Source organism: Oncorhynchus masou, chromosome 14 (genome assembly GCF_036934945.1).
Source record: "Oncorhynchus masou masou isolate Uvic2021 chromosome 14, UVic_Omas_1.1, whole genome shotgun sequence".
Lineage (NCBI taxonomy): Eukaryota > Metazoa > Chordata > Actinopteri > Salmoniformes > Salmonidae > Oncorhynchus > Oncorhynchus masou.
In genome coordinates this window covers 5,018,748-5,162,442 of record NC_088225.1, presented here as the reverse complement: position 1 = coordinate 5,162,442, position 143,695 = coordinate 5,018,748, and the positions used below count along the sequence as shown (strand labels likewise).

Below are 143,695 nucleotides of genomic sequence, written 5' to 3'. Positions count from 1 at the left end.
TCCGGGTGGTGGTGATGTTGGGTCCGGGGTCCACCACCGATGGAACTGGGGGTACCTAAGCCAGCTTGTCGGGCTGTCACGCCCTAGCTGGCTCGAGAGGTTGGTGCCCCGGTTGGCTCTGAAGGTGCCCATCCCACATCTGGCCTCAGCCAGATTGTCAGGTTTTTATGCCCAGCCAGCTCGTCGGGCTTCCACGCCTCAGCGGGATCGTCAGGCTTTCACGCCTCAGCCGGCTTGCCAGGCCCCCCATGCCTCAGCCGGTTTGTCTGGAGTTTACGCCCAGCCGGCTTGTCCAGTGCCTGTGACCCGGCCGGCCCGTCAGGCTCGCCCAGGTGGGACACCGGGTGGTGCCCCTAGAGGGGGGGTACTGTCATGCTTGCGCCCACTCCCCCTCCCTGGCGCCAGACTCCCTAGCATTTCGCACTCCTGCCACCATCATACCGGTCTGTTCCTGATTAAATGTTGACTCCCTATACCTGCTTCTTATCTCCAGGGTCGGTCATAGGGAGTTCTTCTATCCCATAAATGATAATAGTCCAAATGTGGATGTGGTAAGTATGGATGAGACAAGTGTTCAGGCTATGGATGACGCAATAGAAAATGACGTGTCCCACAGAACGAATACCCCTTTTCGAGACAAATCCACTTGTCCGCCAAGATACAGAAATCCCTCACAAGAAACATACTACAGATTGGTGGAAAAAGATGTGTCTCAGATTCTGAATAAGAAACGAGAATACAGAGTCTACAACAACCTCCCTAAATAATGATCTTTTGAAATTATTCCACTTTGATAGGGCGTAATGCTGATGAGAGGAGCTGTGGTGTTGTTAAACAGTAATAACTATGTGAATGAGATCCGGGGACAATTGAACACCACCACTTTTTATCAGAAATTGTCACGTGACCCCACACCACTGTTCAAAGATGAGATTCACTGCAAGCTGAAGTCTCTTGAGGAAAGTGGAGACATTATGCAAAAAGAATATGAGTTCATGAAAGTAGACAATCCAATCAAGAGCGTTATTCATGCCTTACCAAAAATCCACAAACGTTTGGATAAGCCACCAGGGGAGACCCATTGTGGCCTCCATTGGCTCATTGACTGAAAATATTGCTATATTTGTAGATTTCTTTCTAAAACCCAGTGTGGTGTCACTCCCTGCATATGTACGCGATTCTAAAGACATGATTAACATCATGATTAACACTCAAAAAATGCACAATATGAATGGGGAGATGCTTATGGCTTGCTCTGATGTTTAATCCCTGCATACTCCATCGGGGAGGCCTAGAAGCCATGGCACACTGTCTTAGTCAACGACCCACTGGCACACTGTCTTAGTCAACGACCCACTGGCACACTGTCTTAGTCAACGACCCACTGGCACACTGTCTTAGTCAACGACCCACTGGCACACTGTCTTAGTCAACAACCCACTGGCACACTCCCTTGCACTAACTATATTGTTGAACTGGCTGAGATTGTTCTGACTAAGAACGTTTTCATGTTTGAAAATGACATGTTCATTCAACAGAAGGGAAGAGCTATGGGTAGTAAAAATGGCACCAAATTATGCCAATCTGTATCTGGGGCTGTATGACGAATGTTATTTTTTCAGCCCTAACAATTCAATCTTGCACCACATCAGGCTCTGGAAATGCTTCATTGATGACGTATTCCTTATATTCCTGGTTCGATTACGCTCTTTCATCAATACAAGCAGTGAACATTTGAAATTCGCCCTCACCTTTGATGCACATGAAACAAGTTTTCTTAACATTCTGATTAACCTCTACAGGATGGTTGAGCTAACATAGGCTAATGCGATTAGCATTAGGTTGTAAGTAACAAGAACATTTCCCAGGACATAGACATATCTGATATTGTCAAAAAGCTTAAATTCTTATAAATATAACTGCACTGTCAAATTTACAGTAGCTATTACAGTGAAATAATACCATGTTATTGTTTGAGGAGAGTACACAGTTATGAACTTGAAAAGTTATTAATGAACAAATTAGGCACATTTGGGCAGTATTGATACAACATTTTGAACAGTATTACAATGGTTCATTGGATCAGTCTAAAACTTTGCACATACACTACTGTCATCTAGAGCCCAAAATCTAAATTGTGCCTGGGCTGGAATAATACATGATGGCCTTTCTCTTGCATTTCAAAGACGATGGTAAAAAGAAAAATGCATGTTTTTTTCTTTGTGTTATCTTTTAACAGATCTAATGTATTATATTCTCCTACATTAATTTCACATTTCCAAAAACTTCAACGTGTTTCCTTTCAAATGGTATCATGAATATGCATATCCTAGCTTCAGGTCCTGAGATACAGGCAGTTCGATTTGGGTATGTCATTTTAGGCGAAAATTGGGAAAAAAAGGGTGGATCCTTTTAGTTAAGAGGGGGGTGGCTTTAGCACGGACCTATACAGGAAGATGACGGAGAGGAATTCCCTGTTAAGCGGAGACAGCTTTCACCCGACATGCCTAAAAAAAGAGTCCCCATACCCCTTCAGCCAATACAGTTGCATACGCATGATTTCAAGTACACAGGGTGACTATGACAAACAAGCCGACTGTCTGGATGAGCATATCAGACAACGGGGTTACCCAGAGGAATGGCTGCATGACGCAAGGGATCGTTATAAAAAATATGACCCAAGATGACAGCCTCATGCCCAAACCACCCCGTTCAATGCCTCCTTCAGTGCTCCTCACTTGGTAAACAGTTCGACCACATGATTAAAAAACACTGGGACATCTTGAGCACTGATCCACAACGGGAAAAGATGTTTAAAGAACCCCCACGGGCAGTCTTCAGACGCGCCCCCGACATCAGTCAAATGGTGGTGAGGTCGGATCTTCCACCAGTGCCACGTAGTACATTCTTAGACAACATGCCGGACGGTAATTATAGATGTGGCCGATGTACCCAGTGTAACTTTACGAACAACTGCACAATGTTCAATCACCATATAACGGGCAACGCCATTAAGAATAAGGGCGTCATTAGGGTACTAGACCCCCTAAGAACAATGTCTAATTGCTGACACAAGAAAGCAACGTTTGGGAGAAAAAAAAATTGACCTACACACAGTACCCCATAATGTCTAATTTCTAAGTTTATTACAAATAAAAAAACTAAATACCTTAACATAAATATTCAGACCCTTTGCTATGAGACACAAAATTAAGCTCAGTTGCATCCTGTTTGTCATGCCCAGACCTTAGAGAGTCTTTTAATGTCACTATTTGGTTTGGTCAGGGTGTGATTTGGGGTGGGCATTCTATGTTTTGTTTTCTATGATTTTGTGTTTCTATGTTTTGGCTGGGTCTGGTTCTCAATCAGGGACAGCTGTCTATCATTGTCTCTGATTGGGAACCATACTTTGGTAGCCCTTTTTTCCTCCTTTCGTTGTGGGTATTTATCTTTGTTAGGGGCACTATAGCCCTCTTAAGCTTCACGGTCGTTTTGTATTGTTTATTGTTTTTGTTGGCGACATCCAAATAAAATAATGTAATGTACACTCACCACGCTCACCACACTGCGCTTTGGTCATCCTTCAACGACGTCCGTGACACTGTTTTCATTGACATCCTTGAGATGTTTCTAACACTTGATTGGAGTTCATCTGTGGTAAATTTGATTGATTGGTCATGATTTGGAAAGGCACACACTGGTCTACATAACATTCCACAGTGTATGTCAAAGCAAAAAACAAGCCATGAGGTTGAATGAATTGTATGTAGAGCTCCGAGACAGGATTGTGTCGAGGCACAGATCTGGGGAAGGGAACCAAAACATTTCTGTAGCATTGAAGGTCCCCAAGAACACAATGGCCTCCATCATTCTTAAATGGAACAAGTTTGGAACCACCAAGACTCTTCCTAGAGCTGGCCACCTGGCCAAACTGAGCAATCCGGGGAGAAGGAAGTTGAACAAGGGAGGTGGTAAGGGAGGCTACCAAGAACCCATTGGTCACTCTAACAGAGCTCCAGAGTTCCTCTGTGGAGATGGGAAAACCTTCCAGAAGGACAATCATCTCTGCAGCAATCCACCAATCAGGCCTTTATCGTAGAGTGGCCAGACCGAAGCCATTCCTCGGTAATAAGGCACATGACAGCCCCCTTTGCCAAAATGACCTAAAGTACTCTCAGACCATGAGAAACAAGATTCTCTGGTCTGATGAAACGAAGACTGAGCTCTTTGGCTTGAATGCCAAGTGTCACGTCTAGAAGAAACCTGGCACCATCCCTACGGTGATGCATGGTGGTGGCAGCATCATGTTGTGGGGATGTCTCTCAGCGGCAGGGAGACAAGTCAGGATCGAGGGAAAGATGAACGGATCAAAGTACAGAGAGATCCTTGATGAAAACCTAATCCAAAGTGCTCAGGCCCTCATACTAGGGTGAAGAATCACCTTCCAACAGGACAACGACCCTAAGCACACAGCCAAGACAAAGCAGGAGTGGCTTCGGGACAAGTCTCTGAATGTCTTTGAGTGGCCCAGTCAGAGCCCGGACTTGAACCCAAATAAACATCTCTGTTGATACCTGACAATAGATGTGAAGCAACACTCCCAATCCAACCTGACAGAGCTTGAAAGGATCTGCAGAGAAGAATGGGAGAAACTAGGTGCGCCAAGCATGTAGTGTCATATCCAAGAAGACTCGAGGCTGTAATCCCTGCCAAAGGTGCTTCAACAAAGTACAATGTGTAAATGTGATAAACATTTGCTCAAATATCTAAAAACCTGTTTTTCCTTGTGCATTATGGAGTATTTAAGTATTTAAGCATCAGCTGTCAGAGCAGCTTACCAATCACTGTACCTGTACACAGCCCATCTGTAAATAGCATTTGCACACACTGTACATATACTTTTTTTCCTATTGTGTTAAGTGACTGTACGTTTGTTTATCCCATGTGTAACTCTGTGTTGTTGTTTTTGTCACACTGCTTTGCTTTATCTTGGCCAAGTTGCAGTTGTAAATGAGAACTTGTTCTCAACTGGCCTACCTGGTTAAATAAAGGTGAAATAAATAAATAAAAGTATTGTGTGTAGATTGTTGAGGGGGAAAAGCAGTTAGTCAATTTTAGAATAAGCCTGTAACATAACAAAATGTGGAAAAAGTCAAGGGGTCTGAATACTTTCCGAATGCAATGTAGGTCACAAAAAAAAACAATCTCAATTAAAATTGGAGCACAACTCATGATCCGCATCCTGCATTGCTCACACCTAATCTAGTCCCCACATGTGACTGAAAACAGGGAGAGAGATGCCCATTGGAAAACTCTCTCTTAAAAACATAAGTAGCTATCTAGCTATATGACATAAAATGCAGTGTAAAATAGCTAAAAGGCTATATTGTAACATTAACTGTAAAGCTATCCATCACTAGTGGAAACATTTACAACTGCAATTAAGTTACTTAATCTATTTAATGTATTTTACCTCAGACCATCTGGTAATAAGGTTGCAAGCTAGCACTCCAAGCAGCTTATGCTACTAGCTAGCTGACTAGCATATACTGCTAGTGAAGTTGCTAGCTAGCAAATTAGCATAAACTAGTGCTAACTGTGCCAGTCATTGTCTAAATGACAGGTAGAAACACATTCATAACCATAAAGGGGTAACTAGCCCCCAGGAGCCAGTTACCCCCTAGTAGGGGTGGCGAGTTGCCCCCAACACACTCATCCAACATATTACTAATTATTTATCTTAAGGCTTTCCAAAGTTTATATTTAAAAATCAATTATTGATCTAACTTCATCTACAACTTTTTCAAAATTTCAACTTTAATAAAAATCAACTTACCACAGTAAATGTTAGCGTAAGCTGCTAGGAGTGCTATTTAGCAACCTTATTACCAGATCGTCTGAGGTAAAATACATTGAAAAGCTAATGTAAAAATGAAACAAGCTCTGAAAACAAGAATAGCATAACACTCGAGTATTATCAGAACCCTTGACCAGAGAAACCCTGTGGCCATGTGAGGTGAAATTTGTATATTTTGGGATGTGAGCGTTCGTTTTGTTTGTTTGTCCTCGCAAAGATCCATTTCGGATCGAAACGTTGTCAGTAAAAGCCGTGAATTGGGAGCTTTAACAGTGTTCGGGCCTTCTTGTTCTTTACTTGCATTACAAATGTTACCAGTTTGGTGTTTTCTAATAACAGTTTTTCAAATTCCCCATATATTAGTGATTATAGCACCATGGCGATAAAAAAAAGCTGTAACACTGACTCATATGACAGTCACTAATGTACTGTATGTGCTAGGTGAATGAGTGTAAAAAAATTATGATTATCTTATCAAATGTCTAAACAGATACTGAGTGATTATCTTATTAAATGTCAAAATGTGTTTAGTTCTGTTTTTTGAAAAGGAGAATGATCTCATTGCATAAGTATGCCTCGAGACGTACTAGGTTTCTGCAATTGGAATCCTGAACTGAAGTGACATTATATGGTTGTCATGGCTGCATAACACATAGTGTGTGAGTGCGTGTGTGCGTCTGCAATGTGATATCTTACATACATTGTGTCATTACGGTACATGTCTTAGTGATAGAGGAATTTAGAATTCCTGTATGTTTTATTGCCAAAACCAATTCGCACTCATTTCTAATTCATTAATGAGTTGTAAATTCATTAATTATGCATGAAGTAGATCGAGACCAGTCTTAAAAGCCAAAGGTAACAGCGTTTATTACAAGAGAGTACTGACCCAAAATACAAAGAACATTACATTTTAAAGAAAGAAGACATAAAATGACATCATCAGTTTCACACCCTCTCCCAGCCTTACAATGGCGTAGTATTCGGTCCTGGAGATAGTTTCACTCCCCTCATAAACTACATTCCAACCTGTCTAAAGGATATACTTCTCTCCACTAATGGAATCCAACCAAAACATTCTTATCTGTTTGAAAAACTATCTTATCCCGCCTTCTTAAAATTTCCCAGGAGACACAGACACAATTCATTTCTGCTTACATTTTCAGTAACAGTTTTACTAAAAACCCATACTTTTCAAATCATAACAGAATAGTATTAGCATAAATGGTTCTAATCATTAATGTATACATAATTGATCATCTAAACTATAATTTCCTCTAACACTTAGACATGAGAATAGGAATATATTGCTGTACTTAGGGGACATTTTTACAAGGTTTTATTTGAGGACATTTAAACTAAATGATGTACATGAATATATTCATTGAAACAAATAACTCATAACTAATGTATTAGATCAAGTTGAGGGAGAGGAACAAATCCAATACTTAATAATTGTTTGTATTATCCGATAACTGTGCAGCTGTGTAAAATATTGTACATTGAAGAATAGATTAATATCTAGTTTCAATATTAATTTGAAAGCAAAAGATACATGTATTCTTGCTATGCAGGTGTTATATATTGGATGACATCAGTGCCTGATGCGGAAGAGTTAGTCATTGAAAGAGTGGCTGGTAGTGACACCGAGGCAACATTTCATGTGTGCGTGTGTGTGTATGCGTGTACGTGTTTTGTTTGTGTGCGTGAGAGAGAAATCTTTAAGGCTGTAACCTGAGAGACTCTTGGCTGGAGTGGGTCTCTGTCATCAGACTAATAAATCAGAGATAGAAGTCACAGTCCATGACTGAAGAAACACTGTTACAACACAGCTAATAAGGTAGATAACAGATTCACAAGGTACTGTACTCCAGTCAAATAAAAATGACTTGTGTTCTACTTACCGTAGTTTATACAAAACAAGAGTGGTCAATGCCTTAGCCTGGTATCTGTTCTGTAGCATGTATAGCCTTGCTTTATCCAAAACAGACTGACCACCTGCCTACAGAACATCACCTTTGATCTTGAGTCTCTAAAAGGAACTTTTACCCCAAATATAGCCAGGCCGTGCATGCCAGGGCTCTCCAGGGTTACAGGAAGAGACAACCCTAAGCCCTGCAGTTTCACACTGCTAGCTACCAAGGTAACTGTTAGTTTCACACTGCTAGCTACCAAGATTACTGTTAGTTTCACACTGCTAGCTATCAAGACAACTGTTAGTTTCACACTGCTAGCTGCCAAGATAACTGTCAGTTTCACACTGCTAGCTACCAAGGTAACTGTTAGTTTCACACTGCTAGCTACCAAGATAACTGTTAGTTTCACACTGCTAGCTATCAAGACAACTGTCAGTTTCACACTGCTAGCTACCAAGGTAACTGTTAGTTTCACACTGCTAGCTATCAAGACAACTGTCAGTTTCACACTGCTAGCTACCAAGGTCACTGTTAGTTTCACACTGCTAGCTACCAAGGTAACTGTTAGTTTCACACTGCTAGCTATCAAGATAACTGTCCGTTTCAAAATCTGTTTGTATGTTTATGTACAGTATATGTACATGTACACTGAGTATACCAAACATGCCTTATGCCTTCAGAACGGCCTCAATTCATCCGGGCATGACTCTACAAGGTGTCGAAAGCATTCCACAGGGATGCTGGTCCATGTTGACTCCAATGCTTCCCACAGTTGTGTCAAGTTGGCTGGATGTCCTTTGGGTGGTGGACCATTCTTGATACACACGTTAAACTGTTGAGTTTGAAAAACTAAGCAGTGTTGCAGTTCTTGACACAAACTAGTGCGCCTGGCACCTGCCACCATACCCTGTTCAAAGGTACTTACATTTTTTGTCTTGCCCATTCACCTTTCGAATGGCACATACACAATCCATGTCTCAATTGTATCAAGGTTTAAACATCCTTCTTTAACCTGCCTCCTCCCCTTCATCTTCACTGATCGAAGTGATTTAACAGGTGACATCAATAAGGGATCATAGCTTTCATCTGGATTCACCTATGTCATGGAAAGAGTTCTTAATGTTTTCTATGCTCAATCTATATATTCTCTTTTGAGGCAATAGAGTTTCCCCTCAGCACCCAGCATTATTAGCATGGGCTGATCCCTTTCCACATTAGTGTTCTGCCACCGGTTGCTATATGTAAATCAAGACCTAAGCTCTATTCAGATGCCAGCTCTCAGAAGCCTCCCCCTGTGTGCTCGTGTGTGTTTACATGTCTCTGAACACCGGGTCTGATAGTGCTCTTAAGAGGGAAACATTCCACTTCATTTGATAACCGGATGTCCCTCAATTTAGCATGTTAGGTCAGGGTGATTATAGAGGGGATTGGGGTTATAACTTGGGTATCAGGGGATTCTGAGTACAATTACCAGTAACACACCCACTCCCATTTCTTTACCGCACTCTCTTTCTCTCTCCCCCAGCCACCTCCCTCTCTCTCTCTCTCTTCCTCTCTCCCCCAGCCACCTCCCTCTCTCTCTTCCTCTCTCCCCAAGCCACCCCCTCTCTCTTCTTCTCTCCCCCAGCCACCTCCCTCGCTTCCTCTCTCCCCCAGCCACCTCCCTCTCTCCCCCAGCCACCTCCCTCTCTCTTCCTCTCTCCCCCAGCCACCTCCCTCTCTCTTCCTCTCTCCCCCAGCCACCTCCCTCTCTCCCCCAGCCACCTCCCTCTCTCTTCCTCTTTCCCCCAGCCACCTCCCTCTCTCCCCCAGCTACCTCCCTCTCTCCCCCAGCCACCTCCCTCGCTCTTCCTCTCTCCCCCAGCCACCTCCCTCTCTCCCCCAGCCACCTCCCTCTCTCCCCCAGCCACCTCCCTCGCTCTTCCTCTTTCCCCCAGCCACCTCCCTCTCTCTTCCTCTCTCCCCCAGCCACCTCCCTCTCTCCCCCAGCCACCTCCCTCTCTCTTCCTCTTTCCCCCAGCCACCTCCCTCTCTCTTCCTCTCTCCCCCAGCTACCTCCCTCTCTCTTCCTCTCCCCCCCAGCCACCTCCCTCGCTCTTCATCTTTCCCCCAGCCACCTCCCTCTCTCTTCCTCTCTCCCCCAGCCACCTCCCTCTCCCCCAGCCACCTTCCTCGCTCTTCCTCTTTCCCCCAGCCACCTCCCTCTCTCTTCCTCTCTCCCCCAGCTACCTCCCTCTCTCTTCCTCTCTCCCCCAGCTACCTCCCTCTCTCTTCCTCTCTCCCCCAGCCACCTCCCTCTCTCTTTCTCAACAGCTGCCCTGAGTCAGTCAGTTCTAACTCCCGGGACAAAGTCAGGGACGGGCTGCTCTTGGTGTCAGGTGTCAGCACACACTAGCTGTGGAGTGACAACATGGCTTAGAAATAGTAGTAGGGCTTCTATAAAGGAGATAGACGGGCATGTTCCCAGACACAGACAGCAGAGACCACCAGACCATCACCATCACCACAGAGGCAAGAGAGAGGAGAGAGCTGCCTGAACCATCACAGATTACCTTGGCTAGCAACTACAGACAGACAGATAATCCAGAGAGAAGAACACCGAACACAGAGACACCAAGACAGACAGATAGAGGAGTCCTAGAAGCTAACAGAGGTGATAAAAACCGATATAAGGACAGAACTTCACCCACACAGAACCGTGATAATGCAGGTGTGTACCGTTGTTGAGAAGCGTGCTGGGGCCGTGGTGGGGGCTGAGCTGGCCTGCAGCGTACATGAGGAGAACCAGGCTCAGAGGGAGAGCTACAAAGCTGACTGGAACAGTGTTAACATGAAGACCCGGGCCATGGACAGGTGAGACACAGCCTTTTGACAAACTGTATTAATTACTTCTGGTAGATAGAACATATGAACAACATTAAGTAATTTCTTCTTATATAAAATATCCAATAACAATAAAGCAAGACGTTCTCCTATATTACCCTGTGAGTCATCATACTCAAGACTAGCCTACTGTATAATGTATCTTAGTTATAATAACTGTCAGGCTAATCTATCAGCTGACTGTAAAATGTAATGATTTTCATTTCGCTGGTAGGACTCTCTGCTTGATACAGTAAGAGATTAGAGTTTGAAAATCACTGAGCAATGTCCAACAGTTCATTCCTAACTGTGAGGGTATCTCTCCACAGGCAGACAATGAACATGAACGATGACTCTCGTAGGGAGACCTACACTCGTCAGTGGGAGGCTCGCTCTCTGGCCCAGGCCTGTCCCTCTGGGGTGTACAGAGTGGGCACCGTGGAGAGGGGTGTGAGAGAGCACCAGCTTCTGCCCAAGAGGAACACCCTGCCGCTGCCCATCTTCACCCCTGCACAGCTGGGCATCCGGCTGGGTCGCGGAGCACCACACACCCAGGAGGACCTCCGTCCCTTCCCCATCTCCGACGGTGTCTGCCCTGGTAAGAGGGCCGTGGTTGAGATCACACAGGACCTGCCTCCCGCCAAGCCACTCAGGATGGAGTTCGCCAAGGCGCCCAAAGCACTGGGCCGCTCCATGTCACAGGAGGCCCAGAGAGGGTGAAGGAAGAGGAGAGGAACAATGGACGTTAGAGTGAAAGGTTAACTTTGGGGCTCAGCCCATCAGATAACAGCATGGAGGGATGTATATAGATTTATTCCTAGTGACATTTATTCCATCCCTATTCCCTAGTAGTGCCGTCACGCAGTGTATACCTTTCCTGTTTCATTAAGTATTACATGTATACTAGGGACATGTCCAATGTCATACTGTTTGTTATACAAAGTATTATTTGCTTAGAGATCTGATGGCATCTTTTGATTGACAGAAAGGTGTTTCAGCTGTGCCATCAACTAATCTCCCTGTTGACTGGAAAAGACCAGACTGTCCTTGTCACGTCTACACACTGAATGACCTGCCCCTGCCCTCCTGCCTGTGGATAAGCCACACAGCATAGTATGGCATTCTGACCGCATTGTCATATTATGGCAATGACACCTCACAGTATTGAGACAGCAGGACATTTAATATGCTCAACCAATGTGCTTATGTAGGATGTATTTTTTGGATATATTCATGTGGAATGATGCACAGATGAGGGAGGTGAGGGAAGGGAAATATGAAGATATCAAAGACGCTTCAAAAGGGACAGAGTGGGAGAGAGCAGAAGAGAATTGGAACTGTAGAGAGGAACAAGAAAGTGGGCACGGAGGGAGGGGTGGGCTCAACATACCTTGGCATCCATCCCTCTTCTTTTGTAAGAATGGAGAGCTGGTGAGCCTCCAGACCTTCAGAAGTCCTTGACACATTCTAATCCTGGGTGAGAGGACAGAACGGTACAACATGATCCCACACTGGGAACCCAGACAAAGGAGCCACCTAGGCACAGACGTCAATTCAACATCTTTTCCACGTTGGTTCAATGTCATTTCATTGAAATGATGTGGAAACAACGTTGATTCAACCAGTGTGTCCCCAGTGGGAGGTTTATGTGTGCTGACATGTCTGGATGGTCCCGGGTCAGGACTCAAGTCATTGATATAGACTGACTACTTGTATGATCAAGACTTATCGTATATATTTAAAACAACATGTCATTTGACAGTGTTTGAGCTGATCTGCCCACTTAGCTGTGTGTTAATGTTGACATCTGAAGTACAGCATCTGATGTATCTGGTAGAGTTAGTGAACAGATCATACAGAATGATGTGAGTCTCTACTGTTGTAGAGGAAAGTGGGGTAAGTTGAGCCATTTCTTACATTCAGCATCACTCTGTCAAGGGAAATATAGTATTCTTTCTAACAAAGATGTCTACATGTATTTCAGGATGTTGTGTATCCCTGGAAATAAACCGAATTCATGTAAACATTGTAATTTTGAAAGCAGTTTGTCCAAAAAAAGGGGTCTCTTGGCACAACTTATTTGAGCCGGGGGCCGGAAAAGTTAAGCCGTCTACACATTTCTGTACTGAATCAAATATTACCACTACCTGTTTCCCAAACACAATTCAACACCACCAATATCACTTTTTTTTGTCTTGTAATAATTTGAAGCATCTTTTAACACTTGTCATTGGCTCAACCATTTACCCCACTGCCATTGGCTCAACTTACACCAAGGCAAACATTTTGACTAAATCAGCCCACACAGCTACAAGGATGCATTTTCATCCTAGGTTTAGGAGCTCATATTGAAGCTTATAGAGACCCAAAATAATGTATAGAACAATTTTTCACAGACTCCATGAAATTATGACCTCTTCCTAAATATTTTGTCAAATGATTAATTTTGTGTATGGCTTCCTAGATACAACTAACCCGTTTGGCTCAACTTATCCCACTCTCCACTATCTGTTTTCATGTGTTGGGTTTATATTTTTGTATAATAAAATGTGAAGTGCTTTTCACTTTTTTTCTGTGTTAACCTGTTTAATACAACCATCACAAAGACCACACACACACACACACACACAGTAAATGGGGAGTGGTGATGATAGATTAATCAACGCCTGACTGACTATCAGCTGTAAACAACATGGCTAACTCATGACCTTACACCTACAGGCTTCTGTTCAGGCAGCAATAGCGCTGAACTGGGGGCTTAAATGTCTTTTTTGTATTGAAAATCAAGTCTGAAATTTCAAAGTGGAAATTACAAACTTCAGAAGATTTGTCAAACTTCAAATGCACTACAAGTTTTACATTTCCTGAAAGTTCACCTGCAACAGGGTGATACAATTAGTGCCTAACATCTTACCATAATGATAGAAACGTAAACTTGTAAACTGACTGAGCTGGACATCTCTACAGAAGTCTTGTTTATACAGTGCATTTGGAATGTATTCAGACCTCTTGATTTGTTACGTTACAGCCTTAAAATGATATGTATTAAATTGTTTCCCACCACCTTATCAATCTACACACAATACCCCATAATGAAAAAGCAAAAACAGGTTTTTAGATTTTTTTGCAAATTCATAAAAAAATAAATGAAAACAGAAATATCACATTTACATAAGTATTAAGACATTTTACTCAGTACTCAGTTGACACACCTTTGGCAGCGATTACATCCTTCAAGTCTTCTTGGGTATGATGTTACAAGCTTAGCACACATGCATTCAGAAACTTGTCCCGAAGTCATTCCTGCATTGTCTTGGCTGTGTGCTTAGAGTCATTCTAATGTTGGAAGGTGAACCTTCGCCGCAGACTGAGGTCCTGAGAGCTCTGGAGTAGGTTTTCATCAAGAATCTCTCTGTACTTTGCTCCGTTCATCTTTCCCTCGATTCTGACTAGTCTCCCAGTCCCTGCCTCTAAAAAACATCCCCACAGCATGATGCTGTCTCCACCATGCTTCACCATGGGGATGGTGCTGGGTTTCCTCCAGACGTGACGCTTGGCATTCAGGCCAAAGAGTTCAATCTTGGCTTCATCAGACTGAGAAATCTTGTTTCTCATGGTCTGAGAGTCCTTTAGATACCTTTTGGCAAACTCCAAGCAGGATGTCATGTGCCTTTTACTGAGCAGTGGCTTCCGTCTGGCCACTCTACCGTAAAGGCCTGATTGGTGGAGTGCTGCAGAGATGGGAGAACCTTCCAGAAGGACAACCATCTCCACAAAGGAACTCTGAAGCTCTGTCAGAGTGACCATTGGGTTCTTGGTCACCCCACCTGCCCAAGGCCCTTCTCCCCTGATTGCTGAGTTTGGCCAGGTGGCCAGCTCTAGGTAGCTCTAAACTTCTTCCATTAAAGAATGATGCAGGCCACTGATGGAGGCCACTGGGACCTTTAATGCTGCAGAAACTTATTGGTACCATTCCACAGATCTATTCCTCGACATAATCCTGTCTGAACTTTACGGACAAGTCTTTCAACCTCACGGCTTGGTTTTTCTGACATGCACTGGCAACTGTGGGACCTTATATGGACAGCTGTATGCCTTTCCAAATAATGTCCAATCAATGAAATTTACTACAGATGGACTCCAATCAAGTTGTAGAAACATCTCAAGGATGATCAATGGAAACAGGATGCACCTGAGCTCAATTTCGAGTCTCATAGAAAAGGGTTTGAATACTTATCTATATAAGGTATTTCTGTATTTCTCTGTTTATTGCTTTTTCCCCAGCAGGCTAATATCTCCATCGACTCTCTGCCCAGGACACACTGCTCCAGTCTCGACCCACATACTGTAACCTCTACTACTTTCTCTCCCCTGTCCCTTCATGTTTACTTTTTCCTTCCAACTCACAGTTTCTCCAACTGGGATTGTTCATTTTCCCCCACTTCCCTTTCTTTCGGTCTTTCTCTCCATTTCTCCCTCTCTCTATCATTTTCCTCTGCCCACCCCTTGCCTCTCTGTTATGGTGTCGAGTATGGCTCTGTGTAGGGGTCTAGGTATTATTAGCAGGGTAAACATTGCTATCACTAAAGAGACAGAGCCAGAGAGACAGCCGTATCTGCCTGTTCTCCTCTGAGCTCTTAAACCCTCACTGTTTGATCAGATCTTTGGGTTCCTTTCCCCCCTTATCTAGAATATTATCCCCTTCTACCACCCCTCCTAAAAACCTATCTGCCACAGCCACACCCCAAACAGGCCGAGACATAATCCACCATAGACGCTGCCAAGTCATGAAACCCCCCTCCAGTAGCCAAGGAATGTCAGTTGACACGGAGAGTGAAGTTCATGTGGAAAATCTCAACACAACACGGACTTGCCCCAAGTCTCAGTCCATCAGATAGCCCTCATCCCATATCTCCTACTCCATCCACTAACTGTACATGCATTCTAGCACAGATATCAATATACTTGATTGAATTGATCCATCCATCCATTTTGTGAATTACCAGTATGTGCTGTATCGTCTGCCATTTCATGTCTGACCCCAGATTTGGTTGTATTCTTCATGAACCTTCAGGGTTCATGGAGTCAATTTGTTTTTGATCTCCTGCCTTCTAACCCCCGTGTGTACTCATCACAGTACATTTAAACCCTCAGGGGGTCATGGGAGGTCATACTGTGGTGAAGTACGGTAGAATGCAGAGTCACTGTGAACACCTGTCAAAACATAAAAGTGTTAAATTCTCTTGTAATCTATTTCACCTGTCTCCACCCCTCTCACCAGCTGTATCCCATTTGTCCCTTATCTCTTGTGTATTTACTGTAGACCTGCATTTTCTGTTTGTCTGTTGCCAGTTCGTCTTGTCCTGTCAAGTTCTACCAATGTTTTTTTTCCCCAATTTTTGAGTTTCCATAGTTGCTGTTTTCTAGTCCTCACGGTTTCCCCAACATTTTCAGAGTACTAAACAGCTATTGACTTAGAACAACAGAGATAAAAACAGGGTGGCAGGTAGCCTAGTTCTTATTGGACTAGACTGCAAGATCGAATCCACAAGCTGACAAGGTAAAAATCTGTCGTTCTGCACCTGAACAAGGCAGTGTGTACTGTCATACAGTACACACTTTTAGTTTTTATTGTCCTAGACTACCTGTCTAAAATGTTTGCTTGCTAGCCTAACTTACTTTCATAGACAACGATGCGCCAGCCATCTAGTTAACATTAGCACACTAAACTCGGCAAACAAAGATACGTCCTCTCACGGTCAACTGCGTTTTGTTTTCAGAAAACTTAATGTGTAAATATTTGTAGGAACATAAGATTCATCAACTGAGACAAACTGAACAGGTTCCACAGACATGTGACGAACATAAATGGAATAATGGGTCCCTGAACAAAGGCAAGTTCATAATCAAAATTAACAGTCAGTATCTGGTGTGGCTACCAGCTGCATTAAGTACTGCAGTGCATCTCCTCCTCATGGACTGCACCGGATTTGCCAGTTCTTGTTGTGACATGTTACCCCACTCTTCCACCAAGGCACCTGCAAGTTCCCGGACATTTCTGGTGGGGAATGGCCCTAGCCCTCACCCTCCAATCCAACAGGTCCCAGACGTGCTCAATGGGATTGAGATCAGGGCTCTTCGCTGGCCATGGCAGAACACATACATTCCTGTCTTGCAGGAAATCACACACAGAACGAGCAGTATGTATGGTGGCATTGTCATGCTGGAGGGTCATGTCAGGATGAGCCTGCAGGAAGGCTACCACATGAGGGAGGAGGATGTCTTCCCTATAACACACAGCTTTGAGATTGCCTGCAATGACAACAAGCTCAGTCCGATAATGCTGTGACACACCGCCCCAGACCATGACGGACCCTCCACCTTCAAATCGTTCCCGCTCCAGAGTACAGGCCTCGGTGTAACGCTCATTCCTTTGACGATAAACGCAAATCTGACCATCACCCCTGGTGAGACAAAACCGCGACTCGTCAGTGAAGAGCACTTTTTTGCCAATCCTGTCTGGTCCAGCGATGGTGGGTTTGTGCCCATAGGTGACGTTGTTGCTGGTGATGTCTGGTGAGGACCTGCCTTACAACAGGCCTACAAGCACTCAGTCCAGCCTCTCTCAGCCTATTGCGGACAGTCTGAGCACTGATGGCAGGATTGTGCGTTCCTGTTGTGATTCGGGCAGTTGTTGTTGCCATCCTGTACCTGTCCTACAGGTGTGGTGTTCAGATGTACCAATTCTGTTGTTACACATGGTCTGCCACTGCGAGGACGATCAGCTGTCCATCCTGTCTCCCTGTAGCGCTGTCTTAGGCGTCTCACAGTATGGACATTGCAATTTATTGCTCTGGCAACATCTGCAGTCCTCATGCCTCCTTGCAGCATGCCCAAGGCACATCCACACTGGTGAGCAGGGACCCTGGGCATCTTTCTTTTGGCATTTGTCAGAGTCAGTAGAAAGGCCTCTTTAGTGTCCTAAGTTTTCATAACTGTGACCTTAATTGCCTGTCTTAAGGACCGTTCCACAGGTACATGTTCATTAATTGTTTATGGTTCATTGAACAAGCATGGGAAACAGTATTAAATCCTTTATAATGAAGAAGATCTGTGAAGTTATTTGGATGTTTACGAATTATCTTTGAAAGACAGGGTACTGAAAAAGGGACATTTCTTTGTTTTGCTGAGTTTACATCTGGCTACATGTTGAACTTCCATTCTCGCAGGCCATGGGAACAATGTATGAATCTATGGTTGGATCAGAATCAACCTTATAATCATTGGCCAGTACAGAGAATTAAGTAAAACTACAGTCCATAATCCCTGTCTTCATCCATGGCTAATTTAGAAAAGGACAATTTTAGCTAGCTAGCTAGGACAACGACAAAGCGAGATGCAACAATTATTGTTTTTTTTCTGTCAATGACGTTTGGTTTCTGATGTGATGTGACTGATGTGAAGCCAAATCCAAACTGGCTTCCATTGACACTTTTTTTTTGGGGGGGGGGGGGGGGGGGGTGAGCCAGGACCATCTTCTTCTTTGGTATCATGGCATTTGCACATTTTGTTTGTGCATGCTGCCACCTTCTGTGCGGTAGTGTCAATGACGTTCTATTTGTGATAGTAAAATAAAAACGAATTGCAACACCAACCAACATTACACCTATAGTTGAAGTCGGACGTTTACATACAATTAGGTTGGAGTCATTAAAACTGTTTTTTCAACCAATGCACACATTTCTTGTTAACAAACTATAGTTTTAGCAAGTCAGTTAGGACATCTACCTTGTGCATGACACAAGTTATTTTTCCAACAATTGTTTACAGACAGATTATTTCACTTATAACTCACTGTATATCACAATTCCAGTGGTACCATGTTCATCTGTACAAACAATAGTACGCAAATATAAACACCATGGGACCACACAGCCGTCATAACGCTCAGGAAGGAGACCCATTCTGGCTCCTAGAGATGAACGTACTTTGGTGCGAAAAGTGCAAATCAATCCCAGAACAACAGCAAAGGACCTTGTGAAGATGCTGCAGGAAACGGGTACAAAAGTATCTATATCGACATAACTTGAAAGGCTGCTAAGCAAGGAAGAAGCCACTGTTCCAAATCAGCCATAAAAAAAAGCCACACTAAGGTTTTTAACTGCACATGGGGACAAAGATCGTACTTTTTGGAGAAATGTCCTCTGGTCTGATGAAACAAAAATAAAATCGTTTGGCCATAATTATGTTAAGTTTGGAGGAAAAGGGGGAGGCTTGCAAGCCGAAGAACAGCATCATGTTGTGGGGTGCTTTGCTGCAGGAGGGTGGAAAATTATGTGGATATATTGACATCAGTCAGGAAGTTAAAGCTTGGTCGCAAATTGGTCTTCCAAATGGACAATGACCCCAAACAAACTTCCAAAATTGTGGAAAAATGGCTTAAGGACAACAAAGACAAGGCATTGGAGTGGCCATCACAAAGCCCTGACCTCAATCCTATAGAACATTTGTGGGCAGAACTGACAAAGCATGTGCGAGCAAGGAGGCCTAAAAATCTGACTCAGTTACACCAGCTCTGTCAGGAGGAATTGGCCAAAATTCACCCAAATTATTGTGGGAAGCTTGTGGAAGGCTACCTGAAACATTTGACCCAAATTAAACTATTTAAAGGCAACACTACCAAATACTAATTGAGTGTATTTAAACTTCTGACCCACTGGGAATGTGATGAAAGAAATAAAATCTGAAATAAATCATTATCTCTATTATTGACATTTCACTTTCTTAAAATAAAGTGGTGATCCTAACTGACCTAAGACAGGGAATTGTTACTAGGATTAAATGTCAGGAATTGTGAAAAACTGAGTTTAAATATATTTGGCTAAGGTGTATGTAAACTTCCAACTTCAACTGTATACCCCACTATTTCATACACATTAAATACCTCAGAACATCTTATATCTGCAGTAAAATCTCATACACCCAGGTACTTATCTGCAGCTGCCACCTACACCCATTAAAAACCCACTGCCCCATTCCACTACTTTGACCCCGTCTGCTCCTGCACCATGCCAATAGCCTGAGAGGATGGGACACCCCCACTCAACACACCCTGTAACTCTTCTGATGACAGAACGCTAAGAAGCCAGCCTTACTGAAGCATATATCACTCGTTGGTCTATCCCTCTATGCTGGCACTAATCTACTCACTGGGATCTCAGGATCCCTGACCCATTCTCCTCTACTTTCTTCACTGCCACAGCATACTACACCTCCACTGCTCTGACTATTTCAACCTGCCTCTCTCACACCAGACATTTTCGATCCCCAGCACTGATCTTTACCCAAGTTGCATGACTCAGAGCGCCTGCTCTCTCTGGTCAGCAGAAACACAAACAAATAACACAAGTCCACTACAGGTTACCTTCACTGATTCAATTGCACCCAACTCCTTTCTCACCCACCCTGTAACCACAAATGGATCCGCCAAAAGGCAAGGATCCACTTTCTCCAAAAATGTCACTCCTACTGGACCAGATTCTTCTTTATTCATTGATGCCAGGCTCAGGTTCTGAGTTCTTCACCACACCTTCCACCTCACTTAACTTGCCCTCGTTCACTTCCATTTTTATCTCCAGAACTCAGTCTGGCGCACGGGTCACTCTGTTTGAAACCAATCTTCTTCGACACCCCATCTCCATGTTTATCGCCATCTTCCTCAGATTCAAATCCAACCTCTGCTTTCCTCATACTCTTCAACGTCTTCGTCCTCTTACTCCACCTCCATTCCTCCTCAGAAACTCACCTTTCTGTCTCCCTGTTCCAAAATTCCTGTTCTTGGTCCATGATTCCTCCTACAACGGTTTACAAATGTTTGCTAGTGCTGTCAACGTTGTCTCTGTTGCTCTACGCTGATTGGCTATTATTATTATTATTAGTTTTCAATTTCAAGGGAGGCCGAATGCTCGCTAGCTTCCCTTGCATTCAATGCTACGAGCGACAACCATGTCCTACTTTTTTTGACCAGACAGCATCAGATAGATCAGATAGACAGAGGGGCACTGTTTCTTTCACTCGGATGCTTTCTCCAGTGAGATACATTCAGCCTTTTGCGAATTGAAGGACATTTATGAAACACAGAGATATGAAAGATACAAAATAATTTGTTATTTTCTTTTATCTTGTTTTGGGAAGCCTGGCTTCCCTTGGTATCCAAGAATACACGCCACTGCTACTCACTAATACATGCCTGTACGCACCCACTGCACACACACACACACGCATACACGCTCAAAGGCGTCATGCTCATAGGGGGCACAGTGGCCCCCTCAGATTTGTCCTGTTTGAAAAATATATAATTGTTGTTCATTTTGTTGTTGTCTCTCTGTAATACCACCTAGCAACTTTATGAAGTTTGCTTTAGCCCAGATAGGTTCCTCATCTCCCATCCTCTTAACTAGCTACCAAGAAGTCAATTCAGGCTATGAATCCTAGCTGGCATGCCTGCTGGTAAGATTGCTTGCTTTTCTAAAGTTGACCAATAACAAAATGTACTGAATAATTCACATTCCTTTCCATATTTTACCCAGATTTTAGCAGAGATGCAGAGAACCATATTTAGTTTCTTTAAAAAAATAACAACTCGTCTGGAGGATACAGACAGCTCAAGGAATATGCTTAGATATGCAATAAAATATGCATATTTTTGACATACACTAAATATACAGAAGTATGTGGACACCCCTTCAAATTAGTGAATTCTTCTATTTCAGCCACATCTGTTGCTGATAGGTGTAAAAAATCAAGTACACAGCCATGCAAGCTCCATAGACAAACATTGGCAGTAGAATGCCACCTTTCCAACAAGTCAATACGCAAATGTCAGGCCTGCTGGAGCTGCCCTGGTCAATCGTAAGTGCTGTTATTGTGAAGTGGAAATATCTAGGAGCAACCACAGCTCAGCTGCAAAGTGGTAGGCTACACAAGCTCACAGAAAGGGACCATTGAGTGCTGAAGCGTGTAGCGCGTAGAAATCGTCTGTCCTCAGTTGCACCACTCACTGCTGAGATCCAAACTGCCTCTGGAAGCAACGTCAGTACAAGAACTGTTCATTGAGAGCTTCATGAAATCGGTTTCCATGGCCAAGCAGCTGCAGACAAGCCTAAGATCACTATACGCAATGCCAGGCGTCCGCTGGAGTGGTGGAAAGCTCGCCGCCATTCCTGTTTCAGCATGACAATGCCCCCCGTGCACAAAGCGAGGTCCATACAGAAATGGTTTGTCGAGATCGGTGTGGAAGAAGTTGACTGGCCTGCACAGAGTCCTGACCTCAACCCAATTGAACACCTTTGGGATGAATTGGAACGCTGACTGTGAGCCAGGCCTAATCGCCCAACATCAGTGCCCGACCTCACTAATGCTCTTGTGGCTGAATGGAAGCAAGTTCCTGCAGCAATGTTCCAACATCTAGTGGAAAGCCTTCCCAGAGGAGTGGAGGCTGTTATATTAATGCCCATGATTTTGGGATGAGCTGTTCAAAGTCAAAATTGTCTAAATCGCAAACATGTATGAATACAAAAATGTGCTTTCTGGTCTTAATTTAAGGTTAGGCATGAGGGTTAGCAGTGTGGTTAATGTTAGGTTTAAAAACTGATTTTATGACTTTCTGTCTGTGTTAGCTTGTGACTTCTCTGAAGAGCTGCCTCCAGATCAAGATTCATGACAATAAATGTCAACCTGCTAAAAACTAACAGTCATAGAAAAGCGCCCTCTGACTTTGTCATTACAAAGATGATGCTGCACCCTGCTGGGTATTTTGTGTAATGCATGCAAAAATAAGGCCAAAACGACTATAATATATGTCATTTAGCAGGCATATATCCAAAGCGACTTATGGTCATACATTTTATGTATGGTTGGTGTCGGGATTCAAACCCACAACCCTAGTGTTAGATGTGCCATGCTCTACCAACTGAGCTACAGTACAAGTCTGGAAGTGAGCTTAAAAACATTGAACAACGCTGAACAATGATGATCTTGGCCTTTTCTTTACTTGAAATAACAAATCTAAAAAAAGACACACATTAAAACATGGAGAAAAAAAACAGAACTATGGTGAGCTATATAAGATTTCTGCAAGATACAGAAACATGATATTATGAAGAACTATTATGAAGAACAAAACTGCATTGCCTCTGAAATGTAGTTCTGTTTACTGTGACACGTTTAGAACGATTCCATCTTGTACAAACAAGGCTAACGATGAATGGATGCTGTAGATTTCTGCTCTTCTTGTCACTGTCTTCTCTACGCAGCATCATAGTCATCTACACATTCGCGAGACAAAGAGAGACATGGAATGCATCTGATGAACACATTCCTCACAAGTGTTTAGTATAATCAGCCTCGTTATAACCCACAGTATCGCAATCAGCAGCACTGGCAGCACTCTCATCAGCATCATTATGATCCTCCAACAACCAGCATCACCTAACAGAGGGTGCTAATTGGGATGTTAGATCCATAGAATTAGGAATTAGTAGTAGTAGTAATTTAATAAGATATATATGGTTAGATCCTACATGTTAGAAGAACGTTACACAGCCCCTTACGTGCCCAATAAGGCCTTTGAGACTTCCCATCCCCCAGCTCAATGTTCTGTATGTACAGTACCACGGATTATTGAGTCATTCTATTTCTATGGTAACTCCCTCCCAATGTTTTATCTGCTGTTCTGCTATGGACACCCATGTGTTCATGCTAGTGCCGCGATATGTGTTATACAGATATATAGCAGAGATGTACAGAGTGTTCCAGTTGTGTACCTGTTGCTGGAGGGAGGTCAGCCCCCACGAACCTGGTAGCGCTGGGTGGGGGAGGAGGTGGGACCGCCCTCCTGGATGACATCACACATGCGTATCATTGTTATCGCCGGCCCACATTGTGTCACAACATCAGTCTATGTAAGTGTGGGTACGGTAGGTGTTATGAATGGGGTTGTGTTATGAATCACCTGGTGGTGTCTCTGTGTGGTGAGGGTGCTAGCTCTAGGGGTTCATGGGTGTTGCGGTAGACCAGGCTAGGGTGAGGCAGGGGTGGAGGCAACCAGGTTGGGTAGGGCAGGTAGGCCGGGGTAGGCTGGTAATGGTAGTGGTACACCTCTGGATCCTCCTCCTGCAGTATTTAACCTTTATTTAACTAGGCAAGTCAGTCAAGAACAAATTATTATTTACAATGACGTCCTAGTGCTGGCAAACCCTCCCCTAACCCCAGACGATACTGAGCCAATTGTGTGCTGCCCTATGGGACTCCCGATCACGGTCGGTTGTGATACAACCCGGGATCAAACCAGGGTCTGTAGTGACGCCGCTAGCACTGAGATGCGCCACTCAGGAGCTGTAAAAAAAAAATCACTGGGGGCCAGCTGGCCTGGAAGGAAGGATAAAAACAGCCTATTCAGACACAACAAGTGTCAAATGGCACCCTATTCTCTATTAATATATTTTTTTAATAGTGCACTATATAGGGAATAGGGTGACATTTGGGGCACATCCTCACTCTCCACTTCAATGGGTTGGATGACCAACTGCTTATGGAGCCTCAACACAACCACTAAACTGACAAGGAACAGTGTGACCCAAAACAGACTCCAAAAATAACTTTTAGGTGCATTAGCTAATGTGAGGAGCCAATCTGACCTCGGTCTGTTTTCTTTTCTAGATTGTCATATCAGGTTAGGTATGTCTCTACCTACTGAAACACATGTTTTCAGATGAATAATGTAAGATGAGTGTGCTGCACACGGACAGGCTGGATGATAAGTTGGCACATGTGACGAACAGTAAATGTACCTCAGTGGTGGAGAGTGGGGCTAGGAATAGCCAAATACCTACCTCTACCTCAGAGGTAGACAGAGGGTGGAACTGGGAATAGCCAAATGACTGTACCTCAGAGGTAGACGGAGGGTGGAACTGGGAATGGCCAAATGACTGTACCTCAGAGGTAGACGGAGGGTGGAACTGGGAATGGCCAAATGAGCTGAGGGCTGACATGCTCATGTTGTTCATGATGACCTGGTGCATCTGAGCATTTTGGATCATCATCAGCTCCACCAGGTCTGGAGAATAGCAGAGAGCAACATTACACACACACACCACACACACACACACACACACGGGCGGAAGCTAACTTCTTCTATATGCCTGTTGTGCTGTCCTTTAAGTGACAATCAACCCGTTTCAACCCGCATGGTGTCCAATCACGAGTTCTAAATCAAATCTGACATCCTGAATGTTCTATCCTCTCCCTTCCTCAATTTCTGTCTGATATCCTTCCAGCAATATGAAAATACATATTTTTCCCCCTGGCTGCTTGTCAGGGTACTCTGGCGACAGCCTGATGCAACATTTAGCAAAATGACACTATATTATACAACTCTGTCAAAATGAGAGGAATCCAAACTACTCATTGAATAATATCAGAAAGAATGTCACTACTGAAATGAACCTCAATATAAGTGAGTTGAAAGTAAAAAGAGCAGAAAGGTCAGCCAGAAGGATGTCAGGCAGAGCAAACAATCACTGCCCTGGCCTGAGCGACCAACAGACAGACAATCACTGCCCTGGCCTGAGCGACCAACAGACAGACAATCACTGCCCTGGCCTGAGCGACCAACAGACAGACAATCACTGCCCTGGCCTGAGCGACCAACAGACAGACAATCACTGCCCTGGCCTGAGCGACCAACAGACAGACAATGAGGCTAGAGGGGGAGAAGGAGTGCCATAAAGAGCCTTGACCGCCATTATAGATGGTTGAGCTCTGGCCCTTAGGTCCAGCTGGCACCTGAAGTGACATTCACAGTTTCACAGACACACACACACACACACAGAGAGAACGAGTGAGGTGAGAAAATACACTGTATAATATTGCAGGCATGTGGCAGAAACCCATGTCAGGCAAGCTGAGAGACGTGGGCTCTGTCTGAAAAGTTATCTTGACAGCCTGCCATACGCACCCTGCTTAACGTGTCCTGGCCGGATGGAGGGAGTGGGAGATGACACAGCAGCAGGGAGCTGCTGGAGGATGGTTGTGGGCTGCTGGGAAGCCTGGGACGGAGACATGAGACTTTAATGAGGCTCGCTGACTGGAGGCATATAGCCAGGGAGAATATCTATCTCCCATATCTAATACTGCCATGGATGAACTACTTTTAAGAGGCAGGCAATATCAGCCCACTCTCTCAACATAGTTAACAGTAGCAATGCGTGATAAAACATCCAATTAAAACTACAAGGTAGTGAGCCGGAGATATGCATCAAGAAGATATGACTCATCAAGCTATTACAACAAAACTCAAATCACAGCTGTTGGAAGCTAAAGATGCCTCCCTTAATGATGCTGCAAATGAAGTCAATGGCATATAGAGAGCCAACTTTCTCTGTAAATGAGCGTGGGTGTTAAATATCACATAGAATTACAGTCTCTATGATATGCCAAGTAAACAGGTCAACTGTGTTTTTTTGCTATTGAAAAAAATCCCTGTTGGCCACACTTACAGGCTGTTGAATTATCTGCACATTCTGTGCGTCCAGGTTCCACTGCTGAAACTGTGGGTCAGTATCATCTGTCCTTGCCATTGAGTTTCATATGTCGGTAAAAGAAAATTGAGCTGTAAACAGTGACTGAAGATAAACCTTGTTTTGATCCAACCCAGGCTTGGAGTATACACTAACCAGTTGGGTTGCCAAGGTTTCAAAGCGCAAACAACAAGTGCGAGAAATATGCGCAGGTTGTTGCGCACACATAGGCTGGTGCGTCACTTACTGTAATGATTATGCTGCTATGGGATATTTAAACTAGGACTAATTAGTCACTCTCTCTATCACATCTATTTTCTTAGCATTTAGGCCTGTATGATATAATCGAGTTCTAAACGTTTCTAAAAGAGCAAATGAGGTGGTCACACTTGAATTGATTTTGACAGCTGTGGCACAAAGGTAGCCTTCTTCCATGTAGCGAAGTGAGTGAATTCACAAAAGTAGCCTATAATTGGGATTTCCCGTCCCTAGACAATACGCTTGGCATATGCATATGGTCGCATGCATCAATGTTGACGGGAGGGGCAGGGAACAGGTGGGCCGTCGCTACGTAGGTCTCTCACTCTAAATTGAGTGGGCTAAGTTGCGGGCACCTGGGATAAGCCTGGGCCAGCTCTCTTTCACTTCATAGACCACTAATTACAGCTTTCATTTGACGAGTTTTTCGCTCTGACTCTCGCTATCTCCGTTCTCCTCCTCAGTGTTTCTCTCTTCTTTCCTTCTCCTACATGCTGTCACTGTCTCCCACGCGGATCCCATCCGCCCCCACCGCAGCATTTCAAACGGTGTAATTAATCAATGTGTGCTCCATCTCGGAATGATCGCCTCTATTTTTAAAAAGCCCTTTCACCAGGGCCATTTCTAGCATTTTCGGGGCCCTAAGTGAGATTTATTTGTCCCCACCACGTCGGGGACAAAACATTTGAGTGCCCCCCTCTTGGAAGAGGAGTGTAAAACATCGCAGCTTTAAAGTGAATGTTCTGCAATTCCAAAATAATGTGCCATGGGGCATAGAGACATTTCATGCAGTTCTACATATTTTGTCATGGGATGGAGATAAAATGTTTCCGTTTTAAAGCTAATTCCTATGTGACTAATATAATCAACGGGGCCCCCTGGAGGTCAGGGCCCCTGGACACCAGGATTGGGCTCAATTCGAATTGAAGGCAGTCAATTCAGGAAGTGATTTGAATATATAAAAATCAAAAACAATTTTGAAATAAATAGCTTCTACTTTTCAGTTTATTGAGAAGTTGTTGAAACATTTAAAAATGGTATATTATTGAATTGCAATTTTAGTTTACTTCCTAAATTGACTGCTGGGCATTTACCTTGAGATTTCGCCATGATTACTACAAGGTTTACATGACTAGAAACGTACCTAGCAATCTATAAAATGTTAGCTGACATGGGCTAATTGAGTGACTGTCAACGACTGACAGAGGAAACTGCTGATGGGTCTTTCTATTAACTGGGGAACCAGTTTGCATTTCTCTCTCTGTTTGGAGCTGTTACAAAGTCATTAAGATAGTGACCACATTAAGATATAAAGGGGGAACATAGATACATTCAATATAATGAATGAGTTGAACCAAAACCTATGTTTAAAACCCTTTCTCATGCTTAGAGTCTTTACAGATTTGGCAAAAATCGTATTGATATTGCTGTCGGACTCTTCTTTTTAAAAGGAGGTCTCAGAAGTGCACTGTAACCGCGTAACATTTCGTATCTCCCTATCTCATGGTGTGAAAACAGTTTTTATGGGCACACATATTCAAAATAATGCATGTGATTGCAAAATCTAATGCTTCAAACATAAATAGTAGCTTTAATATGATTAATAAAACCTAAAATAGATACTGTCATTTAGTGAGGTTCTTTAATAATTATGCATAATAGTTTTTTGATGTGCTTTTACAGCCTGGTCTCATAGACTAGACAAAACATAGTGAATGTATATCCGGGACACTCAAATTAGTATGATACACTACATGGCCAAAAGTATGTGGACATCCCTTCAAATTAGTGGATTCTGCTATTTCAGTCAAACCCGTTGCTGACTAGTGTATACAATCGATGCAATTGTAACTGCAAGTGCTGTAAGTGCTGTTAACGATAAGTCCTGTTATTTGAAGTGGAAACGTAAAGGCGTAACAACGGCTCAGCCGCTAAGTGTTAGGCCACACAAGCTCACAGAACGGGACCGGCAGGTGCTGAAGCAGGTAGTGCGTAAAAATCATCTGTCCTTGTTTGCAACACTCACTACCAAGTTCCAAACTTCCTCTGGAGCAACGTCAGCACAAGAACTGTTCATCGGGAGCTTCATGAAATGGGTTTCCGTAGCCGAGCAGCCGCAACACAAGCCTAAGATCAATTTGGCGCAATAACAAATGTTGGCTGAAGCAGTGTAAAGCTCACCGCCATTGGGCTCTGGAGCAGTGGAAACACATTCTCTGGAGTGATGAATCACGCTCCACCATCTGTCAGCACAACAGACAAATCGGGGTTTGGCGGATGCCAGGTGAACTCTACCTTCCCCAATGCATAGTGCCAACTTTAAAGTTTGGTTGAGGAGGAATGATGGTCTGGGGCTTTTTGTCATGGTTTGGGCTAGGCCCCTTAGTTATAGTGAAGTGAAATCTTAACGCTACAGCATACAATGACATTCTAGACGATTCTGTGCTTCTGAATTTTTGGCAACAGTTTGAGGAAGGCCCTTACTTGTTTCAGCATGACAATGCCCCCATGCACAAAGCAAGGTCCATTCAGAAATGGTTTGTTGAGATCGGTTTGAAAGAACTTGACAGGGCTGCACAGAGCCCTGACCTCAACCTCATCAAACACCTTTAGGATGAATTAGAACTCAGACTGCAGGCCAGGCCTAATCGCCCAACATCAGTGCTCGACCTCACTTATGCTCTTGTGGCTGGATGGAAGCAAGTCCCCACAGCAATGTTCCTAGATCTAGTGGAAAGCCTTCCCAGAAGAGCGGAGGCTGTTAAAGCAGGAAAAGGGTGGACCAACTCCATATTAATGCCTATTATTTTGGAATGAGATGTTTCAACGATTAGTTCATGTAGTGTATGTTACGTTTTGTATGGTTACGTTGGGGTTGATGGGTGTGCGTATAACGCAAACGTCTAGCAACCCAAAGGTTGCAAGTTCAAAGCTCATCATTGACAATTTCATAACATATTGTACGAATTGTAATTCGTAACACATACTAAATGGAGTGTCCTCAGATTAACATACAGAATATTACAAAATGCTCTGAGACCAGGTTAACGTTTTAGTCTGAATGACATCAGGTGATAAAGAGATTGTGTGATACTGCACTCAATTTAAAAACAGCCAAAGTGCAGGAATTAATGTTGATCTTGAGGATTGACAGAACATTTGTGTCTATGTTGTGAAATGGTCAAGGTAATTTGCCTACACCATAGATCAAATCAAAATCAAATCTTTGATTTGATTTGATTTACACCATAGATGACATTAAATCAAGATTCCTGAGGTAAGATTAAGGTCTGTGTACATTTTGATCCTTTGTTTTCCAAGCAAAGGAATAGTGGAGGAGCATAAACATATTGCTTGTTCGTGTTTTTGTTTTTATAAAATATAAAACCAAAAAAATTACTTGGTATTTCAATGTTAAAATGTGGGTGGGGTTAAATGTGGAATACCTGGTCAAGTGCACAGCCAACACTTTCTGTGCTTTCAAAGTAGGAAGTCATCATTCTAACGCCATTCATTAATCTATTAGTCTATTCATTAATTGATTCATAGTTGCTCATAACATGCCACAGTGCCAAGATAGGGTAAGATCACTTTCTGCGTAAGATTTAGTGTGTATTAACTTATTAATGTCTTCTGTTACTGTAAATGGTAAGCTGACTGATATATCCTAGTTACTTGACGAACCATTGGTAATCTTATTAAATGATGGGATATAGCCATTACAACAGTATCTATTTCTAGACTCGACATATGCCCCTAGTTTGTTGACAGGAATGACTGCTGCGCCACCTTGTTCAAGTGAGCACAGCACAACAAGGGGAGTCCAAAAATGTGTGGTATGCTGCTGCATAAATGATGTAATATGCCAGGGAGATATGTATACTGTAGCTAATAAAGTAATACTAAGTGTATGTTGTGTAGTAAGCTGTTAGTAGCCCATGTGCCTCACCCTAATATTTTGGTCCCTTTCCCCCTCATAACTTAGCCTACTGTTTTGACTTGGTGGTGCACATGTAGCCTATAGCCTGTTTTAGAGAAATGTCATCATCAAATATTGTAAGAGCTTTCATTGTCTGTTTATATGCCCCCTTTATTTATCATACAATTCTGACTCGGTGTACAGGGAGAATACTGTAAGAACGGCCCATATTCTGAATTCTGTCACTGTACATTTCAAAAGTGCTGAACAAATAGTTATATTGACTACGTCCATCTTAGCTTGCTCATTAATGTCTTAATCGAAAATACGGATTGCGCTCATGGTTCCTTGCTTCCCCCGTGCCAAAGTTTGTACATCTCAATTGTCAGTAGAAACCACATATGTTTAAGGAAGTTAAAAAAAAACAGAGCTGATATGGTTAAGGGCAGTAAATGAAGCTGAATTAACTGTTTCGCTGCCAGACAAGGTTCTGCTGACAACCTGGTGTATCGGTGGTAAAGATTCACGTCATGGTGCTGAAAAGAAAGCTCTGCTGTTAGGACAGCTTTGTGTAGGCCCTAACAATGTATGGGTACCATTTGTCACCGTTATAGTGCAATTAATGTATTGTTTAGTGTTGTGTAGTGGCTTAGCTGGCATGCATCGAAAAAACATTTTGGGAGTTTGCCCCACCAAGATTTACATGCTGAAATTGTCACTGGTCAATGGTTGCACATCTAACTAGCTGGAATGAAGCGAGGGTGTGAATAGTAGACATGTAAATATATCCTTTCACTGTTTGCAGCAGGTCTTCAGTTCACTGTTTACAGCAAGTCTCTGGCTACCCAGACCTGCCTGATCAGCCTGATAGTGTGCCGTGGGTGTGTCCAATTTACACCTGTGCAAATCTGTGTGTATAGCCATGGAATTAAACATCCAACCATTGCCTCAAGTGTGGTGCTGTAGGTCCACCGCACACCCAAATTTGTGTGGGGTCGTGTCCAGAAACAACCCCTAGACACTGTGGAGATCTGAGAGAATTGGACAGATTTAAGCAATACCGCCAAAATTCCACCAAGCCTATCAGATCTCCACAAGTGTCTAGACTCTTGGCTCTAGGGGCTCGGGGTTGTTTCTGGACAGGCCATTGGTATTAGAGTAGCTCAGTCAGTCTGGCACTGTAAAGAAAAGGCATAACTGTCAAATACTTGCTTCATGTGTCCTCAATTGCATTTCCTTGATTTGTTGCGTCCTCTCTCCTCGTCTCATTCTCAAAAAGTATTGGATGAAAAGGTCAGAGGTCTCTCCCCTCTCACCTTCTTATCTAATGGGTTTTGAGAAGGAGGCGAGGATGTGAGGAATGAAGGAAATGCAATTGAGATTCTCCCCTTGTTTCCTCCATTCCCCACCTCCCTCTCAAAGCACATTGGGGGAGTGGAGGGAAGAGGAAGCAAGAACATGTCTCGTCTTCACACACACACACACACACACACACACACACACACACACACACACACACACACACACACACAGCTTGTAGTGTTTATTGATTATAATTAATTATTGGTTATTATTATTTTATTGATAGAACCCATTGTGTTATATTATTGTATTGAATTATTACAATTCATTCTTCTGGAAGGTTCAGCATTGCTATAAATGATAGAGAATTTGATTAATAAAGCAAGTGACATTTTAAATGACTTAGATGTAAATGACTTAGATGTAGATGTTTGTTGTTGCTAGGAGTTACAGACTCATTGTGCCCATCTCAACTCTTATTCCTGTAACTACACATGTGAAGCTACAAGACAATCATATTTAAATGTATATCAAACCATTTAGAAATGTTGACCCTTATGTCACACATTGGCCCCTTTTTTATACACTGAACAAAAATATAAAGATTACATGTAAAGTGTTGGTTCCATGTTTCATGAGCCAAAATAAAAGATCCCAGACATTTTCCACAAGCAAAAAAACCTATTTCTCTCAAATGTGCACACATTTGTTTACATCCCTGTTAGTGAACATTCCTTCTTTGCCAAGATAATCCATCCACCTGAGTTCCCCTCGCCATTTTAGCAGCCAGACATTTTGCATTTCCCAACATCTTTGCAGGAAGTAGTCGTTTCTAAGCGACGTGGAGGCAACCACGTCACACTGTGCAACCGAAACAAAGATCTACACACATGCAAGAGGCTTTTCCCACTCTATACAAAAAATTGTTTTAATAATTTTCTGAATATTCTCTGTTTTTTGGAGTTCCACCTGCAACTGGACACAGAAGTTAATAATAGGCTTTGTTTCTTCCGAGTCGAGAGTTGAAAAACTGCTGCCGTGGCCTTCCACAAGCTAAGGTGTAACGGCTGTATGGAAGCGTTTACGTATCCTAGTGTCACGAATCCCGCCGAAGATGGTGTCTCTTCCTGTTCGGACGGCGCTCAGCGGTCGTCGTCCCCGGCTTACGAGCTGCCACCGATCCCCTTTTCTGATTAATTTAGTGTTGTCTGATTAGTTGCACATGTTTCGGTTTCGGGCTATTTAAACCCGGTGGGCCCGCCGGCTTTTGTGCGGGCTTGTTTTCTGTTTTAATGTGTGTGATTTCTGTGGAAGTATTTTGCTCTCGAACCGTTTCGTCCTGTTGTTTTGGACTGGGTCTTATTACGCCCGTGTGTGTGGCGTTGACCGACACTGTTGTTTTGGGAATAAACATTCCACATATCAACTACCCTCCCTGCACCTGACTCCTCCACCCACTACTTCTACATGACACCTCGTTACAATGTGCAGCGAGTAAGCATTTGTAGTCATGTGTGAATGTTGCGGTCTTATCCGACGAAGATCCTTCTGGAACAATTAAGTATTTATTTTTTTGTTTACCTTTTTAACTAGGCAAGTCAGTTAAGAACAAATTCTCGTTTTCAATGACGGCCTAGCAACAGTGGGTTAACTGCCTGTTTAACCTTTCGGTTACTAGTCCAACACTCTAACCACTAGGCTACCCTCTATTCTATACAGTTCAACCTTAGTGCTCAATTAAGTAAATATACACTTGGCCCGTTGCGTTAACAGGTAGGCTATCCTAAATAAATCTCCAATGCCTGTTGTGTGCTGCCTGCATCTGAATCACACTTAAATTATCTTCAGTAATATTTAATGAAAACACAAATACACTGGACAGGGTGGGTTAAGGGTTAGCTCCATCCCATTAAGGATAATTTATTAATGCTTTAAGCTCCTGATGAAACCTCATGCCTGAGATGAGTTCAGCTCCCCTTCTCATCACAGATAACATCATTAACATTAACTCAGCATTAACTCAGACCTCCACTGAATACATTATAGAAAATAGAGTGACAACGCTGCAAATGTTATCACGTTACTGTAAATGTTATCCTATTAGTGAGTTCATTTTGTGTGCTGGTGTTGTCACTACGAACAAGTAGGTAGTAATGCTGAGGTAATGCTGCGGGTGCCGTTATGAATGGGTAGACTAGAGAAGGTTCTGCTTTTTAAACTTCAACCCCTCATCGGTCCTTATTCTGACTCACTTGCACCCCTCACGTCCCCTCCCCTCCATTGCCCCCCCTCACCCCCTGCGGCATGTGCTCAAGAACATGGCCATTACCTTTATTGGTTCCTATGGCAACCCTACCCTGCTCTTGCAACCCATAGGTAATGGTGATAGCAATGACAGTATGTGTGCTCAGTGGGGATTGTTGGTGTAACAAAAATGAACATGTTTACATTTAGGATAGATAGTGCTATTTTGGAACGTACACTCAATCTCTCCTCAGTCTTCGTATATCTCACTTGCTTGGTTTCACACACACACACACACACACACACACACACACACAAATCTATTCATAATTCTTTAAAACACTAATGCACCCAACTAGGGATGAAGAGAGAAAGAGAGGTGGGGGAGGGGTACAAAGAGAGAGGGGGAGGGAGAGAGAGAGAGAGTAAGTAAATGTTATTCTTTCTTTGACATATACCTTTTGAAAGAGAGAGAGAGGGAAGGACGGAGGGAGGGAGATAAGGCCATGAATACATGTCTGTCCTCCCTTTTTCTTGTCAGTACCCCAAGGAGAGTCGTTGAATGACAGACACACGCACATGCACATTCACACACACTCTGCGTGGTAGCATGTGTGTGGTGCTCCCCACCACCGACTGCTTCTAATTACCACGTCTCTGCACACACACTCAGCTCTTGAATACTGCATTACCCAGTTAGCAACAGACTCCAATTTCATTTGGTCTTTGAGGGAGCTGGGGAACGCTGGGGAGTTGGGGAACGCAAGCTCATTACAGGTGATTTTCAGTGGAAATCAATGGTATAATACCCTGAGTCCTCCTGGGATAGAGGGGTCAGAGAGAGACACTTTCATGTCAATTGTCTCAGACATCATCCTGGCAATTCTAAGCTCTCCAGAACCCATTGTTGATTGTTTCATGTTTTTTTACAGGCAGGCACAGAAATTGAGTCCCATTATTAATACTGAAAAATACCTGCCTCTGTCTGCAGTGAATGTGGCAGAGCTGTCATGCCCGTACTTATGCTACTCCTATCCTGAAGGGATTCTTAAAGAGATGTTGTCTAGTAATTCTTTTTGTCATTACTGATCTCAGAACTGCTCATTAGTTACTTTAGGTGCTAATGGCTGTGGGGGATACCTTATGGAAAGTACCCCCCCCCCCAAGACCATTGTGATTCACTTTACTGAAAGAAAGATACCAGTCCGTGTGTAAACACACAAATTCTCCCTATAACCCAGGGGTGTCAAACTCATTTTGCCCCAGGGGCCGCATTCAGTTTTCAATGAGGTCTGGGGACCGCACAAAACAATGTGTTATTTCCTCGTCGTCAAAATGTGCAAAAAATCTTCCTCTACCCATATTCCCTTACTGTCTGGCTTTAATTCCGGTGGAAATTAGCATTTTAGACACAAGCAAGAAACTGTACATGTAGGTCCGTTATATGTTTCACACAGTTTTAGTCATTTTAAGTAACTAACCACCCGCGGGCCAGATTGGACCCCCTCCGGCCCACGCACCGTATGTTTGACACCTGCGCTATAACCCTTTTAGCTTGTTAGTGTGATTGTGCATCTGTTTATTTCTATCCTGCAGCATAGGGCTGACCTGGACATGCTCCTCAACTAAATACAGAAACAGAGATAAAAGATGGGTCAATACAGTCTCTGATGGCCCATTCCTCTTCATGGGAATTTGATTTGGCCACAGTGCCAAGGGGCTGCCTCTGCAGACAACGAGCGACACAGTAATATAATGCTCAGTCCCAAACGTTCATATGGTTAGAGTGTCATTAGTCTATTCAATTCAGAATCCTATAGGTTTGGTAAATGAAGTCAAGAGGTCTGAATGTCAATATACGAGAGGGAGTCATAGACATAGTCAGCCTATTATTCCGTTTCTTATAATGATGTTGAGCTTCACTGCAAGCGTCAGTATTGTCAATTACTTCATAAGAATCTGTATTTTAGAGGACCTGCATTCCATATTGGTTCAGGTGTAACAGTGGAGACGAATGGCAAACTAAAGGTTGAGTTAGCTGGCTGAATTTCCATAATAATTCCTTTCACATCCTGCAGTTTGAAGTCTTTTCAAATCCACCAAAAGCGTCTGTCTCAACAGTTGTTACCTGGTACACCTGGTGCATGCTGCTAAAAGATATGTCTTCCACATTTGTGTGAAGTGAATTCAGGGCCGGGGCTGGCTGATGGAGAGAAGAACAGCAGATGGAAAGCTGAAGAAGAAAGAAGCAGGAAGGAGGATGGTGAGGAGGAGAACATCAGGACATGCTGACAGCTTAGGAGCTTCAGGACTGTGCAGGTAAATAACATTTCACCCTGGAGCTGAAGGTTCATATTTGACAGCATGCCATTATAATGCACATACAATTAACTACCATCACCATTGACTTGCATTTCTCAGGCCAAACCTTCCCCTCTTACTGTACTATAGTAAGAATATTTATGTTTGTGAAAATGTGACACAGTGGAAGAGTACCTGTGTTAGTTTATTGACTGTTTTATTGGCTGAATATGCATTATACTTGTGGGTGTTTCTCGAGAAGAAGACCGGCATCAAAATGGCTACCAGCCTTACAATATGGCTAACACTAGGGTTGCAAAGGGTCAGAAACTTTCCGGGAAATTTTCCTTGGGAAGTTAATCCCTGGAATTTGGAGACATTTTCTTAAATAAAATTTTTCAAATGTAGCTAATAACAGTAAACTTTTTTTTAATGGGATACACATAAGGCAGTTATAGGTCCTGTGGCATATTTTGGTTAGACTATCCCCAATTCAATGCAATTGCTCTGCATGCACAGTGCATTCTTCCATCACATGTGCAGCTGATTCTCAAGATCTTGCACACTAATGAGATGCTATTGAGCCCACACTACTACACTGTCTGAGCCAAGGACTACATGCTGTCTGGTAAGTTTTGATTAAAATTCTGGGTGGGGTGAATATATTGTATACGACAAACATTATTTTTTGTTAACTAGTAAATAGTAGCCTACAACAAAGTGTTTTCAAATCATTCCTAACTTGTTTACCATTTCTGATAGTTAGTTTTTCCTACCATGTGGGTTTTAGCTTGCTTGAGCCTGCTAACTGAGCAGTGTTAATTCACCTGTTTCCATACATGTTTCATTTTAAAACATTTATCTTACAAAGGAGTTTTTAATCTAATTGCTGAACTATCTGTACATGGAATTGTATTAAAAAAAATCTAAATCTTTACAGGATACTGTCACGGGTGTGTGGAGACATTTCACTGCAGCTAATGGAGAAGGAAAGCTGTACATTTGCCAGTACTGTGCCAAATCATATGTGAAGAATGCAACAAAGATGCAGAATCATCTGGCCAAGTGCATAAAGTTCCCACAGCGCTCACAACGAGCAACCTCTGACAAAAGTCCCTCTACTTCTATTCAAGGTGAAAATGATGTTTGAGACACATTATCGATAGTAACAGCTCATGGTCCTCCTGGAATCAGACGTTTCTTTGACTCAATGGAGGAACGTAGTCAGAGAAATGCTGATGAATGTCTTGCTCGAAGTGGTTCACATCTGATACTCACAGGCAATGTGTATTAGAAAAGATTTCTGAATGTTCTTCACCCAGCATACACCCCTCCAACCAGACATGCTTAATCTACTCATTTTCTGGATGCAGAGTTCAGCAGAGAAATCATAGAGAAAGTAGACTGCATTGCAATCATCTCTGATGGGTGGTCGAATGTTCATGGGCAAGGAATAATTAACTTCTTCATCTCCACCCCTTAACCAGTATTCTACAAGAGCACAGACACAAGGTTCAACAGATTGTCACGCCCTGGCATTCTGTTTTTTCTTTATTATGTTGGTTAGGCCAGGGTGTGACATGGGTGATTTATGTGTCTTGTTTTGTCTAGTGGTTTTGTAGTCTATGGGGTTGTGTTCAGTTGAGTGTTCTAGGTAAGTCTATGGTTGCCTGGAGTGGTTCTCAATCAGAGGCAGGTGTTTATCATTGTCTCTGATTGGGAACCATATTTAGGCAGCCATATTATTTAGGTATCTTGTGGGTAATTGTTCCTGTCTCTGTGTTTTGTACCAGTTAGGACTGTTTCGGTTTTTCCACGTTTTCTTATTTTGTATAGTGTTCACGTTTTCATCTTTCATTAAAGATGTTTATAAATAAACACGCTGCCATTTGGTCCTCCTCTCCTTCCCAGGAAGAAAACCGTTACACCAGTCTCTACATTGCAGATGAGCTGAAGGCAGTCATCAATGACCTTGGACCACAGCAGGTATTTGCACTGGTGGCAGACAATGCTGCGAACATGAAGGCTACTTGGTCTAAAGCGGAGGAGTCCTACCCTCACGTCACACCCACTGGCTGTGCTGCTCATGCATTGAATCTGCTCCTCAAAGACATCATGGCACTGAAAACAATGGATACACTGACTGCCAAGGAAATGGTTAGGTATGTGAAGGGTCATCAAGTTATAGCAGCAATCTACCTCACCAAGCAAAGTGAGAAGAATAAGATCACCACATTGAAGCTGCCCAGCAACACCTGTTTGGGTGATGTTGTCATCATGTTTGACAGTCTCCTGGAGTCTCTCCAAGAAATGGCCATATCACAGTCTGCCGATATGGACAGCCCCATCAAGAGGATCCTCCTGGATGATGTACACTACCATTCAAAAGTTTTGGGTCACTTAGAAAAGTCCTTGTTTTTTAAAGAAAAGCAAAAAAAAATTGTCCATTAAAATAACATAAAATTGATCCGAAGTACAGTGTAGACATTGTTAATGTTGGAAATGTCACACCCTGATCTGTTTCACCTGTGCTTGTGCCTAGAAGGCCAGCATCCCGGAGTAGTCTCTTCACTGTTGATGTTGAGACTGGTGTGTTGCGGGTATTATTTAATGAAGCTGCCAGTTGAGGACTTGTGAGGCGTTTGTGTCATGTCTTATTATGTCTGTTCCTGTCCTTTCTCTTCACTCTGTCTCTCTCTGCTGGTCTTATTAGGTTACCTTCTCTGTCTCTCCTTCTTCAGCTGTTCTACATCTCTCCTAACTAGCTCATTCATCCTTTCCCACCTGTTCTCTCTTTCTCCTCTGATTAGGTCTCTATTTCTCTCTCTGTTCCTGCTACTTTCAGTGTCAGATTCTTGTTTGTGTTTTTCATGCCAGAAGCAAGCTATCGTCTCGTTTGCTTCCACCTTGTCCTATCCTGTCGGAGTCGGCCTGGCAGGTGCATCCTGCACTATACAACGTCGGAAGAGGATTTATGCCATTCCTGTTTTTTCATTAAAGAACTCTGTTTTCTGTTAAAACCGCTTTTGGGTCTTCACTCAAGTACATAACAGTTTGTTTCTGAAACTAGACACTGTAATGTACTTGTCCTCTGGCTCAGTTGAGCACCGGGGCCTCCCACTCCTCTTACTATTCTGGTTAGAGCCAGTTTGTGCTGTTCTGTGAACTAGTAGTAGTACACAGCATTGTATGAGATCTTCAGTTTCTTGGCAATTTCTCGCATGGAATAGCCTTCATTTCTCAGAACAAGAATAGACTGACGAGTTTCAGAAGAAAGTTCTTTGTTTCTGGACATTTTGAGCCTGTAATCGAACCCACAAATGCTGATGCCCCAGATACTGTGCTAACATAATTACAAAAGGGTTTTCTAATGATCAACTAGCCTTTTAAAATGATAAACTTGGATTAGCTAACACAACGTATCATTGAAACACATATCTATGTAGATATTCCATTTGAAAAAATCTGCCGTTTCCAGCTACAATAGTCATTTACAACATTAACAATGTCTTCATTGTATTTCTGATCATTTTGATGTTATTTTAATGGACACATTTTTTTTTGCTTTTCTTTCAAAAACAAGGACATTTCTAAGTGACCCCAAACATTTGAACTGTAGTGCATTTTGGGAGAGAGTGATAAGCAGCCTGAAACTTCTGAAACCTATAGCAGTAGCCATTGCACGGATTAAGGGAAACAATGCCATCCTGTCTGATGTTTAGACTATGCTTGCAGATGTAAGAGAAGAAATCCATACTGCCCTGCCCACTTGCTCCAACCAGAGGAAACTGCAGTTCTGAAATACAGTTGAAGTCAGAAGTTTACATACACTTAGATTGGTGTCATTAAAACTAGTTTTTCAACCACTCCACAAATTCCTTGTTAACAAACTATAGTTTTGGCAAGTCGGTTAGGGCATCTACTTTGTGCTTGACACAAGTAATTTTTCCAACAATTGTTTGCAGACAGATTATTTCACTTATAGTTCACTGTATCACAATTCCAGTGGGTCAGAAGTTTACATAAAATAAGTTGACTGTGCCTTTAAACAGCTTGGAAAATTCCAGAAAGTGATGTTATGGCTTTAGAGGCTGCTAATAGGCTAATTGACATAATTTGCGTCAATTGGAGGTGTACCTGTGGATGTATTTCAAGGCCTACCTTCAAACTTGGTGCCTCTTTGCTTGACATCATGGGAAAATCAAAAGAAATCAGCGAAGACCTCAGAAAAACAATTGTAGACCTCCACAAGTCTGGTTCTGTCACGTCTTATCAAGATGGGTGGAATCAGGCACAGAGAGCAGATAGTTTATTCTCCGGTGAACAAAAAACACGGTCAACCCAACACATACAGGGTGAACAATCCAACACAGGAACAAGACAGACCGGAGTATAAAAACACAGGTACTACACCAACTGACATGAAATACAAATAACAATCCCGCACAAAACAAGGGCGGGACAACCTACTACATATACATACACTAATTAACTAAACTACACACAGGTGAAACCAATCAGACAAAACCAACAGACACACGAAAAGGGATCGGTAGTGGCTAGTAGGATGGTGACGACGACCGCCAAGCACCGCCCGAACAGGCAGGAGAGCCAACCTCGGCGGAAGTCGTGACAGGTTCATCCTTGGGAGCAATTTCCAAACGCCTGAAGGTACCATGTTCATCTGTACAAACAATAGTACCAAAGTATAAACACCATGGGACCATGCAGGGGACGTCATACCGCTCAGGAAGGAGACGCCTTCTGTCTCTTAGAGATGAACATACTTTGGTGTGAAAAGTGCAAATCAATCCCAGAACAACCACACGGGACCCTGGAAGATGCTGGAGGAAACGGGTACAAAATGTATCTATATCCACAGTAAAACGAGTCCTATATCGACATAACCTGAAAGGTCGCTCAGCAAGGAAGAAGCTTCTGCTCTAAAACCGCCATAAAAAAGCCAGACTACGGTTTGCAACTGCACATGGAGACAAAGATCGTACTTTTTGGAGAAATGTCCTCCGGTCTGATGAAACAAAAATATAACTGTTTGGCCATAATGACCATCGTTATGTTTGGAGGAAAAGGGGGAGGCTTGCAAGCCGAAGAACACCATGAAGCACGGGAGTGGCAGCATCATGTTGTGGGGGTGCTTTGCTGCAGGAGGGACTAGTGCACCTCACAAAATAGATGGCATTATGAGGAAGGGAAAATTATGTGGATATATTGAAGCAACATCTCAAGACATCCGTCAGGAAGTTAAAGCTTGGTTGCAATGGGTCTTCCAAATGGATAATGACCCCAAGCATACTTCCAAAGTTGTGGAAAAATGTCTTAAGGACAACAAAGTCAAGGTATTGGTGTGGCCATCACAAAGCCCTGACCTCAATCCTATGGAAGATTTGTGGGCAGAACTGACAAAGCGTGTGCAAGCAAAGAGGCCTACAAACCTGACTCAGTTACACCAGCTGTCAGGAGGAATGGGCCAAGATTCACCTAAAGTGTTATGGGAAGCTTATGGAAGGCTACTCGAAACGTTTGACCCAAGTTAAACAATTTAAAGGCAATGCTACCCAATACTAATTGAGTGTATGTAAACTTCTGACCCACTGGGAATGTGATGACAGGAATAAAAGCTGAAATAAATCATTCTTTCTACTATTATTCTGACATTTTACATTCTTAAAATAAAGTGGTGATCCTAACTGACCTAGGACAGGGAATTTTTACTAGGATTAAATGTCAAGAATTGTGAAAATGTATTTGGCTAAGGTGTATGTAAACTTCCGACTTCAACTGTACATCAAAAAGCGTGAAGACTTCTGCCTGAAGCCCATTCACTCCGCAGCGTACGTTGGACTCCAAGTATGCTGGCAAGAGCATCCTGTCTGGTGCAGAGATCAACAAAGTCTATGGTGTCATCATTACCATGTCTCGCCACCTTGGCCTGGATGAGGGCAAGGTTCTTGGCAGTCTGGTGAAGTACACTTCCAAGCAAGGGCTTTGGGATGGAGATGCAATATGGCAAATGTGCCAACATATCTCATCAGCCACCTGGTGGAAGGGACTTTGTGGATCTGAGGCTCTTTCCCCTGTTGTCCCCATCATCCTCCAAAACCCACCAACATCAGCCGCCTCAGAGGGCAACTGGTCCTTGTTTGGGAACACACACACCAAAGCACGCAACAGGCTGACCAATACAAGGGTTGAAGAATTGGTGGCCATCCTGGCAAATTTTAGGCTTTTTGAGCCTGACAACGAGCCATCCTCAACAAGGTTGGAAAGTGACAGTGAAGATGAGGCCTCAGAGTCTGATGTTCAAGAGGTGGACATTGAGGAGGTCCAGGGAGAAGACATGGAAGTCTGATAGGAAGACAACCAAAGCTTTAGTTTCTAGACTATCATTTTACAGATGTATATTGAAAAAGTTTTTGGGAGATGTGATGGATCATTGTGGATCATTCAATATTCCCTTTCTTTTGTTGTTCAGTGAAATCATTCCATGTGAAGAGTCAACTCATTTAATAAATTCTTTCTATTGGAAGGATTTAATAATTTGCAATTATGTCTACCTATGTTAAAAAGTTTATGTTTCTGTCTCCACGTGATATGGTAAATATCTACATTTAAATGGTATTAATATTAAATCGGCATATATTTCCTTTAAATTCCCATATATTCCCGTTAATTCCCACAGAAAGTTTCCACCCCTGAATATTCCCCAAAATGTGCAATCCTAGCTACCAGCCTCAGAAAATGGCTGAATAGGAATGCATCTCTGTCTATCTGAGAAGTATCAGAAAGGGGGATGCAGGGGGGAGAGATGGAATAGTAAAACCCCTTTTCTGTGTCGCTATTGTCTAGTGTCACTGCTATGCCTCCATTCTCTCTGTCTCCATTCTCTACAGCACGTCCCATTAGAAATTACTTGAATTGGGTTGAGAAAGGCCACTTAAATTCTAGTAAGCCTGGTGCCGGCACAGACATTGTGTCTATTGTGGATTGCTCTCCCCCAAGATACAAGGAGAATAGCTACTTGTTTTTTGTAAAAGGTTGGACTCATCTCTCCCTGACAAATTTGTATTTTGTATATTTCTCAAATGCTCAATCATTCCCAGACAGAACATATTCGGCAGCACTAGAAACCAATGTAATATGTGAAAGTTTCATTCCAGACAAAGTTTCTATGCCGGTGAATAATTTAATGCATTATTCCACTAAGTGTTAAATACCAACCGTGACTTAATCACCATTATTTCTGTCATGTTTCCAGTCCTGGTGTAGCGTTCATTATATCCACTGATGGTTTCTGTTGTTAAAGGTCACCCCTGACGTTGCCTGACAAGCTAATATAGCTATATGGAGCGCTCAGAGCAGTGTACCAGAGTAATAAAGGTCCACATTCTCCACAAAGGGGAAGGTTTAACGTCCGTCAGTCTAGCACTGAATGACTGCATGAGAAACAGCCCCTGCAACAATACAGTGTACTTACTGTGTGTTCACACAGCATAACGATCCAATGATCTGGATGCCTCTCAATCTTCCCCATCCACGGTTTTGAAACAATCAGCCCCAACTCTCCCACACCAGTCCTCGCCATATCATTTGCATTTTTTATTTATCCTTGTCACACAATCAATCAATCCTTCAAAGTGGAATTAGCATAATTAGGCATGTCATTCCGTTTAATCTTCAGTCTTCATTAAGGGACTTCAGATATGACAGTTCCAATTAGGTCCCATTGTTTCCATGATCCATCAGTGAGTGTTGTAGCTAAGCATTTTCCTTTTTTCACATCTAAGAGTGTTTTCCTGTTATTGTCATCTTCCCTGCTATGACTAGTGGTTCATGATAGATGTTGTTTTTCCTCCAGCACAACAGTGTGCTGGACTCTCACCCTCCCTCACCCTCCCTCACCCCCTCATCTCTCCCTCCCTCACCCCCTCCTCTCTCCCTCCTGCCCTCCCTCCCTCAGGCAGTCTGGGGTCTCGTGTAATTTAGTTAAGAAGTGAACTGCCTTTTCTTCTAAATATAGAGCAGCAGGTTTTTCTCTCTCAATCAGCATTCACCTACAGATCATGACTGCATCTCAGAACAATACAGTGTGTTTGTTCTCCAGAATGGCCATGCAGAAATATCTAGATTCATAATCGTTAATGTGCCTTATAACCAGAGATTAGCCAGTGATCAAAGAATGGTCATATCTACAGCAAAGGGCTTCAAGTTTCATGGGCTTCAAATCTAAATCTAAGGGTTTTGTGGTCTCCATGTCAACGGGTCCACATTCTCAGTGCGTTGTGGTGTGTTGTTTTCTTTCACTTCTTTTGATTAAATGGACTTCAGCCTGAGGGTATGCGGATGCCTCAGTGGACAAGGAGCTAGTGTGTGTGTGTGTGTGTGTGTGTGCTCATCCACCTCTTAGAGACTCAGCTCCCCTGACAAGTGATAAAATAATAATGAGAACATTTGTTGCTTCTGAGTAGGGAGTCAGAGAGGGAGAGGGAGTGAGAAAAGTAGAGGGGGTAGGGGAAAGCAGAGAGGAGAGCAGAGATAGGGATATGGGTGAGAGAGGGAGGGAGAGGGAGAGAGAGAGAGGAAGATGGGGGATAGATTTTGACGTAGACTCTACTTGGTATGATTTCCTTGAAATGCAAAGAAACTTCAAGGAAGACGGGGGAAATGGTGAAAAGTATGATGGAGCAAAAATAAGGAAGGGTTTTGGTGATGGGGGTGAACAGAGTGAGGTCTGCTTTAAGAGACGTGACAGCAGGTCGAGATAGAGAGAGGAAGGGAGAGAAAGAGAATGTGAAGGATAGCTGTCTGAAGGTGCTTTGACAAACTGTTTCTCTCTCTCTCTCTCTCTATCTCAGAGCATTGTTTAGATCCTGAGGGAAATAGATTAATGTGGATGTCTTGAGGACAGACGGTGTGCCTGGACCAAAGCCCTTAGGGTCTAGTAGATAGATGCCCCAGGGGTGTGAGGAGGGGTGAAAGGGTTCCTAATTGCGGTCAACTGGTGCGGTCAGTCAATTGCAGGGTTTGACTAGAGAGAACTGGTCAGATCCTGTGAACCCAATACGGTGTCAGTCCAGTCCTATGGGTTTTAGCTGAGGCTGTGCTCACATCTCAAGGTAGACAGTGTGAAGTGTTTTATTATTAGGTTTACAAGCGCTTATTCAGTTTAGAGTTTAGATTGTAGGCCTTGGACTGGGAGTACATGGTTAGCTGTTCACAATGTTAGTTGTTCACTACCCAGTATTCCTCATAACTTTGGAGGTACATGAGCCACCCATACCGTGTGTGTGTGTGTGTGTGTGTGTGTGTGTGTGTGTGTGTGTGTGTGTGTGTGTGTGGCAACCAAAGAGTCTCATGGACTGGAGCCTGCATTGAGAGAAGATGTAGCACCTTGCTGAGTGCTAAGAGTATTTGACCAGACTTGCAGGCATACCTCAGTCTGACTTTGAAGTCTGAACCATATAGGTTACTGTCCCACTGGGCACACCACATCATTTCAATGTAAAATTTGGGTAACATTTGGTGGAAATGTGGGTAATATTTTGTCTAGACATTAATCAATGGGATGTCAACCTTTATTCACCCACTCAAAAAGACAGCCGGCGATTTGTTGAATTTCGGATGTGTTAGCACTATGCTTTGAACCATCTAAAAGCACAACCAAATTACAATGGAAAAATAATATCAGATTTTTGGTTTCGTTGTCATCTAAATGTGTTATCATTTCACTTTCAATCATTTTTTATATTTGATTTCACCTTTATTTAACCAGGTACGCTAGTTGAGAACAAGTTCTCATTTGCAACTGGGACCTGGTCAAGATAAAGTGTGACACAGACAACAACACAGAGTTACACATGGAGTAAACAATAAACAAGCCAATAACACAAACAAGTCAATGACACAGTAGAGAAAAGAAAGTCTATATACAGTGTGTGCAAAAGGCATGAGGAGGTAGGCAATAAATAGGCCATAGGAGTGAATAATTACAATTTAGCAGATTAACACTGGAGTGATAAATGAGCAGATGATGATGTGCAAGTAGAGTTACTGGTGTGCAAAAGAGCAGAAAAGTAAATAAAATAAAAACTGTATGGGGATGAGGTAGGTAGATTGGATGGGCTATTTACAGATGGACTATGTACAGCTGCAGTGATCGGTTAGCTGCTCAAATAGTTAATGTTTAAAGTATCCAACTTCAGCGATATTTGCAATTTTTTCCAGTCACTGGCAGCAGAGAACTGGAAGGAAAGGTGGTCAAATGGGGTGTTGGCTTTGGGGATGATCAATGAGATATACCTGCTGGAACATGTGCTACGGGTGGGTGTTGTTATCATGACCAGTGAACTGAGATAAGGAGGAGCTTTACCTAGCATAGACTTATAGATGACCTGAAGCCAGTGGGTCTGGCGATGAATATGTAGCGAGGGCCAGCAGACTAGAGCATACAGGTCACAGTGGGGGTGGTATAAGGTGATTTGGTAACCAAACGGATGACACTGTGATAGACTGCATCCCGTTTGCTGAGTAGAGTGTTGGAAGCTATTTTGTAGATGACATCGCCGAAGTCGAGGATCGGTAGGATAGTCAGTTTTACTAGGGTAAGTTTGGCGGTGTGAGTGAAGGAGGCTTTGTTTGCGAAATAGAAAGCCAATTCTAGATTTGATTTTAGATTGGAGATGTTTAATATGAGTCTGGAAGGAGAGTTTACAGTCTAGCCAGACACCTAAGTATAAAAGCAGGAGATGTATATTTTGTGCCACAGACTTAGTCTGGCTTTAATTCCAGTTTGTCTAAAAATATATAATTGATATGTTGGATTCATGTCTCCATTTCAACCAAACATATGTTAAAGAATAGGACTAAATCAAATCAAACCGTTATATAAGGTCAATTCATTATCCAACATATCAATTATTAATTTGTAGACAAAGTGGAATTAAAGCCAGACTTAGACCTAGTTCATACAACCACTCTAAAACGTCCCTTTCTCACTGGAAGAGCAGGGATCGAGTGCCGCCTTAAACGATTATAAGTGCGCCTCGTTGGACTTCTGATAATAGTTCAGCAGCTTCTGCCACTCTTTCGGCGCAGTGCGGGTGAAGCACGCCTCTGTTTCATGTGGCGCACCAGAGCAGTTCTTCCACTGTTGGAAGACATGGCAATGCATATTAACATATGTTAATTGCATGCAAATAAAGGTTGCTTCGCTACCACCACGGAAGCACAATCAGGGTCTCGGATTCGCAGGTGGAGGACTTCTGTGAGAGGTCGCTGTTATGCCTGAATTCGACCCAAAACCGACAAAAGATGTCGCTGCAGTGTTGAGCTGAGAAACCAATCCGTACGTCAAGCGAAGTTTATAACCGTGCCAGCCCGCTCTTAATTTCTACTCACTTCAACTCGTCATAAATTCGGCTCCTCGACGGTGCGTAAATCAGTGGCACAGATGGAACTATCCAAGCTGAAGATACCTATCCTTCAAACGTTGATATCTGGTTGCAATGACAACCAAACACAATTCAATATCCAGTTTGTCTACACATGAATAATGTATATGTTGGATTTACATCTCCGTCTCAACCAAAAATCACATTTAAAGCATGGCACTAAATAAAAGTTAATGCATAAGACTACATTTAATCTGGTCAAACTTTGAATGCACTTTAAATAAAGTTTGATTTGATTTAGTGCTATGCTTTAACTTTGATTTTTGGTTGAGTTGGAGATGTGAATCCAACATATTAATGATTAACTTGAAGATTACATTTGAAACCAACCAAAGCTTGAAACCATAAGTCTATACTGTATGAATGGTCTATTTGTAGTTGAACAGCTGGTTGAATAGAAACAACAGCTGTTGATGACTTGCAAATGCTATCTAGGAATAAATAGTATAATATTGATGATATATGACTTATAAAGTATGGTTACATTGTATTTGTTCTGTTTAAACCTACTCTCTGGACTGACTTTGATAACAACAGTGAATATATTTAGTTATTTAGATATCAATAATCCTTCTCGTGATAGCACATTGGTAGTAGTCAGTGACATATCAAAACTAGCAGAGCTTGGGTAAAACTCTGGATGGGAGACCAGTAGGAGCTTATTGGATGGGCGACCAGTAGGAGCCCAGACTATTGTTTAGTTTTTTTTGATAGTGGATATAACATTGAAGATCTGACATTGTTTTAAAGGTACAAATTCAACATATTTTATACAAGGTTTGTCTATGTTGAAAATGGTTTACAATTATGACATAATCCTTCGGTTGAAATTCCATCCTCAAAACATGTTTACGTTGGTTACTTTTTTCAAATCCACTGTATTTTGCAGGTAGATCCACGTCACAATACATTTACAAATGACATTGAAACAACGTCGATGAAACCAGTTTCTGCCCAGTGGGATATGTCTCTACTCAACCTTGACTTTATTTGACTGCATGGATTTTGTAGCGAGATGGCCTCTATGGATCATACCCTCCGTGGATTATCTCCACTTTATCATCAGATAAGAAATTCACGAATTCATTTTGATAAAAGTCAAGGCATGAGTGCACAACATTTAATAGTCTTGAGTACTTATTCACCTGTGCATTAAAACAGACTAGTCTTACAGCCAACAATATTCGATTTTACACAGTTATTTACGTGCGTAACTGTGCAAATGGTGAATAGTTTAGACTTGTCTATAAACCATTAATATGTATCTTTGTAAAATATTATTATACTTATAATAGACTAATAACATTATCGTTATTATTATAATCGCTGTTATTACTATCTTATATTATTATTGTTGTTGTTGTTACTGTTATTGGTATTACAGTACAGTATAACATGCACAAGATCCTCGATCACATTTAAATGTAATTCATTTGTTTAATTTATACTGCATATTTATGCTGCTTTGTGCGATAGGCCTATGCCATACATGAATAAATCGAATCTACTGCAACAGGTAGCCTAGGTCCATTATGTGCAATGGATATCAATGAAGAGATACGACAACGTCACGTTTATTCGTAGCATGCTGCACTTTTCATTCAAGTTTCATCGTGGAACAAAAATCATGCAGCATCGGGTGCTTTCAAAAAGTGCAAAAGCAGCAGGTCCAAATATCACCTTGTACGGTAGGCTACAGACCAAGCCGCTTACATGCTGGAACTGAACAAGAAAACAAGAAAACACTATTTGAGGCAGTGAAGGGGTTTGTTAAACATGCAAGATCCCAGCACCTTGAGTGTTTGCCCGACATGCTACTAAGAAACCGGACCAAGAAAAATATATTTTCAGAGAATTCCCACATCCAAAACATTCACAGCCTACTGTCAGAACTGGAAAGGGAAAAAAACATAACATCTGCATGCGTAAAGTTGCTGACGAGTTAGTTTTGTTACTTGAACAATTATGAAATATCGACTTTTGCAAATAGAATTTGAGGTAACAACGTGTAAACACTTATATCACAAGAGTCCATTACTTTGTTCAAGTTGACAGTCAAAAACAAAACCATATCCAACAGCCTATGCGTAAACAACGATGCATTCCTTGTACTCCTTGAACTTTTGATGTGAGGAATTGTCCGCGCTTGACTGCAATTGCAGTCTTTATTGGCAAACATGTTTCGTAAGGAAATCAAACGCATTGCATATCAGCGTGCCGCCCAAAAGACAGCTTGGTGATGCTATGGGTCCGTGGCGCGCTGCTACACACCATTCTCCATCCCGGCGCCAGAGACTAGCTGAGTCCTATCATCCCCGGCGCCTCTACGTCTTTGGAAGGTCTCCGGTCCTTCACCATAAAGTTAATCATACTCTCTGATTTGATCATGAGGTTGCAGCCGAGGAAAAAGATACCAAACATGACGGTGAGCGACAGTACGCACAGGACGGCGATCTGTACGACGCGACTGATGAAGAGTTTCCGCTCGTCCGGAGGTAGCGCCAGCGAGCCGCCGTCACTGGTTGCCACGTCGGTCGCGTTGCAGCAGTTCGCCAGAGTACCAGCGAGGACTTGGCTCCTGTTGAATAGTACGCCCTGGGCTTGGTCGAAGAAGGAGCCGTTCATGTCTCCGTGGATGTCAATCTGACAGCGCTTGGCAGATATGGGCGCACGCAGTTCCACAGACACACACTCACGGCTAAAACCTGGCTCGCAGTTTCAATTTGCGTCATGTGACTGGGAAAACAAACCAAAGTAAAAACCAAATGAGAAATGTATAACCTTCTTTTAAATTCGATAATAGCAGCACGGCCAAAAGCTGATATGTCGGTGCGTGTCAGCGGAGAGAAACTATCCCAACCCTAACCAGATGCCCTATTCAGCATCATACTTGCGAGTCAAAGTAATAAACTGAACACAACTTCTACGTAGCTCGAACCTCGCAAGCGGGTCCCCTTGGACTTCTCGAAGGAAGTGTAAATCTGTACGTAAGACTGCCCTGCATGCGCACATGTGCCCGCTTGAGTGCGCTTTCGTGCCAAGTCTCTCGTGCATTTGAAAGAGATGATGAGTTCCGCTCTCCATGAGGGGAGGTGGGCGGGCGGGAGAGTAGACAATTGAACGATTTATGCAACCCTCATCGACTGTCAGTGACAGGCAGTTATATGGAGTGTTATTATTACAATATGTAATCAAAGGCATAAGGAATGGTTATGGTCTGTCACCGCCACTTAAGAACTCCCATTAGATGATTTCTGATGGATGTAGAACGTGGCAATGCTTTGTAACCTTAATTACGGTAGATGAATGTATCAATCTCTACAACACTTTGCTCACGCTGCATTTCTCCCCGAAGTGCCAACATTCTCATATCCACTGCATAATAAAACGGGAGGCATAACAACAAAGGAGGGTTCTGAAAAGAACCCGAGGTACTGTACAGTTCAGTTCTGCACTCATCCTCCAAATGCCACCGCGACAGTACAACCTTGAGCACAGTCATAAAGAGACACATTTCTCCATCTCTCAACTTGAATTGAGAGATGGAGAAATGTAATCAAGTTGATCAATCTGGGCAAACTTTTCAGCAGAGAAGTCTATTTCCACTCCTCCTCTCTCTCCATACTTTCCCCGTGTGTGTAGACGCCAGTGCTATTTTCGCTGAGATTAACTTGCTGGGTAGCAGCCTCTCTCGGTTTTATTAACATGCCTTATTCAAATATCAGTTTCTCTCTCAAGTCAACAGTCAAGCTATTTCAGCCAACCCCCTGACGAAAAGTAATATCTCTGTAGCACTATACGGCACTGTACTATTCGTACTGTAGCCTATACCTGTCAACCTATACCTGTCAACGAGATGCGCAGGTTTAGATGCTCTGACAAATTGAAAGCAACCATAATCACCATCATCTACATGCAGATTGAAGATTGGGTATGAGAGCTTATTGCCTTTGCCTCCTATGGACTCAACCTTATCAACCATGCCTTTTGTATTGAACACCGTATATGTGCCCTAGTGATAGGCTATATGATTGGCTATACATATTCTAGTTACTGAAAGAGTATTCAAGGCTCACATTATGCATATCTTCAGTGGTTTGTAAGGACTTTTTCCCTTCTCAATTTGGCTTTCGGTGTTGACCTCGTGTCAAGATAGAGGACCTCACAAGGAGCCTTAATGTTATGGCTGCAATCCCGTTAACGACTGCTGAATTGCATAGTGCCACATTCAATGAATATTACAAAAAACATTTATATTCATGAAATCACAAGTGCAATATAGGAAAACACAGTTTAGCCTATTGTTAATCCACCTGTAGTGTCAGATTTTGAAAATATGCTTTACAGCGAAAGCAATCCAAGCGTTTGTCTAAGTTTATCGATCGCTCGACAAAACATTATGTACACTTAGCAAGTTGCTTGGTCACGAAAATCAGATAAGCAATCAAATTAATTGTTTACCTTTGATGATCTTCGGATGTTTTCACTCACAAGAATCCCAGTTACACAATAAATGTTCCTTTTGTTCCATAAAGATTCTTTTTATATCCAAAATACCTCTGTTTGTTTGGCGCGTTATGTTCAGAAATCCACAGGAATGAACGGTCACGACAACGCAGACAAATTCCAAATACTTTCCGTAATGTCCACAGAAACATGTCAAACGTTTTTTATAATCAATCCTCAGGTTGTTTTTAAAATATATAATCGATAATATATCAACCGCAAATGTCTTTATCAGTAGGAGAGGGAAAGCAATGGCTGTCCAAACTCTGTTGCTCGAGCAAAACTCATGCGACCTTTTGAGGCGATGTTATCTTTCTGGCTAATTTTTCAAAATAAAAGCCTGAAACTATGTCTGAAGACTGTTGACACCTTGAGGAAGAGATAGGAAAAGGAATCTGGTTGATATCCCTTTAAATGGAGCAAAGGGAGGCTATGGAACATGGAGTTTTCAAAATAGAAGCCACTTCCTGGTTTGGTTTTCCTCAGGGTTTCGCCTGATATATCAGTTCTGTTATACTCACAGACAATATTTGGACAGTTTTGGAAACTTCAGAGTGTTTTCTATCCAATACTAATAATAATATGTATACAGTGCCTTGCGAAAGTATTCGGCCCCCTTGAACTTTGCGACCTTTTGCCACATTTCAGGCTTCAAACATAAAGATATAAAACTGTATTTTTTTGTGAAGAATCAACAACAAGTGGGACACAATCATGAAGTGGAACGACATTAATTGGATATTTCAAACTTTTTTAACAAATCAAAAACGGAAAAATTGGGCGTGCAAAATTATTCAGCCCCCTTAAGTTAATACTTTGTAGCGCCACCTTTTGCTGCGATTACAGCTGTAAGTCGCTTGGGGTATGTCTCTATCAGTTTTGCACATCGAGAGACTGACATTTTTCCCATTCCTCCTTGCAAAACAGCTCAAGCTCAGTGAGGTTGGATGGAGAGCATTTGTGAACAGCAGTTTTCAGTTCTTTCCACAGATTCTCGATTGGATTCAGGTCTGGACTTTGACTTGGCCATTCTAACACCTGGATATGTTTATTTTTGAACCATTCCATTGTAGATTTTGCTTTATGTTTTGGGTCATTGTCTTGTTGGAAGACAAATCTCCGTCCCAGTCTCAGGTCTTTTGCAGACTCCACCAGGTTTTCTTCCAGAATGGTCCTGCATTTGGCTCCATCCATCTTCCCATCAATTTTAACCATCTTCCCTGTCCCTGCTGAAGAAAAGCAGACCCAAACCATGATGCTGCCACCACCATGTTTGACAGTGGGTATGGTGTGTTCAGGGTGATGAGCTGTTTTGCTTTTATGCCAAACATAACGTTTTGCATTGTTGCCAAAAAGTTCAATTTTGGTTTCATCTGACCAGAGCACCTTCTTCCACATGTTTGGTGTGTCTCCCAGGTGGCTTGTGGCAAACTTTAAACAACACTTTTTATGGATATCTTTAAGAAATGGCTTTCTTCTTGCCACTTCCATAAAGGCCAGATTTGTGCAATATACGACTGATTGTTGTCCTATGGACAGAGTCTCCCACCTCAGCTGTAGATCTCTGCAGTTCATCCAGAGTGATCATGGGCCTCTTGGCTGCATCTCTGATCAGTCTTCTCCTTGTATGAGCTGAAAGTTTAGAGGGACGGCCAGGTCTTGGTAGATTTGCAGTGGTCTGATACTCCTTCCATTTCAATATTATCGCTTGCACAGTGCTCCTTGGGATGTTTAAAGCTTGGGAAATCTTTTTGTATCCAAATCCGGCTTTAAACTTCTTCACACCAGTATCTCGGATCTGCCTGGTGTGTTCCTTGTTCTTCATGATGCTCTCTGCGCTTTTAACGGACCTCTGAGACTATCACAGTGCAGGTGTATTTATACGGAGACTTGATTACACACAGGTGGATTGTATTTATCATCATTAGTCATTTAGGTCAACATTGGATCATTCAGAGATCCTCACTGAACTTCTGGAGAGAGTTTGCTGCACTGAAAGTGAAGGGGCTGAATAATTTTGCACGCCCAATTTTTCAGTTTTTGATTTGTTAAAAAAGTTTGAAATATCCAACAAATGTTGTTCCACTTCATAATTGTGTCCCACTTGTTGTTGATTCTTCACAAAAAATACAGTTTTATATCTTTATGTTTGAAGCATGAAATGTGGCAAAAGGTCGCAAAGTTCAAGGGGGCCGAATACTTTCGCAAGGCACTGTATATTAGCAACTGAGACTGAGGAGCTGGCCGTTTACAATGGGCATCTTTTCATCCAAGCTACTCAATACTGCCCCTGCAGCCATAAGAAGGCAAATTGCAACTGCTCATATTCTTCCTCTCATGATGATCACCTGCTACAGTAATATTATTCTCCTGCTTCCATTACCATCTGTTATCTTTAGTACCATCAAGCCCTCTTTAATGGCCAAACGGGGAACTGTATTCTCATAGGTCCTTATCTCTGGCCTCCACAATGACTTTGAGTGTAGAGAACATTGACTTGGAACAGAAGTGATATCATTCTGAGTAGTAAACAGTATTTCTCATCATAGACCAGACCACGACTATTATTCACATGGAACCTCCACGGTTCAGTATTTATTGTATTTGAACAGGAGTATTATAATAACCTTACTGTCATTTATGCTTGTCCTGTCCCTGGGCATTGTAGAGTAGGCTATTATATGAAGAAGCAATGGCACCGACGTTATGGGTGAGCAGGTGTAGGCTATGATGATGCTTTCAAAAAAATACTCCCTCAGATAATGTGAGAGAATATTAAAGCCCCCAGACCTAATATTCTGTTTATCTGCTCAACAAAGCCTTTGAAAGCCAATTGAGGATGCTCACGATATGTCTGGTTATAAGCGGCTTTAGGCTGCGAACTGACAAGCGTGTGTACAAACAACGATTAGCTCTTTACACAAATATTTAATTACACTTCTAGGGGGTCAATTACAGTTGATTTATCACTGTATAATAACTGGAGATCAAATTAAGTGTTTGTGTCCACCAAGCTGGAATAATCCTATTAGCTTTTCTCATTTCGATCAGGGACTTGTAAATGACAACAGTTGGCGCTATCAACTAATGCTGTGTAGATGTCATTCTGTTCATTCATTTAATAGTGTATTGCAATTATAGAAGCAGACAAGGATTTAAATGTTGATTCCTTTGTAAACATTGCCTGCCTCCCGGTTAACAATAAAGCACACAGTCGTCTATTTATGAAACATTAAACTGCAGCCCACACAAAGTTAAATACGGTAACAGTACAAAGTACAGCCAGGGACTTTCATTCCTGAATCAAAGTGAAGAAAAAGTTCTTGAATGAAAGGTCTGTCACTTTGGAACATTTTGATGTGAAGCTGCTTTACAAAAGACTCGTTCACAACGTTTCAGCGGATGAAATGAATTACATTTTTTCTTTCATTTTTGCTGCATACAACCTGTTGGTAAAACCGAGGCTTATATTGTGGAATACAGACGTTATATTTTCCGAGAAGCAGCACGTTCTTTTTGGTCAATTATCGACATCATTAGTGACACTAGAGGCAATACAGAACTCAACACAGGTCACAGGTGGCATGAGCTCATTATTATTTCATATCAGGACACACAGCATGTAGGCCTGTGTATAAAGATATAAATAGATATGGAAAGTACATATAGACATGTATGTGTGTCCAAAGACTTGTTCCTTAGCAACAGTAGACCTGTGAGCATAGTGATAGATGGCTGGTAAAGTTATTTTGGTTGAGAAAAGGAGGGAGGGACGAAGAGAGGGAGATGGGGTGCCTGGACTAAGGAGAAGGCAAAACGCTTCCACTTAGCACAGGGGAATTGGCAGCCTAGCAACACAAACTAAGTAAAGACATCCCCTAGCAACACGCAGGGGTTTAGCCCTTACCTCCCTCCTCCCCCTTCCACCTCCACCCATGTCTTTAGAGGCCTTCACACACGGCATGGCAGCATCTGAACACAGCAGAGTAGAAGCCCACACCCTCCACCCCCCACCCCAACCCCTTCATCTCCACATCCCTTCTCCAGAGGTGCAGCTGGGGGCATACTTCTTAGGATGTTGATCAAGTTAAATTAGTCTAATAGATTACCTACAGCCAGGGCTTCATTAGATGAACAAAGTGTGTGTGTGCGACGGGCATGTTAGTGAGTGGAGGTCAAGATTCAATGAGAGAGTGAGGGGATTAACCAGCAGGAAACACACACAAACAGAGAGAAGGTTAGGGAGTATAGAAGAGAGAATCCGAAAGAGAGAGAGAGAGAGAGCGAGACCGAGAGAGAAACAGAGAGAGCAAGGCCATGTCTGGGGTTGTGGGCACTGTCACCTGTGGGACAGTTAATCACATAGAGCTAAATGTAGTCATTAGTTCCCCCCTGACAGAGACTCCAGGTACACAGCAGCAGAGTATTTCTGACCGCTCCACTCAACAACCCCTTAACAGGCTGCATCCATTAGTCATTCAAGTTGTTTCAGGGAGATAATGGCTTCATTGCCTTAATTTGTTGTAACGTTGTCCTGTGTGTGTGTGTGTGTGTGTGTGTGTGTGTGTGTGTGTGTGTGTGTGTGTGTGTGTGTGTGTGTGTGTGTGTGTGTGTGTGTGTGTATATGTTTGTGTGTGTATATGTGTGTGTGTGCGCGCACCCATTTGTTTGAGTGAGCGTATCTGTTTGTGTGTTTGAGGGCAGTGAATTTGAATTGCATTGCCTTAATTTAATTAACTTGCTTTTTCTGCCTCCTATCTCCAGGGAAAACGTCTCCCACACTTCCCTCATTGAAGGATCTCCTGGCCTAAACATGTTGGCAGATCTACACATCACTCATTAAACTTCCTAGCTGGATTCCTCTCCTTCTTTCGCCCCCTCTTTCTCTCGCCCCCTCTTTCTTTCGCCCCCTCTTTCTCTCGCCACCTCTCTCCCTTCCACCATATCTTATTCTCCGCTCTCCCTCCCCTCTCTCTTTGTCTCCGGCTTTCTGTGTTACACAGCAGGCTATGAAACAACCCCATTGTGCCAAAGAGTGGATGTGCTTTTAAAAAGAGCCCGTGGAAGAAAAATGCTCACCCTCTCTTTATCCCTCTATCCCTTTCTCCCCTCCGTTAAATGCCAGTTAAGGGTCTTTCTTTCCCTATACGTTCTCGTTTGAGTTGCTCTTTACCGAGGGACACCTGTTGAGGAGAGGAGCAGTGCTCTCCGAGCCAGAGAGGCAGGGGGCCAGCGGGTCAGGAGGCACAGCGTCACAACACAAACAACATGTCCGCCATGAGAAGAGCTAGGCCACATCTCGTAAGGTAAACCCCAATAAGATATAGACTACCTGAGTTGCAACAAATCCCAGGTGCACCCCCTCTTACATAATGAGGTGGTCTTCATTATATCAGACCCAGTGAAAAGGAAAGGGGTGACGTGGTGATGGTTGGTTATCCAAACACTGACATTGGCAGTGATTGCATTCTCAGACTCAGTGAAAAGCTTGACAATGTGCTCTATGGAGCAGAGGCAGAGGTCAAGACCAATCTTCTGCCACCCCCCCCCCCCCAATGGTCCAGCTCACTGTCTTAATTGGGTGCCATCTGACCCCCTCTTTAGCTCTTTACCAGTACAATGTGAGCCATGGAGCATTATCCCCCACCCACAGCCAGGAGCAATCAAAGCCTAATGCAAGCACACCGCCTGCCTTCCTGGGTATTACAGCTTATCTATTTCTCTTTTTCTATCCCCCCACCTCGCCGCAATTCCAGAACACTGGCTGGTGGCAGTAGCTTAGCAACCAGAGAGACAGAGAGAATAACGGTATAGAGGGAGAGGGACAGTGATACAATAAATGGACAAGCTTAGAGGCAGAGAGAGAGAGAGAGAGAGAGAGAGAGAGAGAGAGAGAGAGAGAGAGAGACAGAGACATTGTCCCCCCCCCCCTCGTTGTTATCCACCTCCTGCACTTTTAGAGGTACACCATTTCTCTCCTGCTCCATCACTCCACAATGGACAAGCCTGGGAGGGCCACTAGACAGGTCAGGTTCAGATAAAGGAAGAATGGATCAAACAAGACTACTGAATCCTTCTCTAAAGAAGAGATGGCAGAGAATGGATGTAAATAGTCCAGCCTACATGCCCACATACACAACACGCAAAATATGCTCAAAGCTCTGTAAAGCGTTATCTGAAAATTAAACAAAGATGCAAACGACAACATTTACAAACACCTTTCTCTGCATTGTTATAACAGTGTATTGTTTTTGACAATATGTTTTGTATTTCTATACAATTTTTATTTCATGAGTCTTATTTTCATTTCATACATTTGTTTAGTTTATATATAAATGTATTCATTCATTTATTTCAGTTTTTTTTTTTTTGGGGGGGGGGGTATTGTCGAATAGACTTCAAAAGATTAGCAGGCAATTTGAATGTCTTGAATCACACAGATGCTTGCTACCATTATAGTGCCAGACATATCTATGCCACTGACACGTGGAGAATATTATTTAATATAATGCACATCCATACTCTCCTCTATATATTATGTCGTACAGTTACGTTTCTATACAGTAGCCTAAACGTGTCAGAGCCTCTCTGAATCACAATCAGCATTGCATTTTGCAAGTATGAGGAAAAGCATTCTAATTGGTGATCCACTGGTTTGAGATCAGGCTACTAATACAGGAGGTGGAGCAGGCAGAGAAAGTCAAGCAGTCAGTCCTAACAGGTCTCTCCAACATGGGAACTTTTTTAGACCGTCTATGGATATTTTCTGGTTTATTATTAGCTTCTTCTGAAGTTCTTGGTAAGTATTTTCTTTTTAATTTAATAATTTGTATGTAATAAGTTTTCCTCTACATTTTCTATTTTAGAACGCCGACTAGAATTTTAATCATACTTTTGTTTTATCCTATGTTTTTAATGAGTAATACGTCTTAAGTTCCAGGAAAACTCACCAAACGATAGTTTTTTACGATTTTATTTGCTAAAACAATAAACTGTATGGCACTGTTTTGAGCTACCGGAATGAAACATTGGGCATGTTGATTCCTCAGAAGGGATCGCTAATTCTCGAGACGTTGTGCCAGAGTGCGCTCATATTTGTACAGGCCACACCTTTGCATCATAAGATAACACTTTCACATAGTATTTGTTTTGGCCTCCTGTTCTTATAGAAACAGTGCTATATAGACAAGCGATCACTTCAACATGCACAATAGCGAATAGCCTAAGAATAATAATAATAGAAAATGATATCTAACACATAATTAAACCTCAACACATCGAACAGACAACGCGTATACATCTCATTGAACAAAAAAAATATGATATGACTGCAATCAGGTTTAAATAACCAACTGTTGCAAGACGTAATGTTTAACATCAGAGACTTATTGAGCAGCGTCAACATGACACATTGTAGCGTCGTACAGTGGTGGAAATTCCTGCCTCTTTCACTAGCATCGAATTGCCTGCATGACAGCGGTTTTACAAAACACCGTGCGTGACAGCACAGGCTTGAGTAGCAAGCAGTATGGCTTAACAGAAGAGGAGAGAAATAGAGCCTGGGGCAGAGAGGGAGCAGAGGAGGAGGATCCAGGAGAGAGAGAAATGAGAGTGTGTGGCCCAACTAACTGCTGAAGTAGTGAGAAAAGTTGAAGAAGTGTCGTTTAAATGCAGAGTCAGTGTGGAGAAACGTCATGAGACACAATTACTGGGCAAAACAGCAAGTAGAATAACATTGTAAATGTTATTGTATTAAAGAATCAATCTAAAAGTGTCCATACAGTACATAGCATACGTATATGATTCCTATTCAAGTGTCCATACATAGCTTCTTTGATTCCCACTACTGGACCTCCTACCGATTCACTCATGTTTATGTTGGTGTGTACTTCAGGCTCAAACATCTGCACGTCTCGAGGGGTGAGCACCTGCAGACAGTGTTTGGCTATCCACCCTAGCTGTGCTTGGTGCTTTAAGGAAGTAAGTATACCCCTGGAAGACTAAGTACAAAAAGTGCTGTAATTTCTAAATGGTTCACCCTATATGGATGAAAATACCCTCAACTTAAAGTTGACATGCTGCACTTTAATACCATAGCACATTAATGCACATTAATACCATAATACCAACCTTGCATCATTTCAAATCCAAAGTTCTGGAGTACAGAGTCAAAACAACAAAACATGTGTCACTGTCCAAAAACTGTATTCATCTACTGAACCCCCTTCCATTGTATTGCATTTAGATGCACTTTTTAAAAAAATTGATCACTGTCCCTTTACTGGTTGTCTCATTGGGAAGTGTCACTCTCACCAGTGTGTGTGTTGTCTTCCTGGGTTCAGGAGTTTGGCCAAGGGGGCTCCAGTGTGTCCCGTTGTGACCTGAAGCAGAACCTGTTGGATGGGGGGTGTACGAAGGGGGGGCTAGAGTTCCCCTTCAGTACCCTCAGTGTGCAAGAAAACACGCCCCTCAGTGACAAGGCATCGGGGGCTGCTGACGACGTCACCCAGATCAGACCCCAGAAACTCAGCCTCACTCTGAGACCAGGTACACTAACACAGCATAGGCTTACATACAAACACCCATATACACTGGCTTCACAACTCATCTAAAGTACATTGAAGTACATCTTTTGCCTCTCCTCTCTCACAAATTCAAACACCTCCTTTTAATCCTTTGTACCCCACCTGATTTTGACCTCTCTCTCTTTCTCTCTCTCTCTCAGATGATGCCAGGCGTTTCACAGTGACAGTGAAGCAGGTGGAGGACTACCCAGTTGACCTGTACTATCTGATGGACCTCTCCTACTCCATGAAGGACGACTTGGCCCGCCTGCGCTCCCTGGGCAACCAGCTGGCTGCAGCCATGGGCCGCACCACCAGCAACCTGCGTATGGGCTTTGGGGCCTTTGTGGACAAGCCCCTGTCTCCATATATGTACACCTACCCTGAGGAAGCAATCAGTAACCCTTGCTATGGGTGAGTGGGGGGTGGAGGGGACAGAGAGGTGGAGGAGGAGGGAGAGGAGGAGGAGATTGTTCAGAGTGGAAGATTTTGGTTCTGAAAAAGGTTGATATTCTGTGTTGAAGCTCAAACTTCCTCAGGATGTGTCTTTGTTAATAGCTGTCAAATCGTGTCTAGCAGCAATGTATTTATCTTTCTTTCTCTATCTCTCGCCACCTTTTTTGTCAATTTCCTGTTTTCGGCATGGCATGGGGTGTGATGTGTAGGATCCAGACGCGGTGCCTGCCTCAGTTTGGCTACAAGCACGTGCTGTCTCTGACCAAGCAGGTGGAGCGCTTCACCGAGGAGGTGGCGAAGCAGCAAGTGTCTCGAAACAGAGACTCTCCAGAGGGAGGCTTTGACGCAGTCATACAGGCAGTGGTGTGCAAGGTGATACAGTTGAAGTCGGAAGTTTACATACGTACACCTTAGCTAAATACATTTAAACTCAGTTTTTCACAATTCCTGACATTTAATTCTATTAAAAATTATTCCCTGTCTTAGGTCAGTTAGGATCACCACTTTATTTTAAGAATGTGAAATGTCAGAATAATAGTAGAGAGAATGATTTAGTTCAGCTTTTATTTCTTTCATCACATTCCCAGTGGGTCAGAAGTTAACATACACTCAATTGGTATTTGGTAGCATTGCCTTTAAATGGTTAAACCTGGGTCAAACATTTCAGGTAGCCATCCACAAGCTTCCCACAATAAGTTGGGTGAATTTTGGACCATTCCTCCTAACAGAGCTGGTGTAACTGAGTCGGGTTTGTAGGCCTCCTGACTTGCACACGCTTTTTCAGTTCTGCCCTCAAATTTTCTATAGGATTGAGGTCAGGGCTTTGTGATGGCCACTCCAATACCTTTGTTGTCCTTAAGCCACTATTCACCACTTTGGGAAGTATGCTTGGGGTCATTGTCCACTTGGAAGACCCATTTGCGACCAAGCTTTATCTTCCTGACTGATGTCTTGAGATGTTGCTTCAATATATCCACATAATTTTCCTCCCTCATGATGCCATCTATTTTGTGAAGTGCACCAATCCCTCCTGCTGCAAAGCACTCCCACAACATGACGCTGCCACCCCCGTGCTTCACGGTTGGGATGGTGTTCTTCGGCTTGCAAGCCTCCCCCTTTTTCCTTCAAACATAACGATGGTCATTATGGCCAAACAGTTTCATTTTTGTGCATTAGACCAGAGGACATTTCTCCAAAAAGTATGCTCTTTGTCCCCATGTGCAGTTTCAAACCGTAGTCTGGCTTTTTTATGGCGATTTTGGAGCAGTGGCTTCTTCCTTGCTGAACCACACTTGTGGAGGTCTACAATTTTCTTTATGAGGTCTTGGCTGATTTCTTTTGATTTTCCCATGATGTCAAGCAAAGAGGCACCGAGTTGGAAGGTAGGCCTTGAAATACATCAACAGGTACACCTCTAATTGACTCAAATTATGTCAATTAGCCTATCAGCAGCTTCTAAAGCCATTACATCATTTTATGGAATTTTCCAAGCTGTTTAATGGCACAGTCAACTTAGTGTATGTAAACTTCTGACCCCCTGGAATTGTGATACAGTGAATTATAAGTGAAATAATCTGTCTGTAAACAATTGTTGGAAAAATGACTTGTGTCAAGCCTAAAGTAGATGTCCTAACCGACTTGCCAAAACTATAGTTTGTTGACAAGAAATTTGTGGAGTGGTTGAAAACGAGTTTTAATGACTCCAACATCAGTGTATGTAAACTTCTGACTTCAACTGTAAATACACACGCGTGTACGCACACACCTAGAGACAGACAGACAGACAGACACACACACTCAGTGGTTTAGAAAACAGCACACAAACTTGAATACATACCGATTCTCTTCTCTCCTCTTCTTCCCCTCTCTCTCCCTCCCTCTGTCACTAGGACAAGATAGGCTGGCGTGGGGATGCCTCCCACCTGCTGGTGTTCACTACCGACGCTACGACACACATAGCCCTGGACGGCCGGCTGGCTGGTCTAGTGCAGCCCAATGATGGACAGTGTCACATCGACAGAGACAACAACTATGACAAGTCGTCAACCCTGGTGAGTGGTGTGTGTCAGGGAGTTTGTGTTGGAGTTCTATTCGTCTGTTATCACAAGAGAAACCTAATGATAACGACGGTCTCCTCCTTCAGGACTACCCCTCTCTGGCTCTGATCACAGAGAAGATGTCTGAGAACAACATCAACCTCATTTTCGCTGTGACCAACAATGTGATGCCCCTCTACCAGGTGAGCACACCTGACTGTTATCATGGTCACCGGGGTTACTAGGTGTAGGGTTATGGTACAATACCGATTATGCCCCCTTGGACCCTCTCTCCTCAGAACTACAGCCAGCTGATTCCTGGCACCACGGTTGGAACGCTGTCGGATGACTCCGGGAATGTGATCCAACTCATCCTGGATGCTTACGAGGTAAGAGACAGCCGTATATGTGAGAGTTGGGTTTTGATTTCAATCACGCTCAGTCATGCCCACTTTACCATTAACGCGAGTTGGTAACACCTAGGGGAGAATTGTCATTCACTGAGAAACAGCCGCGCTGAGTGCGCTCTATCCAATCGTAGCAGCAGAATCAGCCTACAGCCCGGCCATTTACAGACAACAGAACTACCCATTAGCATGCAGCGCCTCGTAGCCAACGTTATGTTGAAAGGACAGGAGCAAACATCACCAACACAACAGTCATAAAACATACAGATACTCTAGAAAGCAGGAAAGGCCTTGAGCTGGTCATGCTGCGTCATGCGTTGCTAAACCATTTTTCACGTACATTGGCTGTTTGAGATATTTCAAGAGGAACACACAACATTAGCGAACATAACGCTCCCACTTCAAACTCTCATTGCTTCTAGCATTTCTTAATGAGGACATGGAAAGCGAGGCTAAAAGGTGTTAGTTCAGCCCCCCTTAAATTCTCAAACAGTCTATTTGACTTCCCATGAGCCCATGCGTGACAGATAGAACACTGTATAAACACACTGTATCCATTTCCACAGAGACTAAGAGTAGAGGTTTTCTGAATCGTTTATGTTTCTGATTGAGTTCTTTTCTGACCTCTGCCCATTGACCCCTGACCTGTGGAGTAGAGGATCCGTTCCAAGGTGGAATTGGAGTTGCTGGGTGTTCCAGAGGAGCTGGCTCTGTCCTTCAATGCCACCTGCCTCAACGGAGAGCTCATCCAGGGACTCAAGTCCTGCTCCGGACTTAAGATCGGAGACACAGTCAGTACCTGTACCACTCACCATCTGGATGATAAATGCTGGCTTAGTGTCAGATCTTAGGTATAGGAATAATGCTCTGTTCTTACTGCACAGTTCAAATGTAACCTGGTGTATTACACCCCCCAGGTGTCGTTCAATGTGGAAGCAAGGTTACGCGGCTGCCCTAAGGAGAAGAACCGTACCTTCACCATTAAACCTGTGGGCTTCAAGGATGCCCTGGAGGTTACGGTCCACTTCGCCTGCGGGTGTGACTGTGAGGCCACAGCCCAGCCCGAGAGCCCTCTCTGTAACCAGGGAAATGGGACCTACGAGTGTGGTGTGTGCCAGTGTCACCCGGGGCGCCTGGGAGACCGCTGTGAGTGTGCCGACGGGGACTACAGGCCCTCAGACCAGGGCAACTGCAGCCCCAAACCTGATGACCCCATCTGCAGTGGGAGGGGCAACTGTGTGTGTGGCCAATGCTCCTGCCATACTAGTGGCTTTGGAAAGGTGTGGGGCAAGTACTGCGAATGTGACGACTTCAACTGCCTGCGCTTCAAAGGAGAGATCTGCTCGGGTGAGTGTATAGACCACTGTGGTGTCTGTCAAGGAGACAGCAATGTTGGTTTCTTTTTGTGTTTTCTTTTTACCCCTTTTTCTCCCCAATTTCGTGGTATCCAATTGGTAGTTATACAGCTTGTCCCATCGCTGCAACTCCCATACGGACTTGGGAGAGGCGAAGGTCGAGAGCCGTGCATCCTTCGAAACACGACCCAGTCAAGCCGCACTGCTTCTTGACACAATGCCCGCTTAAGCCGGAACCCAGCCGCACCAATGTGTCGGAGGAAACATCGTACACCTGGCGACCGTGTCAGCGTGCATGCGCCCGGCCTGTCACAGGAGTCGCTAGAGCGTGATGGGACAAGGACATCCTGGCCTCCCCTAACCCGGACGGCACTGGGCCAATTGTGCACCGCCTCATGGGTCTCCCGGTCGGCTGCGACAGAGCCTAGACTCGAATCAGAATCTCTAGTGGCACAGCTAGCACTGCGATGTAGTGCCTTAGACCCCTGCACCACTCGGCAGGCCCCAAGTTGGTTTCTTTTACTACATGTTCCTTTCTGCTGAGTTTTGTTGTTTTTGTAACATTCCTTGTGTTTGCTTTAGGGTTAGGTTTTTTGGCAGACTTATGGTTTTAGCAGGATAGAGGGGATTTCCATAGAATATGTCCACAATGCTTCAGTTGACCCTTATCCAGTACTTTCTCTTTTACGGTTAATTTAACCCAGTCGATGATTAGCTTGGCTTTAATCGTAGTTGATCCATTGTTACCACAGTTTCTTCGTTGTTCTTGCCACGGTATATGGCATTAACTATGTGAACCCTTTGGAAATACCTGGATTTCTGCATAAAATGGTCATACAATTTGATCAGATCTTCATCTAGGTCACAACAATAGACAAACACAGTCTGATTAAACTAATAACACACAAACAATTATACATTTTCATGCCTTTATTGAACACACCGTGTAAACATTCACAGTGCAGGGTGGAAAAAGAATGTGAACCCTTGGATTTAATAACTGGTTGTCCCTCCGTTGGCAGAAATAACCTCAACCGAACTTTTTCTGTGGTTGTGGATCAGTCCTGCACAACGGTCAGGAGGAATTTTGGACCGTTCCTCTTTACAAAACTGTTTCAGTTCAGCAATATTCTTGGGATGTCTGATGTGACCTCTCTTAGGTTATGCCACAGCATCTAATTTTTTTTTTTGCCACACATAGTGTTGTGTGTTCCTTCCAAACAACTCAACTGTAGTTTAATCTGTCCACAGAATACTTTGCCAATAGTGCTGTGGAACATCCAGGTGCACTTTTGCAAACTTCAGACGTGCATGAATGCTTTTTTTGGACAGCAGTGGCTTCTTCCGTGGTGTCCTTCCACGAACACCATTCTTGTTTAGTGTTTTACGTGTCGTAGACTCATAAACAGAGATGTTAGCATTTTCCAGAGATTGCTGTAAGTCTTTAGCTGACACTCTAGGATTCTTCTTAACCTCATTGAGCATTTTGCGCTGTGCTCTTGCAGTCATCTTTGCAGGAAGGCCACTCCTAGGGAGAGTAGCAACAGTGCTGAACTTTTTCCATTTATAGACAATTTGTTTTACTGTGGACTGATGAACATCAAGGCTTTTAGAGATACTTTCCAGCTTTATCAAGTCAACAATTCTTAATCTTAGGTCTTCTGAGATCTATTTTGTTCGAGGCATGGTTCACATCAGGCAATTCTTCTTGTTAATAGCAAACTCAAATTTTGTGAGTGTTTTTATAAGGCAGGGCAGCTCTAACTAACATCTCCAATCTCGTCTCATTGATTGGACTCCAGGTTAGTTGACTCCTGACTCCAATTAGCTTTTGGATAAGTCATTAGCCTCGGGGTTCACATACTTTTTCCAACCTACACTGTGAATGATTAAATTATGTATTCAATATAGACAAGAAAAATACAATAATTTGTGTGTTATCAGTTTAAGCACACTATGTTTATCTATTGTTGTGACTTAGATGAAGATCAGGTCAAATTTGATGACCAATTTGTGCAGAAATCCAGGTAATTCCAAAGGGTTCACATACTTTTTCTCGCCACTGTAAATAGTAGATAAATACTGGCTTAAACCAGGCTGTAAAATAAGGTGTTACCCCACATTCTTATTATATGCCATATACTGAACGTTGTTGGCTTTGAAATAGACCCAGACTACACAATGTTATGTAGAAATAAACAGAGAATGCAGTGGTTCACCATTGGTCAATGTCTTTGACCTTTAACATTTGCTCAAATCCACAATGCTTACTGTACTGTAGCTCCAATGGATTTACCTCGTCTGCTCTTACACTTAGATTGTATTATGAAGGTGAAAACACTCGAAGGAAACGGAACATGTTTACAATATACTTACTCACGAGAAGTTATTCACGTCTTCTCCCGTGATCATTTTAGCATAGTAAACGAGCTCACAGCACTCACTGATTCTATCAATCTTCTAACCACTCTTGGGAATGAAGTATGAGGTGTCATCGCTGATCTGATCATCTCTCCCTACTGCATGCCTGCACAAGCACACCCGTTGCAAAATCAAAGTAGAAGCATTGTAATAAGTCCTGTCATTGGATAGCATTGCGTAGCAGATGAGTCATGGTGCCGTTGCTGCGTTTATATACAGTGATATTCAAGAGTTTGGACACACCTACTCATTCCAGGGTTTTTCTTTATTTTTAAAAACTATTTTCTACATTGTAGAATACTAGTGAAGACATCAAAACTATGAAATAACACACATGGAATCATGTAGTAACCAAAAAAAGTGTTTGAGATTTGAATTTGGGATTATTCAAAGTAGAGACCCTTTGTCTTCATGACAGCTTAGCACTCTTGGAATTCTCTCAACCAGCTTCATGAGGTAGTCACCTGGAATGAATTTAAATGAAACAGGTGTGCCGTATTAAAAGTTAATTTGTGGAATTTCTTTCCTTCTTAATGAGTTTGAGCCAATCAGTTGTGTTGTGACATGGTAGGGGTGGTATACAGAAGATAGCCCTATTTGGTAAAAGACCAAGTCCGTATTATGGCAAGAACAGCTCAAATAACAGAAACGACAGTCCATCATTACTTTAAGACATGAAGGTCAGTCAATCTGGAACATTTCAAGAAAGTTTAAAGTTTCTTCAAGTGCAGTCGCAAAAACCATTAAGCGATATTATGAAACTGGCTCTCATGAATACTGCCACAGGAAAGGAAGAGCAAGAGTATACCTCTGCTGCAGAGAATAAGTCCATTATAGTTAACTGCATCTCAGATTGCAGTTCAAGTAACAGGCACATCTCAACATCAGCTGTTCAGAGGAGACTGCATGAATCAGGCCTTCATGGTTGAATTGCTGCAAAGATACACTACTAAAGGACACCAATAAGAAGAAGACATGCTTGGGCCAAGAAACACGAGCAATGGACATTAGACCGGTGGAAATCTGTCCTTTGGTCTGATGAGTCCAAATGTGAGATTTTTGGTTCCAACCACCATGTCTTTGTGAGACGCAGAGTAGGTGAACTGATGATCTCCACATGTGTGGTTCCCACCGTGAAGCATGGAGGAGGTGTGATGGTGCTTTGCTGGTGACACTGTCTGATGTATTTAGAATTCAAGCCAAACTTAACCAGCATGGCTACCACAGCATTCTGCAGCTATACGCCATCCCATCTGGTTTGCGCTCAGTGGGACTATCATTTGTTTTTCAACAGGACAATGACCCAATACACCTCCAGGCTGTGTAAGGGCTATTTGACCAAGAAGGAGAGTGATGGAGTGCTGCATCAGATGATCTGGCCTACACAATCACCCGACCTCAACCCAATTGAGATGGTTCGGGATGAGTTGGACCGCAGAGTGATGGAAAAGCAGCCAACAAGTGCTCAGCATATGTGGGAACTCCTTCAAGACCGTTGGAAAAGCATTCCAGGTGAAGCTGGTTGAGGGAATGCCAAAAGTGTGCAAAGCTGTCATCCAGGCAAATGGTGGCTACATTGAAGTATCTCAAATATAAAATATATTTTGATTTGTTTAACACTTTCTTTGGTTACTACATGATTCTCTATGTTATTTCATGTCTTATTCATGCCTTATTTCACGTCTTATTCTACAATGTAGAAAATAGCAAAAAATAAAGAAAGACCCTTGAATGAGTAGGTGTGTCCAAACTTTTGACTGGTACTGTATGTGTTGGCTGTGGCTATAACTCTGTGTTTTAACCACAGCCGATCCCTTAGGGATATGACTGAGCTTTATTAGACAACCGGACTTTGCTTATGGTAACAGAGGTTAAAGTCAGATTGGCAAATCGCTGTTGTAATCTCTGAAAGAATGAGAGGCACTGGATACCTGTAGAGAGGTTATGTCTGTTACTCTTTCAGGGAAGGAGCTATGTAGTCTATTATCGTCATTTTACTGAAAATGCACTGTTTGATTCACTCCATAAGACCTTTGTTGCCAAATAGATGGTTGCCATTAGTTCCCAGCGTAGCCCTGAGTCTTTTCGACCTAGGAATGAGGATGTTCCCATGGTCAACCGCCTCACATGTTTGTTTTCACATTGTCCAGACTTTTCCTCACCCCTCTCTCCCCTCACCCAGCCATAGCATGCCTCCACAGGGATTTATACGGGAAGGCAGGGGGGGGTCTGAGTTATGTGAGACAGCATCTCTTAACGTAAGCAGTCTGGCCCTTTGGGAAGGCACTATAAAAAGGGCCCGTGGGCTGAACAAGAGGGGTAATGTGCACTGGAATCATTTTTTAAAATTCAACAATTCAACGTATCTAAGGCAACCAGCTGCAAAAGGATTGTGAGTTTGCTCAATATTTGGGCATATAGCTGAACCAACATACATTCTATTCTAATTTATCTGCATATTTCCCCAGTGTAAAATGAAACTCTTCACGACAGTATATTACATATATCATCAGGCCTTTCTTTGAGGACCTAGTTACACCCTAACTGCAGTCATCTGAAACCCCTGGTTTACAGGCCACATCAAGCCTGCAAGTCACATGATGATGTGTAATTCCTATTGGAATCCAACTGGAGTGAGGATACCCAACAATTGGAACTTTCAATCACCCACAACCTGCATTGAGAATGACTGACAGGGGTAGAAAACATTAATTACTGAGACTACCTAAATCTAATAAACTGGGACAGCCATCTCAGTAACGGGTACAAAAAGTCCAACTACAAACAGATTGGATTAGTTTTGGAAAATGTATGTTTTTTATGTTTGTGTACCATAAGATTAATCAACCAATCATTGTACATGCAAACACATAGATATTGAAACAAACTATTCTGAAAAGCAACCTGCAATAGAGCATGCTGGGAAATATAATAACGATGGGTGTGGTTTTTAGTAAACATATTTGTAATTTTACTCCAAAGGAAAACATGAACTTGTAATTCGTCTCAACAAGTTCATATACATTCAGCTCAATGTGAGCAAAGTTTGTTGAATGAACAAACCTTCACACATTAGCTACATTTATTTTCCTTCAATTCACAAAATAATGCTGATTAAGCAATTGGTTAAGTTGGCTTTTTTGAGTGAAATGTATGCTGTGTGTGAAATGTTATGTATGGTGCTTAGGGCGAAGTCAGGACTTGGGAGTGGGTTATATTTGGTTAAAACAGTAATTAGTCTTAACTCAGCATTATCTATGGTTTCGTCAGTGGAAAATATGTTGTTTGTGGGATTGAGGTCTTAGTCATTGAGATGTACTCTTGTCTACGGTTGGCACAGAAACGCAACAGTCCAGAACTCCATATTTAGTGAGTAGAGCACAGTGAAGGAGACTCAACTTAGTCTGCCTGTGTCTCTGGTGTCTTGTTGGCATTATGTCATTGCTGTGTGATGAACAATATAGTATAAGAGTCCCTGGGCCGAGCTCAATTTGAGTCTCCCCATCCCGTCCTCCCAACCCCAGGCCCTCCCACATCCCCCGGAGGGCGTGTATTTTCCCCTCTGCTCTGGAGCTGGGGATGGGGTTGGGGCTGGGGCTGGGGTTGGGTTTGGGGCTGGGACTGGGGTTTGGGGGCTGGAGTTGGAGTTTGGGTTGTGGTTTGGGCTGGGGCTGTCCAGAACTCCATACAGTCCAGAACTCCATATTTAGTGAGTAGAGCACAGTGAAGGAGACTCAACTTAGTCTGCCTGTGTCTCTGGAGTCTTATTGGCATTATGTCATTGCTGTGTGATGAACAATATAGTATAAGAGTCCCTGTACCCAGCTCAATTTGAGTCTCCCCCATCCCGTCCTCGCAACCCCAGGCCCTCCCACATCCCCCGGAGGGTGTGTATTTTTCCCTCTGCTCTGGGGCTGGGGCTAGAGCTGAGGTTGGGGCTGGGGTTGGAGCTGGGGTTGGAGCTGGGGCTGGGAATGGGGATGAGGCTGGAGTTGGGTTTGGGGTTTGGGATGGAGTTGGGGATGGGGTTGCGGCTGGAGTTGGAGCTGGGGCTGGGGTTGGGGTTGGAGCTGGGGCTTGGGCTGGGGTTGGAGTTGGGGCTGGAGTTGGGGCTGGGGATGGGGTTGGGGCTGGGGCTGGAGCTGGAGCTGGGGCTGGGGTTGGGGCTGGGGCTGTGGAGCAGGAGTCAGCAAGCACATCCCCAGGGCACACAAACAGGCAAGAGAGAACAGGAAAGTTAGCATTCCTCTGGCACCCTGCCCTCTCTCTTTCTCCCTCTTAAAGTTAACCTCCATCACAAATACTCCCACTCATCTCCTCTCTCTTTTTAAAATTTGTATTATTCTCTCATCGGTGTGTTTACAGTACCCCCTCTCGCTCTCTCGTGCTCTTTTTCTCTCCCTCTCTCTCTCTCTTTCTTTATATTTATGTCTATGTCTTCCTCCACCGCTTCGCTCTCATTCGCTCTGTCCTCCCTCCTGGACTCCATGTTTATGTGTCTCTGTAGTTCATGTTTACGACTTGATAAATTGGAGGATTAGAGTGCCATCTCAGACCGAGGCAGATTATTTAGACATGCATGCCAAATGGCACCCTATTCCCTGTATAGTGCACTACTTCTGACCAGGGCCCATAGGGCTCATGTCAAAAGTAGTGCACTGTGTAGGGAATAGGGTGCCATTTGGGATGTATGCCTAGAAACTCCTTCCCATGTCTCTGACTCGACCCTACAACAAGTACAGTAGAGAGAACAAGGCACAAGCATGAACTCACTGTACGGATGAGGTAGAGTATAAGGAGCATTAGCCAAACACAAGGACGTTTTTAAGAGAGGAATACCGGGACTTTCTTTACTATGTGTTGAATGTGTCCCATTCAGTTGGGTCCGTGCTCTGTTTGTGGGATACATACTGTAAAACGTTAACCAGCTCAACTCAGACAGCTTATGTGCCTGCAAGACAGTCAAGCGACTTTTTATACCTATAGCTGCCTCGTTCATTACAAACACACACACACTCACTTATCTCACAGTGATGAGTCAGATAGGGCATGGGAACTGGGGAATTTAGCTGACGGAGGTGGTTTCACCTGAAAACAACAATGCCCATGTCTCTGAGGGCCTGTTTTCACAGTTTTACAGACCTCTATTCAGTTTCCAGCGGTCACTCTAACCCAGTTGAGCTCTGAGACAGTGACTCAGTTTGTCTCTGCTCTTCGTCATTCATTGCCCAGCCCTGTTGCATTAACCTTCAGCCATTATGTCTGTCTGAGGGCAATCAAACAATCATTTCTCAATTTTGCTGGCTGGTCTGAGAGATATTGTGGAGGCTCCAGGGAGTGGTCATCACATCCCAGGGATTGTCCCAGTGTTGGGAGGGGATGAGTGGGATGGATTACCAGTTTGCTTCATTAAGAAGGGTGCTTATCCTGCCATTGTCTGCACTGTCTGGTCATGATTTGATGACTTAATGTTCTGGGAATTATTACTCAATATGGACTCATCACACATGTGCCTGCCTGCCTGCCCGTGCTCTCAATACACTCATGAATACAGAGACAAACACATGCAGAATTGCTGACAATTACACTGAACAAAAATGGAAACACAACATGCAACAATTTCAAAGATTTGATTGAGTTACAGTTCATATGAGGAAATCAGTCAATTGAAATGAATTCATTAGAACCTCATCTATGGATTTCACATGACTGAGAATACAGATATGCATCTGTTGGTCACAAGACACCTTAAAAACTATGGGCCTCAGGATCTCGTCACGTTATTTCTGTGCATTAAAATTGACATTGATAAAATGCAATTGTGTTCATTGTCCATAGTTTATGCCTGCCCATGCCATAATCCCATCACCACCATCGGGCACTCTTTTCACAATGTTGACACCGCTCACCCACTGTAGAATAACTATCTTCAAAGTAATGACTCGGGACGTCGGGTTTGAAATGAAAGCTTCTAGTAATACTACTTGTTCACATTACATTTAACAACTTCAGATTCTACAAAACAATAAAAGAAAGTTGCTAGCGAAAGTCAGGATAATCACTTGTCACTTGTACATAACTGGCGCATTCTCTCTCTACTTCCTGTCACAAGGCATTCTGGAACTTCCGGTCAATAGCGTAATCCAATACTAACTGTTGGTTATTACTGCATTGTCGGAACTAGAAGCACAAGCATTTTGCTACACTCGCATTAACATCTGCTAACCATGTGTATGTGACAAATAAAATTTGATTTGACATCTGTGATATTGTGTTGAGTGAAAAACTGCACATTTTAGAGTGGCCTTTTATTGTCCCCAGCACAAGGTGCACCTGTGTAATCATCATGCTGTTTAATCAGCTTCTTGATATGCCACACCTGTCAGGTTGAGGGATTATCAATGCAAAGGAGAAATGCTCACTTACAGGGATGTTAACACATAACAACATTTGAGAGAAATAAGCTTTTTGTGCATATGGAAAATTTCTGGGATCTTTTATTTCAGCTCATAAAACGTGGGACCAACACTTTACATGTTGGGGTTCTATTTTAGTTAAGTATAGACACAATCTGGCAAAAACACGTGCACAACCACTCACATACACAATGCTTAGAAATTCAAAACATTCCAGGCCAGGGTTGTAATTGCACTCATGGGTTTGTCCAGTACTGATAATGTGATGTACAAAATATACATTATTACGGTCTCTAAGTTAGACATAAAATGTTCATTAAAAAATGGCCCATCCTCACTCTCTGTGTCTCTACCAGGCCATGGGAAATGTGACTGTGGCTTCTGCAAGTGTGGCTCTGACTGGATGGGGGAGAACTGTAACTGCACAACCCGGACAGACACCTGCATGTCCAGTATGGGCCTGCTGTGCAGCGGCCGGGGCCAGTGTGTGTGTGGGGCCTGTGAGTGCACCCAGCCCGGGGCCTACGGGGCCACTTGTGAGAGGTGTCCAACCTGCCCTGATGCCTGCAGCATCAAGAAGTGAGTAAATACAGGGGGCAGTATAACTGCCTACACACAAATACTGTATGAGTACATGTGATTGGGGTGATGAGGAAATGGTGATGCAATAAGGAAGAGGAGGAAAAGGAGGATGATTATGATGAAGTTGGTGGTGATGATGATGATGATGATGATGATTATGCATTAACATTGTGTTTTATCTGCAGGGAATGTGTTGAATGTAAGCACTTCAAGAGAGGCCGTCTCTTTGAGGAGAAAAGCTGTGCCCGAATCTGCAGGGATGAAATTCAGAAGGTGGAAGAACTAGGTAAGAACTATTACACAATGTTCCCTTGTTGTGAGTTCAACATGCTCTCCAAGCAACAGATTGCATTATTTACAGTGCGTGTTAAAGTTTTTGGATGTTCTCACATATTCCTATGATGTGAGTGGCAGGTAGACTGGTGGACTGGGCCAGTACCTGGAAGGTTGCTGGTTTGAATCACTGAGCCGATGACGTGAGATATTTGTCAATGTGCCCTTGAGCAAAGCACTTAACCCTAATTGTTCCTTTAAGTAGTTCAAAACATGTTATATAAACTGGGTGTTAACAACCCACATTGAGTCCCCAATTTCTCTACAGTATCAGAGCTTGTTCTCCCTGAGGAAACGCTGCAGTTTCAGGGTGGATATGACGCTGATGACCATTCTCTAGAGATCATTCATTGAATTCCATTTTAACATTCAGTATGATCTGCTGATTCGGTAATCTAAACCTAAAGAACCAGAACAGGCTGAGTAACATTGTGAAACCAGGCAGCAGGATCCTTGGTATGAACTTACAGTAACTGACCTTTCTCGCCAGCAACATACATGAATCATACGCAAGGAGCCATCCATTCTGAGACTCCTAGCATCCCCCGTTTGATACATTTTTGTGTGCTTCCCTTAGAGCGCAGATACAGGCTTCAAAGGTTTAAAACTAATAGATCAAAACTCTCCTTCATCCCAGCTGCTATTCGCTCTCTCAATATGCGGTAGGACTGTGCTGTTTTGGTACAGACTGGTTTATTCATCTCTGGTTTAGAGGTCTAATTCCTGTGGACACTGCTGTTTATATTGTATTTGTTTGTCTGTATATTTAATGTTATGTGTCCATTGATTTCACTCTGTGCTGCAAAATAAATATAATTAACCTCCAGCTCCTCATCTCCTCTCTCTCTCTCTTTCATCCCAGTCTTCTATGAGAAGAATGCTGTGAACTGCACCTATAAGGATGAGAATGACTGTGTAGAGCGCTTCCAGTACTACGAGGATGCCAGCGGAAAGTCCATCCTGTATGTCACGGAGCCTGGTGAGTGTGTCCATCCGTGTGCGAATGGGTCGGAGTTCTGTGCTCGTATGTACAGCATATGATATGCGTTTGGCAGGGTCTGGATGAGAGCGAATTCCTTTAGTTATCTAGAGAATAATTGTGTGTGTAGAAATAACGTGCATTACTATGTGTGCATAGGACTAAAGCCGGGAGCTGTAGGAGGAGTCGATTTTTCTCCCTAGATAAGAATAGTGTGTTCCTGGGTGCCATGTCAGTCTTTGTCTTTGTGGCTGGGAGGCACCACTAGAGAGTAGAGCAGGTACAGAGAGGGCAGAATGGTTCTCTAAAGCTGATAATAGCACTCAGCCCTGCCACTCCTGGTAGTCTCTTACACGCACCCAAGAGGAACAAAGACAACCCCAAAGCAAGAGTGAGGTGCATTAATGCTAGTCCCCTACACAAATATCATATTGCCGACACAAATAGCCTCTCTCTCTTCTCTCTCCTCCTGTTTTCTTCTCTCTCTTTCAGACTGTCCTAAAGGGCCTGATATCCTGGTGGTTCTCATGGCGGTGGCGGGGGCCATCTTGTTTCTGGGTCTGGCTGGCCTGCTCATCTGGAAGCTGCTGGTCACCATCCACGACCGCCGAGAGTTCGCCAAGTTTGAGGAGGAGAGGGCTAAGGCCAAGTGGGATACGGTGAGTCAGACTATGCTTTCAAGACAAAGCTGCCATCTGATGGGAAAAATATGAATGGCAAGAACATTTATCCATGTCAAGATGACACGTCCTCTATTTGTTTCTATTTTCCAGGCTAACAACCCCTTGTACAAAGGAGCCACCACCACTTTCACCAATGTGACCTACCGTGGGAACTCTTGAGGGACTCTTGACCAATCACAATCAGCAAAACTCAGGGGTTTATAAGAGAGATGCAATGTAGTGACACAGAGGGGGTTGGTGAGGCGGACCCTCTCCACCAACGTGATAAAGTGTGCTGACTCTACTGTCAGTGAAATACGTTTGTTGATATTACACTGTAGTGATGGTATTCTATATATCATGTAAAAACCAAAGCATTAAAACTGCCTTATCCAACATTGCGATATCCAGCCAGATTATGGCAGGGCCTCCAGGACCCCTATTTCACTCACAAAGTGTGACGTCATTCCCAGAATAAGGCCAGGTATAGTTCAGAGACCCCAAACCGAACTTTAAAGACAAAGACTGTTATGCTCTGTTGTTGTTTCATGAAATTGCACTGCACACACCACAGCACACAACACAGCACACACCACTGTACACACCACAGCACACACCACAGCACACACCACAGCACACACCACAGCACACACCACTGCACACACCACAGCACACACCACAGCACACACCACAGCACACACCACTGCACACACCACAGCACACACCACAGCACACACCACTGCACACACCACTGCACACACCACTGCACACACCACAGCACACACCACTGCACACACCACTGCACACACCACAGCACACACCACAGCACACACCACTGCACACACCACTGTACACACCACAGTACACACCACAGCACACACCACTGCACACACCACTGCACACACCACTGCACACACCACAGCACACACCACAGCACACTTGCCCACAGGCCTCTTTCACAAACAAACTGGTTGTAGTATGTTATTATGGAACCTAAATGCTTGCTTCTACTGCCATGGCTTACTTGCGTTATGACACTAAACTCAGGTATTCACACTGTATTACAAAAAGGTCAAAGCCAATACCTGTAATAAACAGCCACATGGGATATCATGAGTGAATTATGTTTTAGTTAATGGTGCTGGTGCCCAATTTATGCTGTATGTTAAAATATGTCAATGTTACATTTAATGTGTTTTGGGAATGAGTGGCTTTTTGGTTAGATTATTGGTTTTACTATGTTGATTTAAAAAAAGTGAAATCACTCATCCATTTTTCTGTCTTTTTTTATAGCAATTTCACTCTGCTAAGAAACATTTTTGAAAAAATTATCTGCTTTTGAGTTTTGCTTTTATACATAACATCATGTTTGTAATTGAATGAGTATCAATAACACATTGTGCAAACCAGTACAAACACGATCAGCCATGGATAAAGATACGGAGATTTCTGCGCATGTGCAGGATTTCCACTCCGCTGCCTTTGTAGCTGTTGTTCAGCGCTCGGTTGCCGCTTCACCCACCCGTAACATGAGCATCTCGTAATTATATACAGATCTACGGTTTCAGACACTTGCGAATTAAAAAGTTTAATTGGCAGGTGTACAGTGCACTGCTAAGATGCTGGCTAAGCCCTAAAGTACATTGGTGTTTTGCCAAAAGTATATAACTACCCCTGTCTAAATAAAATAAGTTTAAAAACTTTACCAGAGAGCTTTATTGTTTCAAATCACACGTGGGTAGGCCTATGGCTATTTGGGAAGCCAGCAATTTGGGCAGTGCTTGTGGCAATAGGCATAGCTAATTATTGAGTTGCAGCTGCTAGTAAAAGGCATTTCAAATGTGTGAAGATAATGTCTGGACTATAATTTAAAATGGAATCTAGGATTCCCACAAGCCACACAATACTTGTCTGAAGGCAGCCCAGACATTTAAAAACAAACTTTGTTTAGATTTTTTCAACATCTGTTTTTCCAGGTATGAATCTGCTATTCAATGCGTTTCAATGGGCCAATAACAACAGCAGGCCAAATTCAATGTTTCCTCAAATAATTGTATTATATTTATTTTAGATACCTAAAAGGGATCCTTAAATTCTACATCAGATAGCTAAATTATCCTTGGTATGACCATCTTAAAACAATTCCACATGTTAGCTGAGTAGAGGAACATCCCAAGGCTTTCCAGAGGGGCAGGTGCAAAGTCTTATTTTTCTTCTAAAGGATTTGGTTGGCGGAGCGCATCCAATTTTTATGGGCATAAACCACCACCTACTGTACTGGTGTGTGAGGCCATTCACGGCCCACCTACATTACAATTTTTGATACAGTAATACAAAATTGGGAAAAAGGAAAATCACACTGACAACTATTAGCCCTCTCTCTCTCAAAAAAACCCCAACAACACTACCCCATTCCACTTTTTAACCCTGTCTAATCCTGCTCCTGTCCAACGGTCGGGGAGAACAGACCACTCAACACCACCTGTAAAACCACATTCCTTCATCTCATGCCCTCCTGCACACTTCTCACATCTTGGAATCTCCCCTCCTACATACTGCTGCAACGTACCCATATGCTTGACACCTAAAACAGTGTAGTATTTTCAGGAATAAAATCTCTCACGGGATACTTTACACTTCCTAACCTTGACCTTGTCGGGCAAAGACTCTACTCAGCAGGACAGACAATGTCTTCTCCATCCCCCCCTCGTCTGCGTCGCACCAAACGGCGGGTGTCACAGACACCGCGAATCTTCCATTTCAACTGATCCTCCTCAACACAATGCCATCCCTGTTATCACTCCTTTCAACTCCACCCTGCTCCAGAGAGCGAAGCAAGTCACATTTCGTGTCCCTAACTGCATGATCCGGAGCACCCGCTCCCTCTGGACTGAAGAAACACAATAAATCATCACTATTCCACTCAGTTACTTTCAACAGTCCCCAACCTCTTCTCCATCCAACCTGACACCACATATGGATTAGCCAAAAATGCAAGGATCGATTCCCCTCCACAAATCTCCGTCCCACTGGGCCAGAATCATCCTCGGCGATCCTCACAACACCCATAAACTCGCCAGGTTCCACCTCTGAGCTACTATAGGACGTATCCCTCTTTTTGCACTTGGCGCCAACCTCCCTCACCACACCGCTGCCCTCTACACTCAGCTTCTTCTCGGTGGTCATCACTGCACCTGCCACCACAATGAATTCACCCTCACCTTCCTACTCTAGCTCTTCTAAAAGTTCTGTACAAATCTCAATTCATTACTCCCTCTAAACATAATCCCCTTTTTCCCTTATCCGACATCTTCTCCTTCGACAGATCTTCCAGAAGGTGTGTGCAATCCCTCACTCCATATGTATTCATACGCTGCACTTTTTTCCTTGCCCGCCATCATCTTTCATCCTACCTCCATTCATCCCCACGCGGGGATCTCACCAGCAGCCACGTTCTCGATCATAATGCTAAATGTAGGGCTATGGCGCGCTCAACTGGTGTAACAGAGTACTCACAGGCAATGCTGATTTACGGACTATAGTGGGATATCTCGTTGACAATGTAGTCTTTGCTTCAACTTCTCTGGACATTCCTTCCGGTGCGTCAATTCAACATGGCAGCGCCCGTTACTGTGGGAGGGATCGTGGAGCAAAACATCACTGAAACAGAACAAATATTACCAGACTCCACATCTGGAGAACTGAAAAGACCTCAGTTCGGAACCCGTTTCCTGACAGACCCACGTCAAGTTTTTCAACACAACGCATGGTTCGTATTTGAGCATGCATACTACTGGTGGTAGTAAACACATGAATAGCCCTTGATCATGACTCTCAGTTCCATTACATTACACGAGTCATTGGATGAAGTTGTCTTTTGTACATGTGTATTTTGTTTAGAGCCCGACGGCTTGGTCTGAACATAAACATGCATCGCTTGCGGTACGGCTTTGGAAGCACAAAGACCTTACATTTCATATAAGCGAGAAATCAGAACAAGGTTAAATTGATACACAGCTTTTTATATAGGGCTAGGGTTCCCACACGGCCATATTTCCATGTTAAAGGGCCTGTTTGGCAAAACAGATTAACTATCTACGTCTTCTATCACCTTTTTGTACATTTGCTTTTCAACAGAACATGTAAGGTCCTTTGACTGTAAGGAGTAACTTTAGGCTTCATTAGTCTATTATTGGGCAAACATATGGACAGAACAGAACTAGGCATGGGGTAGCATGTCTTCCTCTTGGTTTCTAGTGGTGTTGGTGTCCCATTCACTTTCAGGGACAATGTGGAGTGGACAGAGGAGCAAGAAGCAGCTGCCAAGAAGAAGGTCCAGGAAAACAGTCAGCCGCTCCCTCAAGAGAAGCAAGGTTGGTTCTGAACCAGAATCTGGGCTTACAGGAGATGTCCCCCTTTAAGCCGAGAAGCATCCATTCACCAGCTTTTCAAGCTTAATAATGTCAAAATACATGTGGAACTTACCAAAGACAGGAGTTTCACTGAGCAACTATCATCATTGCTGCCATCCCAGACTGTATGTGCTTCCAAAAAAGGTCTAAATAAAATTGACATGCATCTGAAAAAACACTACCTCATTACTGCCATCAGAGATCTGTAAATAATGTCACGACTGACTGATCCACAAATGACATAAGTAACGACCCATTATTATTTGAAGATCAGTCAGTCAGTCACAATTTACCCATGATACATTGCAGTTTTAATGCTCTCAAACATGGCCAATGCCTTTTCTGGAAATAATCTAAATCTACCTCTTCTGCACCTTCTGCACCTTCTGATTTTGGCGAGAGTGAAACCTCTCGCTTCGCCTCTTCCTCTCTGATGCCCCATTCCCTTTCCTGCTGCTGGATCAGCCAATCTGTGCGTGGCATCAGAGAGGAAGAGGCGAAGCGAGAGGTTTCACTCTCGCCAAAATCAGTCCAAATATAAGCCCAATATGTTTCTATGGGCTTATTTTGGACCGAAGCTTGTCTACTGTTTTCCCGGCTGTGGGACAACAACTCCCATTGTTGGGGCGGAGACATGAGCATCATATACACATCTCTGGTGGCAGTAATGAGGTGGATTTGGCACATGAGCACTTGCTCAAAAACAAGGTTATTTCCATATAAGGTGTTTTTTCAGTTGTTTGTCACTTTTTATTTAGACCATTTCTGGGTAGGGCAGTAATGACGATAGCTGCTCAGTGAAACTCCTTTCTTTGGTAAGTACCAAATGTATATTGACATTAGAAGGGATACTTTGGGATTTTGGCAATGACATCTCCTTATCTACTTCCCCAGAGTCAAATGAACTAATGAATACCATTTTTATGTCTCTGCGTCCATTGTGAATAAAGTTAGAGATTTTTGCGAGCCAATGCTAACTAGCGTAAGCACCATGACTGGAAGTCTATGGTATCTAGCATGCTAGCGGTTACCAAATAATTCTAGTCATTGCGCAAAAGCTAGTTATCAACTTCCTTCAAACTGCACTCAGAGACATAAAAATGGTATCCAAAAGAGTGCATCTGACTCTGGGAAAGTAGATCCTGAGGTATCCCTTTAAGCTTAAAAAGCTGCTGAATGGCTGCTTAAAGGAGAATGTCTCGTGTAAGCCCAAATTTTAGTTCAGGTTGGTTCATTGCACCCCGTTAATCCTTGAGCGCAGGTGAGTGGTGTTGAGGGGTGGGTGTTTCATAATTGTGGGAACAGTTTCACCAACTGAGAGTATGGTATCAATTATTTCAGCGCTAGATGCTGATAAGTGATAAAACAAACAACCATACATAGGCCTGCTAGATGCATACTTTCGAATATATAGTGTATGTGGACACCCCTTCAAATCAGTGGATTCGGCTATTTCAGCCACATCCGTTGCTGATAGGTGTATAAAATCGAGCACACAGCCATGCAATCTCCATAGACAAACATTGGCAGTAGAATGGCCATACTGAAGAGCTCAGTGACTTTCAATGTGGCACCTTTCCAACAAGTCAGTTTGTCAAATTCCTGCCCTGCTAGAGCTGCCCTGGTCAACGGTAAGTGCTTTTATTGTGAAGTGGAAATGTCTAGGAGCAACAACAGCTCAGCCGCAAAGTGATAGACCACACAAGCTCACAGAACTGGACCGCTGAGTACGGAAGTGTTGTCCGGGTTAGAGGAGAGTTTGGCCGGTCGGGATGTCCTTGTCCCATCGTGCTCATGCGGCTCCTTGTGGCGGGCCAGGTGCATGCATGCTGACTTCGGTCACCAGCTCTACGGTGTTTCCTCCGACACATTGGTGTGGCTAGCTTCCGGGTTAATCGAGCAGTGTGTCAAGAAGCAGTGCGGCTTGGCGGGGTCGTGATTCGGGGAGGACGCACAGCTTTTGACCTTCGCCTCTCCCGAGTCCGTACGGGAGTTGCAACGATGGGACAAGACTGACTACCAATTGGATATCACAAAATTGGGGAGAAAAAATAAATATATAACCTCTCTTCGGTTGCAACACTCACTACCGAGTTCCAAACTGCCTCTGGAAGCAACTTCGGCACAATAACTGTTTGTCAGGAGCTCCATGAAATGGGTTTCCATGGCCTAGCAACCGCACAGATCATTGTGTAATGTCAAGCGTTGGCTGGAGTGGTGGAAAGCTGCCTGTCATTGGACTCTGGAGCAGTGGAAACGCATTCGCTGGAGTGAAGAATCATGCTTTACCATCTGGCAGTCCGACGGACTAATCTGGGTTTGGCGGATGCCAGGAGAATGCTACCTTCCCGAAAGCATAGTGCCAACTGTAAAGTTTGGTGGAAGAGGAATAATGGTCTGGAGCTGTTTCTCATGGTTCAGGCTAGGCACCTTAATTCTAGTGAAGGAAAATCATAAATGCTACAGCATATAATTACATTCTAGATGATTCTGTGCTTCCAACTTTGTGGCAACAGTTTGGGGAAGGCCCTTTCCTGTTTCAGCATGACAATGCCCCATGCACAAAGTGAGGTCTATACAGAAATGGTTTGTCAAGATCGGTGTGGAAGAACTTGACTGGCCTGCACAGAGTCCTGACCTCAACCCTATCGAACACCTGTGGGATGAATTGGAATGCTGACTGCGAGCCAGGCCTAATCGCCGACCTCACTATTGCTCTTGTGGCTGAATGGAAGCAAGTCCACGCAGCAATGTTCCAACATCTAGTGGAAAGCCTCCCCAGAAGAGTGGAGGCTGTTATAGCAGCAAAGATGGGAACCAACTCCATATTAATGCCGATGGTTTTGGAACGAGATGTTCAACGAGGAGGTGTCCACATACTTTTTGTCATGTAGTGTTAGTACCAGAACAAGATATAGTATATGTAGTAGTCAATTTGCATCTCTTCCACTCATTTCAACAGAGGACTTTGACTGCCGGGCGAACGAGTACTGGAATGAATTCTACACCATCCATGAGAATCGCTTCTTCAAAGACCGCCACTGGCTCTTCACAGAGTTCCCTGAGCTGGCCCCACAGTGTCGCCTCAACCGGGACTCCTGTATTGGGGACGATAGAGCTGAGGACAGTGAACCACATGGTCTCGAACAGAGCCAGGGCCAAAGCAGTGAAGTCACCCCTCTGGCCCATGTAGATGGTGACTACCCTGGATCCAGTGCCATGTATCGCATACTTGAGGTGAGGAATATTGTATCATAGTATGACTGCAGTATATGTTAGCTTGAGTGCCAGTCTGTGTTATGCCAACTCATTGTCACTCATTGTAATGTCAGACATGTTTGCCGTGAGAATGAGCAATAGAGTTGGCAAGAGCACAAACAGATATGGGTCCAGCTAAGTATATGTGGCACTCAAGCATAAAGTAGGCTAACCTATGTCCTTGTTTGATTCAATAGGTTGGCTGTGGTGTTGGAAACACTGTCTTTCCCATTCTGAAGACCAACAAGTGAGTGGTGGTTGGGACCACGTGTATTGAGCAGTCCCATTATGCAGTATGCAGCCTGATCAGTTTGACGTTTTATACTAGCTACTACCCTCTCTGTATGCACATGCTGTATATATCTGCTATTCAGATCTCAATATGTATTAGATGCAACCCTGTTCGCACCTCCATGTTTCATGACCCTGTCTTCTTTGTGTGGGACAGTGACCCTGGACTCTTTGTCTACTGCTGTGATTTCTCCAGCACCGCTGTAGAGCTGGTCAAGGTGAGATGGAGAAATGCTTGATAGACGGTGTCATTATTTGGCTGATAAATGGATTCATTCATCTTGTCCCTTTCACCACCAGGCTAATTCAGAGTATGACCCCGGGCGCTGCTATGCCTTTGTTCATGACCTGGGTGATGAGGGCGCTATTTACCCGGTCCCAGACGCCAGCCTGGATGTTATAGTGCTCATCTTCGTGCTCTCAGCCCTGCATCCGGACAAGTAAGATGCCCCTGTTTGACGTGTGTGTTTGAGTGTGGCAACAAGCAAGTGTGGGTGCGTGTGTGTGATAGGGAAAATTTAAGTGCAATTAAATCCCCCAAAAAATTCTCTGTCAGGATGCAGGCCTCCATCAGCAGACTGGCTCGGCTGCTGAAGCCTGGAGGAGTGCTGCTGCTCAGGGACTATGGGCGCTATGACATGGCACAGCTACGCTTCAAGAAAGGTTGGTTACCATAGGCACTCATGCGTGGTACTGTGTGGAATCGAATCAGATTATATTGGTCACGTACACATATTTAGCAGATGTTATTGCTGGTGTAGCGTAATGCTTGTGTGTATCGAAATGCTTGTAAATTGTGATGAGCAATATGTGCATGTTTTGGGGAAAATATTGAATTATTGAATGTTCCTTTTTCAGGAAGGTGCTTGTCAGATAACTTTTATGTCCGGGGTGATGGAACACGAGTCTATTTCTTCACTCAAGGTAATAAATATATCCAATCAAAAGGCTAGTATGTACTGCTTTTTAACAGTGGTAATTTGCAGGTCCGTTTATTTTTAATTTTTAAAGTATATATTTTTATCTAAGCACCTGGGTGAACCCAGAGCTGTGCAGACAAATGGCTGAGGGAACCCAATAGCAAAACATGACTAATGCTTTACACACACATCACCCCTCAATCCATCTCTATAGTGTCCATCATTACAATGGTCTCATGGAGGTATCCCAATTCTATCCCTCCCTCCCAGGGGCTGCAGTCCCACATCTACCTCAGACACTAGACCCTTTCTGTTTTTTTGTGTGTGTGTATAATATCTCCGTGACATCTCTCTCCAGATGAGCTACATGACTACTTCAGTGAAGCGGGTCTGGAGAAGGTCCAGAACATGGTGGACCGGCGGCTGCAGGTGAACAGAGGCAAGCAGCTGACCATGTACCGTGTCTGGATCCAATGCAAGTACCGCAAGCCTCATACCCAACCACCAGAGACACAGGAGTGAGCCAGGAACAGCAGAGAGAACACTGTGTGGCTTATCATTGAACTAGTGTCCGAGGTAGATGTGGGACTGCAACCCCTGGGAGGGATGGATAGAGTTGGAGATGGATTGAGGGGTGATGTGTGTGCAATGCATTAGACATGTTTTGCTATTGGGTTCCCTCAGCCATTTGTCTTCACAGCCCTGGCTCAGAAACGGCATATAGAAAAGAATGATGAGCTAATGAAACCTAAAAAAAAGGTCTGGAAACCCAATGTTCTAATGTTTATATTCAACAGACTGTTTGCCATTTTTCATTGTTTTAGATTAATTGTGATGTATGAGTTAAAAACAATTTTTTACATGAACACTTTCAAGATGATTAAAAAAACTATGTGTAAACCCATCATTGTCACATGATTCCTTTCAGATAATTGCCTTCACATTTCAAAAGATGATTGCGTTTCTGTCTCCCTGAAAAGTTATGGCCAGTTTTAGATTGCATGTAGCTAGTTTGTAAATCAATTTCAATTGGTCTACAGTCAGTTTTGGGGGAAGGCGTGGTTGGGGTGAAGGTGGAAAGCCAAATTTGAACAATATCACGAGAATAAAGGAGATTTACCGATTATTGTTTATATTACCAGAAAAGAAAAGAGACCGAACCAATCCAGATTAAACTGAAATGATCGGAATAACACAATTTCCGTAACAGATTGTTTGCTAGGGCGAGGAAGGTGAAGCCAGACACCAACTTTGTTCTGATTGAGTACAGAATTAGACCGAACATATCAGATCGGAGGACAACATTATAACACAAAATAGCCACATTGTTGGAGCATATTTGCAATGAAAAGGGCAAGTGATGGCCATTGTTCGGGATAAAATACCCCGAAAGAGGCATGGTACGGCCCTTGATGAAAGGAATGTGAACCTGGGGATACCGGTGTAGGGAGTGCGGAAAGGGTGGTTCGGGATACCCCGGGACTTCTAGGCGGAGAAGGGAACTATCCGTCGTTATTGGGGGGCCAAGCAGACGCTCGTCTCCTAACGGGTAACAAATCAACACCGAAGAACGGGGATTTGGATGAGGCCTCGTTTGACAGTGTCGAGGTAGGGAGACAAGAATCGTGGACATATAAAGATTGGACCCGTGGAAAATATAATTACAACAGGTAACCTCGGTCGAGTTGTATTGATGTTTTATTTCTCTTATAACTTTGGGTTGGGACCTAATATTCCTGAAAAAACAGCAGTTTTCATGTAGCTTACGCTAGCTAGCTAACCTTACATGTTAGTCGGACATTTGCCATATCGCTATCCATCACCCTTAGACTAGTAACGTTAGTTATCTATTCCCCTTTTTAAATTGACAATTTTGAAAGTAGTTATAATTTGGAAATATAAAATGCTATTTTTTTAGTTACCTATCAGACATTTGCCAACGAAGTGACCAACTTGCTAGTTAATAGTTAGCTACACCAGGTGGCTAACGTCGGACGTTAGTTGGCTACTGTAGTTAACTAGCTAGCCAACAAGCGTTTAGCAACAAAAACATGTTTGGAATGCCATTACCAACAAAGCAGCCATTCCCATAGACTAGCCAAGGGGGGAACCTGAATTATTGACACATGTCAACTAATGTAATGAACACATGATCATGAGTCATGGCAATGTCTATCTATCATGTTACTCTCATTGTTAGTATTTTGTCATCTGCAAGTGGATGATGGCAAGCTGCCTGTACTCTTTGATCAGCTAGCTAGTTAGTTATCTATCTAGTTGATTTGATATACTATTAACAAGTTGGTTGGTCGCTGGCCTGACCCTTCTTGCCAAAACTGTCAGCTAACTAGCTAGGCAACGAAGCTATGTGGCAAAATGACTCCATCACATTCACTAATCTTATCACGATACTGTAATCACAGTTTTGAAACCATATTTGCTGAAATGTCCCTTGTCAGCACAGGAGTATGCTCAGCTCTTGCCTGTTTAGTCTTTGCTTCATCTCTTGTTGTTGATCAAGTTCTGCGTTGGAATCAGTGGTGGTGACTTGATAAAAAAAAAAAACACAGGTGTGTCTGAGGTTATCCGTGAGTCAGTTTCCACGAATTTATAGTTGCATGCATCAACACATTCATCTATAGGCAACCCTGAACTGGTTGTGTCACTAAATCCTCAAGCTGTTGTCAGAGGATTTCCAGCCCCCTGTATTCTTACTCTGTATGACGTTCGTCTGTGCTATGGAAAGTAAACAGATCTGATATCAAATTGTGAGTTTCTTGCTCATTGTCCCTGCAGCCATGATGGAAGAACTGCACAGCCTGGACCCACGACGCCAGGAGCTGCTGGAGGCTCGCTTCACTGGGGTCGGCGTGGCTAAGGTCTGTGTTACTACACTATATCATTGGAGATGAGAGAGGCCTATATAGGGTCTTGCTCCTTCCCGCTCCACCCTTTCTACTAATGTAGGACTGACAACAGGATCTCAGTAGTGAACTTTTATTTCAGGACCATATCTGTCTGTCTTTGTCTCTCTCTCACCCCTTCTCTTTGTTTCTCTCTTTCTTTGTTTGATTCTCTATTTCTGGTTGAGCTTGGTCAGGGACAGGAGAGCCCCCTCCGTCTCTCTCTCTCTTGAGAATTTAGAGCTGTGTGTCTGTGTTTGTTGGCTGGTGTGGTATGGTATCCTCTCCTACTGGCTCATGATGTGGCGGCTGCATATGCAAGTGCGGAGGGCTGCCAAGCAGAAAACGGGCAGGAGGGGGAAGTGGGGAAGGGCAGGAATGCCTGTCACTCTCATACGCGTAGAAACCCTGACCAGATGTTATGGCAGTAGCGCTCTGGATTTTGATTAGAGGTCCTGCCTGGTGGTGCTGAGGTAGACTCCATCTTAGAGAGCTGCCTTTGTGGGAAGTGATTCGGAGCCCAGAGAGTGAATGAGAGCCAGGACTGGGCTCTATGCCAGCCGTAGGCAGAACTGAGCCCAGAGCATGGTGCTGTCGCAGAGAAAATGGCGGCTCCCGCTAAAGCGTCACGCCACGGCCAAACCCGTCTGACCAGGTTCTGTCTGACAGAGTTGCAGTGTGTGGAAAGACGGGGGGAGAGAGAGAAAGGAAGTATTAGCCTAGAGAGAGATGAGACATATAGCCTGCTCTGGTGTTGTAGGTCTGAATGCCCCGGGATGTGGTGGGGGCAGCTCAACTTGTGTCTCTCGACCTTGAACAGCCCTGTAGCTCTGCTCCCTATCAGTCATCCTGAGCTGCCTTATAAGCGTTGTGGGCGCCGCTTAAATCGGTCCAGAATTGGCAGCAGAGAGAAATGTGCTGTTTTTCAGCTAATTTCCTGCAATTCTATCAATTTTTCCATGGAGCTGAAAGAATTCTGCAGTGTGAAAGCAAATTCCTTGCAATTCTAAGCATTTCTGTGTTCTTATGCTTAAACATTAGAACATAACCTATGGGGACCCCAATCGGGGCCCCTTGGCATGTACCCTGCATGCCACGTCAGTAATCCAGCCATTCCAAAAATAGTATTAAATAAGTCGTTTAGCTGGTTTTTATTTTGGGGATTTCTAGTTCTCAAAGATTATATAACAATATATAGGTCCATTTATATTTTATACATTCTGTCCATCCTTAAAATGTATTTCATTTTCGCAGCTCTACTGCTAAGTGAATACAAGGGAAACACTGAAAGCCCTCCAATACCCTATCTGAGTAGTAGGATTTTAAAATTGTTTGAACAAGGCTGGAGAGAATGAGGATGAAATAATGAAAGGCGAGAGTGTGAGGGAAAAAAAGATTGAGAGACCTACTCCCACCTGCATTAGTTATGTCTGATGTTCAGCAATTTCAGGTTCAATTTAGTTAGAGGGAGCAGCATTATGTGTCCAGAATGACTAAGTATATTTCTCTGATATGGCAGAGTCTGGTGAATTCAAAAGTGAGTCATTTGAGTGACAGGCATCACCTAGGCAACAGACATTTAGAATTGATAGGGTAGGTACACAGTGTGGAGACGAATGGTGATGATATTAGCTCAACCCTATTCCTCTCCGACTCTCTTCTGCTCTCTCTTTCTCTCAAAAACAATCACTCACCTTATCTGTTCACCAGAGAGTAGACATGGGGAGAAACAGTCAGTCATCCCTCCCTTCCACACCCCTGGTTTAACTGTGAATTAAGTCTAGTCCCTCCCAGCCCTTGGCATATCCTTCCACTCTTTGTCTGACGTGTAATTGTGTGGGTTTGTTTGTTTTTGAACAGGGTTCAGGCCACAATGAGTCGTCCAATCAGAGCCTGTGCAGCGTGGGCTCTCTCAGTGACAAAGAGCTGGAGGTCAGTGGCGCCATAAATCTTTTCACTTTTGTTATATGATATTTTATGCATCTTCCACTGTCTTAAAGTACAATGTGTTTCTCCTACTCGTTTTCCAGACCCCAGAGAAAAAGCCCAACGACCAGAGAACGAGGAAGAGGAAAGCAGAGCCGTACGATGGCAGCCAAGGTGAGATGTCGGTCTCCCTTCCTTCGTGATCTCTCTTTCACCTCAGTCGTGCCTTGCCGGCGGCCATTTTGTCAGAATATATCAATGGTCCACAGATTTTCAGCCTTTTTTTTCTCTTCTCCAGGGAAAGGAGGAGGAAGAGGACAGAAAATTAGTGATTATTTTGAGGTGAGTGTGCAAGACGCACTTTTTGGCAAGACTCCTCCATAGCTTTGAATTCCTTCGCTCTTCTTCTGACTTTTCCATTAAATCTGTCAGTTTGCGGGTGGTAGCGGTCCTGGTACTAGTCCTGCCAGGAGTCTTCCTCCAGTTGTCCGCTCCTCCCCACTACATCACTCCCTTTCCAACCCCCCAGGCACGGTGAGCATGCTCCCTCACTTCTCCTTTCTTTTTCCGCCTCCCTTTTCACCGTGCCCCCCCCCCCCCCCCAATTCCTAACGAACCCATCATGTCCTTCAAACTGACCTGAATGCAGAGCATAATGTTGCTGTGGTCCATGACATGATATTAGAGGAATGTGTGGATGTCTTTGTATCCCAGATGCAGCAGGGCAGCCCGTCCTCTATGGGTTCAGCCAACACAGAGCACTCATCCTGTTCCCTAAAGCCTGTCTCCCTCTACATGAACCACAAAGCCACACAGGTAGCTGTTACCTTACACCATCTGTACACACACACACACACACACACACACAGAGCACTGGTAATGTCTGTAATAACTCCTGTATTATGACACGTCTCCTTGTCTCTAATGACTGTTCGACTTCGTCTCTCTTTCTCGTCCTCTGGTTCTCCTCCTGCAGTCTGACCTGACGGTAGAGAAGCTAACTGCTATGGAGAACAACAAGAACTCGGACCTGGAGAAGAAGGAGGGGAGGATAGATGACTTACTGCGGGTGGGATCACTTCTGCCATCTACACACCCTTGTTTTCCCATTCTGTCTTCTAATGGAATAGCATGTTGTGGGCCTCGTCAGGAGACAGCATGATGCTCCAGACATGGAAACGGATCTCTTCAGAAACTACTAACTGACATTTTAAAACAACTTTGTTTCATTTAAAAGGACTATTAATTAATGGGATTTTGACCCGTTCTGTTTCAGGCAAACTGTGACCTTCGAAGGCAGTTGGATGAGCAGCAGAGGATGCTGGAGCGGTACAAAGAACGCTTGAACAAATGCGTGACCATGAGCAAGAAGCTGCTGATTGAGAAAGTGAGTTCTCCCTCTGTCCCTACAACAGGCTTGGGAGTCTAGAATACCATCACCCATGCCTATTTTCTTGACCAAGGACTAGCTTTCCCCATCTATAACGTGTGCGTCTCTTCTCTTCCCCCCCCCCCCCCCCCCAGTCGAAGCAGGAGAAGATGGCATGTCGCGACAAGAGCATGCAGGACCGTCTTCGTCTGGGTCACTTCACCACTGTCCGACATGGTGCCTCATTCACAGAACAGTGGACCGACGGATATGCCTTTCAGAACCTTATCAGGTAAGGGTCACTCAAAAGCCTCTCTCACTCTACATCTCATGCTCCTCTCTACCCTCCTCTGTTGTTTTTAATCTTTCTCTCATACCAGCACGGACCCTCCCCGTCACCTGTCTGTCTGTGTCTCGTCTCTAGGCAACAGGAGAGGATCAACTCCCAGCGAGAGGACATAGAGAGACAGAGGAAGGCCCTGGCCAAGAGGAAACCGCCTTCAATGGCCCAAACCCCGCCCCTTAGCCTGGAGCAGAACAAACGCAAGAGCAAGGCCAACGGAGCCGAGAGCGACGCGTACGTTACCCCGCCTCTTCCCCTCTCTGTATAAATGCATACATTTTCCCAGGTTTGCTTCTGTTTGTGATGGTGAGTTTCTTCTTCTTACAGGTTATCACAGGCCGAGTATCACGAGCAAGAGGAGATTTTCAAACTCAGACTGGGCCATCTCAAGAAGGTGGTGTGCTGTTTACCTGCAATGTTTCTATAGTTTGTGTACTGTTAATCTGTTGGTTCCTGTAAAAGTTGCTAATAAGCTTGCCATGTATTGCAGGAAGAGGCAGAGATCCAGGCCGAGTTGGAGAGGTTGGAGCGAGTACGGAACCTGCACATCCGCGAGCTCAAGAGGATCCACAACGAGGATAACTCCACGTACGTGCTCTCTACCAGTGTTCTCTTATTTGTGTTCTCTCTGTTTGACTTTTAATCAAAATATGTCTGATTTCCGCACCAGGTTCAAAGACCACCCTACGCTAAACGACCGGTACCTACTGCTCTACTTACTAGGCCGAGGTGGCTTCAGTGAAGTTTACAAGGTGAGGGCACTCATTGGAACTGACCTTTTTGTCATCATGGTCAAAATGCATAGTTGTATACCCATTGAACTAAGTACAGCGACTACATGGTCTAAAGGATTTCTCATAATGATGAACTTTTGATGTTCACCTGAATCCATTTTTTCAAAGTCTGTGCCAAGGTTTCATATTGGTGCCAGGTTTCGCTCGGAAATGATAAAGAATAATGGATGTGATCGAAAGATTTATTTGTACTTGATGTCACGTCTCTCACGTTTTGAAGGCTTTTGACCTAACGGAGCAGAGATACGTCGCAGTCAAAATCCACCAGTTGAACAAGAACTGGAGGGACGAGAAGAAAGAGAACTACCACAAGTGAGTTCCCTTTTTCTTATCATTGACGGACACTTTTTTTTCTCAGAGTGATACGGGTAACAAAAGCACTTTGGTTTTAACATTGGAGTTTTTAACGTGGTCTCTGTTTCAGACACGCATGTCGAGAGTATAGAATCCACAAGGAGCTGGACCACCCACGGATAGTCAAACTCTACGACTACTTTTCACTCGACACAGACTCGTAAGTCGCCCCCCCCCAAAACAGCAGCAGAACATATCCAACACATCTTTGGAATATAACTTGAGATTTGGGGGGGGGGGGGTGTTATTTTTTTCCTTTCAACTCTGTATCCTACTGTTTTGAAACAGTACCTCACAGTTGGTTCCCTTGTCTCTCGTTGTGGAACAGGCTCTGTACGGTTTTAAACTAAGACAGTACCACACAGCCGATTGCTCCTTCATTGTTCTAGGTTCTGTGCGTTTCTAGCGCTTAACAGTACCACATCCTCTCTCTCTCTCGTTATGTCCCAGGGTCTGTACGGTTCGAGATTAAAACACTACCTCACCGTGGGTTCCTCTGCCTCGTTGTCTTCCAGGTTCTGTACGGTTCTAGAGTACTGTGAAGGGAACGACCTGGACTTCTACCTGAAGCAGCACAAGCTGATGTCGGAGAAGGAGGGCCGCTCCATCATCATGCAGATGGTCAACGCCCTCAAGTACCTCAACGAGATCCGCCCACCCATCATCCACTACGACCTTAAACCTGGTGGGTACACACAGCAACGGATCGCATGGACACTAGCATGGCAGCAGTTACACTGCAATATTAGTACCAGGTCAACACTGATGCCATCACTTAGAGTACCAGTCAAAAGTTTGTACACACCTACTCATTCCAGGGTTTTTCTTTATTTGTACTATTTTCTACATTGTAGAATAATAGTGACGACATCAAAACAATGAAATAACATGTTGTAACCAAAAAAGTGTTAAGCAAATTCTTCAAAGTAGCCAGCCTTTGCCTCGATGACAGCTTTGCACTTTCCTGGCATTCTCTCAACCAGCTTAATCTGGAATGCTTTTCCAACAGTCTTGAAGGAGTTCCCACATATGCTGAGCACTTGTTGGCTGCTTTTCCTTCACTCTGCAGTCCAACTTATCCCAAACCATCTCAATTGGGTTGAGGTCGGGTGATTGTGGAGGTCAGGTCATCTGATGCAGCACTCCATCACTCTCCTTATTGGTCAAATAGCCATTACAGCCTCTAGGTGTATTGGGTCATTGTCCTGTTGAAAAACAGATGCTAGTACCACTAAGTGCAAACCAGAAGGGATGGTGTATCGCTGCATAAGGCTGTGTGCCTTGAATTATAAATAAATCACAGACAGTGTCACCAGCAAAAAAAAAACATCACACCTCCTACTCCATGCTTCATGGTGGGAACAACACATGCGGAGATCATCCATCCACCTACTCTGCGTCTCACCAAGACAACGCGGTCAGAACCAAAGATCTCAAATTTGGCGTCATCAGACCAAAAGGACAGATTTCCACCAGTCTAATGTCCATTGCACATGTTTATTGTCCCAAGAAAGTTTCTTCTTATCGATGTCCTTTAGTAGTGGTTTCTTTGCAGCAATTTGACCACGAAGGCCTGATTCACGCAGTCTCCTGTCAACAGTTGATGTTGAGATGTGTCTGTAGCAGAGGTAACTCTGGTTCTTCCTTTCCTGTGGTGGTCCTCACGAGAGCCTCACGAGAGCCAGTTTCATCATAGCGCTTGATGGTTTTTGTTCTTGAAATGTTCTTGAAATGTTCCGGATTGACTGACCTTCATGTAATGATGGACTGTTGTTTCTCTTTGCTTATTTGAGCTGTTTTTGCCATAAAATGGACTTGGTTTTTTACCAAATAGAGCTATCTGTTGTATACCACCTCTACCTTGTCACAACACAACTGATTGGCTCAAACGCATTAAGAAGGAAAGAAATTCCACAAATTACCTTTTTAATAAGGCACACCTGTTAATTGAAATGCATTCCAGGTGACTACCTCATGAAGCTGGTTGAGAGAATGCCAAGAGTGTGCCCAGCGGTCATCAAGGCAAAGGGTGGCTAATTTGAAGAATCTCAAATATAAAATGTGTTTTTGATTTTGTTTTTTGGTTAATACATTATTCCATATGTGTTCTTTCATAGTTGTGATGTCTTCACTATTATTCTACAGTGTAGAAAATAGTCAAAGACATCACATCCATACATCTTGAACATTCTATCGTTGCCCGACATCAAACTTGTCATTGTTGTTATGATATGCAGCCTGGTGGTCCAAATAGCATAACTGGTGTATTTTAACACTGATTAACCCATCCGTTAATTCGATAGATGTTAATCTAGCAAGCCAGACAACTAAAAGCAACTTTAGAAACAATGTTTTGTTTCTAGCGTGTTAGAAGGTAGGCAGTTCAAATAATGAGCATAGCTGACATTTTTTTAGAGAAAGGGGGATACCTAGTTAGTTGTACAACTGAATTGCATTCAACTGAAATGTGTCTTCCGCATTTAACCCAACCCCTCTGAATCAGAGAGGTCTTCGGCATTTTGGGAACTGTGGGTTAACTGCCTTGCTCAGGGGCAGAACGACAGGTTTTTACCTTGTCAGCTCAGGGATTCAATCCAGCAACCTTTCGGTTACTGGCCCAACGCTCTAACCACTAGGCTACCTTTTTTAGTACATTTTTATTAATTATTACAGGAAAGTAAACTCCCAACAAGGTAAAGGCAAGCTAATTACAGAAAATAGCTTACTGTTGCGAGTGTGACGTATTAAATGCAGGGCACTCTACTGGATATATTTTTTAGCTTGTCTCGTTGCTGTCGCACTCAGGTAACCATGACAACACTTTTTAAAAATCGGTCTGCGACAGGGAAACTGTCTCTAGACATTCCACCGGAGTATAAATGAAATGTTGTTTGGCCCAGCGAAACTTGTCATGTTTGAATTGTCTACAGACACGTCATTAGACCAATTTATAAACCAGCCTTGACCACACATTACTGAGGAATGTTCATTATGACCTTTTTTTTGTCTTGATCTCTGACTTGTCTTTTCCTCAGGCAACATCCTCCTGGTGAATGGCACAGCCTGTGGGGAGATTAAGATCACCGACTTCGGCCTGTCCAAGATCATGGACGACGACAGCTACAACTCAGTGGACGGGATGGAGCTGACCTCACAGGGTGCAGGGACCTACTGGTGAGGCTTCGCACAAACTACAACAATAGAATGACTATCTTGTTTTGGATGATTTGTTATTGTGGAAAGTGTTTCTCTAATAAATTATCTTCCCTTGTAGGTACCTTCCCCCAGAATGCTTTGTGGTGGGTAAAGAGCCTCCTAAAATCTCCAACAAGGTGGACGTGTGGTCAGTGGGAGTCATCTTCTACCAGGCTCTGTATGGACGCAAGGTAATGCAAGCACGCACACGCTACTAACTACTCTCGGAATTGTATTCATACTCTTTATATTCCATTTGAAGAGATGAGGATGTTTTGTGTTGCTAACTTTAGCCATTTTTCTTTCTTTGTCTTCCCCTCCAGCCCTTTGGCCATAACCAGTCTCAACAGGACATCCTGCAGGAGAACACCATACTGAAGGCAACAGAGGTGCAGTTTCCCCCCAAACCAGTAGTCACCCCAGAAGCTAAGGTACTGCTTGTTTTTTCTGTCTGTCCTTCTCTCACCTTTGTCATTTGTTAGTCCATTCCTTAAAATTTTCCTCACCTGGTGTTGTTTCTCCAGCCCTCTTTCACTTTACACATTTATCCCTTTCTGCTCTGTACACAAACTCTGTCACAACGTCTCTAAATGTCCCCTCCTTATCTCTCCAGGCCTTTATAAGGCGCTGTCTGGTCTACCGGAAGGAAGACCGTATCGATGTGCATCAGCTAGCCAGTGACCCCTTCCTCATGCCTCACATCCGCAAGTCTGTGGCCACGTCCGGGGCCTCTGGCACGGCTATACCTTCCACCTCCAGCTCCTCCAACAGCAGCGCCTCAAACTGAGCCCTCACTATCTATCTCACTACGAACTGACTGACCTGAGTGGAAGGTGGAGGTGGGGGTGGCTGCCTGATTCAGCCCCCTCACCACTTACCATCCTGCTATGTCCTGCCATGGGCTCAGCACCCCAGGGAAACCTCTGGGGTACAGTCAGGGGGAGCGCGAGTAATCATGGGTGAGGTGGAGGGGTGGGGTAATCTGTGTTCCAACTGCAACTTGGAGCCCTCCATCTCCCATGTTCACCCACCCAGCTTCCCTGTCTCCCTCCCCTGAGGGGCGGTGTTGTTCTGGGGGTCAAAGCCCTAGGGTCCCCCCACAGTGAGGAGGGGGGCATGGCACTGAGCTGATGAGAAATGGGACTGTTTTCCATCTCATACACACCATGCCTCGGAGTTGTCCCAGATGCTCTGGGTTCTCCTTTGATAAATGCTTTGGTTGTCATCTAACCCCCTCCCCTGATTGACAGTACCAGTCTAGCCTGCCTTTAGACTGGACCTGTACAAGACCTATGGAGTTCATTAATTTAAGCCACTCTCCAGGGTCCAGGTAGTTTTTGAAGGGAGGCATACCCCCCCTCCGTGTGTTTTAAATCCTGTGACCAAAGCTTAAAACTTCCAGATGGTGGCACTGTTCCACTGCAGTTTTTTATATTGGTTCTAGTTGTGTCACATGATATATGACGTGGAAAACGAATGAATGGTCCCTTTTTTAAGAATTGTTACTTTTACATTTTCCCAATTCGAAAAAAAAAAAAGCAATTGGTGGTTTTTAAATTTGTTTTATTTTGTTTTTTGCCCTGTTCTCTTTTTAGTAATTGCCCCTTCATGAAAACACATATTTATTTAGGTCTGTTTTATTGAATTTTTTGCCAATAAAATGCAAGGGACTGGTTTACTCATTGTACTGTACTGTTGGGAGGAGATTGGGCCTTAGCAGAGAATTGCATAACCCATTAAATACTATTGGTTAAACTGTGCGATCTGAGTGTATGTGGGGGGGGTTGGTTCTGGTTGGGTTGTTTACTCTCAGAAGGCTCGGCAAGCTAATTTCTCTACATCAACAACACAAAAGCACACTTGTGTAATATTTATTATCTGTAACCTGGAATTTCCAGGGGGAAAAGGAAACCGGGAAGACCCAGGAACAGCTGGAGAAGGTCTATCGACGAACTAAAATAATCAAGAATATCTTTCAAAGGGAGGCAGGGAGTCCAGCGATGAAGAGCTTTGGGCCAGTAACCGAAAGGTCGCTGGTTCGAATCCCAGAGCTGACTACAGTCGAAGTCGGAAGTTTACATACACCTTGGCCAAATACATTTAAACTCAGTTTTTCACAATTCCTGACATTTAATCCTAGTAGTAATTCCCTGTATTATGTCAGTTAGGATAACCACTTTATTTTAAGAATGTGAGATGTCAGAATAATAGTAGAGAGAGTGATTTATTTCAGCTTTTATTTCTTTCATCACATTCCCAGTGGGTCAGAAGTTTACATGCACTCAATTATTATTTGGTAGCATTGACCTTTTAAATTGAAATGTTTTACCCAAGTTAAACAGGTAGCCTTCCACAAGCTTCCCATAGTAAGTTGGGTGAATTTTGGCCCATTCCTCCTGACAGAGCTGGTGTAACGGAGTCAGGTTTGTAGGCCTCCTTGCTTGCACACGCTTTTTCAGTTCTGCCCACACATTTTCTATAGGATTGAGGTCTGGGCTTTGTGATGGCCACTCCGATACCTTGACTTTGTTGTCCTTAACCATTTTTCCACAACATTGGAAGTATGCTTGGGGTCATTGTCCATTTGGAAGACACATTTGCGACCAAGCTTTAACTTCCTGACTGTTGTCTTGATGTTGCTTCAATATATCCTTGTAGTTTTCCTCATGATGCCAGCTATTTTGTAAAGGGCACCCACAATCTGATGCTGCCACCCCCATGCTTCACGGCTGGGATGGTGTTCTTCAGCTTGCAAACGTCTTCCTTTTTCCTCCAAACATAATGGTCATTATGGCCAAACAGTTCTATTTTTGTTTCATTAGACCAGAGGACATTTCTCCAAACAGTATGATCTTTGTCCCCATGTGCAGTTGCAAACCATAGTCTGACTTTTTGTGGAGGTTTTGGAGCAGTGGCTTCTTCCTTGCTGAGCGGCCTTTCAGGTTATGTCGATATAGGACTCTTTTTACTGTGGACATAGATACTTTTGTACCTGTTTCCTCCAGCATCTTCACAAGGTAAAGGACGTTCATGTCGTTCTGGGATTGATTTGCAATTTTCGCACCAAAGTATGTTCATCTCTAGGAGACTGAGCGGTATGACGGCTGCGTGGTCACATGGTGTTTATGCTTGCGCACTATTGTTTGTACAGATGAACGTGGCACCTTCAGGCGTTTGGAAATTGCTCCCAAGGATGAACCACACTTGTGGAGGTCTACAATTTTCTTTCTGAGGTCTTGGCTGATTTCTTTTGATTTTCCCATGATGTCAAGCAACAAGGCACTGAGTTTGAAGGTAGGCCTTGAAATACATCCACAGGTACCCCTCCAATTGAGTCAAATGATGTCAATTAGCCTATCAGAAGCTTCTAAAGCCATGACATTTTCTAGAATTTTCCAAGCTATTTAAAGACACAAATTAGTGTATGTAAACTTCTGACCCACTGGAATTGTGATACAGTGAATTATAAGTGAAATCATCTGTAAATAATTGTTGGAAAAATTACCTGTGTCATGCACAAAATAGATGTCCTAACCGACTTGCCAAAACTATAGTCTGTTAACAAGAAATTTGTGGAGTGGTTGAAAAATGAGTTTTAATGACTCCAACCTAAGTGTATGTAAACTTCTTACTTCAACTGTAAGTGAGATCTGTCGACGTGCCCTTGAGCAAGGCACTTAATCCTAATTGCTCCTGTAAGTCGCTCTGGATCAGAGTGTCTGCTAAATGACAAAAATATTAAATTAATATAACGAAGTGGGGGAAACCAAACTTGATGGAAAAGTCTGAATGACCTAGAGACGGGTTGGCTGACAACGTCAGGAGAATGTGGGCACATCGATGAGGAAGAAGGCCATGTGGTGGTATGATTAAAATAGCTAACAACCATGTGGGGAATCGTAGGTGGCTAGTTTCATCTTGTTGATACTGTGTTGAGGTGTTTTGACTCATGTCTATGCTAATATGGCTCAAATGTGCTAGCTAACCAACAACTGTAATAATGTGTTTGAGAAACAAGTGCTCCTTGTGCAAATGAATTTGTTTTCAATAAAGATTTTGAGACTAAATATAGTTTACATGTCAACAATCTAAACCAACACTGTATGTTTTGCCCCATTTTTTTCTTATGTGTTTTGATGCTAAACAACCAACCCGTCTATGCTCCCCAGGGCTTCTCAAAGTGGGGTCCGCGGTCTGATCTCGACATCTCTCTTTCTATACACTGTATATATATATATATATACACTGTATGTTAAACTGAGTGTGGTTGTGTGCAGTGCACTGCCAAAGCCACAGATCAATAATGATCAGTGGAGAGGGAGACAGACAGGGCCCTGAGCCATACATACTGCTAATGGTCCAACAATGTCTGTGTTCACAAGAGAGAGAGGATGAAGCCAACACATCAGTGACACCAGCTTTGAACTGTTAGGCTACGTGTGCAGATTGTGCCCACACTCCCATATTGTCCAACAATGTAAGATGGTTCTGATTGATGCATCATTCTTGCATTTCCCAACAGATTGACATGGGATTGTTTCCATTCTCCCCCAAATCCACCACTACCAATCCCCAACACGGAATCATTCCAGGGGTGAATAAAGACGACTCCATGTGAAACTATGTGCACCATGGCATCTTACTTGATTCACGAGGAAGGGACAGCAATACTGTGATAATCAAATCATCCAGAATACTTTCTTCACAACGGTGGAGGCCAAGAAGCCATCACTATAGTCTTTTTGTAAACATACTTATGAGTTAGCTTTGTAAAAAGTAAAAAGTGTTTCTTGTTGCAATCTCACTTGGATGATCTGTGTGCTTAATAACTGTCACCCCACTGCTGATTTGGGGAATGATTCTATGAGCCAGAATCTAGTAAAATAAAACATTTCTGTTTTCAATCTTTACTGTAGTTTTAAATAAGCTAAATCGAGTGTATATAGGTGTAAATATATATATATATATATATATATATATATATATATATTATATTTGTAATGCCAATACCTTATTTTGAAGGAAAAGAATGGGCCTATGGTAGCTAGGCTACATATTCGCAGCATGTAGAGTATCACAAGCTGGGATGTTGTTACAATGTAACAGCGGGGCAGATCTCAAGAAGATGCAAGGTAACAATATTGCAAGTCTGAGATTCTGAGATACAATGTCGCATATCTGCAACACAATGTGTCTAGTTTGTGCACAACTGTGTATGCATGTGAGGCGGGCTAGAGTATGGTGACGCTGACACAACGCGTCTGCTAACTTCACTTTTAACGACGCACTAAAAAGACACAGAGCCCACTCTACTCCTCCTCTCTTCTGCACCCCATCATACTCACCACCACTCTACCCATCCGTCCCGAAAGGAAAGCTTTCAAAAAATTGCTCCGATTTACAATTTGCTGAGCAATAGCGGGCATGCCACGCTGCGACCGAAACAAGGATTCGAGGAGAACATGGAAAAAATGCCTTCACTTTTACAAATGCACTTTATATTTATTCATCTTTAGTCTGGAACTAAACAGCAGCGTTTCAGGTAAGAACAATATGTTGCTGTCGAATGCTTCTCCGCTTTTCATTCAAGAGTCGCAGACTCTCTTTGTTATGGCACGTTTGAATATTCACCTAAAGCTTATTTAGCTTTTTTTAGTTTTTGGGTAAGGAGACCTGGTGGGATTTCACTGGTACTTTTTAAATCTGAAATTCACTGATGCAATGGAATGCCACGAAAGTCCGAATTCTAAGTGGAACCAGATGTGTGTGTGTCTCTGTGTGTGTCTGGGGGGGGGGGGGTCGGGGGTCTTTGGAAACTTAAGATGCCATACATGTCCTACACCTCCGTGTCCTTCCTCTGTAAGCTGGTATGACACTGCCCCACAGGCAGATGTGACCCTTACATCCTGTTATACAATTATGTCCAGTAACCAACTCGACAGTGTCGACAACTTTTCGAGGTGGGCCTAACTAAAAACTGAAATCCTCAATTCCTCCCAAGTGGAAACAGAACTTAAACTTACGTTCAACAAGATCTATTCAGTTCTTTGATATGGGGGTCTACACCGGAATCTACATTGTGTGTTATGGGGTCAGAATTAGTTCAGTTAGTACAAGGGAGGGGAAACAGTGTCAACAAAGCTGAGTATGATGATTCAAGGTGATGACATAAATAAGACGATCATACACTGTAATTCACCGGGTTCTGTTATTGCTGTGTTATTACAGTCAATGTTTTTGTTTTCTGTGTGATTTCTCTGAGGAAAGCACAATTGCGTCATCTCAACACAATGTCATGTAGGGCCAGATATACTGTTGTGTCTAACTGTTACACCTGCAGTGCAGATGTTACTGGGTTTGTTTGCCGACTGCAAAGGCAAGGCAGATCTCTCGTTCACATGCTTTCGTTCTTGTTTTCCACCATTTCTATTTATTGTCTTTTAGACACGTATTCACAACCTGAGGTCTACCTGAGTGTACAGGTCTCAGAACAATCCCTCTATCCTGGGGCTCGGTCTTACCTTTAGGATCATGGAGGAATTTCAGGTCCCACCTCTGTGTCTTTGGACTCGAGCTGTACAGAAAGCAGGAAGCCAACAGCCTGACCATCCCCTAACAAATCCCCCCCAACCACCCACTAAAGGGCTGGTCAGCCCCTAACAAATCCCACCCACTCACTGCTGCTCCTCCTCCCCTCCCACTGAGATGTTTCCTGGGTGGGGGCCTACCACCGCTTCCAGCAGTGTCAGAGGCTGGCCTGGACTGTCAAAAATAAATAAAAACAAACATATTAACAGGCTGGAATGTCCTGTCAATTTGTTGGTTGCTGTTTTTACTGAACAAAAGCTTACAAAGCTTATAAAGCTTACCTGGTAAACAAGCGTCCCCTTTCATCTCAAACATCTGTCAAAATAAGAAAAAGGTTCAAGGGACAATCCTTTGGTCCCACCACCAGACCCTCATCTAGACCTGGGGGTCTTTAACCTGATACCAGAATCTATCATCGTTGTTGTTCTTATCCAATAACATCCACCCACACTTTTACTCCAACTTTGCTTCAACATCTATGGGAGTAAAATGCTTGTTATCTCAAATTGACATCCCAATATGGTTCCCAGTCCAAGTGCCTCCATCTCTACAGTACGTCTCACCTCAGTGTGGATCAAGTCAGTCACCTTGGTTTCGTGTACCTCAGCCTCCATTGGACCTCTGTCCTCCAGGTCCAGTGCCCTGCTCACACCCCCACGCCCAGAAAGACCTCATCAACACACCAGCCAGAGTTGGAGGAGAAGAAGGTGGTTCTGGGAACATCAACCTCTCTGCTCTTGACTCCTTGTGTTCCGTTGTTCTTGGCTGCAGGTTTAAGCCTCTCTCTTTTGCAGCAGGAAACTGGTGTGGGTCTAAGTAGGGTGACGGGGCAGGGAGTGGGAGAGAGGGAGAGGAGGCATCATGCTAGATGGGTGTTGTTCTGGTTGTATTTCCCCAAGGTTGAACTTTCGCCAAGATTCAGTGAAGCTGTTCATCTGTGCTTCACTGTATTCACATCAAACACTTTCAAATCCGCTTCTGGAATTACATTCAAAGTTTGTCCTTTACTTGGCAGAGCCTTCTGAGGTTGAATCAGCACTTCAAAACACAGCTGCAGGGCCCAGCTTTGAGCACTTTGAGAAGTTAAGAGCTTCTACTTCACAACATCAGTAACATCAGCTTGTTGGGTACTAGTCATGGCCTGTGGGAAATTGGTCATCCCTTAACAGGGAGTCCCAGTTTCACTGCCTTGGTAGCAACAGAAAACCAACATCCCTGTTGTTGTGGCTCTTATTCTCATCACGACAGAAGACAAAATGACATCAGGCGGCTTTTAATAAAATGTACGTCTCCTAAAAACTCCTCTTACCACACCGTCGTGAGTGTTGCTAAGTCAAGCGTTAGCGTGGCCACAACCATAAGCCTTGTCGGGGACATCCCACACCACAGGAGGCAGCGTGGCTTGCCTCAGAGCATCCAGCTTAAGTCAGCGCTGTAGATGTCCAAAATGAATTCATTGTTCTGTACAGTGTTTTGACAAATTTTGGGAAGGGCGAAGTTGATCCTGTAATCTGCTCACAGCTGGGGTGGATTGCCTGTCATGGCAGAGTAGAGCCAATTAAAATAACAAATAGAAAGTTTGGATTTTCAGACCCGAGGTAGCTGGGAGCACTGCTAAATGTTTTGGAATGGACCAAAAGCTAAGAAAGATCATTGAGTTGAGAGGCATCGAAGACAGCGACTTTGCTGAGCGGTCTGCTCTACACGGTCCATACGGTATGGCATTAACAGAACTCAGTTTGTCTTTGCTGTTGGAGATCTGTACAGAATGCTTGGATAACTGGAGCAAGGTTATTGAACACGTGCCATTTAATGGAAATGACAGACAATGAGTTCCCTGGAGAGAAATGAGTCCACGGAACGTTTTTTTTTTTCATTCCAGACTGTTATGGATTGTGTTACGTTAATAATAGGAGTCTGACAGTATAAGCTCATGGAAAGGCAGACTTGTCAATGTTAAGACATTCAGTTGCTTTTTGTCTGTTGGAATCTGCCCCTCATTCTTTTACTTCAATGACGAAGGTGCTATCTAGAACCAAAAAGGGTTCTTCAGCTGTCCCAATAGGAGAACTCTTTGAAGAACCCCTTTTGATTCCAGGTAGAAACTTTTCCACAGAGGGTTTTTACATGGAACCCAAAATAGTTCTACCTGGAACCAAAAAGGGTTCTTCAAATGGCGACAACTGCAGAACTGGGCTCCCGAGTGGCGCAGCGGTGTAATGGCACTGCATCTCAGTGCTAGAGGCGTCACTACAGGCCCATATTCGATTCCAGGCTGTATCACAACCGGCCGAGATTGGGAGTCCCATATGGCGGCCGCGCAATTGGCCCAGCGTCGTTAGGGTTTGCCCGGTGTAGGACGTCATTGTAAATAGGAATTTGTTCTTAACTGACTTGCCTAGTTAAATAAATAAATACAACATTTTGGAACACTTTCTGCCGTGAGTGCCGAGTAAAGACATTTCCAGAGGTGCCCCGTTACCAGGTGAGAAAAGGTCTTTTGACTTCTGACTCTTTACTGCGTCACAATTAGTGGACAGCAAACAGGACTAACAACAGGTTGCTACAAGGAGACGCCCGCAGCAGTCGGATCCAGCTGGTAATTGTATCTGATTACACTGTACAAAGCACTGCCGGTGGAGGCTCTCACAGCTCTCACAGGAACCACGCAGCCATTGTGTTTTGTAACTACAGCGTTCGCAGCATCTGGAAGCCGACCAAGGCCACAAGCTGACTATTATTTCTCAACAACGTCGCAACAGAGGTTGTGTGAGTCTTGAGAAAAAACAGTGCTACACACTGATTGAAGGTCTGCTTTATAATGACTTTTGTAGGGACTCTTTTTTGTGGAGCTTCTCCGTCGTTTTAGTGTTGGTAGTGCTGCAAGGGCGGTGTTGCTAGTTCTGTGGGAGAGCTACAGTGGACTGATTAGATGACTTGAGGAGGTTTTTGTGCTACAGGCCAGGACCCCTGTTCTGTGTGTGGACTGAAGTACCCCCATACCAGAACCATCTGATTCAGAAGGGGTTAAATGCGGAAGACACATTTCAGTTGAATGCCTCCAGCTGTGCGACTGACTAGGTATCCCCCTTTCCCTATGTCCAGCCCAACGCCCAGTGATCTGTCCCACCTTCTCTACTTCCTGGCCCCTCGGAGGGCCCCGTGAAGGAGGAATGCTGATGCTCTCTCTCTCTCTCTCTCTGTTTCTCTTCTCTGGACCCAGATTCACTAAGGAGAGCTTCTGTTTGTTTTGGGGTCCTTCCTTTTCTCTCCTTGCTCTTTGTGTTCGCTTAACATCACAGCTGCTCTCCCCCTCCTCTCTTTCTTCCTGTCTTTCTCTCCCTTTCCATCTCTCGCCCTGTCTCTCGCTCTCTTCCACCAGTGCGCACACTTTTGAATCACCTGGCCTTAACCTCCCAATCCCCGTACTACCCCCTTGCAGGAGAATAAAAAGAAAATATTGGAGAAGAAGTGGGAATGAGAGAAAACCACACTGGGTTTTTTGGAAGGCTGTTGGGTTTTCTTCCCGACATTCCAGTCACAGAGGCTGGAGTCCAGCCAGTATCGTCTAGCTAGTCTCAGAGTTAAATATCTCACTTTCTCTCTACCTCCTCTTTTCAGTTCATACAGGCTTGGAGTGTATACAGTATACGTTCTCTGGTTTTACACAGAGCCTACAGTGGAGACCCAATGCGCATGGCACATTGACATATACATTACTACATGAGGATGAAATAAGCCAAGGTACAGTTCATGACATTTCATTGTAACTGTTTTGAGAGTTAACTGTAGGGTCACTCGGTCTGGGTAAATTACTGACATAATTAAGTGAAGTAATGACATGTAATATCATCCGATATTGACAACAGAAACATCTTCAAATATGAAACCCGACACTTTCTCCTGATAAAGTTCCAAACCAGTCCCCCCAAAACCCCCAAACCGCCCAGTCCTCATTTCGTTCTTCAGCCAAGCCTTCCCTCACATGACATTCAGACCACAGACTCCCCGTGAGGAGAAAGGCCATTCCAGGTCACATGTCTGAAATGAGGCAAATGTCCCAGAGTCTGACAGGAAATAACAAATACATAGACATTACCAACGTTAATAGACGCGTGAAAAAACACTTGCGACTCCATTTTCAAAGCAGCAGGCCCGTCCAATTAACACATGTCTAGACACATAACCTGGGTCAATGTCTGCTTAAGTTGATACAGGTTTTACAGCCTCCTATGGTCTTTTAAATACGCAAATTAAATTGTTTCTTTCTCCAACCTTTTTGCCTGCTTTGTCATAGATGTGAGAGGAGACATGACAGTGGGCGAGGTATCGTTGTGAGGAAGCGAGCCTTTCGACAGCACCACGACCAGCTGAAATATGCTTGCTCTAACAAAGCAGGACATCCATTAACAGTGATATTGATCGTGTTCCGGCTCTCTCCACATTAGCAGCTAAAGATGGAATCATTTCTGAACAGTGTTATTGACTGTCCCCCCCCTCTCTCTCTTTGTATCTCTCTATGTATGTCTGTCTTTCTCTGTTTCTCTCTCTCTCTCTCCACAGAGCCTGTGAATGGTGATGTGTTTGTGTTCTTCCACGAGGGGGCTCAGGGCTGTCTAGGGGTGCAGGGTCACTCCCTGTCCCTGTCCGAGTCCTGCGAGGATGACGCCCAGAAGTGGAAGTGGGTGACCAGGGGCCGGCTCTTCAACCTAGGCTCCTCTCTGTGCCTGGGCCTGACAACAGGCAACTACAGCTCCAGGGAGGACGCCTCACCGCTGGGCGTCTACCCCTGTGACAGAGAGCCTCCAGGGGTCCGATGGACCTGGTACTGTGTCCATGTGTTGGAGAACCTCAACCTGTACATGCCGTCACCCTCGCACCCCGTTAACCCCTCCGCTAACTCCTCAGCGGTGGCCTCGGATGTCAAGCCGCCACGGGAGGGGCTCAAGTGGAGGCTCTTTGGGGACGATCAGGACCTTTGTTCTAGGGCCTATCGTGGTAAGTAGAAGAGCTTCTGCTTCTGGTTTACAAAGTCATTCCAGTGGATTACAAAGGGTTGATGAGGCTATTTTGGTACTCTTTGTCTCATACATTCAAGTGTAAGTTGAGTCATTCTGGCCAGGAAATGACTGACATGTACAGTTGAAGTCGGAAGTTTACATACACCATAGCCAAATAAAGAAATTTAAACTCAGTTTTTCACAATTCCTGACATTTAATCCTAGTAAAACTTCCCTGTCTCAGATCAGTTAGGATCACCTCTTTATTTTAAGTATGTGAAATGTCAGAATAATAGTAGAGATAATTATTTATTTCAGCTTTTATTTCTTTCATCACATTCCCAGTGGGTCAGAAGTTTACATATACTCAATTGGTATTTGGTAGCATTTCCTTTAAAATGTTTAACTTGTGTCAAACGTTTCGGGTAGCCTTCCACAAGCTTCTCACAATAAGTTGGGTGAATTTTGGCCCATTCCTCCTGACAGAGCTGGTGTAACTGAGTCAGGTTTCACAAAGCCTTGCTCGCACACACTTTTTCAGTTCTGCCCACACATTTTCTATAGGATTGAGGTCAAGGCTTTGTGATGGCCACTCCAATACTTTGGAAGTATGCTTGGGGTCATTGTCCATTTGGAAGACCCATTTGTGACCAAGCTTTAACTTCCTGTCTGATCTTTTGAGATGTTGCTTTAATATAACCACATAATTTTCCTCCCACATGATGCCATCTATTTTGTGAAGTGCACCAGTCCCTCCTGCAGCAAAGCAACCCCACAACATGATGCTGCCACTCCCGTGCTTCACGGTTGGGATGGTGTTCTTAGGCTTGCAAGCCTCCCCCTTTTTCCTCCAAACATAACGATGGTCATTATGGCCAAACGGTTCTATTTTTGTTTCATCAGACCAGAGGACATCACCGGTGAACCAGAAGCCATGACATCATTTTCTGGAATTTTCCAAGCTGTTTAAAGACACAGTCAACTTAGTGTATGTTAACTTCTGACCCACTGGAATTGTGATACAGTGAATTATAAGTTAAATAATCTGTCTGTAAAAAAAATTTGATGGTTGAAAAACGAGTTTTAATGACTCCAACCTAAGTGTATGTAAACTTCCGACTTCAACTGTAATTATAGAAAGTGATGGTGTTGGTTACTTGTTGGTTGACAAGTAAATTAACAGTCTTGAATTTGTTTTGGTATGGAGCAACAAGACATTAGTTTGCATCTGGTAGAACAGGGGAGTCAGCCATTTTGCAATAGAAAATACAAGTCAGAATATGGTTTGTCTCTATTTCTCCCAACAGTGCTTGTAAATGAAATGCTGAGGCAGGGTTAGTCAGCTGTGTTGCACTGTTGAGGAGGGTACAGCTGTGTCTGTTTAGACGCATGCTGCAATTTTTTTGCCCTGGGCCTCTCTGTTGACTGTATGACTGACTGGCAGCCCGCCAGCTAGACAGCTAAGGAAAGCCCTCTCTCTCTGTGTTCGTAAACTCAAGACGTAAACAATGGAATGCCCTTGCCCTCGCATAGACCACAGTAAGAGCTGGGACATTAAACCGGAAATGATCGACACCGACCATAACAATCATTTATTGCGGGCATTTTCCTGATATCGTTCATTACGATACATAGCCTATACTAGAGGAATGTGAAGTTTGAAATGAAATAAGTGTGCTAATGTGGGTGATTGTTAATGGGACAATTGATGGCTACAACCATCAGACTCGTAGTAAGTTAGTAGTTTAAAGGAAACGTTTAAAAAAAAACTTGCACATTAATGTTATAAACTATCCTTCTATTTATCATCATCGCATCAATTCAGGCAATTTATCAAAATATGGATTTTTGTCCATATCGCCCAGCTCTAGCCTACGGTATGTTAGTGCTTATGTAGGAATCAGGAGTTGAAGCCCCCCGCTTAAGGGTCAGCAGTGTGGTTTTGAAGCAAAGCCTTGTTTCCACTATTATTATTATTATTCATACAGATATCAAATGTCATAATTTAAGTTGCACTGACAGCCTTTCTGCTGGGCTTAGTCTGTGAAATACTGTCTTTAGCCTGTCTGACTGCAATTAAAACCATATTTCCGACAACCTAAGTCCAGAAAACGACTTCTTTACTTTTCTCCTCTATCTTTCCTCTCCTTCTTTACTTTCCTCCTCTATCTTTCCTCTCCTTCTTTACTTTCCTCCTCTATCTTTCCTCTCCTTCTTTACTTTTCTTCTCTATCTTTCCTCTCCTTCTTTACTTTCCTCCTCTATCTTTCCTCTCCTTCTTTACTTTCCTCCTCTATCTTTCCTCTCCTTCTTTACTTTCCTCCTGTCTTTCCTCTCCTTCTTTACTTTTCTTCTCTATCGATCCTCTCCTTCTTTTCTTGCCTTTTTTTGTGGCGAGGCAAACGGGCATTTGTAATTTTGAACTGCCATTCCTCACAACTTGCTTTTGTGAAGTCAACAGGCTGCTGAATAATGAATGCCACGGACATTAGTCACCCCGCTGTGTAGCTAGCAGGCTAGCAGCTTGACACGAACCAGCCACTGGTGGAGGAGAGTTGGGAATGAAGGAGGGAGGGAACTTTCTAGGCCTTTCCCACTTTTTTTAACACATATGCCCTACTTTCCATGGGCCTGGCTAGTTCTCTGTGTGTTTTGGTAACATCGCAAACACCCTTCTAGTCTTTCTCTTTTACAGCACTCTCTCTACCTCTCTCTACCGCTCTCTTCTTCTCCCTTTCTCTCTCACCCTTTCTCTCTCTTTCCTCGCTCTTCTCTCTTTCTCTCTCTCTCTCTCTCTCTCTCTCTCTCTCTCTCTCTCTCTCTCTCTCTCTCTCTCTCTCTACCGCTCTCTTTCTCCCTCACCCTTTTTCTCTCTCTCTCTCTCTCTCTCTCTCTCTCTCTCTCTCTCTCTCTCTCTCTCTCTCTTTCTCTCTCTACCGCTCTCTTTCTCCCTTTCTCCCTCACCCTCTCTCTCTCTTTCCTCGCTCTTCTCTCTCTCTCTCTCTCTACCGCTTTCTTTCTCCCTCACCCTTTCTCTCTCTTTCCTTGCTCTTTCTCTCTCTCTCTCTCTCTCTCTCTCTCTCTCTCTCTCTCTCTTTCCTCACTCTTCTCTCTCTCTCTCTCTCTCGCTCTCTCTCTTTCCTCACTATACCTATCTTTCTTCGCTCGCTCTCCTCCCTCTCTCTCTCTTTCTCCACCGTGTCTTGGAGAGTTGATTTGCGTTTTCCCCCTGCTGCCCTTTCCTTCATACCCCGCCATCCAGTGGAATGCAGAGGCTACCGTGGCAACCCCTGGGCTTTTTGTCAAACTGTGGAGATCAGGTTTCATTCAAAGTAATGTTCATTCACGTCTCAAAAAATAAGTTTAGCTTATACATGGCAGTCTCATAATAGACTGGAAAAAAACTAAAACAGCTGCTTATAAATTAAACTCATTATTTTATTATTTTAGAGAAGGTTTTTTGGAAGGAGTATCCTTTCTACCCTTGTCAATTGCTAGTGAAAATGACTTTTTCTGGCATACTTTTTTAGTTTGAGACAGTGCATTGAGTTTTCAATAGCTTTGTCCTCAGTTATCTATTTTTCAGATGAAAATTGTTTGATTGTTTTTCCATTATCTGGTCTATTTTGGTTTATTGTTTACATCTGATGAGCTTTCCCATACCTTTTGGTCCAAAATCACACTTTGGCGTGTGTCTTCATTTCCTGTAATATATCTAGTATTTATTTCTCATGTTTAATTGCACGTCTTTGAGTACACATATTTGTTTACTCAGTAAAACGGTCCACACAAATCAATATGGGACAGAAAGTGGAGCTTCAGTGCTTCCTGGGATGTGACGTCCTTCCATCGTGTGCCTTTGCAGAGATCTATACTATCCAGGGGAATTCTCACGGTCGGCCCTGCTACCTGCCCTTCATGTACGATGGCCAGTGGTTCCACAACTGCACCAGTATTGGCAGAGAGGACGGTCACCTGTGGTGTGCCACCACCTTCGACTATGCCAAGGACGAACGCTGGGGCTTCTGTCCTGTTAAGAGTGAGTCACCCCCCCCCCCCCCCCACACACACACACACCACAGACTCTTATGTTTCTTTATGACTTTTTCCCCTTGCAATGATCTCTGCCCCCCCCCCCTCTCTCTCTCCCCCTGCCAGGCAATGACTGTGAGACGTTCTGGGACACAGACCCCCTGACAGACAGCTGCTACCAGTTCAACTTCCAGGCCACCCTGTCATGGAGCGAGGCTCGCATCAGCTGCCAACAGCAGAGGGCTGACCTGCTCAGTATCACCAAGCTACATGAGCAGACCTACATCAACGGTAGGAGGCCAGAGGAGAGTCTAAAATGCAGTCCTCTGTGCTACAACATTCTCGGTTTGATGGAAATGTGTTTATAGGTGTGTTATGAACTGGTATTAAGCATTACTGGTATACAACTATGTATTAAGCATTTATAAGCCATTTAAAAGGATACCTTAAAATCAAGTGTAACCATCTCTTCCCAACTTACCTCTTCTCCAATAGTTTTAAAGAGGTAGAGTGTGTTCTTGTCTCGGGTTAATATGAGGACATCTTAGGTTTTTAAGCGATGTCTCTCCCTGCTGCTGTAGGTTTGCTCACTGGTTACAGTGCTGCTCTGTGGATCGGTCTGAATGACCTGGACATCAGCGGAGGTTGGCAGTGGGCTGACTCCTCCCCGCTCAAATACCTCAACTGGGAGAATGGTGAGAGAACACTGCCTTTAACCCAACCCAACCTCAACCATCCTCAACCATCCTCAACCATCTGTTTAACCCAACCTCAACCATCTGTTTAACCCAACCCAACCTCAACCATCTGTTTAACACAACCTCAACCATCCTCAACCATCTGTTTAACCCAACCCAACCTCAACCATCTGTTTAACCCAACCTCAACCATCCTCAACCATCTGTTTAACCCAACCCAACCTCAACCATTTGTTTAACTCAACTCAACCTCAACCATCCTCAACCATCTGTTTAACTCAACTCAACTTCAACCATCCTCAACCATCTGTTTAACCCAACCCAACCTCAACCATCCTCAACCATCTGTTTAACCCAACCCAATCTCAACCATCTGTTTAACCCAACCTCAACCATCTGTTTAACCCAACCCAACCTCAACCATCTTTTTAACTCAACTCAACCTCAACCATCCTCAACCATCTTTTTAACCCAACCCAACCTCAACCATCCTCAACCATCTGTTTAACCCAACCTCAACCATCCTCAACCATCTGTTTAACCCAACCTCAACCATCCTCAACCATCTGTTTAACCCAACCTCAACCATCCTCAACCATCTGTTTAACCCATCCTCAACCATCTTTTTAACCCAACCCAACCTCAACCATCATCAACCCTCCTTTAAAAGCAGATTGATGTTTATTGTCATGAATCTTCCCCTGGAAGCAGACCTGAGCGATCTTCGCTCGATGGGCCAGCTGAAAAGTCCAAATTGGCTATATAGTAAAAATGTATGAAAAGGAAAATTTGCGTTTGGTCTTAATTTAAGGTTAGGGTTAGCAGTGTTAGGGTTATGGTTAAGTTTAAAATCAGATTTTATGATTTTGTGGCTATGCCAGCAAGTGACCACTCTGCAGAGCTGCCTTCAGGGCAATATTCATGACAATAAATGCCAACCTACGCATTTTAACCCAATCCTCATCCATCCTTTTATCCCAACCTCATCCATCCTCAACCATCCTTTTAAACAAACTTTATTCATCCTCAACCATCCGTTTAACCCAACCTCATCCATCCTCAACCATCCGTTTAACCCAACCCCATCCATCCTCAACCATCTGTTTAACCCAACCTCATCCATCCTCAACCATCCGTTTAACCCAACCTCATCCATCCTCAACCATCCGTTTAACCCAACCCCATCCATCCTCAACCATCTGTTTAACCCATCCCCATCCATCCTCAACCATCCGTTTAACCCAACCCCATCCATCCTCAACCATCCGTTTAACCCAACCCCATCCATCCTCAACCATCCGTTTAACCCAACCTCATCCATCCTCAACCATCCGTTTAACCCAACCCCATCCATCCTCAACCATCCGTTTAACCCAACCCCATCCATCTTCAACCATCCGTTTAACCCAACCCCATCCATCCTCAACCATCCGTTTAACCCAACCTCATCCATCCTCATCCATCCTCAACCATCCGTTTAACCCAACCCCATCCATCCTCAACCATCCGTTTAACCCAACCTCATCCATCCTCATCCATCCTCAACCATCCGTTTAACCCAACCCCATCCATCCTCAACCATCCGTTTAACCCAACCTCATCCATCCTCATCCATCCTCAACCATCCGTTTAACCCAACCCCATCCATCCTCAACCATCTGTTTAACCCAACCCAACCTCTGCCATCTGAGTACAACACCATCACCACAGACTACACAGATAACATCTGACGTTCCCTTCTTTCTATCTCACAATACGTATTCCATTTCAATCGCAGACCAGCCGAGCCACGTGGATGAGGAGAACTGTGCGGCGATCAGGACAGAGTCGTCCGGCCGCTGGCAGAACAGAGATTGCTCTGTAGCCCTTCCCTACGTCTGTAAGAAGAGACCCAATGCCACCCTGGACCCCTTCACCACCGGTACGTCTGCCTAGTCACCGGTCGAGGCTCTAGACCTCCTAATCAAATCCTCCCCGCTAAAGCTTTTACAGCTGTAGGAGCTTCATTTGATCACTCTTCTGTTGCTGAGAATTTTCCTGCAAAACAGGAAAGGCACATTTTTAGTATATTTGAGTTTTTAGAAAGTTTTAGAATGTTTGTCATTTCCACTTTCAAAATTCAGACTTGATTTTCCGTTACGTAAAATGTATCAACCCCGACAAAATGTCAATTTGTTACAATCCACATAAGAATTCACATTCCCTGTTGCTGCAGGCTTATTTTCCCGCTGCTCAAATTAAGATACATCTGTAGCTTGTTGTTTCATGGATAGTTACATCCCCTGTATGTGAGCAGTTAGAGTCATAGAAAATCATAGATTTGTGTTACCATCGGATTATATGCTCGCTACTGTATTAACAAATAGTTAATACAGGGTATATTTCCCTTCTGTTTGCTCTCTGTCTCTGCTCTGTGGGCTGCAGACTCGTGGGCGGATGATGAGAAGTACGAGTGTGATGTGGGCTGGCAGGCGTTCCAGACAGGCTGCTACAGACGGATGTCAGAGAAGGTGGACTGGGACGCTGCTCAGAAAACCTGTCAGAAAATGGAGGCCAACCTGGTCAGCCTCCACACCCTGCCTGAACTAGAGTTCATCATCAACAACATCAAGCGAGGTACACAGATAGTGCAGCATGTCACGGAAAGGTGCCTCAACCCGAAGACAGGCAGCTACACAGATAGCACAACAATGTACATGTCTCGAAAGGGAGCTTCAACTTCGGTGTCAACAGTTTCTCTCACTGGGGAGACAGTTGATCTTGGTTCTTGTTCGTGTTTATATATTTCTTTACGTTGTTTACCTGAAACAACAACAATGAAATGAAATAAAAATATAGAGTACCAGTCAAAAGTTTGGAAAGTGTTTGGTCACTACATGATTCCATGTGTGTTATTTCATAGTCTATTATTCTACAAAGTAGAAATAAAGAAAAACCCTTGAATGAGTAGGTGTGTTCAAGCGTTTGACTGGTACTGTATATAATAAGTTATTTACAACACTATAAGGACAGGGGTTGGCATACTGTAGTTCCACCCTGCCTACACTCTTAGATAAAAAGGTGTTATCGAGAACCTAAACGGGTTCTTCGGCTGCACTCATTGGAAAAACTCTTTGAGGAACCCTTTTTGGTTCCACGTAGAAAGAACCTTTTTATTTCCAAGTAGAACCTTTTTGGGTTCAAAGTAGAACCCTTTCCACAGAGGGCTCTACATGGAACCCATAAGGGTTGTACCTAGAACCAAAAAGGATTCTCCTATGGGGACAGCCGAAGAACCCCTTAGGAGCATTTGTTGAAGACTGTCTAATACTCCAATCCACTCACTGCTTCTCCCATCTTGTTTCTGTCCTAATGTGATTGCTGTAGTGTCTCCTCCTCCCTGCTCTGTGATAGTTATCGTCATATCTCTGTGTGTCAGATGTGGAGGAGCTGTGGATTGGTCTCCATGACACGGCTATGCAGATGGACTTCCAGTGGACAGACCACACGCCCGTCATCTTCACTTACTGGCATCCCTTTGAGCCCAACAACTTCCAAAACACCCCAGAGGACTGTGTCACCATCTGGGGACCCGTGAGTGACCCTTGGCCTTTGGCCTTTGACCCCTTTAGTCTGGACCCTTCGTCATTTCACAGCATTGTGTTCTCACTGCCAACAAGCCCTACAGAAAACTATTGTTTATACTCTGCAGCTGTGCCCTCTCTCTTTCTGTGTGTGTGTGTGTGTGTGTGTGTGTGTGTGTGTGTGTGTGTGTGTGTGTGTGTGTGTACAGGAAGGCCGCTGGAATGACAGTCCCTGTAACCAGACCCTGCCGTCCATCTGTAAGAAAGCAGCCCAGAAGACTGACGGAGAGGCACAGGACCACGGATGCAAACCAGTAAGATTTACTGTAGTCCCTTTCTTTATTTCCCTCTTTCTACGTTCTCTTTTTCCCTCTCTCTTTCTATCTTTCTCTCTCTCTCTCTCTCTCTCACTCCTTCCTCTCACTCCCCCACTCATTAGTGTGCTTGCTGAAGGCAAACAATTCCATCTGTTATTCCCCTCCTGTATCTATTGTATCTTTCTTATTCTGTCTGATCTGTCGCTCCCCGCCATCCTTACTCTGCTTCCCTTTATCTCCGTCTCTCTGTCTGCCTAGAAACGCTCCATTCACAGTTCTAGCAGCGTCACGCTGTTCTAACTCCAGATGCAGACAGTCAGCACTGGCACTCTGAATGCAGATGGTACATATTTGAGTGCACCCCCTCACACTCTTCTCCCCCTCCCAGTGCACGCCTCCGCCCCTCTGCCCTCTGACCACACGCCACCTCCCCTCCCGCCCCAGTCTGTATTTGCTCTGAATCACTCCCTCAGGGCCAGGGAGATCAGCCAGACACCCTACCCCCAAACAACCCCACAAATGTGTTCACATTCACAAAAAATACCCACACACAAATGAACCATATCCACAGGTCTCACATCTGGTAAACCCATCTCTCTTTTTATCTCTCCTCTCTCTCTCTCTCTCTCTCTCTCTCTCTCTCTCTCTCTCTCTCTCTCTCTCTCTCTCTCTCTCTCTGTCTCTGTGTCTCTCTGTCTGTCTCTCTGTAATTTCACAGACTGTAATTATCTTCTTATCTTTGACTAGTTTCCCCCGTGGTTGTGTGCTCTCCTCTCCTGCTATATTTCAACCCTCCTCCTGTTTAAAGGGTTAAAAATGTTTACTCGGGCAGAGGTATTGCTGTTTGATCCTGATGCTTCAGTAATTTAGTGTTTATGTACTCTCTCCCTCCCTCACTAGACATGATGGATAGCCCAGCTAATGCCTCATGGCAAATGAGTTACTGCTGTTAGCTTGGCTCCTGCTTGGCCAACTTCTCTGTGGAGTTGACTGCATTGTGCGATTTTGTATGAGTTAATGCTCGCTTTTTTGTTGTTGAGTTAACTCAACATCTGAAGAGAAAGTGTGAGAACCAAGTTACTGACTTAATGGTTCTGCGGTTCTGCGGTTCTGTCGGAACAATAGGGTCTATATGATCCATAGCTCATTGGCTCATTGGCTCAGGGAACTGTAAGACTCGAGAGCCGCAGAGAGTGTTGCATTGTGGGTCATGTGACAGGAGAGAGAGAGAAAGAGAGAGAGAAATAGATAACATGCGCATCTGCCTCTCCAGTATGATTCTCGTATAGAGGAGGGCTGCTCACCAGCTGGAAGTCTGAGGTTTCTCCCTCCCTGCCAAGTGCAGTTGTGCAAAAGCCTGAAGTTGGACTGAATCACACAAAGTGACTATCTCTACCTCTCTCTCTCTCTCTCCCTCTCTCGCGTACGCACTCACTTCAACGCACACATTTACACGACTACACACTCAAACCCTTGTGACCTTTTTGTGTGTTGGAGAGAGAGCGAGAGAGAGAGAGCAGTGGAGAGAGCGTAGCTCTGAGCCTGGACTTGTTCTGTCCTGTCCCGGTTTTCTAAGTAGGGGAAAAAGAATTGCCCTCTCCTTGTTAGCCGTGTGTGGTTTATAGTACTTTATGCTTATATGTTACCATCTCATCTGGTTGTGTTTTCATGCAAGTCTCTGGACGTAGATAGATCTCTTTGGATAGATGTGATTTCTGCACCTCCTCAACCTTTCACCTCTCTCTCTCTCTCGCCAGGGCTGGAGATGGCACAGTCCGGCCTGCTACTGGGTGGGAGAGGAGCAGGTGACCTTCGAGGAGGGCAGGAAGGCCTGCGCTGGCAGCGGAGCTACCCTCATCACCATCACCAATAGGTACGCACACACACATGCGTACCTGTACATACACTCATGCACGTATGCAAGCAAGCACGCATGGACACAAACACACACACCTAGGGTAACCTCTGACCCCCGAGCCTTTTCCATGTGCGTTGTTGTAGGTTTGAGCAGGCATTTGTCAACAGTCTGGTGTTTGGCCGTTCTGGGGATTCGTTCTGGATAGCCCTGCTTGACCAGAAAAGCCCCGGGAAATTCCGCTGGCTCAGCGGGGATGAAGTGGCCTATACCAACTGGAACAGAGACCAGCCAGGTGGGGACATGGACCTCTGTCTCTCTATCTGTCCACAGAGCTATCATGACGGACATATTGGTCTTGTACTAGTCTTCAGGGCCCCTGTCTGTGCTGTATGCCATATGCCCAGAGCAAAGTCAAAACTAGATACGGTATAAACACCTATCTCTTGAGTATTCATTGTGGATAAATTGCCAATGACTTAATCAGGTGATTTGTTTGCCGTTTTCAAGACCATCTTTTTGCCACAATCTCTACCATCCCCACTGGTGTGCCAGTCAGTCAGTTACTCCCAGACCCAGACTCATGCAACTACGTAACATGGACCACTCTCTCCCCCTCTCCACTGTCAGGAGGAAACATCAAAGGGGGCTGTGTAACCATGGAGACGGGCTACGCCACAGGCCTATGGGAGGTGAAGGACTGTGCGTCGGCCCGGGCCAAATTCATCTGTAGACTGAACCAGGACACGTCCCTCAGCCCTGAGCCCCCCACCCCGCTCCCCACCCCCAGCCTCACTGGATCCTGCCCCAACGGGTGGAAGACAAACGGCAAGCTGCACCACTGCTACAAGGTATCCTACACCTTTATACCGCTGCTTGTTATTACTACACAGTGAAGAGGCGACTCCAGGATGCTGGCCTTCTAGGCAGAGTTCCTCTGTCCAGTGTCTGTGTTCTTTTGCCCATCTTAATCTTTTCTTTTTATTGGCCAGTCTAAGATAAGTATTTTTCTTTGCAACTCTGCCTAGAAGGCCAGCATCCCGGAGTTGCCTCTTCACTGTTGACATTGAGACTGGTGTTCTGCGGGTACTATTTAATGAAGCTGCCATTTGAGGACTTGTGATGCATTTGTTCCTCAAACTAGACACTGTAAGGTATTTGTCCTCTTGCTCTGTTGTGCACCGGGGCCTCCCACTCTTTCTATTCTGGTTAGGGCCAGTTTGTGCTGTTCTGTGAAGGGATTAGTGCACAGCATTGTACGAGATCTTCAGTTTCTTGGCAATTTCTCGCATGGAATAGCCTTCATTTCTCAGAACAAGAATAGACTGACGAGTTTCAGAAGAAAGTTCTGTGTTTCTGGCCATTTTGAGCCTGTAATCGAACCCACAAATGCTGATGCTCCAGATACGGAACTAGTCTAAAGAAGGCCAGTTTTATTGCTTCTTTAATTGAACAACAGTTTTCAGCTGTGCTAGCATAAGGATTTGCAAAAGGGTTTTCTCATTATCAATTAGCCTTTTAAAATGCTAAACTTGGATTAGCTAACACAACGTGCCATTGGAACACAGGAGTGATGGTTGCTGATTATGGGCCTCTGTACGCCTATGTAGATATTCCATAAAGTATCAGCTGTTTCCAGCTTCAAGACATTTATAACATTAACAATGTCTACATTGTATTTCTGATCAATTTGATGTTATTTTAATGGACAAAAAAATGTTGTTTTCTGTCAAAAACAAGGACATTTCTAAGTGACCCCAAACTTTTGAACGGTAGTGTATATTTTAAGGATATGTATTAGTTTAGTCAATATAGATACCATTTATTTGCCTCTTACGCCTCTGTGTGTGTGTGTGTGTGTGTGTGTGTGTGTGTGTGTGTGTGTGTGTGTGTGTGTGTGTGTGTGTGTGTGTGTGTGTGTGTGTGTGTGTGTGTGTGTGTGTGTGTGTGTGTGTGTGTGTGTGTGTGTGTATGCACGTGCCTGCCTGCCTGCGTCCCAGGTGTTCGACTCGGCCCAGATGGAACAGAAGCTGAGTTGGCTGCAGGCCCACCTAGCCTGTCTAAGACACCATGGAGCCAACCTGCTGAGTGTCAGTGGTCCAGAGGAGGAGCACTTCATACTGCAGATACTACATGAAGCCTTTGGGTGGGTGGACTCTCCACCTTGATCATGCATGGGTTGTAATGTAAGGGTCTCTATTACAGGGTCTAGACTGGATGGAGGGAGAATGTTGTTCTTATTTGAAAAGGGGATGGGTTTGTAATTTAAAGAGGGAATGTGGATGTAATGATGAGGATGATAATAATAAATATAATAATCATTTTTGGGGAGTGCTTATATTTGTCCTGTTACACACAGTGTGTAATGGAAATGTGTTTTGTTTTGCATATCCCAACTCCCCCTGAGATACCCGCAGGGAATGTGTCACAGGCAGGGTCACCATTGTACAGCACCCCTGGAGCAATTAGGGTTAAGTGCCTGGCTCAAGGGCACAGTGACAGATTATATATATATATATTTTATGGTGAAGACTATGATGCTGATGATGGTTATGATGATAGTAATGATGATGCTGCTGCTGCTGATGATCACAATGACAATAATGATGATGCCGACGACTCTGCTTCTGCTGCTGATGATGTTGATGATGATGATGGTCCACAGGGAGTCAGAGGACCATGAGCAGCGCTGGTTCTGGATCGGCCTGAACCGCAGGAACCCCATGGACAACGGTAGCTGGAAGTGGAGCGATGGACTGGCCGTGAGTCACAGCATCACCGTCTCGTCATCCAGCCACAGCATTACATCACAGCATGGACCTAATTTGAGCAGCCAAACCACAGCACTATCTATTATTGACCCAGCTTGACACAGCGACCTTGATTTACCGATAGCTACAGCCCAGCTGCAACATCATACAGCCTCTTGCACCATACCTCAAAGCTTAGAGATATAGCTACCTACTTTTCAAGCTAATTTTGTAACGTCCTCTAACCCATCTTCCTCTGCATGTCAGTATACGTACCAGAACTTTGGGCGTTACTACTACAACGTCCGTCAGTGTGCAGCAGCAGATCTGGGCACCATGACCTGGCTGGCCATGCGCTGTGATGCTGAACTGGACTGGATCTGCAAGATCCCCAAAGGTAACAGTAAGACAACGGAACCACACATAGATACACTGTGTAGACACACTGATACAGTCACAAAGGAGTGCTACTGCTGTATACAGACACTATAGAGACACGCTGACACAAGGGGCCCTTGTTGTTGCCTGAAAGCATTCATTTTGAATATTCAAGTCTGTGTTATGTAGTGCTGAGAGATTAACCCCCCAAAATGTTTATATCGGTTATTAAACAACTAATTGCGCCGTTTCTCTGGAGAGAAATCAAATACTTCAGGAGAGAAATCCAGTCTATAACTATGTGGGATGCTGAAGGGAGTTGTAGTTTTCATTAAGCAAATATGTGACCGATCAGCTCGATTCGGTTTTATGTCGCAACATTTGAAATGGTGTTTTTTTACATTGGATAGAAGTAGAGACTCGGAGCTACAACATATGATGTCTTACACTACAGTTAGTGCTTAATTTGTAACTCGGGAGGTTCTGGAACAAAATGGGGGCACGAGAGGGGGGTTGAGGAGTTCTGAGGTTCTGAGGTACCTTTATAGTAAAGCACTGCATGCATATCATTGCATTTGCGTAGTGACATAGAGCAGTAGAGTAGAGGCACTTACACAAGTTGCACACATTGGGGAACATTTTTGTAGTCTAGGGTCCGGGAAGAATGTGGCCTTTTAGAAACACATTTCATGCAATTCTAAGTGACTGGAGATGTTGGCAGAATATTTTTAATACAGGACAAATGTGAATCTGAGATCCATAAAAGCAACCTAGTCCTGGGTGTGTGGAGGCGCATGTTGTAGGCTACAATATGAGGAGGAGATTATAGTCCAAAAAATACTTTCCAGTTTCACTGACTCACCCAATGACATGCATCTCACTCGCTGGTGATGGCCGATGCGTTCGTGCCAAAAGCCTCTCTCTCGCTTGTTTTACTTTGTAAAACAATATTTGGAAGTTGATCAAATATGTTGGTAGCCTGCAACATAGTCTTCTCTTTTCAGCAGGAGCCATTTTCTTTCCAACCTCTGTTTTCCCTCGATTGTATTTGTCTGCATGCTGCTTGTTCACTGACAAATTTGCCACGCGTTCACGACCGTAGGCTATTCTTTGTTATTGGGCAACAATCCACAAGAAGCTATTGATCCTTCTCATTTTTATTTATTTTATTTCACCTTTATTTAACCAGGTAGGCTAGTTGGAGAACAAGTTCTCATTTGCAACTGCGACCTGGCCAAGATAAAGCATAGCAGTGTAAACAGACAACACAGAGTTACACATGGAGTAAACAATTAACAAGTCAATAACACAGTAGAAAAAAAGGGAGTCTATATACATTGTGTGCAAAAGGCATGAGGAGGTAGGCGAATAATTACAATTTTGCAGATTAACACTGGAGTGATAAATGACCAGATGGTCATGTACAGGTAGAGATATTGGTGTGCAAAAGAGCAGAAAAGTAAATAAATAAAAACAGTATGGGGATGAGGTAGGTAAAATTGGGTGGGCTATTTACCGATAGACTATGTACAGCTGCAGCGATCGATTAGCTGCTCAGATAGCAGATGTTTGAAGTTGGTGAGGGAGATAAAAGTCTCATGGTGTAGTATGCTATTCGGAATGATTTCATTTATTTATGAACTGACAGCAGTAATTCTCGAACCATTCTATAAGGAAATAAATGATGACGTGCAAGGCTTGAGAGATGAGAGTTGCAGGCTCATGTCTATCAGAGCAGAGAGGGAGAGAGAAAATAGAAAGTGAATCTCATCCTAGTTATGTAAGAGATACAGGCATGCTTCTCACACAGCCACCACCCATTCGTCTCACACATAGAGTAGGTTACAATGTTGCACCACGTTCTTTTGTGGGGGGCAGGAGAATTAACGAAGGGGCAACTCGAATAAACTTTGATCGCTTTTATTCAAATTTTTACTTTGCATTTTTTTTACCATATAAGGACAAATTGGTTTGGGTTCAAAATAGTCCAAAACAGCGAGGTCCCGGATCCCGTTCCAGCAGAATCCGGCTCAAATTAAGCACTGGCTACAGTTGAGGAACAATAGAAAAGTAATTCTGCTTTGGAAGTTGATAACCTTGTAACACCACTTTTGAGAAAATGTCTCTTGAATGTTTTGGCACACCTACAGGAGAGCTCTTCTTTATCTGCACACATTTAGCATTGTTCACACCCTCTTAGGCCTTAGCCCCACCCATCTCTTTAAGGATTGAGACCATGTGCTAAACAGAGTGAGTACGGTAGTGAACTAAACATCCAAAGATTTCAAGACTAACGGCTGGTTTATACTACTTCTATCGACATGTCTGTAGACAGTTGTTGCAGTGACATCATGAATATTCTATTGAACACAAAAATGAGCAGCCTGATGGTCTAAAATAGCATAGATTGTCTATTTTAACACCAATAAACCCATCTGCTTAAAAAGGAATTTAGTATATGTCAATCTAGCAAACCAGGCAACTAAAAGCAACTTTCTAAACAATGTTTTGGTTTGTTTATAGGTTGTTAGCTAGCTAGCTAATGTTAAGTTAGCTAGCTAGCCAGTTCAAATAATGACCATATCATATAGCTAACAACGTTAGTTAAATTGTATTCATTATTACAGGAAAATAACTAAAAACAAGATCATTATTTACAAGTTAATGGCGAGCTAATGACAGAAAATAGCTTACGGTCACAAATAAAAGCAGGACATTCTACCTGAGAATTTTAGAACTTTGACACTGTCTTGTTGGCCTAACATTATATACTAATTTGACATTGGTGCAGGTCATGTTGTTCTCACATTACCGTCTCTGGTAAACACACACTGTATAAAAGTTTATTTGTTACATGCACAGGATACAGACATTGTAAATAGTACAGTGAAATGGTTACTTGTATAGTTGAGTAGACATGTAGCTAGCTAGCTAAATAAAGAACCATAATCCCAACTCATAATGTTACTACCATGCATGAATCTGCAGGTAGCTAACGCTAAACAAAGGTTCAAAGATAGCTAACTAGTTCACATTCGGCTATATAACTAGCAATGCAAATGGCTCTGAGATACAAATAATATTACTACACAGATCATACACGTAGTGTTAGCTAGTGAGCCATCCAGCTAATGTTAGCTAGCGAGCTAACAGTGCGCTTCAACTTGCAATGAAAATAACTTTATGACAAAATTAGAGAAACGTATAATATCTGAAAATGTAGCAAGCTAGACTCTCTTATTCATATACATGGATGAACGCTTCTCCCTCCCTGTTACAGATGCCATGGTTGTCCGTAGTTTGAAGATGTAATCCAGAGACAGGTGTTTTATACAACAGCCTTCTGTATCCCTTTTTAACTGCCTTTCAGCCCTGCCACAAAAGGACCAGCTAACATCATGCCAGTGATTCTCTCATTAACACAGGTGTGAGTGTTGACGAGGACAAGGCTGTAGATCACTCTGTCATGCTGATTGAGTTCAAATAACAGACTGGAAGCTTGAAATGGAGGGTGGTGCTTGGAATCTTTGTTCTTCCTCTGTCAACCATGGTTACCTGCAAGCAAACACGTGCCATCATCATTGCTTTGCACAAAAAGGGCTTCACAGGCAAGGATATTGCTGCCAGTAAAATTTCACCTAAATCAACCATTTATCGAATCATCAAGACCTTCAAGGAAAGCGGTTCAATTGTTGTGAAGAAGGCTTCAGGGTGCCCAAGAAAGCCCAGCAAGGGCCAGGACCGTCAGTACAGAGCTTGCTCAGGAATGGCAGCAGGCAGGTGTGAGTGCATCTGCATGCACAATGAGGCGAAGACTTTTGGAGGATGGCCTGGTGTCAAGAAGGGCAGCAAAGAAGCCACTTCTCTCCAGGAAAAACATCAGGGACAGACTGATATTCTGCAAAAATGTACAGGGATTGGACTGCTGAGGACTGGGGTAAAGTCATTTTCTCTGATGAATCCCCTTTCCGATTGTTTGGGGCATCCAGAAAAAAAGCTTGTCCGGAGAAGACAAGGTGAACGCTACCATCAGTCCTGTGTCATGCCAACAGTAATGCATCCGGAGACCATTCATGTGTGGGGTTGCTTCTCAGCCAAGGGAGTGGGCTCACTCACAATTTCTTCCTAAGAACACAGCCATGAATAAAGAATGGTACCAACACATCCTCCGAGAGCAACTTCTCCCAACCACCCAGGAACAGTTTGGTGACGAACAATGCCTCTTCCAGCATGATGGAGCACCTTGCCATAAGGCAAAAGTGATAACTAAGTGTCTCGGGGAACAAAACATCAATATTTTGGGTCAATGGCCAGGAAACTCCCTAAACCTTAATCCCATTGAGAACTTGTGGTCAAGCCTCAAGAGGCTGGTGGACAAACAAAACCCCACAAATTCTGACAAACTCCTAGCATTGATTATGCAAGAATGAGCTGCCATCAGTCAGGATGTGGCCCAGAAGTTAATTGACAGCATGCCAGGGCAGATTGCAGAGGTCTTGAAAAAGAAGGGTCAATTCTGCAAATATTGACTCTTTGTATCAACTTCATGTAATTGTCAATAAAAGCTTTTGACACGTATAAAATGCTTGTAATTACACTTCAGTATTTCATAGTAACATCTGACAAAAATATCTAAAGACACTGAAGCAGCAAACTTTGTGGAAATTAATACTTGTGTCATTCTCAAAACTTTTGGCCACGACTATAGACAAAAGCCTGCTACATGGCAGGACAATCCGAAATCTCGGCATGTCCAGCCCATCCATTATCTCAGTCAATTATGGCTAGCCGGAAGATTCCTGTCTTTTCCGTGTCTAAAACAAATAGGCTCGTAAATTAACAATTGTATTCGTATTTACAGATAGGAAACAAGTTTCTTATTAAGGCACATAAAGGTTCACATGTTCCAGAAGGCATTTCTGTTAAAAAAAGCCTTTTGATAAAGAAATGTATGTTTTACATTCAAATGTCTCTCCTGTGAAGTAGTGACGCGCAACATTCGCCTAGTTTCCTGAAATGTGATGTTGTGGAAATTCTTACACAGGGACACTCAAAGTCAATTTGAAATGAATCGTTGTTTATTGACACTGTGCTGGAGAGGCTCCAACCAACCTAATGCACCGTAGTGAATGTCTGTCAGAAGCTCTGCCGGGGTAGTCCCAGCAGTTGTCTTATATAATGGCTTTACACAGACAAGTTCTATTTGCATGATTTAGCATAATTCATTCCTCATTACCATTTTGTTTCATTCATTCGACCAACCAATACTGGTTCATAACATGTGACATACCAACACCTCACAAGGCTTCTTCTCTCTAAGCTGAGCCCTTGAAACGAAGATATCTTTCATTCTCAAAACAAAGGTCTGGTCGTACAGCCTAATTGCAGCTATTGATAGTGAGGATTCGTTCAGTCAGTCACTCGCATGAACACAGGCATTAGTTTACAGAAAAGCACAAACATGCAACATAGAAATTGGTAGATACAATAGCACAAGTATAACATTTCCATCACAGAGTCACATATTCAACCTAGTTTAGCACAAAAAGTGTGGCAATTAACGACAATGAACATAATCCACTGCGCCAGTTTTTTCAGACTCGGACAAAGACAGGATCAGAGAAGACGAGGCAAAGCGAGAGGTTTCACCCTCGGTCCAAAATAAGCCCAAAATATAGACAATTCCTTCGACCTCATGGCTTGGTTTTTGCTCTGACCTGCACTGTCAACTGTGGGACCTTATATAGACAGGTGTGTGCCTTTACAAATCATGTCCAAACAATTGAATTTACCACAGGTGGTCTCCAATCGAGTTGTAGAAACATCTCAAGGGTGATCAATTGAAACAGGATGCACTTGAGCTCAATTTCGAGTCTCATAGCAAAGAGTCTGAATACTTATGTAAATAAGGTATTTCTGTATTTCTTAAAACCTGTTTCGTTTTGTCATTGTGGGGTATTGTGTGTAGATTGATGAGGAAACACATGTATTTAATCTATTTTAGAATAAGGCTGTAACATAACAAAATGTGGATAAAGTGACGGGGTCTGAATACTTTCTGAATGCACTGTATACACCTTAAATATTGTATTATTTCATAGTCATTTCCTACTTTTCTATTGATGTCTATCCAATGTGGACCTGACAAGACAATGGAATATTTTCAATGTTTTGGCAATTGAATGTTCACAATTTATGGTTTTGGAATTTCCATTAAAACACTGTAATGTCATTCATTATTTCATAATGCATTTAATCTTTTAAAAAATGACCGAAACTGAAATCGAAAACAGTCATTATTTATTAATAATCTACCCGAAACCGAAACTACCTCAAAAAACACTAATCACTCAGCACTAGTGTTATGCATTTGTTCTGAATTATGTATTCAGACCACTTTTTGTTTTGTGTTTTCAGGAAATGTTGATAAGGATCCAAACCCCACTGAAGGTCAGTTTAAAAACCACACTCCTCTCATTGTCTCTGTTATTTTTTTTATAGTCTTCCGTCATAACCCACTAGCACCAACTTCTCTTTTCTTTCTCCTATTTCTCTTCACCAGCCCCCACTGCCAGCGAGTGGGTGGGCTTCCAGGAGGCAGAGTATAAGTTCTTCGACCACCGGTCTACGTGGGACCAAGCCCAGAGGATCTGCTCCTGGTTCGGTGCTTCTCTGGCTTCCATCCACTCTTCTACGGAGGAGGTTTTCCTTGCCAACACACTGCACAAGGTACCACATACAAGATTTTATGAAAACATTACAAGAACTTTATCACCCTTCATAAAGTAACACATCCACCGCTGAGAAGGAGGCCTTCCTGGTTGACATAGTGCACAAGGTGCGCTACATAACCTTTATAAACCTTCGTAAAAAAAAAAGTTAGAGCCCTTTTATAGCTACTTCATGTTCATGAAGAACGTGACAGAAATGAAACATCCACGTGGGCACTTTCATAACTCTACAAAAGGTACCAGCCACCACGTGTTGTTTTATCCAAGCCAATAGTCTTTGCTGTACTGTACATCGCTGCATGTCACTGGAGGTCAAGTGTGTATGGCTAGAGGTCACGTGTGTTTTCTCACCTGCAGATGACCAAGGTAGAGGGGGACCACTGGTGGGTGGGGCTTCATACGTATGAGAACGATGGCCGTTTCCACTGGTCAGACCACTCTGTGCTCAACTATGTGTCCTGGGCTCTCAGCAGGCCACACCCACTCAGCCGCGACCGCAAGTGTGTCCACATGTCAGTCAGCAAAGGTGAGGGTTGAGGGATGCTGTAATGTTCGTCCCATAAATAGCATATTTTGTGTGTGTGTTTTTTTTAAACAATATTTAATATTTAATTCTAAAACATTCTACAGCGGAGTGGGCAGATCAGAAATGCCACTCAGACTTGCCCTACATCTGTAAGAGAGTGAATGTCACAGGCACTATCCCACCCACACCCTCCACCCCCTTGCCCCCCGCGGGCTGCGCCGATGGCTGGGGCCCCTTCCTACACAAGGTAGGGCTCCTGGGTTATGTAGTTTATACTGTGCTGATAAAGATGTGACAGTTATCCTCTCAGTTGTTATCAGATCTCACGTTAGATCTCAAACAGACCTCTCACCCGAGGTACTGGTTTCTCCTGGGTTATGTTACGTGTGAGAGCATGATGGTCCTTCCTGACCTGACCTCTGACCTTCCTGTGCGTGTGTAGTGTTATAAGGTGTTTGGTCATGAGGAGAGCCGGAGGGCCACATGGTCAGGAGCCAGGCTCATGTGTGAGTCACAGGGAGGAGCCTTGGCTGTGGTGCCCAATCACGTGGAGCAAGGTAGTTTTATACTCAACTGACACACGCATGCACTCACACACGCACACACAAGCAAACAAACACACGCACGGTTTCACATACCCACACAAGGGCAAACACACACATACACCATCCATTAACATCAGTGGTTCCCAAACTGTCGGGCTGTCGGCAGAGGGGGGGGCGGAGTGGTAGGGGGAGATGAACATACACGAAAACATACTTTTTGAGGAACTCAGTCGGGCTTTCAACTTACTCTTGAAAGTTTTGAAATTGGGGAGTGCATCAGCAGTTTTGCTCTTGTCATGTCAGTCATTGCAGACCTTAGAGAGCTTTTTGTAACTTGTCCCAGGTCCCCAATGATGAAAGAGGGGCATGATTGAAAAGGTTTGGGAAGCACTGAATAACATCATGCATGCTGTCTCCCACAGCCTTTGTCACCACTCTGCTGTCCAACGTGAGTTTTGACCTGTGGGTGGGGCTCACGTCTGACTCGAAAGGCCACTTCCAGTGGGCTCGTCCTGGACTCCTCAGCTACACCAACTGGGCCTCTGGAGAACCCCTGGACAACAGTGGACCACTCCACAACAAGAGTCCGGTACATACCACCCTGGTCTAATCTTTTTCTGTATTAATCCAGTCTTTGGTGGCATCCCAAATGGCACCCTATTCCCCACATAGTGCACTACTTCAGAACCAGGGTACTCGTCAAAAGTAGTTCACTATATATGTAATATGGTGCCATTTTGGACGCATGTTTGGTCCGTGGGTTCAGTCTTTGTCATGTCCATTGTTCGTCATTGTCACCTGACAGGGGAACTGTGTGGTGATGATCCATGGGAACCCAGCTAAAAATACTGGCATGTGGGCATCCCGGGCCTGTGAGATGGAGAAACATGGCTACATCTGCCAGAAGAAACAAGGTACAGGACATGTCACAACTCCAAACGGCACAGCAACTCGCAATTCAACAGTGCATAACATAACTAACCAGTGAATTATGTAACAGACAAGCATTCCTGTGTGAATCTATTACACAGTACTGTACCTACTGAAAAACATACCTGATATATTAAACAGTTGTGTTTACATCAGTCATCAGAATCAGTTTCCTTTATATACTGATTTAACTTTGTCTCCTTAGACCCAGCTCTGCCCCCTGGCGCTGCCCTCCTGCCCTCCTCCCTGTCCGGAACCCTGGACCTGGGTGGGGTGTCGTACCGCATAGTGAAGAAGCGTCTGGACTGGATGGGGGCGCTGCATGTGTGCGAGTCTCTGAACGGGACGCTGGCTTCAGTGAGAGACCCCTACCAACAGGCTTACCTCACCCTGCTGATGAACAGCCTACACCTCCCAGCATGGATAGGCCTTTACAACTACGGGGTGAGGCCCTGGTCATGACAAGCTGGGAGGAGTAATGCACATCTACGAGATCCTTAATTGGTTTGTTTTGATACAACAACATGGTAACATGTAGGGTGAGATAATTGTATCACTACAAATCAATATTACATTGATATAATCAGATCTTCAAAGATTGATTTAACTAGATTGACCAATGAGGTAAGATTTAGGATGAACTCCTCCCCTGTTCCACACTCAGGGACGGCACTTCAGCTGGTTGGGCGAGGAGGACCTGATTTACACTGCCTGGCGGGATGGGGAGCCTAATACACTGTCTGGATGTGGTCACATGACCACGGTGGGGCAGTGGACTATGACCCCCTGTGACGCTAAACTGGATGCTGTCATCTGTCAGATTAATACAGGTGTGTGTGTGTGTGTGTGTGCATCCGTGTGTGTGTGCATGTTTGTGTGTGTGCCCTAATACAGTATATGAACATGTGTGTGTATATAGTGTGTAAGACCTGTCCTCCTCTCTCTCTCTCTCTCTCTCTCTCTCTCTCTCCCCCCCCCCCCCCCACACACACATCAGAGGAGGCTTTGGTGCACAAGTGGAGTTTCCCAGGACAGTGCCCTCACTCTCTGGGCGACTGGGCCTGGGTGCCTTTTAGGAACCACTGCTACTCCTTCAACCTGCAGAGCCTCCGGCTGCAGACCGACGCCCACTCCTCCTGCAGGAAGGGTAAGGAGGACACTCTGTCAACTGCCAATCACACAGTCCAGATACACCCTTAGTCAGCCAGTCTCTATACATGCAGATTGAGTGTGTCCCAAATGGCACCCTTTTCCGTATGTAGTACACTACTTTTGACCAGAGCCCTATAGAGAATAGGATGCCATTTTGGACGCACAACAGTGGATTCCGTGACGTGGTTCGACTTAAACAGCAAGGACCACTATTTCTTGTCTTGAAATCCCGCTTAACTGACAGGTTAAAGTCTGCTTGAAAGCTGCTAGCCATCAAGCTAACAGAGTTAGTCCCAGATTAGTTTTCCAATGGGGCCCTTTTGTCCGGAGAAGTGAATGAATGGTGCCAGCCCTGTCGGAGCTGCTGAGGATTATAGGCTTGAGATGGCTTCCTTGATTACGCAGGTCGCCAGCCTCCGTAAAAAACTAGAGAAAACGGAATGTATACCTTGCCGGTGGCTGGACGGCGTTCGGCCTTGTTGGATGCATCTCCGCCTTGTCGTTTGTCGTTATCCGACTGGCCGGTGTTGCCAGGAGTTTTTCACCAGGGGAGCAATCTCCTGCCTCCCCTCCCCCTTCTGATAGCAGAGTCGAAGGAGCACAGCAAGAGGAGCATGGCAATCAACGATGGTCGCATGTCTCGAGCCGTGGAACCAAAGACAGCGGCCTCCCGTAAAGCAGTCTACACTCCCAACGAGAGGCCCGGAGCGGATTAAAAACAACAAATAGTTTATCTGCCCTGGAGTCTGAACTGCCTGCACCTTGGTCACTGGGGATACCTGTGTCTGCAGCCGCTGTGCCTACTCCTACTCCTTCCCCTATGATTTTGAAGTTGACCCCTGCAACCTTCTGTCCCTGGTCTGGGTTACTGCTTATTTTCAGAGCCACATTCCTGTAAAGATTAGAGAGGACATAATGTTGAATACTGTTGAAGTAATATAGGTACAGGTTCATCTGCCTCACCTAAAGACCATTCTTGTGGGAAGCTGCTATACACCACTAAGTGCCAACAGTCAGTATCTGGATAACGGCTGAAATGCTTGATAATGTATGTGATATCAATAGAGGTATATTTTCTGGGTGATTTAAATATTGACTGGCTTCTTGACTACCCACTCAAGTAAAAGCTTCACACTGTAACCAGGTTCAGGTTATCAGTCAACTTACCAGGGTAGAATGAAATCATCAACATGTATTGATCACATCTTTACTAATTCTGCAGAAATGTGCTTGAAAGTAGTATTCAAATCCATTGGATGTAGTGATCACAATATAGTAGCCATGTCTAGGAAAACCAAAGTTCCAAAGGCCGGGCCTAATGTAGTGTATAAGAGGTCATACAATAACTTTTGTAGTGATTCTTGTGTTGTTGATGTAAAGAATATTTGTTGGTCCATGGTGTGTAATGAGGAGCAAACAGACGTTGCACTTGATACATTTATGAAAATGCTTAGCCCAGTTACTAATAAGCATGCAGCCATTAAGAAAACGACTGTAAAAACTGTTAAATCCCTGTGGATTGATTAGGATTTGAAAAATTGTATGGTTGAAGAGGGATGAGGCTAAATGAATGGCAAATAAGTCTGGCTGCACAACCGATTGGCAAACGTACTGCAAATTGAGAAATCATGTGACTAAACTGAATATAAAGAAGAAACTACACTATGAAACAAAGATAAATGACATAAAAAATTATAGTAAATTGCTTTGGGGCACCTTCAATGAAATTTTGGGAAAAAGGGCAAACTCAGCTCCATCATTTATTGAATCAGATGGCTCATTCCTCACAAAACGGACTGATATTGCCAACTACTTTAATGATTTTTTTTAATTGGCAAGATTAGCAAACTTAGGCATGACATGCCAGCAACAAACGCTGACACTACACATCCAAGTATATCTGACCAAATTATGAAAGACAAGAATTGTAATTTTGAATTCTGTAAAGTGAGTGTGGAAGAGGTGAAACAATGATTGTTGTCTATCAACAATGACACACCGCCAGGGTCTGACAACTTGGATGGAAAATTACTGAGGATAATAGCGGATGATATTGCCACATCTTCAATTTAAGCCTACTAGAAAGTGTGTGCCCTCAGGCCTGGAGGGAAGAAAAAGTCATTCCGCTACCTAAGAATAGCGAAGCCCCCTTTACTGGCTCAAATAGCCGACCAATCAGCCTGTTACCAACCCTTAGTAAACTCATGGAAAAAATTGTGTTTGACAAGATACAATGCTATTTTACAGTAAACAAACTGACAACAGACTTTCAGCACACTTATAAGGAAGGACATTCAACAAGCACAGCACTTACACACAAATTACTGATGATGAAAAGATTGTGGGGGCTGTTTTGTTAGACTTCAGTGCGGCTTTTGACATGATTGATCATAGTCTGCTGCTGGAAAAACGTATGTGTTATGGCTTTACATCCCCTGCTATAATGTGGATAAAGAGTTACCTGTCTAACAGAACACAGAGGGTGTTATTTAATAGAAGCCTCTCCCACATAATCCAAGTAGAATCAGGAATTCCCCAGGGCAGCTGTCTAGGCCCCTTTTTTCAATCTTTACTAATAACATGCCACTGGCTTTAAGTAAAGCCAGTGTGTGTGTTTGTATACGGATGACTCAACACTATACACGTCAGCTACTACAGCGGCTGAAATGACTGCAACACTTAAGAGCTGCAATTAGTTTCAGAATGGGTGGGAAGGAATAAGTTAGTCCTAAATATTTATCTATAAGCACTGTATTTGGGACAGATCATTCACTAAACCCTAAACCTCAACTAAAACTTGTAAGAAATAATGTGGAAATTGCAAGTTGAGGTAACTAAACTGCTTGGAGTAACCCTGGATTGTAAACTGTCATGGTCAAAACATATTTTTTACAACAGTAGCAAAGATTTGGAGAAGTCTATCAATAATAAACTGTTGCTCTACCTTAACAGCACTATCAACAAAGCAGGTCCTACAGACTCTAGTTTTGTCGCACATTGACTACTGTTCAGTCATGTGGTCAGGTGCCGCAAAGAGGAACTTAGGAAAATTGCAATTGGCTCAGAACAGGGCAGCACAACTGGTCCTTGGATATGCATGTCAATCTCTCCTGGCGAAATTGACTTCATCACTACTTGCATTTGAGAGAGGTATTGACATGTTGAAACGTAACGATATGCGCGGAGAGTCAGGAAGCAAGTTCAGGGAGTGAATACATTTAATAAATAAATGAACAAAACAAGAAACACAAACAGCGCACCGACATGAAACAGCAACAATGACGACTGGGGAAGAAACCAAAGAAGTGACATATATAGGGCAGGAGATCAAGGAGGTGATGGAGTCCAGGTGAGTGTCATTATGCGCGTACCGCTGGTGACAGGTGTGCGCCCTAACGAGCAGCCTGGTGACATAGAGTCCAGAGTTGACTGTTTAAATGACTAGCACACAGCTCAGACCTTTTATTTTATTTCATCTTTATTTAACTAGGCAACTAGACAAATTCTTATTTACAATGACAGCCTACCCTGGCCAAACCCTAACCTGGATGACGCTGGGCCAATTGTGCGCCCGCCCTATGGGACTCCCAATCACGGCCGGTTGTGATAGAGCCTGGAATCGAACCAAGGTCTGTAGTAACGCCTCTAGCAATGAGATGCAGTGCCTTAGACCGCTGCGTCACTCGGGAGCCCTGAGACACCCATGCACACCCCACAAGACATACCACCAGAGGTCTCTTCACACTCTTCACAGAGTATGGGAGGCGCACAGTACTTCATAGAGCCATAACTGATGCAAGCAGGAGAATCAGATTTAAACAACAGATAAAAAATACACCTTATGGAACAGCGGGGACTGTGAAGCAACACAAACATAGGCACAGACACATGCATACACTCAGATGATAACATGCGCACTATACACACACATACACATGGATTTTGTGTTGTAGATATGTGGTTGTGGAGTAGGGGCCTGAGGGCACACACTTAGTGTGTTGTGAAATCTGTTATGAATGTATTGTAATGTTTTTTAAATTGTATAACTGCCTTAATTTTGCCGGACCCCAGGAAGAGTAGCTGTTTCCTTGGCAGCCGCTAATGGGGATCCATAATAAATACAAATACAAACCGTCTCTATATGTAGCTAATGGGGATCCATAATAAATACAAATACCGTCTCTATATGTAGCTAATGGGGATCCATAATAAATACAAATACCGTCTCTATATATAGCTAATGGGGATCCATAATAAATACAAATACCGTCTCTATATATAGCTAATGGGGATCCATAATAACTACAAACAGTCTATATGTGACACTTTACATGCACATTGTGACACTAAAAGATCACAGAGTACATTACAGCTCTTTCCACTCAATCGCTGTAGTCATAGAGAGAGCTTTCAGCGCTCAGCACTGACGTCAATGACCAAATACGTCAATAAGTTTAAATTAGCAGTGATTCATTGAGCTGTAATTGAAATGCACTCGATTTATTATCTCATGATTTCCCACTTTCATTTTCCTTATCATCCCTCTCTTTCCTTGTTTCACACCTCCCTCTGTCTGTCAACTCCTCTCTGACCGCATTTAATTATCTCAATATGGTTATCTGATCTTCTCGCTCTCTCTCTCTCTATATACCCCCCTCTCTCCCCTCCAGTGGGTGGCCAGCTGCTGTCGGTCCTGGATGAAACAGAGAATGGCTTTGTGTGGGAGCACATCCAGGGCTACCAGGAGCAGGCCCACGGAGCCTGGCTGGGTATGACCTTTAACTCCAAAGGTAGGGAACTCCTCAGGATGTACACAGTGAAAAGTATACACAGATGGTTCCAACTGTTAAAAACATGTAAATATCATATACTGCAAGATCATATAATCTAATGGGTACTGTATGCTATCCATATACTCATTCATATATTACATACATGATTTGTACACGTCAATAAGTCTAAATTAGCAGTGATAGGGTTCTCCAGGGATATTTCAATATATTCTTCAGACAAGCGTGTGTGTATGTGTGTGTTGTTCCTGGTGTTGTCCTGCAGGGGGCAGTCTGATGTGGCCTGAGAGTGCGGAGGTGAAGTTCACTAACTGGGAGGTGCAGGGCACCAACTTGAGCACGCTGTTTCCCAACGCCTGCTTCTGGATCCAGAGCAACACAGGCCTTTGGAAACCAGGCTCCTGCAAGAACCATACACACGGAGTCATCTGCAAACGGCCACGCAGTAAGGAAGGCCTCACCCTGTAGCACAGACAAATAACACTATGGACAACGCCATATGTGTACACAGTGATAGCAAAGATGTATGACCACCTACTGTGCTTCATTTATATCTGCAAACAGCAATCTCTGAACTGACAACACAACTCAAATGTTATCTTTTCCGTTGCAGGTGCTGAGGCTTTGGCGGTAGTCTGTAAGTATGGATAGGATATCCCATGTTGATTCTTCAAGTAATCAAATGTTAGATTTGTTTAAATCTGTAATGCTAATCTGTAAAAAAAAAAAAAAAAAAAAAACAGTCTCTCTTTCTTTCCTTCTCTCTCTCCCCCTCCCTCCCTGTCTGTCTCAGCTGAAGAGGACCACCTGCCCACTCTGATTGTGATCATGGTGACGGGCCTGGCGTTGGTGATCCTCATCGCAGGCGTGATCTACCTGTACCGCCGGCGCCAGGCAGGCTCCCGGGGATCTTACGAGGGGGCGCGCTACAGCCGTACCAACTCCAACCCCTCCGAACAGGCCGAAAAGAACATCCTGGTGTCTGACATGGAGCTCAACGAGCAGCCGGAGTAGCACAGCCAACCAGGCCTGGCCCCTCCCCCCAGGGCAGGAGACACCTGGGAGTACCTAATACTGACTGACCCACTGTCTGACTGATACGCATTCTGCTTCTACATTTTATGTCCCTGTTCTGTTTGAAAAGATGCTGAAGATGCTGAAGGTCTGTGATGTGTCGAGCGCAGCAGATGTCAATCAAATTCCATTTAAACAGTCATTCTCCAAAGGGGTTAATAATATGCAAATTACAATATGAACTGCTTTTCTTAGTAGTATAGCAATAATGTTTCTGATGTCAGTTTCACATTTCACATTTCATTTCAAACACTTCCTGTTTTTGGTCCCGAAGTCAAAAAGGCAGATGCCAAAAGCCAAAGACTAAGGCTTTGCACCAGTTCTTCCCTTGTCAGGAGACTCAGTATCATCCAAATATCAACACAATTTCCATCGAGACCATGACAGTATTTACCTGAGGTTAACGTCAGGTTTGTTTTGTATATGTCCTTTTGGTTTGTTTTGTGTGTTTTTTTTGTCCAGTGCAGCTGTAGTGAATCTGTAGCGAATCCTCCTTCTAATTCTGGTTGTTGTGGTGAAGCTTTTGTTGTTGCCCGACCCCTTCCCTCCCCCCCTTCTGTTCTGACTGACACGTCAGCAAAGGCTGGTTGGAAAGCAATACTTACTTCAGTGTGGAAGAGAGGAGGACAGTGATTTTTAGAGTGGTGATTTTAGAGTGATTTTAACGAGTCCCTGGCCTGTTCACCACAACTGCACATACAGTAGGAGAGAGAGAGAGAGAAATTTGACGTTGATACAGACTGATACCGTCTTTTGTTGTCTTGGTACAGTGTGATGGGGTCGATAGGGGTATGACACCCATTATATTTCAGTATGTAACATTCTAGAGGGTTTTAGAGGGTTTGTTTTAGCACTTTCTACCACCATCATGAGAAGAGCCAACATTTATTACTTAAAGTAACTGTCCAGTGTTTCCAGATGTCTATGAAATTAGACCTATAGTTAATTACAATATGAGTGAAATAGTTTTCCTTAAGAATGTTAAAAAGCAGCTTTTCTGTGTTGGAATGGTGTGGGCGTACCCCAACAACAGAATGGTGTGGGAGTATTTCGGTCATTAAAAATATACATGCGAGTAGACCACTGATTGGCCAGCACATCCTCCTTAGGAGGATGAAATCATCTTCTATGAGGAAGTAGCAAGCGTTTTTTAAACAGTCTGTTTGAGATACAGGTTTGAGGTGGGGTTTTTGAAGTATTTTTTTCTCCAATTCATGCTTTGACCACAAATACGAGTATAGGATAAGTCAACAACATTACTTGGTTATGGGTTAACAGAAGAAAAAAGTGAGATTTTCACTAGACAGTTACTTTTGTTTTTGTTGATCTTGTCTCATCGCTGCAACTCCCCAACGGTCTCAGGAGGAGTGACGGTCAAGTCATCATCCTCCAAAAGATGACCTTCCAAACCACCCACCCGCCAGCTGCACTCTCCAACTAATTACAGTGTGCAGGCACCCAGCCTGCCACAAGAGCACAATGACTCAAATAAAGCCCCCCGGCCAAACCCTCCCCGGACAACGTTGGGCCAATTGTGCGCCGCCCTATGGAACTCCCGGACATGGACAGTTGTGACACAGGCTGGTATTGAACCTGGGCCTGTAGTGGCACCTCAAGCACTGCAATGCAGTGCCTTAGACCACTGTGCCACTCAGGAGGCCTCTAGACAGTTACTTTAAGCAAAGGACAGTGCATTCACTCCTTTGTTTATGCGTTATTACTAAGGTACTTTTCAATTGTTTTTGTGTTATTTCCTTCCTTTGACTTTTGGATGGGTAACATGGTGTAAAGTATGTGAATGTCTGTGTTAGTCTCATGACTGGTATGGATGGTTAGATTTCCCATGTTAATGTCTGTGTTTGTTGGTGGTACGATTACACACTGACCTGCAGCCATGGAAAACATACCCTATATATACAAAGTATGTGGACACCCATTTAAATGATTGGATTCGGCTATTTCAGCCACACCCGTTGCTGACCGGTGTATTAAATCAAGCACACAGCCATGCAATCTCCATAGTCAAACATTAGCAGTAGAATGGCGTTTCTGAAGATCTCAGTGACTTTGATGCCACCTTTCGTCAAATTTCTTCCCTGCTAGAGCTGCCCCGGTCAACTGTAAGTGCTGTTATTGGGAAGTGGAAACGTTTAGGAGCAACAACGGCTCAGCCGCGAAGTGGTAGGCCACACAAGCTCACAGAATGGGACCGCAGAGTGCTGAAGCGCGTAGGGTGTAGAAATCGTCTGTCCTTGGTTGCAACACTCACTACTGAGTACCAAACTGTAACTGTAAGCAACGTCAGCACAAGAACTGTTTGTCAGGAGCTTCATGAAATGGGTTTCCATGGCCGAGCAGCCGCACACAAGCTTAAGATCACCATGCACAATGCCAAGCGTAGGCTGGAGTGGTGTAAAGCTCTCCGGCATTGGACTCTGGAGCAGTGGAAACGCATTCTCTGGAGTGATGAATCACGCTTCACCATCTGGCAGTCCGATGGACAAATCTGGGCTCTGGTGGACGCCAGCAAAATGCTACCAACCCGAATGCATAGTGCCAACAGTAAAGTTTGGTGGAGAAGGACTAATGGTCTGGGGCTGTTTTTCATGGTTCTGGCCCCTAAACTCCAGTGAAGGGGAATCTTAATGCTACAGTATACAATGACATTCTAGATGATTCTGTGCTTCCAACTTTGTGGCAACAGCTTGGGGAAGGCCCTTTTCTGTTTCAGCATGACAATGCCCTTGTGCACAAAGCGAGGTCCTCAACTCAACCCCATCGAACACCTTTGGGATGAATTGGAACGCCGACTGCTAGCCAGGCTTAATCGCCCAACATCAGTGCTCGACCTCAATAATGCTCTTGTGGCTGAATGGAAGTCCCAACATATAGTGTACAGCCTTCCCAGAAGAGTGGAGGCTGTTATGACAGCAAAGGGGGGACCAACTCCATATTGATGCCCATGATTTTGGAACGAGATGTTTGATGAACAGGTGTCCACAAACTTTTGGTCATGTCATGGAACTTAGGTCACCTGTCGGTCATTCACTTGAAAGTGACACATCTGACATGAGTCAACATGTACGATACCAGTCAAAAGTTTGTACACACCTACTCATTTCAGGGTTTTTCTTTCTTTTTCAATTTTTCTACATTGTAGAATAATAGTGAAGACATCAAAACTATGAAATAACATACATGGAATCATGTAGTAACCAAAAAAGTGTTTAAAAAATAAATAATAATATGTGCACACTCTTGGCATTCTCTCAACCAGCTTCACATGGAATGCATTTCCAACAGTCTTGAAGGAGTACCCACATATGCTGATCACTTGTTGGCTGTTTTTCCTTCACTCTGCGGTCCAACTCATCCCAAACCATCTCAATTGGGTTGAGGTCGGGTGATTGTGGAGGTCAGGTCATCTGATGCAGCACCCCATCACTCTCCTTGGTCAAATAGACCTTACACAGCACGGAGGTGTGTTGACCAACAGGACACGTTTTGGTTACTACATGATTCTATATGTGTCATTTCACCGTTTTGATGTCTTGACTATTATTCTTCAATGTAGAAAATAGTAAAAAAAACACAAAAAAAACAATACCCTTGAATGAGTAGGTGTGTCCAAACTTTTGATTGGTACTGTATATGCAGTATTACAGTTCTGGATGTTGCGACAAACTTGTTGTCATTTGTATGTGGTATGTTCCACAAGGTACTAGAGAACCTTACTTAAGGGGTACCCTCTATATCAATGCAAAATACAGCTAGGAAAACCAAAGAACTAGTTTGAAAAGGCAAAGGATCCACCACATACTTAAAATATTTAGAAATAGAAAGATCAACTCATCCATCTTATTTCCCCTTGTCATGTCTTAACCTTGTGGAATACATTATTGGGGGGAGGAAAGTAAGGTTTCTAACAAAGCACAACTAGATTCAATGCAGGGAATCAACCCAAACCCTAACTTCTGGGTTCCCATTTGAATAGGAGGCAAAAACAGATGTTTTCTCCCCCCACATAACATTCCTCTTCCTACAGTTCCCTCCTTCTCATGACCAGATTTCTGTCCTCCTGATCCGTGGAATTCTTTGGAAACGTTTGAGATATAAACTCTCGGTGGGCCAGTGAGCCACACTTTGAAACCAGCTCTTTTCTGCTCTGTAAACCAGACAAATGGGGCTGAGGAGAGATGGGGAGGGAAGATGGAAGGAGAGGGAGGAGGGGGGGGGGGGTCTTGCTTGTGTGTTGTCATCTCCAACTGTGGAATGTTGAGTCGACAAGAAGAACTCAGTGGCAGGTCTGGAACCAATCAGAGCAAAAGGGCTCAGGGCCGAAAGAGAAGGGTGAGAGAATGGGAGAAATGTAGGGGGGGGGGGGAGAATGGAGGGAGAGAAAGAGACTGACAGGCAGGCACAGGCACTTATGGGGAAAGAAAGGGTCAGGGAGAGAGGAATGGAGATGAGAGAAGTGAAATGTAATCGGTTCACCCTGCCTCCTAGTGGAGGGTTGCTGTCACACCCAGCTTCCAAATGACTGCCGAACTGGTTGTAATAAATTTGAGCTGCCTACCAGTTGGAGTTGCCTACAATGTGACGATGTATGAGTCTGGCCCTGATGTTTTGCCTTGTCTGGGACTGACTGTGTGACTGTGGCGGGCTTTTAAAATTTGAGTCCCTGTGAAGAAAGGTTCAAGTAAGCACCTGTTTTGATTTTTTAAATATTTGTTGTTTTTATATGAAATGAATAAAATATATGTTGGCTAAATGACTGTCGATAGAATTATTTCATAAGTTCTTGGTACTTTAGTTATTTGCACATTATTTGCACATTATTGTGGGGGGACAAGATGTTTGCGGTTGACATATCATGACTGAAATGGTAAGATAAATAGTGGTGATGTTGAAGAACCCCCACCAGAGGGCAGGACTTGCTTACCGTAACAGCTTGACTGTTTCCAAATGAGTTCCTCACTATCCTGGTCTGATGCTTCATATTCTCTCTCTGTCTTTGTCTGTCTCTCTCTGTCTTTGTCTTTCTCTCTCTGTCTTTGTCTTTCTCTCTCTCTCTCTCTGTGTCTTTCTCTCTCTCTCTCTCTCTGTCTCTCTCTCTCTCTCTCTGTCTTTCTCTCTCTCTCTCTCTCTGTCTCTCTCTCTCTCTCTCTCTCTCTCTGTCTCTCTCTCTCTCTCTCTCTCTCTCTCTCTCTCTCTCTCTCTCTGTCTCTCTCTGTCTCTCTCTCTCTCTCTCTGTCTCTCTCTCTCTCTCTCCACCCCATACATATCTACTGTATGCTCATGTTTCTGTGTGCTTGAATGTCTGCGGCTGTGTCTCCATCCAGTCTGTTCAGACTCTCAGTTCAGGCTGTGATCCTGATCTGCCACACCTCATTGGAGGAGAATGGACCGGGGACCTCTACCTTTGCTCTGGCAGGGACTCCTTCTGCCTGGCTTGGCAGGCACCAATAGCTTGTCTACGTGCGGCCTGCCTGTTGTGGCTGATCTGGCAGCGAGGCATTATGGCTTCCCCCTAGCTGTAGCTGGAGCACTAATGTCTAGCCCTGATCTGTTTCGCCTGTCCTTGTGCTTGTCTCCACCTCCCTCCAGGTGTAGCCCATCTTCCCCACTTATCCTCTGGGTATTTATACCTGTGTTTCCTGTCTAGTTGTGCCAGTTTGTCTTGTTTGCCAAGCTTACCAGTGTTTGTCCTGTCGGCACCTGTCTTGCCAGTCCTGACACTGTACCCGCTCGACTGACCACTTTGGCTGTCCCTGAGCCTGCCGTCCTGTACCTTTGCTCCTACTCTGGATTATTGACCCCTACCCGCCTTGACCTGTCGTTTGCCTGTCTCTGTTACAATAAACTTTGTTACTTCATACAGTCTGCACTTGGGTCTTACCTTGATACTTGATAACTAATGTGCTGTGAGCCATTGTAACGAGTTCAACTGGAGCCTTTTAAGACAGACAATCAGTTTGTCAGACCAGGTATGCCAGTCAAGTGGACATGAGGCCCGACGGCTCTATCCACTGGCCAGGGGTACACTGTTTGGCAAATTATTTGACCTAGGTGTCTCTCCAGGGTTTGTTCCATGGACCAATGAACCAGGGGTGTAGTGATTAGGCAGAACACTTGGATTAATATTGGTATTTAGGCTGATTGTTTGTGCCCTAATCAAGCGAGAGACCTCTCTGTCTGAGTACGGAGGGAATCACTCATCCCAAATCAAACAGAGGAGATTGTTTCTCGTGCAGGGAGAGAACTAAATGTCTTTGTCATTATCTCACTTAGACTGCCTGTCAAAACTCATCTGCCCAAATATTTTACGCTGTTAGTGGTACTGATGTAAGAGCCATGATGTAGAAAATAGCATTTTTATATTTTAATTTATTACCGTATTATTTATTTGTACATTTGTTCATATTTAGAATATTTATATCTATTTGTATATGAATCCCCCTTTGTATAGGCTAGCAGAGACTAGCCTATACAAAGCCTATACACAGACTAATATGTTCCGGGATTCTTCCGATGGCATTGAGGAGTACACCACATCAGTCACTGGCTTCATCAATAAGT

The 143,695-nt window shown here is 43.8% G+C and overlaps 7 protein-coding genes and 1 long non-coding RNA gene across 9 annotated transcripts; 6 read left to right on the top strand and 2 right to left on the bottom strand.

The window, feature by feature from the left end:
• The first annotated feature begins 10,091 nt into the window (after window positions 1-10,091).
• LOC135554014 (telethonin-like) lies at window positions 10,092-13,199 on the top strand. Its single transcript, XM_064986008.1, has 2 exons — window positions 10,092-10,626; window positions 10,965-13,199. The coding sequence occupies exons 1-2, from the start codon at window positions 10,478-10,480 to the stop codon at window positions 11,353-11,355; spliced, it is 540 nt and encodes a 179-aa protein (XP_064842080.1). The 5' UTR covers window positions 10,092-10,477; the 3' UTR covers window positions 11,356-13,199.
• Window positions 13,200-22,672: 9,473 nt separating this feature from the next.
• LOC135553680 (proline-rich protein 29-like) lies at window positions 22,673-26,368 on the bottom strand. The gene is made up of 6 exons (XM_064985634.1): window positions 26,193-26,368; window positions 25,652-25,742; window positions 24,630-24,751; window positions 23,648-23,808; window positions 23,460-23,530; window positions 22,673-22,961 (listed from the first exon to the last, which is right to left on the bottom strand). The coding sequence occupies exons 1-6, from the start codon at window positions 26,271-26,273 to the stop codon at window positions 22,942-22,944; spliced, it is 546 nt and encodes a 181-aa protein (XP_064841706.1). The 5' UTR covers window positions 26,274-26,368; the 3' UTR covers window positions 22,673-22,941.
• A 6,149-nt stretch (window positions 26,369-32,517) lies between these two features.
• Window positions 32,518-40,115, top strand: LOC135554013 (uncharacterized). The gene is made up of 5 exons (XR_010457648.1): window positions 32,518-33,253; window positions 36,119-36,255; window positions 36,757-36,865; window positions 37,178-37,370; window positions 38,149-40,115. It is a non-coding gene; the product is annotated as an uncharacterized LOC135554013 (long non-coding RNA).
• A 9,148-nt stretch (window positions 40,116-49,263) lies between these two features.
• On the bottom strand, window positions 49,264-50,624 carry LOC135553679 (reprimo-like protein). Its single transcript, XM_064985633.1, has one exon. It carries the CDS (start codon window positions 50,328-50,330, stop codon window positions 50,001-50,003), a length of 330 nt encoding a protein of 109 aa, XP_064841705.1. The 5' UTR covers window positions 50,331-50,624; the 3' UTR covers window positions 49,264-50,000.
• Window positions 50,625-58,869: 8,245 nt separating this feature from the next.
• LOC135554012 (integrin beta-3-like) lies at window positions 58,870-77,690 on the top strand. The gene is made up of 15 exons (XM_064986007.1): window positions 58,870-59,010; window positions 60,106-60,191; window positions 60,554-60,758; window positions 60,937-61,189; window positions 61,441-61,603; window positions 63,121-63,282; window positions 63,375-63,470; window positions 63,567-63,656; window positions 64,331-64,465; window positions 64,592-65,021; window positions 74,223-74,445; window positions 74,634-74,734; window positions 75,644-75,760; window positions 76,253-76,419; window positions 76,534-77,690. Exons 1-15 carry the CDS (start codon window positions 58,944-58,946, stop codon window positions 76,600-76,602), a joined length of 2,364 nt encoding a protein of 787 aa, XP_064842079.1. The 5' UTR covers window positions 58,870-58,943; the 3' UTR covers window positions 76,603-77,690.
• A 2,327-nt stretch (window positions 77,691-80,017) lies between these two features.
• Window positions 80,018-86,205, top strand: LOC135554011 (tRNA N(3)-methylcytidine methyltransferase METTL2-like). Its single transcript, XM_064986006.1, has 9 exons — window positions 80,018-80,191; window positions 80,707-80,795; window positions 83,797-84,071; window positions 84,290-84,339; window positions 84,541-84,601; window positions 84,684-84,823; window positions 84,940-85,046; window positions 85,242-85,307; window positions 85,662-86,205. Exons 1-9 carry the CDS (start codon window positions 80,037-80,039, stop codon window positions 85,823-85,825), a joined length of 1,107 nt encoding a protein of 368 aa, XP_064842078.1. The 5' UTR covers window positions 80,018-80,036; the 3' UTR covers window positions 85,826-86,205.
• A 121-nt stretch (window positions 86,206-86,326) lies between these two features.
• On the top strand, window positions 86,327-97,947 carry LOC135554010 (serine/threonine-protein kinase tousled-like 2). 2 transcript variants are annotated; one of them, XM_064986003.1, is made up of 21 exons: window positions 86,327-86,973; window positions 88,100-88,182; window positions 90,067-90,138; window positions 90,237-90,306; window positions 90,431-90,474; window positions 90,565-90,666; window positions 90,847-90,948; window positions 91,109-91,201; window positions 91,409-91,519; window positions 91,657-91,793; window positions 91,926-92,078; window positions 92,172-92,238; window positions 92,335-92,432; window positions 92,515-92,596; window positions 92,859-92,950; window positions 93,063-93,152; window positions 93,508-93,677; window positions 96,028-96,166; window positions 96,267-96,378; window positions 96,511-96,618; window positions 96,801-97,947. In XM_064986003.1, the coding sequence occupies exons 2-21, from the start codon at window positions 88,102-88,104 to the stop codon at window positions 96,972-96,974; spliced, it is 2,097 nt and encodes a 698-aa protein (XP_064842075.1). In that variant the 5' UTR covers window positions 86,327-86,973; window positions 88,100-88,101; the 3' UTR covers window positions 96,975-97,947. The 2 variants fall into 2 exon arrangements, with proteins under 2 accessions (XP_064842075.1, XP_064842077.1); XM_064986005.1 differs by lacking the exon at window positions 90,565-90,666 and having other exon boundaries at window positions 86,328-86,973.
• Window positions 97,948-101,513: 3,566 nt separating this feature from the next.
• LOC135554009 (C-type mannose receptor 2-like) lies at window positions 101,514-141,887 on the top strand. Its single transcript, XM_064986002.1, has 29 exons — window positions 101,514-101,729; window positions 107,339-107,773; window positions 111,641-111,814; window positions 111,934-112,098; window positions 112,389-112,502; window positions 114,283-114,426; window positions 114,930-115,121; window positions 115,924-116,078; window positions 116,278-116,382; window positions 118,143-118,258; window positions 118,387-118,535; window positions 118,871-119,091; window positions 120,241-120,386; window positions 120,906-121,002; window positions 121,258-121,387; window positions 127,786-127,818; window positions 127,931-128,097; window positions 128,457-128,625; window positions 128,730-128,872; window positions 129,068-129,182; window positions 129,593-129,759; window positions 129,976-130,084; window positions 130,306-130,544; window positions 130,765-130,930; window positions 131,098-131,247; window positions 135,923-136,042; window positions 136,308-136,487; window positions 136,656-136,679; window positions 136,836-141,887. Exons 1-29 carry the CDS (start codon window positions 101,612-101,614, stop codon window positions 137,054-137,056), a joined length of 4,464 nt encoding a protein of 1,487 aa, XP_064842074.1. The 5' UTR covers window positions 101,514-101,611; the 3' UTR covers window positions 137,057-141,887.
• The last annotated feature ends 1,808 nt before the right edge of the window (window positions 141,888-143,695 follow it).

Excerpts from the sequence above, each read along its gene's own strand:
- LOC135554010 (XM_064986003.1), top strand. The coding sequence starts at position 88,102 with ATGATGGAAGAACTGCACAGCCTGGACCCACGACGCCAGGAGCTGCTG. Across the intron at positions 91,520-91,656 it reads AGAAGCTGCTGATTGAGAAA|TCGAAGCAGGAGAAGATGGC; the intron begins GTGAGTTCTCCC and ends CCCCCCCCCCAG. Across the intron at positions 93,678-96,027 it reads CCACTACGACCTTAAACCTG|GCAACATCCTCCTGGTGAAT; the intron begins GTGGGTACACAC and ends TCTTTTCCTCAG.
- LOC135554012 (XM_064986007.1), top strand. The coding sequence starts at position 58,944 with ATGGGAACTTTTTTAGACCGTCTATGGATATTTTCTGGTTTATTATTA. Across the intron at positions 60,759-60,936 it reads CAGCCTCACTCTGAGACCAG|ATGATGCCAGGCGTTTCACA; the intron begins GTACACTAACAC and ends TCTCTCTCTCAG. Across the intron at positions 63,471-63,566 it reads ATGTGATGCCCCTCTACCAG|AACTACAGCCAGCTGATTCC; the intron begins GTGAGCACACCT and ends CTCTCTCCTCAG.
- LOC135554009 (XM_064986002.1), top strand. The coding sequence starts at position 101,612 with ATGCCACGCTGCGACCGAAACAAGGATTCGAGGAGAACATGGAAAAAA. Across the intron at positions 121,003-121,257 it reads AGTGGAGCGATGGACTGGCC|TATACGTACCAGAACTTTGG; the intron begins GTGAGTCACAGC and ends TCTGCATGTCAG. Across the intron at positions 130,085-130,305 it reads CATCTGCCAGAAGAAACAAG|ACCCAGCTCTGCCCCCTGGC; the intron begins GTACAGGACATG and ends TTGTCTCCTTAG.
- LOC135553679 (XM_064985633.1), bottom strand. The coding sequence starts at position 50,330 with ATGAACGGCTCCTTCTTCGACCAAGCCCAGGGCGTACTATTCAACAGG.
- LOC135553680 (XM_064985634.1), bottom strand. The coding sequence starts at position 26,273 with ATGGCAAGGACAGATGATACTGACCCACAGTTTCAGCAGTGGAACCTG. Across the intron at positions 25,743-26,192 it reads TGCAGATAATTCAACAGCCT|GCTTCCCAGCAGCCCACAAC; the intron begins GTAAGTGTGGCC and ends TCTCCGTCCCAG. Across the intron at positions 22,962-23,459 it reads TGACCTCCCTCCAGCAACAG|ATGACTATGATGCTGCGTAG; the intron begins GTACACAACTGG and ends GCGAATGTGTAG.
- LOC135554014 (XM_064986008.1), top strand. The coding sequence starts at position 10,478 with ATGCAGGTGTGTACCGTTGTTGAGAAGCGTGCTGGGGCCGTGGTGGGG. Across the intron at positions 10,627-10,964 it reads AAGACCCGGGCCATGGACAG|GCAGACAATGAACATGAACG; the intron begins GTGAGACACAGC and ends ATCTCTCCACAG.
- LOC135554011 (XM_064986006.1), top strand. The coding sequence starts at position 80,037 with ATGGCAGCGCCCGTTACTGTGGGAGGGATCGTGGAGCAAAACATCACT. Across the intron at positions 84,340-84,540 it reads CCCATTCTGAAGACCAACAA|TGACCCTGGACTCTTTGTCT; the intron begins GTGAGTGGTGGT and ends TGTGTGGGACAG. Across the intron at positions 85,047-85,241 it reads ACAGCTACGCTTCAAGAAAG|GAAGGTGCTTGTCAGATAAC; the intron begins GTTGGTTACCAT and ends TTCCTTTTTCAG.